This window comes from Tachypleus tridentatus, chromosome 2 (assembly GCF_004210375.1).
Source record: "Tachypleus tridentatus isolate NWPU-2018 chromosome 2, ASM421037v1, whole genome shotgun sequence".
Taxonomy (NCBI): domain Eukaryota; kingdom Metazoa; phylum Arthropoda; class Merostomata; order Xiphosura; family Limulidae; genus Tachypleus; species Tachypleus tridentatus.
In genome coordinates this window covers 95,854,185-95,976,080 of record NC_134826.1, presented here as the reverse complement: position 1 = coordinate 95,976,080, position 121,896 = coordinate 95,854,185, and the positions used below count along the sequence as shown (strand labels likewise).

General features: G+C 34.2%; 2 protein-coding genes across 23 annotated transcripts; both read left to right on the top strand.

Moving 5' to 3' along the window:
• The first annotated feature begins 466 nt into the window (after positions 1–466).
• On the top strand, positions 467–57,129 carry LOC143244617 (fatty acid oxidation complex subunit alpha-like). 21 transcript variants are annotated; one of them, XR_013025240.1, is made up of 9 exons: positions 508–1,273; positions 13,233–13,329; positions 28,060–28,154; positions 35,031–35,127; positions 36,576–36,674; positions 40,214–40,318; positions 48,541–48,565; positions 49,120–49,246; positions 53,647–57,129. XR_013025240.1 is itself a non-coding variant. In XM_076489628.1 (8 exons), exons 4-8 carry the CDS (start codon positions 28,625–28,627, stop codon positions 53,648–53,650), a joined length of 348 nt encoding a protein of 115 aa, XP_076345743.1. In that variant the 5' UTR covers positions 505–1,241; positions 13,233–13,329; positions 28,060–28,154; positions 28,482–28,624; the 3' UTR covers positions 53,651–57,129. The 21 variants fall into 21 exon arrangements, 19 of the variants coding, with proteins under 19 accessions (XP_076345746.1, XP_076345745.1, XP_076345744.1 ...); XM_076489628.1 differs by lacking the exons at positions 40,214–40,318; positions 48,541–48,565 and adding an exon at positions 28,482–28,645 and having other exon boundaries at positions 505–1,241; XM_076489620.1 differs by lacking the exon at positions 48,541–48,565 and having other exon boundaries at positions 506–1,273.
• A 9,521-nt stretch (positions 57,130–66,650) lies between these two features.
• Positions 66,651–96,884, top strand: LOC143244616 (3-hydroxyanthranilate 3,4-dioxygenase-like). 2 transcript variants are annotated; one of them, XM_076489611.1, is made up of 9 exons: positions 66,651–66,861; positions 67,357–67,438; positions 71,549–71,632; positions 72,537–72,643; positions 81,328–81,461; positions 84,802–84,950; positions 91,044–91,112; positions 95,700–95,782; positions 96,641–96,884. In XM_076489611.1, the coding sequence occupies exons 1-9, from the start codon at positions 66,779–66,781 to the stop codon at positions 96,735–96,737; spliced, it is 888 nt and encodes a 295-aa protein (XP_076345726.1). In that variant the 5' UTR covers positions 66,651–66,778; the 3' UTR covers positions 96,738–96,884. The 2 variants fall into 2 exon arrangements, with proteins under 2 accessions (XP_076345726.1, XP_076345728.1); XM_076489613.1 differs by lacking the exon at positions 66,651–66,861 and adding an exon at positions 67,062–67,080.
• The last annotated feature ends 25,012 nt before the right edge of the window (positions 96,885–121,896 follow it).

The window sequence follows — 121,896 nt, the reverse complement described above, 5'->3', positions numbered from 1 at the left end:
CTACAATTCTCTTCATGAAATTTTCCGAGCTGGCCGCAGGAAAAATGGCAATAGCAACGGCCTTTTTTATTTACATAAATTTCACTAAATCGGTAAATGTTAGTTTCTGCTAACTTTATCAATATATATTTAAAAAGAAACTTATTTTGTAAATATTACTTCATTTAATATTAATGCCTACTTCTCTGTATTATTCATTAAAATTGTTGTTTCTTAGCCTATCTGAAAAAAGGAAAAGTTAATACTAATAGTAAGTAATACAAGCACTTACGCTAATATTAGTGTACAAGTAACATTTTCGTTGAGCACTAGGTAAAATGGGGAACTCTTATATGTATTTATTTGCGGAACGGCGTTTATAATAAAGCCAAACGTACTCAAATGCTTTCCATAAAATTAATTGTAGGTTATCTTCAGACATTAACAGAGTCTCTGTATTTTTCTATCAAAAACCGGTGGCAGTGAATGAGAATGTTTGCAGTTATGGGACAAACAATATCATTTATTCTCTGATTGTCTACAAAATGTTCAGCCACAGCATTGGTTTTAACTGTGTAAAGTGTGCAAGCTCGAAGGTGTTTATAAATTACATCTCCAGTATTTTTGCCTATTTCACTGCAGACGTTTCAACTCTCACGATTTTTTTTTCCTCCTGCCACTCCCAGGTCGGACAAATTATTGGAGTTGATTTTTTCCGCTCATGGCTTTGGTATTTTTTCCCCCAGGAAGATAGTGATGGGTACAGAAGACATCTAGAGTGCTGATTGGTTATAGTTAATGACGTCATTGCCTAAGAGCACTTAGTTTTGTTTTTCATGAGTTGGGTAATGGAGGAGAAGGTTTTATTTCAAGGTGAAAGGATTAAGATTGATGTGTTTTGTTAAGCGTCAACGCATCAACTGTATTTTATACTGGCATTGGAATATCAGATGTCAAACAGTACAGTCGATTATGATTTCAGGCTTAATATTCTGTTTAATAGCTAAACGACTTCAAAATATTATTTCAGAAAAATGGCTTTTTTAGGGCGTCAACTCTAAAACATTCAGTGGTAACTCCGAGCATGTGTCGAACCCCCATAGAGAGGATATGTTTACACCGAACAAAAATTAGGTGTTTTTTGGAAATCTCACGAATGTTTTTTCCAACGCTAGTCAAAGTCTCTGTGACGCTGATGTATACAGAATAATGAAGTTTGCATGTCAAACTAGATACTACATTCCTGTAGCTACACTTTCCTCGTAAACCTGATTTACAATCTCTACATTTGTGTGTGGGTTTATTGCATGTTTTAGGCGTAATTAAATTTAAAAGCTGATCTTAATAAACATACTGTTCAAAGTTGTACCTAGTTTCTTTAACTCTGGTGTGAAGATGTGATTAGGTGATTGTGTGTACATGTGTCTAATACGAGCTGAAATCGTATGAGTGCTGTATGGTATGATAGGAATTTCGTAACTGATTTTTCGTATTATAGTGTTTCTACATTTTTATTGTTCATAAGTATTATCAATAAATATCTTTGAATATCCATTAATATTTAATTTGTGTGCAAGTTATTGTACAGATTTTGATTTACCTTCATTAGTTGTATAAATTTATAGTTTAACTGTTCAGTAATAGTTGGACATTTAACATACAGATGATGATATGAGTGGTAATATAAAAACTAGCTTTTTACAGGCTTATGAAATTTTTTTTTACACTTTTGCCATCTGTTAGGATAATCTGAACATTAAGGAGTGATGTTTGATTCATGAGTGCCTAATAGTAAATTTTATAGTACTGAATAGGACTATAGTAGTAGGGTGGAACTCAGAGGAAATCATAAAAAAATAAATAAATTGCATAAAATGGCAATTCAACTTTTAAAGATGTCATCGGTGTAATAGATCCACATGTCTGGCATCTTGTGCATTTTCTTGTGTTGGTGTTATAAGGCTTGCTTTTCTAACAATTATATAAAAGTAAAAAACTAAAAATGATTTAGGCACATGAATACTCATAGCTAAACCAGTTAACTGTTAATAACTGGTCTCATTAAATCATTAACACCAAATTTGATGCATCTATAATTTGTTGAACAGTGTATCCTGCATAGTCTACACTGTCTATAGTTCTCTATAAAATCCATCACCAAATCTACCCACTCATTAACAGGGGTAGAAGGGCACAATGACTCAATATCCAGACTAAGCGATATGCTTTTCAGGTTGATGATATTACTAATAGTATGGAGAGTTTTAAAAAAAAATCTTGGGTACATTTTAAATATATATGAATAAAATTGAAACAGTTGTAAATAGTGAATATAAGTAATGAGCTTTCCATTGGTGGATCATAAGTTGGCACAATGGGTTTCAAAGAATTACCTTCTTTGTGGATTTTTGAAAGACCATAAAGTTCAGGTGTTTTTCTGTTGTTTGGATTAAGATTATTTGTTACACATTGGCTTATTGAATTAAATCCTTACATTTTTCTCAGTGATAATAGTAGAATCTCACTACAGTGTTTTATAGTTATTTGTATTTTAGTTGGTTGTTTATCTTATTACCAAATATATCCATAATCACAAGATCTTTAATTTTATCAGAAACTTTAGTTATTAGGTTATTATTACTTATTAGACTACTTAAAGCTGTCTTTCCAGAAATAATTAAAAGTTGTCCTTGGTCTATATCAAATAACACCTTTAAAGTAAGTAGTTTGCCTTAAATATAAGATTATTGCATTTAATCTTAATGTTCTCACATGTTTCAAAATTATATATTCTAAAATGAAAAATAAATTATTTTACAACTTTGTGTTGTACAAGTTACTATTTCCTAAACAATACTAGCTTGGATGAAAACAAATCTCAAAAGGCTAGATGTATTAATAAATAAACTTAGTATACTGAAAATTGTTGAATTTAGAAGTCTAAGTTCACCTATTCAGTCTATAGATTTATCTCATAGTGAATATAAAGCATGCTCACTCCAACAGTATGTCTAGACATATTTGTAGAGTATACTGAAAAAGTCAGTACACCAGAATTTACAATGGCAATTTTTAATTGGTGTTAACATAGGTATATTAGCTTAGAAATAATTAGTTATATTGAATAAGTCTTAACTGGATTGCTCTAGACACCAACTATAATAAATTAAGAAAACCTCAAAATGCTTTTAGTGGAATTATTAATTGATAGCTAAATCAAATAAAAAACATTGACATTTAATGTTTCTTTATGATACTATATAGTAGTGCCTCTGCTTTAGGGAATTGTATGCCACTAGCTTTTAGGCAGCTCCCACCTAATCTCTGACTTTTTTGTGAATTAGTATTGCATAATGATGTAATTATACAGCAAAAGTGCTCTACCACTAAGAGGGTAAAACAACCTTCGTGCACACTGACTCCTTCTGCATTCTTGAATTTTCATTCCTTTTTTTGACATTGAACACATTAGATGTGTTTTTTCCTTTTTCACCTTCATAAGTTTTGCAGTATTCAAGGATATTAATTTCCTCCTTCAAACTATATACACTATTTCATTTAGCAAAATCTTTATATGATTGACTAATTCCCTCACACAGTTTTATTTAACATTTACAGCTTATGGAAGCATGTTCCTTGTGAATGATTGGGCAGGCATTGTGAATAGGATAGTGGGTTCCCTTTTTGCAACCAGGATTTTTTTAACATTCCTTCCCATCATTTGTGGGGAGAATTAGAAGCAAGAATTTGATTGTTCCTTCACGTGGTAAGGCTTTTGAAACTTCTCTCTCCTTTGAAAAGAAATATTGAACTTTTTTGCATTCTCTAGTATAATTTCTCAGGCATGTAGCATTGTTCTTTTCCCCCACTTTGTAATTCTAATCCTAAACCATTTCATTTACCATTCCTAGACCATTTATGTTTCCATGACATCAAGTTTTACCTTTCAGATTTATCTGATTCTTATTTTCTTATATCACAGTTATTTGGTATCTTCATTTGTGATTCTCTTCTCTTGGACAGCGCTTCCTTTTGAGGGGATGGACCATTGATGTTGGTTTTGCCCTCTAGTACCCTGGACTTCTGTATGTGCCTGATCTTTTGAGCTACACTTTTGTATTTATCCTCTCTACAACTGAAGTTTCAGGCATTCCATCTTGTCCTAGATAATTTTGTGGGTTATTCTCATTCCATTAACTTCTCACTGTGATTGGTCCATGTCTACCATTTTCTGCTCACCCATCTCTTTGTTACTTATTGGGTAAGGACACTCTCTTATCCCAAGATCAACTTCTCTCTTTTCTTTCACAAGCCCTTTGCCCTAAGGTCAATCATCGTTTCACACACTAGTCCCTCATTCCCTATCTTTTTATTCCTAACTTCCTCTTCTACCTGGCAACAGCCTAATTGAACTTGTCATTGATGTTTCCTTCATGTCTTGTGGGTGTCAAGTTGTCATTGTTTGAGCTCCTGAAGTCACACTTTACGATCCACACAGGTTTTTATATTTTTACCTATGGACTTTCTCTTCAATTTTCTCCCACCCTCATTTCAGGTCTCAATTTGTTTCATTTTTTCTTTAATTCTTATCTGTGTATAATGTATCTTTAAGGCTATATTCATCACAATTTCCAACATTTCCTCACTCCTACTCAATATTTTACACACTGCTGGGGAGGATTTGTTTTTCAACTCATTCACAGTTAACATCAGCTTTCTGTCATTTCCCTGTAAGCTTTATATCTTGCAATCACTAGATTTCATGCCTATCTTACACATTCTGCATTTTAAGTTGATGTTTAGTGTTTAGTGACCATGTCTTCATGGGGACTGCTTATCCCTTTGGGTCAGACAGACACACACATATACCTCCTCTGTTGATGCTTGGATGACTAGAGGGATGACCCAGAGTATTCTTTAATGTCAGTAGTGCAAATGTCTTTTCCTGTATTTTAGTATTTGCATGGGTAGCTGGACCTCTCCAGTAGTGCTTTATGTGTGTTCCAGTATTTCCACCAAAACCTATCTATGAATGACAATTTTATATCTGGCATATGGACCCAGTGCAAGTCTTTCTCCATATCCATGAGCTCAAACTTCTGGTAAGTTGGTGGACATGACACAAATTATTACCACACTAAGGCAATCATTTAGTTATGTTCAGTTTTCACAACTTCTTGGATTTTTCTAAATTAACTGTCGTGGAGGAAAAGATCTAGAACCTACTTGCTTTTAAACCCTGAACCTGAATGGGGTGATTTCCTTGACTGTCATGTATTGTTCAATATGAACTGAGTTGTGGAACAACTCTCTTGACTGGACTATGTTTTGCCTGTAGATGCCCAATTTCCATTGTCAGTGATCTCTTGGACTGCACTTATCATTGCCTAACCAATCTTCACAATTTAATACTTCCTACCTTCCAATCATCTGTTCTCCATCCCTCAGCCCTGGCTGTCAATGCCTTTCACCTATTCTGATTTTATACTTGTCATAACGCTCTCTTTTCTTTCTTTCTTTTTTTACTTTAGGTTCTGACCTTGACATTTTATTACTTCTTCTTGGTGATACTCCTCTGGCTAACTGAACCTAGCTTCCCTTTTCAGTGTCACCTCACAACCCAATCCCCTTTTCCCTTGCCAATTATACACTATTGCTTTAATGTCTTTCATTTTCTTTCCATCAAGGGATCATGTCCTTCCACCTTCACATTTGGATTAGTCTGGTTGATAACCTGTTGAACTGGAACTTCTCTCCCTTAGTATTATTCTATCTGGTGATTACACCCTTGAAAGGCATGGCTTTCTACATTGGTACATTTTTTACCATATTCCTCCTAATCATTCTGCCATCAGACATCTCCTTATCCTTTAGAAGACTGTTTAGTAGGGTTCAGCTATCTCTGCCTTTGCTGGTTATTAGGCAGTTTTGACTGAACAACATTTCACCTTTCTTGATACTGTTGCAGTTTCCTCTCCTGTTCTTTACATCTTTCCTCGGTGTAGATTCCAGTACGTGATGAGGGGACTTCTTAGGGAAGGTTCTGTTCTTTTAGTTTACCTTCTCTGGGATCTAAACATCCACCCATGTGTTTACTGTGTGTGGTGATCCATGAATGGGAAGAGAGGATCCTGAAGGTTGAGGGGTCCAACCCTAACACACCACTTTGGCCTTTAATTCCTGTAGATGAGTGGCCTTGGGTTGGCCCTCTAGGGTCAGTCACCTGATCCACTTGAGCTACGGTCAACCAAGTATTAGTGTTGGATGTTCTCAACAGGTGTTGTGGACATTATCTGATGCTGATGTTTCGGTATAGTGCTCGCAAAACCCTTGTGTTGCTGCATTGTCCTTGTTTGGCATTATAGTGCATCTCCTCATAGGGCTCCTTGGTGGGTGGGGTCAGTGGGCACCAAAGTATTTTTTTATTATGGATCCTTCAAATAAAAATTTAAATGAAATAGTGAAAAAACAGTTCATATGTAAACAACTACATCTAGGAGATTCTGAGCAGCAATCTTCAACATCTGTAACACCTATACCTTATTTTCTTATACTACATTCTCTTTCATACAAACCTTTAGGGCGGGTGTCTCCCTTTTTCATTCAGAAAGGACTAGAAGGACTTGCTGGCTCTCCAAAATTAGGAAAGAAGCTTTGCTCTGGTGACATATTGGTGGAAACATCTACATTTCAACACAGTGAACTCTTGCATTCAAAGGCAATTAGGAATATACCTATTGAGGTTACACCTTATGCTACTTTGAAATCATCATGAGGAGCTATTGTTGAGAGGGATTTGAAGAACATCCCCAAGTCAGAAATTCTTGCTGATTTCTCCACCCAAGGAGTTTCTGCAGTGAGGAGTATCTCCACTCTCAAAGATGGAATTACGATTCCAACCAATACCTTTGTTCTGACCTTTGCACTTTGTTCTGACATTTACATCACCACGTCCACCTGCCATCATCAAGTCAGGTTATCTTAATTGCAAAGTACAGCCATAGATCCCAAACCCTCTCAGATGTTTCCTGTGTCAGCAGTTCAGTCACTCGAAGACATCATGCCATGGTTCCTGGATATGTGCTTGTTGCGATGGGAAGGACCATGATGCCTATGAGTGTGAAATGGACTCTTATTGTGTCAATTGCAATGGCTCTCACCTGTCCTACTTTCATTCTTGCCCTAAATGTTTGGAAGAAAAATTGGTGGAGCCTTTGAAAACGATTCAAAATATTACTTACCCTGAGGCTCAAAAGTTGCCGTCCATCACCTCATCTCAGACGTATGCTGCTGCACTTTGTTCCACTACAACAGTGGAAGTGCAGACGGATTTCTCTGTGCCTCCAAGACAATTATTCTCAAATGAAATTAAAAGTTTTTGACCTCCAAGGTTAAAAAAGTTGATGAATCAACTTCAACACCCATCTCTATTCCTAACATACATTCCAGCAAACCCAAGATCCACTTCCTTTGGTTCCTGATATGGACATTTCCTCAGGTGCATCTTCTTCTCTTACCCAAAGATGCAAAATGATCATTCATTCACGTTCTCAGCCGCTGGAATCCTCTTCCAACAGCAAAGACCTGTCTGGTCGACCCAGGGTAGGATCCATGGAGGTTGAAATAGCTCTCTCAGTTAAAGACAACAAAGAAAAAGATGTCATAAACAGAAGGGCTCTCTACTCAATTTTCCTACACATAAATAAAAATGGCCACCTTGATACAATGTCACTGTTGATGTTTCCATTCTAATCTGGATGACATCAAAACACTGATTGCTTCCTACCATCCTGCCTGTCTTTTCTTACAGGAAACATTTCTGAAACCTGCTGATACAGTCAACTTTCAGTGGTTTTCTTTGTACAGAAATGACAGGCTATTTGATGTATGAGTGCATGGAGGAGTGGCACTGTTGGTTGATTAGCATGTGCCCTCCCTGTCTTTGCCACTCAACATACTCTTGCAGGCTATAACCATTCGTGCTTTCTTGGGTCGTACCATAGCTGTTTGTTCTCTCTACCTGTTACCCAGAGAGACCTATGATCAATCAGACCTTGATGCTCTTACTGAACAGTTGCTGTCTCCCTTTTTAATCCTGGGGGACTTTAATGGACATCATCCATTACTGGGAAAGTGCTGATATTGATGGAAGGGGTACTCCAAAGAGCGTATGCTCTCTAATCACAACCTTTCTCTTTTCAATAGTGGTTTTTATGCTTATTTTCATGCACCAAGTCTGTCCTTTTTTGCTATTGATCTCTCAGTTTTCCCCTTTCACTATTCTCCTACTTTTCATGGAGGGCTGACAATAATCCATGAGGAAGTGATCATTTTACTTTAATTTTGAGAAAGACTGACCGTGGTTGATGCCACCCAGCCCATGTGTCCAATAGAAGCTGAATGAAGCAAACTGATCCTCTTTCACTGCTCTTGCAGAACTTGATCCTGCCATTGTCTGTAAGTCATCAATAGATGAGTGTGTGGCAGGAGTAATTGACTGTATTATACAGGCAGCTACTCAGTGTATTCCTAAAACATGAACATGTTTTCCATGATATCCTCATCCATGGTAGAATCCTACCTGCCATGTGGCATGGAAGGCTCAAAAATGGGCCTGGGATACTTTACATAGGTATCCCACACTCTCGCACAGAATCACTTTCCAGGTGGGTAAGATGTCAAAGACAGAAGGACTCTTGAATTAAGATCACAACCAGCATATCTTCTATCACCAGTTCCAAAGCCATATGGGACAAGATTAAAAAGGACAGTGGGCAATATAATTCTGTCCCCTCTTGATCTTGCTCTCTGATGGCCAGGAAGTAGCTGATACCCGGAGCATCCCCAATACTCTAGGTGAAGGCTTTTGCTGGGTATCTAGCACTTCTCCTTCTTCCTCCACCTTTTTAGCCATCACAACTCTGGCAGAGTGATTACCTCTATCCTTTACAGCTGATTGTCTCTATGACTGTAATCTTTCCTTTTCACTGGTGGAACTGAAACTAGTCCTTCATTGGTCTGGCGGTACATCGGTCAGACCTGATGATGTACACTGTGAAATGCTGTGCCACCTGTCTTCTCTTCTGATTGTTTTTAACCAGATCTGCCAGGAGAATTATTTTCCTATTGCCTGATGCCACATTATTGTTCTAACTTTCTCTAAGCCTGGGAGGGATCCCAAGATTTCTTCAAACTACCATCCAGTTGCTTTGACAAGCTGTCTCTGTAAGAGATTAGAGAGGATGTTTAATGCTCATCTTGTCTGGTTTCTCGAATCAAACAACCTCCTCTCACGCACCCAGTGTGGGTTCCAATGACAAAGCTCCACTATGGACCGTCTGATTCAACATGAAACATCAATCAGAGAAGCCTTTCTCAAATGATAACAACTCATATCAGTATTCTTTGACATTGAGAAGGCTTATGATACAACATGGAGGTATGGCATTTTGGGACACTTTCGTATATTTGGGTTATGTGGCCATTTGCCCATTTTTGTTAAAAATTTTTAATGGACAGGTACTTCCAAGTTCGTATAGGCTCAACCCTATCCTGTTCTTTTCTACAGGAACTTGGAGTCTCTCAGGGGTGTGTTTCGAGTGTCACACTTTTCAGTATAAAGATTAATGCCATCACTGAACAACTCCCTCTCACTGTTGCAAACAGGCTCTATGTCAATGACTTTCACATCTCGTCAGTCGCTGAACATGGGATATATTCAGCAGCAGCTACAGACTGTCCTCAGTTGTTTACTGAAGTGGACCACAGCAAAAGGCTTTAAATTCTTTCTCTCTAAAATCATTTGCATGAAGTTTTGCTGTCAACAGGGTATTCTCTCTGATCCTGAACTCTGCATTGGTGAAGTTGAGCTGCTTGTGGTCCCTTTATACCACACATCAAGCAGCTATGGGTCAAATGTACAAGAGCACTGAACATCCTCCGTGTCCTCTCTTCCACCACTTGAGGAGCTTATCGATGTTCTATGCTAAAGATATATAATGCTCTTATTTGATCAAAACTAGATTATAGATCATTGGTCTGTGGCTCTTCCAGAATATCTGCATTAAAAATGCTGGGTCCTGTCCATCATCAGGGTCTTTGGCTCTACACTTGGGCTTTCCACACTTTCCCAGTTCAGAGCTTATACACAGTTTCATGAACCTTCTTTGCACCTCCACCATTTGCAATTGATTTTACTATATGCTTCGAAACTTCGTTTCTTACCACACCATCCCACCTGGGGTTGTGTTTTCCTTTCTTGGTGGGCTGTACTTTTTCATAACAGATGATCTGCCATTGCTCCTTTTGGCCTTTGCATCAAGATGCAGTTAGATGAATTGAGCTTGACCTTAGATAACATTGCTGTATCCACTGGTCAGCCCATCCTGCTATGGCTTATTACAGTCCCCAAATGTGATCTATCTTTAAGTCATCTGAGAAAAGCAGACACTCCAGATTGGAAATACTCTCTCTTATTTGCTTAACATCTTTTGAACCATCTTTCCATTCCCATTTATACAGATGCTTTGAAATCAGTTGACTCTGTGGGCTCTGCTATTGTTTCTTGTGGTTTGATGGTTATGTGCAGAATCCCTTCTACGGCTTCTGTGTTCACTGCCAAACTGTATACTATTTCTCTTGCTGTGGATCACATAGAAGCTAAGCATTACTCAAACTGCACTATTTATACTGACTTGCTTAGTTCTCTACTGACCATGGAATCTCTTCATGTTAGTTCACACCCTGTTCTCACCGATATTCAAAACTGATAGGCCAATTTCTCTTTAACATCTGCTTCTGTATAGTTTTTCTGGATACCAGGCGATGTTGGTATTCGCTAGAATGAGCTCGCTGACACCAAAGCTAAATTTATCTGCTCTGGCACTATCACTGCTGTGCCTGTTCCATACATGGATTATGGTCCGGTATTCAAGGCTTGGCTCCATGCTAGTTGGCTATAGACTTGGAGTGAGCAACATGAAAACATGCTTTTCCAAATAAAACCCTCTATTGGACTTTGGCCATCTTGCTTCCATAAGGATTGGAAAGAAGAAGTTGTTCTAACTAGACTATGCATGTTTAACTCAGTCACAGTTTTTAACTCACCCTTTTCTTTCATCTGGAACTGATGCACCATTATGTTGTCTGTGTGACCCTGAGGTCACAATAAGCTACATTTTACTGTATTGCCTTCATTATGACTCTCAACAACAGAACGGTTTTAAACATGTTCTGTCCCTAGGTTTATCCGTAATGTTAGATTAAGCTATTGGCAATGGTGACACAGTCCACCTTAGAAATGTTTCTTGTTTTTAAAGGCCATTAATCTTTTTAATGCTATTTAAGTTTTTTTTATTTACACATCAGACATTTTTTAATGTGATTCCCTTTTAAGAATCAAAGTACATCTAGTTTCTAACATCAATTAACTCAAAACCATGATTGGAAAGGCCAACTTCAGGTGACTAACAGTGGTTTTTTTACTTACCTGTTGGTCTTCCTGTTGTGTTATTATAATTACAATTATGCCACAGAAAGTACTTTACAACTCGTATTACTGTAGTTTTTCTCTTACTGCTGTAGACTAGATTTAAAAGTTGGATTTAATGCTATTTATGCTTTTAATTCAAAAATTAAACTTTGTTTTGTTTTACTTTAATTTCCTTTTATAAATTTTAATAATTTTACTTTAATTTCAACTTCTTACCAGATGTTTAGCACAGATAGCCTGGTTGCTTTGCACCATAAAACACCAAGCCAACCAACCCATATAACTACCAAGAGAAATCAAAATAGATTTCATATTATTGTTTTTAGCTTAGATATCCTCAACTTGAACAGGATTTAGTTTATGTTTTACATATAAAACCAATCCTACCTCTATTTTTAGCACTTTATCCTGTATTTAAAAAATTTCGTCGTAAATATCTACATGTAGCCAGGTTTCAGTTATTCTTGTTATATCAAAATCTTCTGTTGAAACCCTGTTAAATCTCTGTCTACTAGTACATCAATAAATAAGTTATTAATTTCAGAAAAGAAGGGTGGGGGTGTGCTACTCTGGATCACTCATGTAGATCAGCATCTGTTCATAGATCATTATAGAATACAGTTATTAATTCCTGATAAATAGAAGTCTGACCCCTCAGAACCCAACATAAGCCTGCAGCACAGTATAGAACATTAAAGTATACAGTTATATAATTATCAATTAGTAATATAACAAAATACACAAACTGAACTAAATTTACACTTTAGTAATTAAAGAGTTTACATTAAGAGTACCCAGCAGTTAAAAAAAATAGTGGCAGTGACAATATACTACCTTATTCTTAAGAATAATAAACATAATAGCAGTATTTCAGTTACTTGGGTAGTTGAAATAATTGGAAACCTTAACTTAGATTAGTTTACACAACACTTTTTGATCTACTCATTGCTTATGGGAAATCAATTAAATTATCCACACTACTTATGTTACCTGTAGTCTTTGGGCAGTATATTTTTCTTTATTAATTCTCCATCTTTTACTTTTTTATAGCTGCATCAGGTTACTTTGTTTCATGCTGTCTTGCAGATATAGGTTAGAATATCTCAACTTATTTTCTTTATAGGGAAAGAGAGGTTATGGTGAACTTATTAAAGTTTACAAGACTAATGAGTATTATTCATGTTGACAAATGAATACTGAGGTAGCAATGAGAGAATGCTGTAAGAGGATTTTTATTCTCTTAAAATTCTGACTAGAAGTCTTCTTCAGGAGAGAATGAAGAGGACTCATAGTTGAAATGTTAAGAGAATAAAGTTCATGTTATAGCTTTACAAAAATATCCTGTGGATAAGCTAAAGGCCTCTAATTTCTTTATGCCATATTTTGATGACTATAGATTGAGAGCACACAAATCTTAACATTTTGAAAGGAGAGGTAAGGCTCTACTTCAGATAGTTTTGTTTTTATAAAAGGGTGATAATTTGATGGAATGAGTTACCATCAGCAACAGTGAATGACAGCATTTTAGAGGACTTTAAAGGAAAAACATGTTTTCATTTAAAAAAAAAATTATATATATTTAGGGATTGGATTAAATTTTCTTTTATTCATACGTGGTAATGCAAGGACATTCTTGAAGAACCAAGTGGTTTCTTATATATGTTACTTATTTTGCTATTTTTATGTTAGAAGTGTTTTAGTAGTGATGTGTAGGTCTTAATTATTTTACTGTATGTATAACTGAAAATATTATTTCTTCTAGACCTGAAATAACATCGGAAAGACGTGCTTATTCACAGTCATGGCACCGTCAAAAATTGGACTTGTAGGATGTGGTATATTGGGTGGTAAGATAGCAGGTAAACATTTTTCGTTAACTTGTAACTTAAATAGTAAGAAATTCAGTTCAAAATGAAATAAAATATGTAAACTTGATGAGGTAAAATCTGTTAAATGTGCATGATTAAAGCTGAGCTATTCTTGCATCTTCACCTCTTCAGATTAACCCAACGTATTTCTTCACACATGTCCAAGATGCAAGACGTTTGAATATTTGTACAGTTGTTAAGACTGAGCATTTCTTTCTACTTGATACAACCTACTTTTTCAAGCACTTTAAGAATATAGTATATATTTGACTATATGTGTGTACAGTTGTTAAGATTGAACTGAATTTGCATCTTAACCTGTTTAGTTTAACATAACATACATCTTCAAACACCTCCAGAAAATATAATGTATTTGAATGTCTGTACAGTTGTTAAGGCTCAGATACCCTTACCTCTTCACTTCTTTAGATTAAATATACTTCCTCCACATTAAGAATATGAGACATTTGAATGTCTGTACAGTTATGTCAAAAATTGTAACTGTGGTGATAATTGATTATTAAATTAATATTAAAGATGAGAAATATGTTTAACTTGTTTTGCTTATACTACTATTTCATCTTATTCATGTCAGATTACATTAGTATAAAAAAAGAAAAATTTTATTATTGGGTTACTTTGAAATTTGTTCAATTTTAACAAAACAAAATTCATTGTAGTTGGCTTGTAAGACATAACATGAATTTTATCTCTTATTACATTAATGTAGAGAACCCAATAATGGAAAGGAAGAAGTCTGTAGAGACAGCTTTTGTGGCTACAACTCAGTTGGACTATTCTACTTGTGTATATCCACAAAGCAAAACCCAAACCATTTCAAGTATTAACCAGCCATCCACATATCTTAGCACAGCAGCTCAAGCGTACTGGTTTCCAAAGAAAGGGCAGGACTGTTCTTATCCTCCCATGACTGGCATGAAAGAAGTGAAGTGTTTACTTCATTTTCTATGTGTTGGGTTACTGGCAAGTTAACTTGTCATATTTTGCAGAGAAGCAAAGTAGGTAAGGCTATTGTCTCTGGCCAATAGCCCAGGAGGTACTAGAGAACTAACAGTGTCCATACTATTCTGAGCAAGCGGAGGGGCAAGGTTATATTTTTGACTGATGATTCAACAGGTATAAGAAAATTAAAAGATCCCAAATTGGGCTTTCTTAAGATTTGCTGGTCAAACCAGTACTCTTAGTGTTGGGTGGAGTTTAGTTCATACCTTTGTGAGGTCAAGTGCCTGATTAAAACAGGAGCAGGTAGAAGTGTGGTAAATTGTTTGATGTATCAAGTTTTCTGAGTTATACTGCCATTCTGGCTAGTGAATACCTACTTTGTTCTTGCAATAAATCAAATGAGGGTGGTGAGGCAAATCTTTAATTGTGTTAAGGAAATATTACACTAAATGAATTCAGTCATCTGTGATTTCTGTTCTGTTATTGGGGTTGCCTTGGAATTGATATACTGTTGAAATTATTGATAAGTTTCACTTGGGCAACAAGGAAACTGATGTTCCAGGGAAAGTCATTTGTTGATGACAAAATCATATCACTGAACATTGGACAACATGAATCTATGTAGCATATGAAATAACAGTACTTTTTTAAACACTATGGTTTTTTTTTAGGTTTACTACAATAGAATTGAGTCACTTCTGCATGGCATTCAGATATGGATGAGCTCAACTGTTTCTTGTCCAGAAAAAAATTTTATGCAGTCATCTTAAAAAAGTAAAGTCTTTGATCATAATTTATTAAGATTGGATCTAATTTGTACACCATCTCTGTAGTATGTACTGTTATCTCTAAATTACTTTTTAAGTTTACAAATCACTTGGTTGCACTTCTGTCTGTTCAAGGAAGAATGAAGTGCTGTTTTGTGGTAATGGATAATTGGCTGTCCAATTTTATGCTGGAATTATCTGTTATGGTAAACAAAAGAAACTGGTTAATAATGGAGCTAATTTATGTTGAACAACAGTTAAATGCCTCAACATAGATAGAGCATATCCAATCATGTGCCTGCCTTGCTAACTTCCCTGGAGAACCAGGTATTTGGTCAGTTCTGAGATACAGCAGATATCGAATGACAGAAGCATACAACTTTCTGAGAATGCTTTATCATTACCAATACTTTATCATCAGGAAGAAGATAGGTATGAAAAAATTCTGTGTTAACTTTAGATGGGTGAAATGCTCTAACTTGCCTTGTTGCCCTCCCTTAGTTGGAAACAAATGAATGTCTGGGCATGATGGAAGGTTCCCATTGGTACAGAACTTTAGATTTGACATTATACACTGGCAAATTTAGCTGGATAATGGAAGATCTGACTGCTTTAAGCATGAAAGATAGTTTGCACGAGATTCATATTGTGCCAATTTAACCTGTATAATGGGCTCACAACTATTAAGTTGCTAATGGAGCTCACAATGAAGTAAAATGCACATGATAAATAAACTTTTAAGTCATATTAAAACTTATGACTTATAAACTGAAAAAAAAAAGCTGACTTGTAACTGAAAAAACTTCCCTAGCTAGGGACAATATAAATGTTTGTGAATTATAGCATTCAAAAGTAAAGGTTGCAATTGGCTAACCTAAGTTAGCTGATATTTGTAGGAACTAGTTTGCAGTCTTGACCCAATTTTTTTCTCAGAACATGGATCTAAATATGAAGTATCCAGACAATAGGAAGAAGAATGAGGCTTGATTTGAGAATAAGCTAGCTTTGTTAGCTGTTATTCAGCAATTGCAATATAGGGCAGTATGGATATGATCAAATGGGAATATAATAAAGCCTGAAGATTGGGCATCTCGCACCTATCAGTGATATATTGTCTACAAGTGATATTGAATGTTAGAACACTAGAAGTCTTTAGAAATATCATGTGATCAGAGCACAGTGTTATGACCCCATCTCTAAAGGATTTAGGGACTGTTTTAAATCTGCACACCTGGCTGAACATTTAAAGAGTTAGGATTCACTTGATCTTATGTTTTAAGCCTTGAATTTGCTATTTTAAATTGAAGTCTTAATCATTCTAGCAATGAACCAGGGTTTTCCTGTCTTCTTGGAAATGATCTCCCAGCATATTCTTAAAATTAAATTAGGGACCAGTAACTCAGTGATTATACCTCCCATGTTGACCCCAATTATACCTGACTCAGTATCATTGAAAAAGAAATAGGAAACATTTGTGATATGTCCATTGGGAAGTGCATTTTCTGAGCACATTGATATCAACAGATGTGCTGAAACCTGTATCTTAAAACCTAAGAAAAATTATTTCCAAACTTTGATCTTCTTGATGGTTAATGTTCTCGTTTCTGATCTACAATTAATTGGTTAATGGTCATAAGTCTTGATGGAAGAAGGAGAAAATATTCAAATCACAAATCCAGTATCCATGAACAAATACAATGTTTTTGTCCTTGACCAAATAATGGTTGTTTTCATTGTGTGTTATACATCATATTCATTAATGTATTTCTTTGTTCAAACTCAGTTTTAGCTAAATTCATTATTCTACCAATCCTTACATCGTAAAAATCAAGTTAATCTGAAAATACTACATACTTTTAATACATTTGTATTAATTTAAGAGAATCAAGTGAGTAAACTTAAAGGATATATATAAAAACATTCATTAGATGGATAATTAGTTTCAAATTAATTAAACTTAATTTAGAAATATACATTTTAAAACTGCTTTTGTTTTAATATTTGAATTTTATGTCTGTCAAATGAAGTACTGAAATATCTAAACAGATAAAAAGCTACTAAAAATTTGATAAGTAGTCTAAAGACTGGCTCACTCAATATTGTCACCAGTATATGAAGTAAATCGTCAGCTGATAGCTTCCAAAGTTGGCTTGTTACACCATTCAATTAAATTTATTTGTAAGTGATGTCTCAAATTGAGCAGGGTGAAATGATTATATTATTAAATGGTTTAGTTATTTACCAGCTGTTTTATTTTTGTATAACATCTGAATATTTGTTGGGGAAATTGAAGAAAGAAAAAAAAGTCATAATTTTTATTATGATGGCTTCTTATTCTTTTTCTACCAGGGGAAGATTAAAAAAAAATTAGATATTAAAAGAATGAAGTCTTGAATTTCAATTGATGTCATGTTCCATATTTTTACCTAACAGACTGTTGATGATCTGTGAAAAATGTTAAACGATTTTAGCTCTTTTGGGACAAGTATTGAGATTTCTGTTTATTTTGTAATTTTGTAAGCCCTTTCAGATGATTTGTATTATCCCACAATTATCAATTAAATTTTTCACTTTTCAGGTGACTTTGCTTACCATGGTCATGAGGTTTGGGTGTATGACAAAAAATACTCAAGTTTTGGACAATTTAGTGCAGGGGTTCCCAACCTTTTGACGCTCGTGACCCCTTACCTAAAGTTTGAAACCCATGTGACCCCCTACTTAGGGCTTACTATCAGCAGCTTAATTTTTATTTTATTTTCTGTGAAGGAGAGGGAAAGAAACATCTAAAAAAAATATTTAAAAATTCTGTAATTATTTATTAGCAAATTAAATCACATTGGCCCAACCTGAATTCACAAAAAGAACATATATTTCTTAAAATAATATTAACATAGGTTTGAACAGCTATCCAACCCAGCTAGTGAGATGCCTGATGTTGCATTTCAGCAGCAAGCTTTGAAATTCGTGGCCGAGCGTTTGTTAGAGCCAGTCTCATGTCATCTCCAAAATCCAATCTGTTCCTATTCTTTGTTTTCATATTGACAAGAGTGGAAAATTCTGCCTCACACAAGTAGGTAGAAGCAAATGGAACAAGGACACGTAAAGCTATCATGCTGATTTTGGAGTATGACTGATACATAGCGCATCAGAACTGAGTCACGGATTTCACCTTGAAGAGATCACGAGCTGAAGAGTCATTCCTTAGATCCAGAAATTCATCTTGGATATCATCTGGGATGCTGGATACATCAAGTTCAGTACAAAATGGGTTTCTTACCAGAGCCTCCTGTTCCTGTGATAGCTCAGGGAAGTAACGCTCGACTTCCTTTTCTAGAGACTGAAGATATTTGGTAATCTCATCCTTGAGGAACTGATCCAGTTGGATCTGAGACTCATTCGTCATTCCACAAAGTTTTTTAAACATAGCGATGTTTCCAAGATTGGTTTTCCGACGCCAGTTCTGCAGTTTGGAAACAAAGGTCGAAAGACTATCTTGAAAAAGGAGAACATGTGTTTCTCTTCCTTGAAGCTTCAAATTGAGCTTGTTCAGCTGGTCAAAATGTCGGTGGAGTGCAACCCTTTTATTCCATGCTTCATCTTGAAGTGAGCTACAAGATCTTTCCTTTCTTGAGTCTCCAGGAATAGCTTTATTTCATCTTTCATTTCAAAGACACGATTAATAACGTTTCCTTTCGACAACCAACGTACTGCTGTGTAGAAGAGAAGGACTTCATGGTCAGCATTTATGTCTTTGCATAGTTCTTTGAATAGGCGAGTGTTGAGTGCTTGAGTCTTCACATAATTTACAATTTTGATTACAGATTCAAGCACTTCCTGCAGAGAGGCAGGGAGAGTCTTGCTGGCGAGAGCATATTGGTGAATCATGCAGTGGATGCCCTTTGCTTGAGGTGCTAGCTTCTTCACTCTCAACTGGAATCCTGATTTCGATCCCAGCATAGCCAGTGCCCCATTCGTACAAACCCCACACACGTTTTCCCATTGAAGATCTTCGTCTTGAAAAAAAGTTGAAACTTTTTCCATGACATCATCAGCTTTTGTTGTGGTTTCAAGTGCACTGCAGAATAAGAATTCGTCTTTGATGTTACCTGAATTAATGTATCTCATGAAGACAAGCAACTGAGAACATGAACTTACATCTGTTGACTCATCGAGCTGAAAGGAGAACAAAGGGGAACCCTTGATTTCAGTCAAAACCTGTTCCTTCACATCCATAGACATTTTAGAAATGCACCTCTGTATAGTATTATTTGACAGGGATACTTGCTGCATCTTCTTTGCACTGGCTTCTCCAAGAATAAGATTTACTGCTTTCATCATGCAGGGTTTAAGAAGTGTTTCTCCAATCGTGTGAGGCTTTTTTGTTTAGCAATTTCGAATGCAATCTCATATGAAGCTTCCACTACGGCTGCACTCTGCTGCTGAAACGACCCACTTCTATCAATTCTTTGGCTTTTAAGACACCGTTCATGCCGTTTGAAGAAATCCAAACCCTTCTTTGCGTGTTCTGGATGTTTCATCTCGAGATGATGCTTGAGTTTTGATGGTTTCATTGACTCTGCACTCAGGACAGCATGGCACAAAACACACTGTGGTTTCTCGATGCCGTCGTTGGCGAGCACAGTGGTGAAGCCAATGTTGAGGTAGCATTCTGCGTATCTGCGCCGTTTAGCCATGGACACAACTCGCCTCTACTGCTTACTTATCTCCTTGTTAAAATAAAATAAAAATGTTGAATAATGAACGCTTTGGCAACTGTAGATCTTACACTGATTACTTGCAGGGGGGTGCAGGTAGAGTAATGATGGGGTATGTATTGGGAGGGAAGGGAGCGTGGCCAGTCGCTCGATTCGTCATCCACCAATCAGCAACGGACATGTGACTCACGTGCTGACAGCTAACACACAGACACTTAATCACAGCTAAACAGACACACAAGCATATGTACATGCGCGTGCACTCACATACTCGCTACTCACTAGTACACACATACATACAGTTGCAGACACATACACATTCACTCACAGGCACCCATAATATCACCTAATGACATTGAACTAACGTAGCACACGTTTTGCTTTGCACCGAAACAAAAAAAATATAAGAGCATGAAAATGTAATTGATGAAATAAAATTAATGTTATCCCAAGCTACTTCTAACGAGGTTACGTGACTCCCCTGCCAAGGCTACGCAACCCCCTGCCCCAGTTGGGAACCCCTGATTTAGTGGTACATCTCAATTATGACAAAGAAGAACTATGGAAAGATAAATTGTTGTTGCAGACAGACTTTGTTGTATGTAAATATTTGTGGTTTTTATTTCTGAATATGTATCAAGAGATGTTTGACACAATACTAAAGTGGAAGTTGATGATATCCATTGTAAATCCTACAGTGCACATGTAGAGTTGTGTACTCAAAACTTTATATGAATGTATTTAATTTTCTTTTCAACTTATATTTGTAATAAGAATGAAACAAGAGTAACATATGTTGATCACCAGGAGTTCTGATGGTTTAAAAATAAGGAACTTCTATTAGATAATCACATTCCTGTAGTGTGCAAACTATGGAGAGTTGTGGGAGTGACACAATTGCTCTAGAAGCACATAACTTATACATGTAAGTCAAAAATTAAAAGTTTTAAAATTACCATACAAATATTACTATTATTAAGCATCACTGTAATAACAAACATTATGCGAAAATCATATGTATGGTATATTCACAAATAGGTTATTATGAGTGATTGGAAGTAATCACAACAATAAAACTCCTCAAGGTGGATTCCTTTATGTGGTGAGAGGACCTCCAAGAGAAGGTTCTGTACTTTCAGTTTACCTCCTCTAGGATCTAAACATCCACTCACATGTTTGCTGAGTGTGGCAACCTTTGAAGGGGAGGAGAGGATCTTGGTGGTTTACAGGTCCAACCCTAACACACCACTTTGGCCTTAAATTCCTGTAGACAGATGTCCATGAGGTGCCCCCCCCCCAACCAGGATCAATTGGCTGGTCCACTTGGACTAGGGTCAACAAAGTACCAGTGGTTTTCAGTTATAGTGCTCATGAAACCCTGTTCTTGTTTGGCATTGTATTATGCTCCTTGTAGTGCTCCATGGTGGTGGGGTCAGTGGGCACTGAAATGTATTAACTTTACTATGGATACGTCAATTCATGAAAAAATAAATAAAAATGAGAAAATTAGAAAAAATCATATTATCAGAAAATGACCATGCATGGATGACTCTGTTGTATGGTCATCATATTCAGTTTTGTACCTCACTTTCTAATTATGCATTTATCATCCAAGAAAGCCTTAGGGCAGATGTCTTCCTTTTTTTTTTATTCAAAAGAGTTTAGAGGGGCTTGCTGACTCCCTAAGTCAGTAAAGAAGTTATGTTCTAGAAACATTTTAATAGAAACATCTTCACCACAACATACCAAATTTCTCTTAAAGTCAAAGGCCATTGGGGATATATACCCATCAAATTTACTCCTCATGCAATTTTGAATTCTTCCTGAGGAGTTATAGTTAAGAGGAATTTAAAGAACATTTCCAAGTCTGAGATCCTCACTGGTTTCTCTAGTCAAGGCATTTCTGCAGTGTACAGAATCTACACTCTCAGAGACAGAGTTATGATCCCTACTAATGTTTTGATATTGATGTTTACATTGCCATGTCCTCCTGCCACAGTCATAGCAGGTTTTCTGAACTGTAATATATGGCCATATATTCCCAACCCTCTCAGATGTTTCCAGTGTTAGTGGTTCGGTCTCTCAAAGATATCATGTTGTGGTTTTTAACTTGTGCTTGTTGTGGTGGTACCTATGAGAGTGAACTGGAATCACACTGTGTTAACCATAGTGATTCACATGCCTCTTACTATATTTCTTGTCCTGAGTGGGTGGAGGAGAAAGAGGTGCAACAGTTGAAGACTATAAACAATATCTCCTACCTAGAGACTAAGAAGTTATTATTCCCCACTCCATCTCAGGTGTGTGCTGCTGCATTTTGTTCCACTGCCACAGTGCGAGTGCAGACAGATTTCTCCACGTATCCAGCAGAGTTGTTTGCAAAACACATGAAGACTCTTTGCTCTCTTTGGTTAAAAGAATTAATAAACCTACATCTACTTTCATCTCTGTCCCTATCACTCCTTTGAGTGCCTGCATGGGTCCACTTCCTTTAGCTTCAGGATTGGGTGTTTACTCAGGTCCATCCTCATCTGTAACCCTAAAATACAAAACAGTTATTTGTTCATGCCTTCAGTTGTTGGAATTTTTGTCCACAGACAGAGACCTGCCTACTCGTCCCATAGGAGGATTCATGGAGGTTGATGGACCTCCATTCAATGAATAAATAAAATGTGGGGAAAACAGAAGAGCTCCCTGTCCCATTCTCCTCTACATAAATAAAAATGTCCTCTTTCATACAGTGGAGCTACCAGGGTTTTCATTCAAATATAGATGACATTAAGGATCTTATTCTTTCTTACCATTCTGTGTATCTCTGTACAGGAAACATTTCTGAAACCTGCTGATGCAGTCACCCTTTGGCAGTTTTCTTTGTAGAGAAATGACAGGTTGTGTGATGGACAAGTGCATGGAGGGGAGGCACTGCTGGTTGATCAGCATGTGCCCACCTTGTCTTTGCCATTTGATACACTCTTGGAAGTTGTAGCCATCTGTATTTCCTTGGGTCGAGCCATCGCTATTTGTTCTCTTTATCTGGCTTTTCAAGAGACCTGTGATCAATCAGATCTCAATGCTCTCTTTGTGCAGTTACCATCTCCCTTTTTAATCTTGGGGGATTTTAATGGACATAATCCCCTTTGGGGTGGTGCTGATATTGATGGAGGGGTCGTTCCATAGAGTGCATGCTCTCAGAACACAACCTTTCTCTCTTTAGTACTGACTCTTATAACTTATTTTCATGCACCTAGCCAGTCTTTTACTGCTATTGATCTCTCTATCTGCTCTCTTTCAATTTTCTTTTACATTTCTTGAAGGGTTGACAATAACCCACAGGACAATTATAATTTTCCTATTATTTTGAGAGAGACTGAATGTGGTCGATACCACCCAACATGTGTGTCTTGATGGAAATTGGACCATGCCAACTGACCCCTTTCAGTGCTCTTTTGGAACTTGATCCTGCCATTATCTGTAAGCCATTGATAGACGACTGCGTGGCAGCAGTGACTGACTGTGTTGTACAAGCAGCTGTTCAGTGTATTCCTAAAATCTTGACAAATTTTCCACAGTATTCTCATGCATGATGGAATCCTGCCTGTCATATGGCAGGGAAGTTCAAAAACAGGCCTCGAATACCTTTAAACCTTTTCATTGCAACCACACACATGCTCAGCCAGTTCAGACATTAAAGCCAAAAGTTAATTAATTACATGCACATCTAGCATCTCTTCTACTACCATTTATAAAGTCATATTGGACAAGATTCAAAAGGTCAGTGGACAGTATGCTTCTTCCCCCCACCTTTGATCTTGCTTCTGTTGGCCAGGAAGTTGCCAATATCCAGAGCATTGCCAGTACTCTTGGAAAAAGCTTTTCTCATGTATCTAGCACTTCTTCATCATACCCCACCTTCTTTGCCATTAAGATATGGGTAGAATGATCACATCTTTCTTTTTGGGCTGGTCATCTTTATGACCTTAATCATCCATTTATGCTGGTGGAATTGAAGCTTGTTCTTCATTGGTCTGGCAGTAAATCAGTTGCACCTGATGATATTCACTATGAGATACTACATCATCTCTCTCCTGCCTCTCTTGCTGTTTTTCTGGTTGTTTTTAATTGGATCTGGTAAGAGAATATTTTTCCAGATGCTTGGTGCCATGCCATTGTCCTCCCTTTTTCTAAGCCTGGGATGGATCCCAAGATTCATTCAAACTACTATCCAATTGCTTTGACGAGCTGTCTCTATAAGATCTTAGAGAGGATGGATAATGCTCATCTTGTTTGGTTCCTCAAACCAAACTACTTCTTGCCCACCCAGTGTGGGTTCCAATGACAGCTCTCTACCATAGACAATCTGATTTGGTTTGAAACATCAATTAGGGAACCCTTTCTCAAACAACAACATCTTGTTTCTCTATTTTGTGACCTTCTGAAAGCTTGTGATACTATGTAGAGGTATAGCATCCTGTGAAACCTCCACTTGTGGGTTGCATGGCCATGTGCCCTTTTTTAATGGACTGGTGATTCCAAGTCCATGTGGGTTCAATATTTTCCCATTCTTTCCCACAGGTATTTGGAGTCCCTCAGGGATGTGTCTTGAGTGTCACACTCTTTATTACAAAGATTAATGCCATCAGTGGACAATTCCCCCCCCCTCCAGAGTTGCAAATGGTTTCTATGTCAATGACTTCCACATCTTGTGTCAGTCATCAAGCATGAGTTTTATTAAACGGCAGATACAAACTGCCCTCATTTGTTTACTGAAGTAGAACACAACAAATGATTTTATCTTTTCTCGCTCCAAAATCATTTGCATGCACTTCTGCTGTCAACAGGGTATTCATTTCGACCGTTGAGCTTTGTTTTGGACAAGTTGCACTTCCCATGGTCCCTGAGGCAAAGTTCTTGGGGCTTATCTTTGACCATAAGCTGATCTTTATACCACACATCAAGCAGCTATGTGTCAAGTGTGCAAGGGCAATGAACATCCTCCATGAACTCTCCTCCACCCCTTGTGGAACTATCAGTGTTCTATGCTAAAAATCTATTTTGCTCTCATTTGATCAAAACTGGACTATGGGTCTCTGGTCTATGGCTCTGCCAGAACCTAGGTCTCAAAGATGTTGGACCCTGTTCATCATCAGGGGCTTTGGCTCTGCAAAGGGGCCTTCTACACCTCCACTGTTTGCAACTGTTTTTAATGTGTGCTTCAGAACACTGATCTTTACCACAGCATTCCACTTTCGGTTATGTTTTTCTTTCTCAGTAGGCCGTATATGTGGGAATGGAAGGATGGTTTGAAATCATGTGACTCTGTGGGCTCTGCCATAGTTTGTTTTGGTTTGGTGGTTGCACACAGAATCCCCTTTACAATTTCTGTGTTCATTGGTGAAATGTACACCATTTATCTTATCTTGCTCTGGATCACATAGAAGCTATGCAGTATACAAACTGTTCTATTTACATCAACTTGCTTAGTTCTCTACTAGCCGTGGAATTGCTTCACGTTAGTTCTTACCCTGTTCTTCTTGATATTCAAAACTGATTGGCCCATTTCTTTTCTTTTCTACTTCTATCTGGTTTTAATGGATATCAGGCCATGTAAGTATTTGCAGGGAACAAGCTCACTGACATCACAGCTAAATCTGCCTGCTCTGATGCTATCATGGTCATGCCTGTCCCATACATGGGCTATGGTCCTGTATTCAAGGCTCAGCTCTGCATCATTTGGCAGCCAACTTGGAGTGAGCAACATGATAACAAATTTTTCCTGATCAAACCTTCTGTTGCTCTTTGGCCATCTTGCTTCTGTAAGGATTGGAAGGAGGAATTTGTCCTAACTAGACTACACATTGGTCAGTTTTTTAACTCATTGCTTTTTATCTGGGGCTGATGCACCAATATGCAGTCTGTGTGTCACTCAAGTCACAATAGCCCATATTTAACTATTGTGCCGGCACCATTTTATACACAGTTTAATCATGGGTTCACCCTTTATGTTGGACATTGTAATTGGCAATGGTGACATTCTCCACCTCAGTTGTGTTTTTAAATTTTTATGGTCTACTGGCCATTTTATCTCTAAGTTTTTATTAAAAAATTGGACTTTCTTTTGTTTTAACATGATTCTTTTTTACATATTTTAATAATTTAATATTAATATTTTAATACTTTTATTTTTAATTTTTTATCAGTTGTTTGGTGTAAATAGCCTAGTTGCTTTGCACCAATAAATGCCAAACAACCAATAAACCAACTGCAACAAAAAATGGTTAAAAGTAGAAGCACAATTAATAAATTTTGCACACCATTCGACTGAACTGTTGAATATGATGGTCATTTTGAACTCATTGCATGGTAGGTGAGGAATGTACATTAAAAATAAACTTAAATATGCTCTTAACCTGAAGAAATCTTCTGTTTCTCTGTTAATTCATCCATGTACATAATCTAACTGTTTGCTTTAGAAGCATAAAAACAGCATTTAACATATATTAGACCCTTCCATACCTGACCTACTCAACCTTGTATATGTTCTAGGCTAATGCTTTTAAAAGCAGTTTGTTTTGTTTTTTTTCTGGCAAAATACAATGATCTAAATTTTGTAAATATATAGATAGGTATATACATTTATAGATTTAGGTTAAAAATAGACTTCCCAATGAAGGTTGAAATGCTGATTTATGAGTTCATTGTTTAAAATAATAGGTTTTGTTAATTAATGGTTCTATCTTCTAGGGAAATGTGTATTATTATGAGCAAGCTAGAAAGAGTTGCAAAGAAATCAAAATTCATATTTGAATGTGTAAATGAAGATTTGAAGATTAAACAAGATGTAATTGAGTGCAAGTGTTGCTAATTCTTACTAACTTGTACTGTTTACCAGTTTTTGTATCAAGACTGATTTTTTGTGAAGAGAAAAATCTTTTTGTGAAAAGTACTAAGTTTATCATTCAAAATCTCAACAACTGAAGCAATTTATTTAATGAATTTTAGCATGTAGTTGTTTTAAACATAAATTTATTTTCAAAATATCACAGTCAAACTTATCAACAAAAGATCTTAAACTACTGAGACAAACTTATAAACCAAGAATTTACACTTTATAGTTAATAATTTATAAACTCATTTTTATATTTATTTTTTGTTTTCATTAATTTAAGTATTATATTTGTGGTCTCTAAATGATTATTAAATGGTAAAAGATAAAATATCCAACAAATATGAGGCACTGACTAAGATTAAACAATTGCATTGAAATCTTTGCATACTTGTTTTAGTATTGTTGCATTATATGTAGTGTCCTTTCTGTGATACTGTTTCAGAAAAGATTTTTTTTTAAATAGAATATCGCTATAATATTTGTAATTTCTTTCTTGATGCCTTTTCTGTCATGTTTCACATATGGTAACTTTTATAAAATGCACTGAGAATGATGCTGTATTGTTCATCTGATATCCTTTGATTCTCTTTCACATTTAGTGATTTATATAAATTGCATTGAGAATGTTGCTTTTGTTCCTCTCCTGTTTTCCTTTACAACATTTCACATGATAAATTTTGTAAAAATGCAATGAGAATGTTGCTGTATTTTTCTTATGATGTCCTTTATTTTATAATGTTTCATATATGTTGATTTCTTTAAAAGTGCCTTGAGAATGTTGCTATTCTTTTGTTGTTTTTTCTGATGATCTGGTCCTAGTTTACTTATGATTATTTGTTTAAAAATACCTTTAGATGTTGCTACATTTTCACTTGTGATAGTCTTTCTATTATCATATTTTACATATGGTGATCTTTATCAAAATGCTTTGAGAATAAGTATGAGTAAAGAAATGTTAAAAGCACGAAAAGTTGGGAGCAGCTTCTCTGGTGAGCATAAATTTATTTTAGGAAATGAGAAAGGAGGGAGATTCTTATTTTAAAATCTGGCCTGTGAATATCTATAGTTGGTGTATTTAACTGGTAGACATGGAAGAGAAAAACTCTAAAATGAAGAATTCACAGTAGAGAAGCATCATGTGACACAGAGAAGTGAAGACAGAGAATTTGTGTGAATATTTTCCTTTAGAAAAACGTTCTTTAGAAACTGAGACTTGTGCGATATTTGTATGCCAAGTTTACTTGCATATATTGACAACAAAATTGTTTTACTAAATTCCGAACTTGCTCTTTAAAATGTTATGAATAGTTTGATCCATACCTGAATACATGATGTTAAAAGTATTTTCAGTCTTTAGTTAACTGCTAGTAACATCTGATACTATTTTTAGATATATAACATTGCTGCAGTCCAGATACTATAATAGCTTCAAGCACCATGAACCTGAAATTGGATGAAGTGTTTGCAAGAGCAGTGCATCCAGAGGTGAGGAAGAAGCTTCGTATCACATTTTAAAACAGAGATAAAATTGAAGTTGGTTAAGGACCACTTTATTAGTATTCTACCCATTTCTGTTTGAAGGCACAAAGATACCACCAACTAAATGTTTCTGTAAAACTTGGATATTTCATAAATTTCTTTCATGTTTGATATAGGATAATTTTTATGAGAAAACATAATACTGGTGAGCTTTCTGCTATGTTTTGATATTTTTGAAGGTATTTTTGTTGTATAAAAATGATGTTTAGATACATATTGGTATGTGACTATGTTGTGTGACCATAACCACTAATACTGTGTTATGTTCTACAGTGGACCATAATGGTGGCTGTTCTAGAACAAACCTTGCACTGCCTTGAAGGAAAGTATTTTATTTGAAACAAAAACTTTCAATTCAGTTATTTCATAGGATGAAAAGGTGGAGACTATAACTTATATGGTTAAAAAGAAACCATATGAATTATAACTCTCAAAAAGTAGGTATTAGTATTCAATCATGAAAACAGAGATAATTTTTGTAGATAAATCATCTTAAAGAATTATGTTTGTATTTTGTTTTCTTGGTGATGTTTGTAAAAAAAATGCTCTTTTTTGAGCCAGAAATAAGCCTGTTAATGACAACTACAGAAATATTTTGAAAGGAAACATTACATGAGAACCAAATGTAACACAAGGTAGAGCCATGAAAATTAAATAATATAATAAAGCTGGTGAATAAATAAACAACAAAAAACATGTTTACAAAGAAAGAAATAATATAAACATTTTTGAACTAATAAATGATAGTTATTCTAAAAAGACTTAAATTTATAAATGGCTTCTGATACAATACCTTACTACTGCTCACATAATAGCTTTTCTCATTCATTGCTGACCTTTAAGCACAATTTTCACTCACTATCAGCCTTAATATTACCCACCTACCCTTACAAATTTACATGTGATACAGCTGCACCGTAGCCTGCAAATGAGCACACAAAAAACCTTCACTAATAGAAGTGCAACAATATCGTCTTGATGTAGCTGGCTCTGTCTACACTGTAAAGTGATTTTGGTTTATTCATATGGAATAGTAGAGTGCAGACATATCTAATGTTTGCATGAATGTTTTGATTTCACAATTTCTTAAACACCTAGCTTTGTTGCTTTGTTATATTATTTTTTAAGTGAAACTAAATAATATAGGTTTGATTTATGAATTCTGAATTTCAAATTATAACAACTACTATTGTTATAACTCCTGGTACTGCACTGTAGTTTGCAGTTTCTCAGGCTCCATGCCTTCCTTCTACAGCTGGCAACTATTTAGTTGACATGAGTAGAGCACACATGTTGATTGTGCCCTTCACTTGCAGTCCATGGCCGATCAATCGAGTTGAGGTGTGCACATTACATAAATCAGGCTTGTGTTTTATGATGAGGAGGTTTTGGTTTTCATTTGTTGTGAGTTCTGGGTCCATTATGTGGTCTGCTGTATCTCCTTGTATCATACCAGATATTCATTTTCCTGGTGCACATGGATGAAATGGCAGGGCTAGAATGGCTTGTTTTCATCCCTTTCTTTGCTGGGCAATCCTGAATCCTACTTGTGGATGTTCCCAGATTGTCTAAACTTAATAGATATGTTGTAGGTATATCACTTATGTCTTCCTAATGGTTTCTACACCTTGACATACCATCATTACAATTTTCTTGTGGACTTACAGAACTTAAAAATATTTGATTCAGGTGTGGGAGCATGTCTGTGCTTAACCCTCATCTCCTGCATTATCTCTCCACCATTCACTTTCTTTCTGGGGACATCTGCTTTTCTCCTGAAGGATTTTTAGAAGACACTTTCTCTGTCATATACTTTGAGTTGTCTTCCTTGTCCTCTTCCATACAAACATGTCTTCTTTGTTGTTGCAATCTCCTGGGTAGGAGCATACATCTAGCTCAAATAAGCCTACCCATGTCTTATTTGCAGGACCTTTTTATTGCTCTATTTTTACCAGTCAATCTTTTGGAGATTTCTTATCTTATTGGAGTCCAGAGTGGAAGGTGCTCATCAACACTTCTCCTTTTTCATCAGTTGTTTTTTTTTTTCACAATCCTCCCTTCTACAATTCCTGCATCCAGACCTCCTCCTTCTGCCCTTTTACATGTTCTCATCAGCTAGCCATCAAATTGCTAAGCATCAAGTCTTCTGCTGCAAATGGTACCAGTCACTTTACCATATATTCTGGCATGGTCACAGTATGTTTAGCCAGATTTGTGCACCTGAGAAGCAGTTTCACTTTAGATCATTGGGTGTTTTTAATTATCTGAAGAACTAATTTGTAATGTCACCTAAACTATTGCCACATCCCATTTTCCCAACCTCATCTTTGAAATCCAGTTTCCTACCAACACTTTTCTAAAATGGTTTTGACTATTGTTCTCCAGGAAGCTATCAAGCCTACTAGTCATCCTTTTTTAGTTCTATTCCCAGTTGTTCATAGTTTCAAAAAGACTGAAATCTTGTATCCTGTTATATATTTTTCCAGTATCAAATATTTCATCACCCTTCTTTGTTCCTTCCTTACTCTATAGTGGATTTTTATACCTGTTCTTTGGATTACAAAGATGGACGTTTCAGATGCTTACTTTCTCATCCATTTTCCCCATCATCTAAACATTACCTTTATTTTGTGCCTATAAGTTTTATCAATTATTAAAACTGCTCCTTGTTGAGTTTTTCTCATTGTACTTTTATGACCTGCTCAACTGCAGTTACATTTCTTACACTACTCCAGTTATCACTTTCATGTCATCAAGCTGAATGTTTTGCCATTGCTTATGTAAGCACTTCAGAACATGTGGCTACTGAACAGTCCAATAGTGATGGATATACTGGATAGTTTTAAGATGGTTCTACTGTATTTATGGAAACTAAATAAATAATAACACTGTCTTGAATGACAGTGTTCTATATTATAAAAAATAGATTGTTGGAAATAATGGATACAAATCAGTTATTCCCAATACACTAAAATTAGCAATATTAATTAATTTGCATGATCTTCCTACAACTGGTCTGCTAGGTATTAGAAAAACAGCAGGCAAAATTTCTAGATGTGGTTATTGGACTGATATCATAAAGGACATTAAAAATTATCATTCCATATTTGTCAAACTACTAAATTTGGTTCAAAACAGCTGGCCAGATTTATGCAAAACACTATATTAATGGAACTTGGTAAAATAATACTACAAGAAATAATTATTTGTTAGGTATAACAGATCTCAATAAATGGGTTAAATTATATCCTCTAAAACAAATTATCAAAATTATAGTGAGTTTGCAAAGACTTGTATGAATTGATGGATTAAAATGTAAAGCTATGGGAATTAAGCATATCTTTACAACTCCTTATTATCCTCAGTCAAATATTACCAAACAAATAGGTTGAATGATGTGTGCTTACATTGATAAAAATTACCAAACTTGGGACAACCATTTATCTGAACTTACTCTTTCAGTTAAAGCTTTTATTCATGAGCCTATATGTTGCATGCCAACCAAACTCCATTTGTTACAAATGCTCTTTTGTTGGGACTGAAAGACAAAATATCTAACAACTCCTCAAACTGTGGATGAGTGAACAGCAGAATTACAAGATGTCATACAGAAAGTAAGATCAAACATTAAAAAAGACACAAGTGGCAGTGAGAAACATACAACCATAAGAGATACTCGGATACATTTAAAATAATTGATCTAGTATTATTATGGATCCATTCATTATCTTCTGTCTTAATAGTGTTACCCCATTATTGTGTGATTAAATTAACCTAGATCAGTTAGAATTTTGTATATTTCTAAATTTAAACTTATCTGAACAAGAAGAAAATCATAATCATCCTAGGCAGTTGTGGCAAAACAAGATCGTCCACTACAAAAAGATTTGAAGGTCTTCCTAACACAAGACAAAAAGACTTCTGTTGTTGTGTCCATTTCTTATCTTTCTACAGATCATGCTAATAGCTTACTTGTGTATTGTGCTCAACCTACTCAGTAGGAATTATAGCCACATTGCACAGCTGATTATCACAGTTTAGCTGTTTTTTGAACTGTTAATAAACTTCTGGTAAGCTAAAGCAGAGTTAGAAGCTAGGGAAGATCAAGTTGAAAATCCAGAACAGTAATTGTTGTTTTTTCCTTGTAAGACATCTGTGCTTAAATTGTAATAGATTCCTTGTATCAATGTAAAGAAGGAGATAAAAATAACGATACAAAGCAGTGGTATAGGAAGGAGTGTCAAGGTGGGAGTGTTTGGCTAGATTTTACAATGAGAGATTGAGAGTATAAGAACTACTAAAGGCAGCTTAATCTAGGAGGCATGGGGGCATACTCTCTTCAGAAAATTAATAATATAATTTAGTTTCGAAATAAAGTGCTAACTCACATATCCGACTAGAACACGTTGAATTTCATCATATGTGGATATATTATGAAACTGACACAAGCTTTTCCTAGTGGTGACATACAAATATTAATGTTATGAAAGACAATGTAAGCTAGCTAGTTGTCTAGTGGTCTGATCGCTAAATAAAAGTGTACCTTGAGCTTAAATGAGTTAGTTCATGAGATGTAACTAATATGTATTGTTGTTGATTATTACTCAGTATTGCTATTTATCTTTAAGTTGTTTAAACATGAAAGATTGTATTTTTTGGCATAAGTATTTTCTTTTTTCTGGTTCTTTTACTTGATTTCTTTGTTTATTGAAATAAATATTAACATTGATATATTTATTTTGTTCATTAATGTTAGTTTTAAATCCTGGCTAGGAACTTAATTGTTTTTTTGGGTAAGTGATAAACTTTATATTCTGTCTGTTCAAAAGTTTTATTTTGGATTTCTATGGATATCAAATTTAGTAAATTTGTTTTTTTTTTATCCCTCATTTTAGCAACTGTTTGTTTTCTTTCATTACAATTTTAGAAAATATTTTTATTGGAATAAAATGAAGTAGATTTAATTGTATCATTTTGCACTTGACCACATGAACTTTTGTTTCACTGACAAGGCTGAGTTTGTTAAGCCTTGGTCAAGTGAATAGCCGAGGAAAATAATTAAATACAGATATAAACATAAATAGGTTTAAAACTTATTACATTTATTAAATTAAATATTATAATTAATAATGTAAGAATAGTTAGCTCTTTCATAAATTTTGTTTAAAATGCTATTTACATAATATGCTACTTATCATTACTACAGTGAAACTGGATGTGGAGTTAATTCAAATAAGAAAAAAAGTCAAAATTAGAGTTTTATGAAATTTTTATTAGAATGTAGAAAGAAAAAGATTGGAAACTCAAACCTACAGGAACGATAACCATTTCTCAAAAACATCATAAAAGTATTTTGAATTTCCAAAGTTTTGATTTCATATTGTGGAGGAAAATAAGATATCTTATTTGCATCAATTACGTATGTAGAATTCTCATCCCAAACCTCAAACCATTCAAGTAATGATTGATTAGCTCAAGTTTATTTCATGAATTAATTTCATGATGTTTTGTTACCTAAGCTAATATGGTATTAATTTTTGTTTTAGTAAATTGTATTACAAATATTTAAAAATAAATAAAAAATTTAAGATTTACTTAACAAATAGTGCTGTTTGTATTCAAGAACATAGTTCAGTAAGACTTTTTTTCTTCCACACTACACTAGTTGTCCATAAAATTCATATTGCTTTCAAATGTTCATTTTATAGCATAAAAAGTACTAGGACAGAATGTCAAAAATTTTGAATGGGATTTCCAGTTAAGCTGTTAATACATTCAAGTTCCAGTACTTCTTGGAGCAGTGAGTTTAACACACTTTATGATTTCCTTGCAAAGCCACTGGCTTTGAGTGCCAGAGCTGAATAGACAACCTTTAGATGCAGTCTCAAAAATCGTTTTTGTTATAGACATGTTTTAAGAGTTGATTATGTGAGTATCAAAGATTTAGAGATACATCTGTAAAGCAAGAAGATTAGACATTTTTATATATCTGGCTTATGAGTAATTATAGCATGAGTTTGTAATTGGTTATTCACTCTTACATCTATGAAAAAGGTAACTGAAAAAGTGAAATGAAATCAAAGATTAGGCAAGTCATATGAGATAAGAAAGGTAAAATGAAAATTAAATTAGATATTTTAAGTTAAACTTAAAAGTTAGATAATATAAAATTGGAATTATAAACTATGTTTTGATGCCAAGCTTAATGACATACATTTATAATAAAGCACCTTAATTTTTGGATTAACATGAAAAATGGTCATCATGATATTCACACCATGACCCACCATTATCCAGAGGTTAAGGACCATCTTGTAAATGGAGATGTAACAGAAGTGAATTAACCACTTTATTAACTAAAAAGTAAAAACTTATTTTGAAAATATTTAGTTAGAGAGAGTGATTAAATAATTAATTTAAAAAACTTGAGACATGAAAATCATCCTGTTGCTATGGTATAAGAAAGTATAGCCACTTCACATCATTGTAACTACCTGTGCTAATACCAGAATTATATGTTAGTAATAAGTGAAAGAAAATGAAAAGTGTAATTCACAGGGAAAGACATCATAATTTGTTAAAGTTTTGTTGCTGACAGATGTATTTTGCAGTTTAACAAACTTCCGTATACAAAGCTGCATTTTTATTTAGGGGTAGTTTAAAGTGTTGAAGCTAGGTATTTGTATGTATGTGGGAGAGAGTGTGAGACATTGTATGAGGTATTCTTTTCCTTTAGTATTTCCTCCAACAGCAAAAATAAAATTATAAGAATATTGAAACCTTACTTACAAATAAGTTTTATTGTTTTTTTTGTATTTTCAGAGATGTATTGGTGTTTGGTTTTTATCTCCTGTCTATTGTATACCAGAAGTTGAAATAACTCTTAGCTCGGTGACCAGCAATGAAACACTGACAAAAGGTTTGAAAAACAGTAACTAGTATGAGTTCAACTGCTTCCCGTACTAATACTTGAACAAGTTGTTTCTTACATAAAAATATAGCTCTTTTAAAGATTTAGTATGAAGTGTTTATATACAAATTGGACAAAATAATATGGTATATTTCCACAATAAAGGTTTTGATATGGAAACTTTGTGCATGTATAGATATGTGTGTGTGTATGTATATAAACACATACTTGTACATTAGAAATAATAATTTCCTTTTATGGTTTCAGTCTCGATTTTGTATATCCGTAGTGTCTTACTTTGTTGGAAAGTGGGAGATATGAAAAACAGTGAAGTAAATCTAATGTAGTTGTTAATGATATTGTACAGTAACTATACATTATAAATACATTGTAATACATCATGAATTTTGGTAATTTTTGAGTGAAGTGACCTGACATAGTAAGAAGATGTAGTATTAGCACTTTGGTTACCATATCCTTACATTGCAAGGATGTAATATAATTCTTGTCATATTTCATTCCAGTTAATAAAACTAGTAGATAAACTTGTTTAGAGCTTGATAAGTACTTTTGTAATAGCATGTAGTTTTACAAAACTAAAGTATTTAATTTCAATTTTTTTCTACTAAAATTTTTTTATTTATTGTAGTTATTTGCACTCAGATGCTGAAAAGGTGATTTTTATGTCAAGTATGAAAACACTTTTTTCATTTTTAAATTTTCAAATTTTATTTGCATAGCCTCTAGAGACCTAAATGAATATTAAACTTTTTAAGGTAAATATCTATACATAATTTTTCATTTTCTTTGTCATTAACTATAGCTATTATCATCAATGTACAATGCAATCAGGTGTTTAAAATTAAGAAGTAAATAGATGTACATACCTTTTCACTTTTTGACAAATAATCATAGCATATTTTCTTTTGGTTATACACATAATTTCACATCTTCATATTTTCACTATTTATAGTTTATTTTTAATGTTTTTCCTTCCCTTGTTTTTTCATTATTTATTATTCATCAAGACACATGTCAACAGGTGGCCTTGGGATATATTATGTTGTATTTGCAGAGGTATAAAACTCTTTGGTGAAATATTTTTGCATTTAAATAAACCTTCACAAACTAACTATCTTTCTAAATCCCATGGCTCACTTTCAAATTCTTTCTGAATTTTTTTGATAAAATAGTATAAAAACTATTCACATAATAGCTAATGTTGTTTTTTTGTAGTAAGAATTTTGAGAATAAACTTTTTGGGGTTTTTAACACCAGTAATGAAATCAGAAGTGATTTCTAAATGTTTGTAAGTAAAGATGTGTTTGATATTAACATATTGTTAACAATTATTTTGTAATAAGTATTATGTTAAATGTAAAGTTCCCCATTTTCTGGTTGGTTTTTGTTCTTTACTTCTTTGTAGAATTGTAATGCAATATTTTATTGTATCATAGTTCAGGTATTCCTTGGGAATATGGGGAAAATACCATATTTCCGTACTCGGAATGAAGCCCATTTGCTCACCAATGAAGAAAAGGAAGCCAGAAGACGTGGTGAGATATTTGTTTAGCAGTGTGTGTTGTATTTTGTTGTTTTTCTACATTGGGTGGTCTAGTCATGTAAATAATTCTAAATTTAAAAAAATATATCACTTAGTTTTCTTCTACTCTGTTTTTCCTTTTTTTGTGTAATTTCAATTTCTTACTTAAACCATGGGCTTTCTTAGCTATTTACTTGCCAAACATTTCAACTTTTGCAACCAATCAGGAGTAGACAATGAGCTTACAAAACGCTGCGAGTCAGAAAACTCTTGCCAAAATACGCACAGTAGGGTTTCCTTATGCCGACAATATAATTTCATGCCCAGTATACATTAGGCTGGTGGCTGAGCTATTTACACAGATAGGTTGGCTTATCATGTGATCAACTCAGAAGTACAGCTAATATGGTTGAATATCATATAACCGGTACTTTGATGCTAATGCTATACCATCTCTTGATCTTTGTTTTGAATTTTCAGTTGTTATGTATGAATTTCATAACAATGTCCTGACCCAAATTAAAAACTTCATGGAAAAATCTGACATTTTGTGTAAACTGTCAGTAGTTTGACTGACTAAGTTTGAAGGAAAAACCTTCTCCAAGAGAACATAAAGTATCAGTTTTACAGAAAAGTTTTTTACCATCACAACATATAAGTAAACATCACCTTAAGATGAGAATAACAGTATCTTGGCATGACATAAAAACAAGAATACAATCATACTGTTTAGAAATTACACAGAAACAAAAAAGATTAAATCTGGTAATTCATGCGTTTTGTAAAGTGAACCTCAGGGGTAGTTTGTGATAAAAACACTTCAAAGATAGCATTCAGTATAAATTATTTTGCTTTACATTATAAAATTAATAGTTAATAGCACCCTATAAAGATGCTCCCCTATGAATAACCCATCTAATTATCACACTGCATTTGCAACTGTGAAATAGATATAACTTGAAGTAACCTTCAGAAAATAAGTACAGCTTTCAAGTTTTTCCTTTATATTGTGAAAGTTGTCCAAAAGCATATCCTTACTGTTCAAAATGGTAGATATCTCTCTGTCTTTTAATCATAATAATGTTTAACCAAAGAGTTTCACTAGTCTGGTTCTAATGTATCAGCTAAATTGATATTTCAATGTTGTTTTAGATTCTTTGACATACTTATAGCTGTGTTGTATTACTGACAGTCTGTAAATTAAAATATTCAGAAACCTAGAAATCTAACCATTTAGACATGGTGTGTTTGATTGTGAAACATGATTCAGAAAGTTAGCTACTCAGCAATTGTGCTAACATCTAGGTAGAGTACACTTCATAGTGATGTACAGGATTCAGAAAGTTACTTGCTTAACCAGTGTTAAAATCTAGATAGGATATGCTTGATAGTGAGATAGTGATATGCTTGATAGTATGGTTTTGTTATTTAACCACAATGTTGATATCTGGGTAGGGTGTGCTTGACAGCAAACCACTAACTTTAGGAAGTTAGTTATTTAACTAGTGTTAACATGTTGATAGGGTTCACTTTGATAGTAAAAAACAGAATTCAGGAAGTTGATTATTAGCGGTGACATATAGCGGCTCATAGAATGGCTCTGAGTTGTTTGTTGTTGTTTTTCAAGGACAAACTTTTAGCTCTTAGCTCCATCATACCTTGATCGATTTGAGTTTTAATTAATGTTTTGAACATGAGAGATTGCACCCTTTTGAATGATATATTTGACCATTCCCAAGGTCTCATAGATTATTTTACTTTAATTCAGCCTCAAAGAATTTCAATTTGAGTGTAGACCAGTAGAGATCCTGATAAGTAATAAAAACAAATTGAGTATACAAGCACTCCCACGCTTTGTATTGCTGGCACACAAACATATAGCTTATAAAAGGGAAAAAAAAAAGGTCTTAGGTTAATTTACTCTAATCCTACTTAAAAGAATTTCAAGCTCCATGATTATCTATGATTTACTCTTGTTTTTATGAGCCTTTTATGGGGCAACTTGTAAAATGTTTTTTAAAAATCCTGATACAACAGATCTTACACCCTTATTCTTATCTATGTAAGCAGTAACATGAACTTTTGTGTGAGATACTAAAATGCTATCTAAACCCACATGTTACTTGAAGGTTGGAATTGATATGATTTACTTTTTACAGAGCTATCTAATTTCACATGTCACTCAAATATTAGGACATATTAATATGTAGGATTTCTTTCAGAGAAAAAGATATCTAACCACACATGCTAATTGAATGTTAGAGTTGATTGTTATAAAGAATTTCTTTGAGAGATGGCAGAAAGCACTATTAACTCCACATGTCACATGAATGTTAAATTGCTTAATATGAAGAACTTCTTTCAGAACTATCTGTCTGAACCTGCTATTTCAAAGTTAGAGCTAATTAATGTGAAATATTTCTTTCATAGTTAACAGACACCTTTTTAGCTCCATTGACTTTGCAATCAATTCATACATACAAATTTAATTTTAGGTAATAATTGTGAAATTTAACTACTGATTAAATAAAATGCTTCAAAACTAAATATAGCATCCTCGTTTCAACTGAAGTTTTTTTTAATATCTTCTGTATTCTTTCTCTCTTATTTTGTTAATTGTATTTGTTTCTTTTCCAAGGTTGGAACATCCCAATTCTGCAATCCTTGAATGAAATATATTTTTTATTCATCTGTAAACAGTTGGAGGACTTTTTTTTTTAATTAAGTGATGATTTGTACTCCATTAATCTGATGTCCTGTTTTTTCCACACCAGGTTATTATTCTGTGATAAATCCTCAGCACAAAATATTCAATAAGTATTAATTTCTAAGATCATATTCTACATACTAGGGATGGAACCCAGAACACATGCAGTATTATGTACTCAGTCCTCTATACATTTCTAATCTAGTAATAAAGTATTCAAGGAGTATTAACTTGAAGATTATATCCTATATATTAGAGATATAACATAATATTAAGTCCTTAGTTTTCACATAATTTTTAAGGGTCACTTGTTGGTAGTTACATGTGATATTTCGGAATCATAAACCTCCAACATTTTTTTATTTTTTTATATATTGTGAATCTATCTGAATTTTGTAATGTAACCACAGAATTAAATGTTTCTCTTTTTTGTATTTTGACCAGCTTGTATCATGGTACTTTATTCTTTCTTGTGTGTAATTTTATTCCTATGAGTATTTTGTTACATTTTTAGCCATTATCATCATAGTTCTAGAAAAATTCTTTTCTACTGGTCAGTTTAATATGTAACAGTGTGTCTAAGGAGAGAAGAAATATTGTGTAGTAGTTTTATTCTTATGATATCTATTTAAGACCTGTGTTATTATTTTAAACATCATTGAAGCACTTGTTATTGAAAAAGATGTGTGGAATAAAAGATAACCAAAAATGGCAGACAAAATACTTCAGAATTAATTTACTTGTTTGTGTATGAAGTAAATGTGAGATATGTTTTAATATTAAAATATTCTAAATTGCTTAATTTGGAAGTAATTAATATTTTTAGAATACTTCTATCCAAACAGAATACATTAAAAATTTCCAAAAACGTCATGGACATCAACAAAGATTAAGGCCCAGCATTTCTAGCTTGCTTCCACAGGATTTTCTCTCTCCATCTTATGATAATGGTAATTATTATTAGAAATCTGCCTCTTTCTCATCCTATCGAGCATTTTGTTTTTTACAAGAAGGAATGTCACCATTAGGGTTTAAAAAAATACTTTGATCTATCTGATCCCAAATCAACTCTAGAATGAAATTATAAAAAAGAAAGTTTTATTTTAAAATATATTTTATTAGTATTTGTTATGGATAAAGCAATAAAAAATCCAAAGTGGTAACCATTTCTTATTTGTCTTCTAAATTTAATTTTTCTTTGGAGAGCCAAATATTTATGCATTCTGCCTGAAAAGGCAAAATTTGTCTGCATATGTAGAAAGCTGTAGATTTCTGATCTTATTTCAAGCTTGAATGACTTGAAACTATAAAATTTAACTGAATGTATTTTTTATTTTACAACTTTCAAGCTTTACAAAATCATAAACATGGCTTCTCAAAACTGGATTATTTTCTTTCCCATAAACTAATTTTTGTTAGATATGGGTTGTTAGTTTCTATAAAACTTTTGAGTTATAATCTCAGATGCTTTTCTCAATCATTGGTTCCATGTTGTCAAGTTAATTAACTATATTATAATGTTGTAGGTTTTTGTATTGTTGAATGTGATAAATTTATCTTGGTGATTTCTATGCTTATCTCTTTATTTTACTTTCATAGTTTTCTTGGTTCTGCATAATATCTTTAGGTCAATAATTGTATTGTTGTATAAGCATGTGTGAAACCTCTTTCTGGTCAGTGACTATGGCATGTTACATAATTGTATATTAGACAGTTATGTAGTGGTTTCTATTTCATTATACATTGTAAACTTTTAAATTTTAAATTTGAAATCATTCAGTAGTTATCATGCTATGACCTTGTTTTAGATGTAGTGATCTCCTTTAACTAATAATGTTTAGGAATGCAAGTTCAGAAATGACAGTATAATTTCTTTGAGCAGGAAATGGTTAATAAAAGAATATTAATTCTCATACTGTCTAAGACATAATAACTTGTTTAACAAGACAATAGCATTTGCCTTCTCACTGGAGTTTTGTTTTGAAATACTCTTAGAAATACACCTTCCTTCTCTGGATATGGAATGGCAAAACTGTTTATTGCATAACATTTTTACATATTTACATTCAAAATTCATTTAAACTACTTCATCATCAATTTATGTCAATAATTTTGTCATCAAAACATTGTTAACTAGTGGGGCACTCAGTACAACACATGCCTCCATGATGTAAAGTTGTTCATAGTTGACTCTCAAAGAACAATCAAAATATGTCTGTACATAAGTCATCATCAATGGATGCAGGCCATTTTTGTCAAAAAAATATAGAATGATATTCTATGTATATCCACCAATTTTGATCAAAATGCAATTTACGACTGAGTTATTAAGCAAAAATAATGTAAAACTTGGTCCTGATGTTAACAAAAAGCGATTTTTTTGGTGACCTTGACTCTCCAGAAACTAGTTTCTTTTAAGGGGGAGTCTTAGTCCAAATATATACCAACTTTCAAGTATATTCATTCAGCCATTTTCAAAAGATTTTGCTGACAAATACACCTAGGTGTGAAAATATAGCCTCTAGCCTTTGGTGGTGAAGGTAATAAACTGTATTTTTTTATTGTACAAGTTTTAATTTCAAAGTGATTCATTTAAATAAATCCTCAATCTTCATCTATATTGTATGACACTCCTTTGTTCTGAACTGTCTGAATTGCCCATTATAAATATTCTTTCAACCTCTGTTTGAGATGAGTTTTGATACAAATCACAAACTTATATTATAGATATTACTAAGACATAGTCTAATGTTAGTCTCCAGTTATCTTGATTTACAGAAATATAAACTAGAAAGTCAACCTTACACTCCATGCCCTCTTATCATTTATTATTTTTCTAAAAATGTAAATAAATCTCTAGCATTTGCTTGTGCATTATTGATAATGAATAGAAAGAGAAAATTTTAATTTACTGAATTACATAATAGGCTAGCTTGTTCTGACAACAGCTTTATAAATTCAGTATTGCAATCATCAAATTCACATCACCAAGTAAGAAAAATATTTTAACACACTTACAGCTTAATTAGAAAATCAGTTAAATTATAATAGTCAAAGGACATTGTATTCTTTCTTTATACTGTTACTTTGTGTTCCTAATTGAATATTTGAAAGAGAGGTAAAGTTCTGCTGGTACACACTGATACTGAGAATAAGAACTTATTTTTTAAGACTGACTGTGCTGGTACTGGAATTTATTTGAGCTGTATTGTCATTTTTTATGTTTACATGTGTATTTTTTCCTTTTTTCAAAAACAGGTCCACTTTACCCATCTTGAGTATCTCTCATTTGTTTGTTTTTTTTAATTTCAACCCTGATTTGAAATAAATAAAAATTCAATAAAGTATTAACTATAACCATACCAAATATTAGGGTGAACTTTTATTGAAACTTTGACTACAAAAAAGTACAATATCCAAAGTAAGTACCAAATCTCTTATCTTTTACAATTTTCATTATTTTTATAACATTTATAAACATAAAATAGATTACCCAAAATCTGGTGACCCAGAATGTTCCAGAAACTAGCATTTCTGGTTAACAATCCATTAACCTTGGGAAATGTATTATACTCAGAATGTTTGGTTACTGATGTATATTTCTGACCTGAAATCACTGAAAACTGCACTGAAAATTACTGTACAAATATATAAATACAAATAAATAAGTAAAAATTTTTTGTAGGCTTAACCTGTTATTTATTTGCATAACCACTTTATTTGGAAAACATGGCAATTCTATGTACTACATATTCTCAGTTGAAACCTGTCCTTTGTTGTGTAGTCCTCTTGCTGTCTTAATGTGAGTTGTTACCCCTTTGTTCATCATACAAATATCATGTTTTCATGCTTTATTTATATCATGTGTACATGCCAGGCTGAACAATACCAAAAACCAGAAATGTTTTTTAAATCAAGTGTGATTCAGGTTCAAAGCATTCCATATTTGGAATGAGCACCTGTATTAGGTTAGATAAGAAAACATGAATAGAAAGGTGTAAACTGTTATGAATCTGAAATTGTTTAGAATAAATAGTTATGATATTTTTGTTAAAGACTGTAGTCATTCTAAAAAGTATACTGGATAATTTAGAATTATTTCTTTTTTCATTTTTTCAGGTAGTTAAAAGGTTGTTAAAATGGACCAAGTTCATATAGTTTTTTGGTAGAGAAAATAAAAGATAAAATGTAAAGTTTTATTTTAAATCTTTATATTTCTTTCAGAGTTTTTAGAAATTTGAAAACTAAGATGAAACAAAAAAAAAGGATTTTTAACCTTAACTTTACAGTTACCTTGCACTCATACTAGTTTAAGTCAAATTCCATAACCTCTTGGTATGGATTCCTGTACATGGTTAGGGGACCTTCCAGGGAAGGTTCTGTTATTTCAATTTACCTCCTCTGGGATCTAAACATCCACCCACGTGTTTGCTGTGCATGGCAACCCATGAAGGGGAGGAGAGGATCCTAGTGGTTGAAGGGTCCAACCCTAACACACCATTTTGGCCTTGAATTCCTGTAGATGGTCTCCTTGGAGTGGTACCCCCTTGGGTCAATTGGCTGGTCTGCTTGGGCTAGGGTCAACCAATTACCAGTGTTGTAGTTCTCAACAGGTGTTGTGGACATTGTGTCTGATGCTGGTGTTTGCATATAGTGCTCACGAAACCCTGGCGTTGCTGCAGTGTTTTTGTTTGACATTGTAGTGCATCCCCTCATAGGGCTCAGTGGTGGTGGGATCACTGGTCACCAAAACTTCCCTTTTTTATTATGGATCCTCCAAATTAAAACTTAAATAAAATAGTGAAAAAACAGTCCATAGGTAAACGACTATGTCTTAAAGATTCTGAGCAGCAATCTTCAACATCTGTAACACCTGTTGTAATTCATTTTCTTATCCTACATTCACTTTCAGACAAAACTTTAGGGCAAATATCTCCCTTTTTCATTCAGAAGGGACTAGAGGGACTTGTTGGCTCTCCAAAGTCAGTAAAGAAGCTTTGATCTGGTGACATATTGGTGGAAACATCCACATCTCAATGCTGTGAACACCTCTTGTATTCAAAGGCAATTGGGGATATACATATTGAGATTATACCTCAATGGTACTTTGGTGAGGTCACTGGTCACCAAAATTTCCCTTTTTTATTATGAATCCTCCAAATTAAAACTTAAATAAAATAGTGAAAAAACAGTCCATAGGTAAACGACTATGTCTTAAAGATTCTGAGCAGCAATCTTCAACATCTGTAACACCTGTTGTAATTCATTTTCTTATCCTACATTCACTTTCAGACAAACCTTTAGGGCAAATATCTCCCTTTTTCATTCAGAAGGGACTAGAGGGACTTGCTGGCCCTCCAAAGTCAGTAAAGAAGCTTTGATCTGGTGACATATTAGTGGAAACATCCACATCTCAATGCTGTGAACATCTCTTGTATTCAAAGGCAATTGGGGATATACATATTGAGATTACGCCTCATGATACTTTGAATTCATCATCAGGAGTTATTGTTGAGAGGGATTTGAAGAATATCCCCAAGTCAGAGATTCTCACTGGTTTCTCCACTAAAGGAGTTTCTACAGTGAGGCATATCTCCACTTGCAAAGATGTAATTACAATGCTGACCAATATCCTCGTTCTGACATTTACATCACCACGTCCACCTGCTACCATGAAGGCAGGCTGTCTTAATTGCAGGGTATGGCCATACATTCCAAACCATGTCCAATGTTTCCAGGAGCACTGAACATCCTCCATGTCCACTCTTCCATTACTTGGGGAGTGAATCAATGTTCTATGCTTAAAATATATTATGCTCTTATTCAATTGAAACTCGACAATGGATCACTGGTCTGTGGCTCTGCCAGACCCTCGGTTTTAAAGATGCTGAACCCCATTCATCATCAAGGACTTCAGCTCTGCACTGGGGCTTTCTGCACTTCCCCAGTTCAGAGTTTATACACAGAGTCTCATGAACCTTCTTTGTACCTCCACCGTTTGCAACTGTCTTTACTATATGCTTTGAAACTTCGTTCCTTACCAAAGCATCCCACCTGGGGTTGTGTTTTCCTTCCTCATTGGGCCATTCCTTTCCAGAACAGACAATCTGCCATTGCTCCTTTTGGCCTTCGTACCCAAGCACAGTTTAATGAATTGGGTCTGTCCAAGGATAACATTGCTCTATCCACTGGTCAGCCCATCCCACCATGGCTTCTTACAATCCCCAAATATGACCTATCTTTAAGTCATGTGAGAAAAGCAGACACTCCCGATTGAAAATACCATCTGCTATTGGCGAACATCTTTCAAACTAACCTTCCATTCCTATTTATACAGATGGTTCAAAATCAGGTAACTGTGTGGCCTCTGCTATGACTTTTGTTTCAGTTGTTGTGTGCAGAATCATCTCTACAGCTTCTGTGTTCACTGCTGAACTGTGCACCAATTCTCTTGCCCTGGATCACAAGGAAGCTAAGCATTACTCAAACTGCACTATTTATACTGACTCACTTAGTTCTCTACTGGCCCTGGAATTGCTTCACATTAGTTCACATCTACTTCTATTTAGTTTTTCTGGATACTGGGCCATGTTGGTATTCACGGGAAAGAGCTCGCTGACACTGCAGCTAAGTCTATCTGCTCTGACACTCTCACCACTGAGCCTGTTCTCTACATGGACCATGGTCCTGTATTTAAGGCTTGGCTCCATGCCAGTTGGCAGTTGACTTGGAGTGAGAAACACAAAAACAAACTTTTCCAAATAAAACCCTGTATTGGACTTTTGTCGTTTTACTTCCGTAAGTAAACCTTTTTAAAACATGTTCTGTTTCAAGGTTTCTCCATAGAGTTAGTGTTATTGGTGATGGTGACACTGTCTACCTTGGAAATGTTTTTAGTTTTTTAAAGACCATTAATCTTTTTAATGCTATTAAAGTTGTTTAATTTATACGTTCGACCTTTTTTAATGTAATTCTCTTTTAAGAATCAAAGTCCATTTAGCTTGATTTGAAATTAGAAAATGGCCATAATATTAAATAACTCGAAACCAGAACTGGAAAGGCCTTTCAGGTGATTAATGCTGCTGTCTAAACTACCTCTTCGTCATCCTGATGAGTTATTATAAAGATTTTGCTACAAGTCTTTTAAAACTTTTATTACTTTTTGAAAGTGGCCATTATGTCAAATAACTTGGAACCAGGACTGGAAAGGCCAATTTCAGGTGACTGACAGTGGTTTTTGTACTTACCTGTTAGTCTTCCTGGTGAGTTCTGGTAATTACAGTTATGCTACAGAAAGCCCTTTACAACTTGTATTACTGTAGTTTTTCTCTTAACGTTGTAGACTAGATGTAAACATTGGTTTTATGCTATTTGTGGTTTGTTTTTTTAAATTTTGTTTCCTTTTACCTTCATTTCCTTTTATAAATTGTACTAAATTTAATTTTAACTTTTTACTAGATGTTTGATGCAGATAGCCTAACTGCTTTGTGCCATAAAACACTAAATTAACCAACCCACCAAACTCCATAAATTCACAAACAAATGTATAGAGTGTCCCCCAGTGGCACAGCAGTATGCCTGCAAATTTACAACTCTTAAAGTTTCAGTACCCATGATATTGTGTAGGTTTGTGCTTAACCTTAAACAACAATTTGTAGTAAAGACACTTAAAGCATCTGATTTATTGTTTTTCATTTGTTTATAACTCACAAGCAGCAAGCAGTTGGTAAATATTCATGTTCTGTAAAAATTATTCATTGTTTTATTAATATTCTTTTTCTTCAAGAACATACCATAATTTTGCAATAGTTGATGTATTGTTGGTAGCAAGATGGGTGCAGCAGCAAACATAAATTGTTTGTAAATGAAATTTATATATATTTAATTTATGTTTGACCTACCTGTTTGTTAATAGTTCAGTATTGAATTATTAGGTTGAGGAATAATTCGTGAGAGTTTTTAAATAATTTCATTCAAGCATTACATGCAAGACTATACAATACTTCAATGCATGAACACATTACACCCAAAACATTTATTATGATACTTTATTTCATGTAATACCTAGGTATATAGTATGCATTGTTTTAAACGAAATTGCAAGAAATTAAATGCGAAAAGCAGATGGTGTCGAAAATGCTCGATTTTGTCCACTTGACATTCCATTTAATGAGCTGAAAATGAAAGCAAAAATTAAAGACATATGAAAATCAAACACACCATCTATTAGAGCAAAAAATTATCTACCAAATGACATGAAATATTTTGCAAAAGCATTTCATTTATGAATATATTTTTTTAACTTGAAAAAACACTCACGAATTATTCCTCAACCCAATATTTATGGTTGTGAGATAAGTGGCTGATTAGTTTATAAAATGAAGTAATGGGCTTCCCATTAAAGCGTTAAAAAGTAATAAAAGCCTTTTTATTTGTTCTTATCCTTTATTTTCATCTTTTTTTATTAAAATATGTAAAAAAACAAAAAACAATAAATATGAAGATAAACTTGTATTTTTTGCCATAACAATTGCCACAACATTTTCCATGCTTTAGTCATGATACTACCATAATTTTCCCATACAGATGTATAGAAATAGCATTTTTGACATGGAGAAAACTTCATACTTCATTATTAGTATTATCTTAACTTGCATGGAAATATCTGTCATCACTCACGTATTAATAGATTTCATTGTGGAGATTTTACAGATGGGTATGGAAATTCATATTTATTTTTAACCAAATATAAATTATTCTCATACACTTAACTATATTTTTGTTTGTGATATAACAGTTTCCTCTATATATTTAGAACAATAAGCCTTTATTTTTGCATTGCCCATTAATAGATCTGAAATAATAAAAGAACACACATTGTTTTAACTCCATTTTGAAATTAAATAATTTTATTTCCTTCAAACAGAACTGAAGTAGTAAATATAGTCATCCAAGATGTAAAGAAAATAATGAGGCAAATCTGAAATTGAAAATAAAAAGTAAAGACATAATAATAGTACTTAAATTACACTTCACAACAAATATTTGTCTCATATTCTTTCTGACTAGTCCAAAGTTTGTGAAAGTAGCATATTAAATCTGTAATTTGTTTTGTCACATGTAATAAAAAGTAGCCTAAATATTTTCATAAATTTTTATTTCTTCTTAAAAGATGAACTGGAAGATAGGAGATGGAGGTAATATTCTTAGATTTATTGATAATTTCTTCCTTCTTTCAAGGTTATAGATACTTACTAATAGACATTCAAAATAAACTAGTTTAAGATTTTATAAAGTACAGTATAATTCATGTGTTGCATATTATACTAAAGATTTGATAATAAGTTACCAATTTACATTAGAAAACACAGCATGTTAAGTATTGTAGGTGTAACAATGTGTGACAACAAAGATTTTTCTTATGTGTTGTTAGAAACTAAAAATTGTTGCATGTAATGGTCTCACACCCTACACAGTCTTTTGTAATAATTTAGAAAACTTGTTTCGATTCTCAACATTAATTCTGCATAATATTACATAGGTGTTCAGGTTTTATCTTGGTTAGTTTTATTGTTTTATTATAAGCAGATCTCAAACGTTTAGTAAGAGCTTGCTAGGTAAATCGGTTTCTTTAATTAGTGTTTCAAAAAATAGAAGTATGTGCAATGTTAGTTATTTACAAACCATTAGCTCTTGCCTTTTATTATGTTTTGCTTACACGTTAAATTTTGCCATCTTTTTCATACTCTAGAAAACCACATTCATCGAGGTAAAGAGTGTGTGGTATGTTTGGATGCTGTACGAGACTCAACTCTACTTCCCTGCTTTCACATTTCCATGTGTACTAAATGTGCAAATATGCTGAAGAAGAAGGAAAGGTATTGTCCAGTGTGCTGTGAAGAAATAAAAAAAATTGGTCCTCACTATTACCCATAAATGTGTTTCCAAGTATTTATGTTGGTTTTCATATATTAACCAACTAGTGACTAAAAGAATAAATGGCTTGGAAAAACACCTTAAAATAAAAAGGACTGACTTAGGTTAGGATCACATAAAGACTGATAATTATTGTTGTAATGTTCATATTGAAAGTTCTATTGATTTGTAAAATTTGTATGCAGAGTTGTTGTAACACTAGCAATAGTTTATCTTAACTTTTCATCAATTTTGTTTTATTACTCATTTTATGTGTAATTCTTTACCATAGTATAATATCATTTCAAAGGTATGAACAATGGTAAAAATATAAAAGAACATACACACACATAATTTTACATCTATGTTAAAAAAGAAATGATTACTTTAAATTTGTAATAAGTAAAAAATCTGGAAGAATTACTTAACTAAAGATTATCTGTTATTCGATAAAAACAACAACATTAGTCATAAATTTTTAAGCCCAAAGCTAAACTATTGACTTGGGATGATAAATGTCACCCCTCTTTTTCGAATGTCAGAGTTTTAAAGTGGTATTATTAATAGTCTAAAACTTATAATGACATAAACATTATATTTGAGACTAACGGTCCATGAAAAATGTTTTAGGTATATGATATGGGATGTATTACAATTTGTTTGCTGTCATGATGAAAATAATTTTTTTTTCATGTGGGTATAAGAGTTTTTACTATGAACTGATATTGTTGGACATTTTGATAGTGACACTCTCCTCAAAGATAAACAAAATAATCTTTAGATAGCTCCTACAATTGAAACACAGGTAATTTGATTTTGAAAACATACTTACCATCCACTGACACTATAGCTATTTTTTTATCTTTGCCCATCTATGCACTGAGAATGTTTGCTCCAGTCTTTTATACCCAGCTTAGACAAATTCTAATTTGCATATTTCTCCACTAACTTCAATGCATTTTCTATCTAGGTACTATATGCAAATACCTCATTTAGATAATGTAATCACTTTTTTTCGCCAAACATTTTTCTGTCAACAATAGCGTTATTCCTATTTACTATGTATGTTGTCAATTTGAACATGGTTGGCATTTCTGCCATTAATTTTTGTTTATAATTATACATTATTTAATTTTTAAAAAATTATTGATGGGTATGAATTTCAGAGTTAGCATTTCTACTACAGAGATTAACCAAACCTCTTCCTTTTCTGCTATTGGGTGTTTGTCAACAACCAAGGGAGGGTTTACTTTCAGTGTAGGGTTTCCATGATATGATCTGTAGAGAGTTGGAAACACATATGCAAACTGAAGGTGTAAGTATGCAGAGGAGTTCTTAGGTGATTTTTTGGAAATGACCTGAAAACAACTGGCAAGAATTTAGACACTCTTTTTCCAGCTCTCCTTTTACTAGGTTACCCTTAACAGAGGATTATTATGAGCAGCCACCTCCAGTCCCTTCAGTTGTTTAATAGACTTTGTGAGGTGTTCAGGCTCTCTCCTATTTCATTTGACTCTACTCCTTCCTTATTAGCAGGAAGGACAGCAAGTAACTTCTTGGTTTTTTCTCCTCCTCATCATAAAGCTGTTCATGCTGAGAGATTTTCTACCCAGTTAAGTCATTAGACAGCTGTGCCTTGTTCCTCATGTCTACTGGCTCAGCATACTTTAGCTTATTACTGTCAGGAGGAAGCATATTTAGATTCTCAATGGATAGACCCCTTTAGGACCTGTCAGAGGTCTAGATTGTAACCTGTTATTTTAAACTTGATTGCAGTTTTCTTATATTTGTCTTATACTCACAACAGTCATGAGGTAATTATTTTTAACTTTTGTCACAAGCTCATCTATGTTTCCTCAACAATATGAGGATGAGCTGCGGGTTTTACTGACTTTTACCTTAGATAGATTGTCATCTTTCATTCTTTCTTTGGTCTGTTGTTGGAATTTACTGGGTAGAGATGCTTTGTTAGAATGGGTTCATTTACTGTCTTCTGTCGTTGAGGAGTTACGGGAAGCACCTTTTCTCCATTACTTGTTATTTGCTGGAGTCCCAGAGATATTACAAATTGATACTGCCCATTTATATTTGTCCTTATCATCTTTGACTTCTCATTTTTCTGGCTCTAATTTGGAAATACTGGCTTCAAGCCACCAGGCTATTATTTCAAATCTCCTTTTCCTACTGTGTGAATGGTTCTTCCTTTTGGGGATGTAGGCATCCATTCAACCTCTCATTCCTTTGGGACAAGCCCATGTCCAGTCTCATCAGTGGTCACTGTGTGACCAATGGATCATGCATGATGGTTCTTTCACTTTGTCAATTGTGAAGGGTGATTGGGTTGGAGCAACACCAGTATTGGGGTATCATTTCACCACCTCATCTTGAGATTCGTATGTTCACAGATGCACCTCTTCAGTGCCTTTGCAATTCCTTGAAATTATCAACTGCAATTGTTTTCATTTTCAATACCTCATTCTCAAACATTGGCAGTAGATGCTTTCATTCAGGATAGGACAGGTTTACATCAGTATGCCTTTTCCCCTGGTTAAGTTATTACCACGTGTTCCAACTATGGTTGATTCTGCTCCCTATGAACCTGTCATGTTCTCATGGTTACCCTTTATTGACTGGCTCAAACATGGTTCCTGCTTCTATGATATCAATAGGAATGCCCACATCTTCAACACTGGAAATCTTTATTGCAACAATTTTGATTAGACATTCTCCACCCACATGTTTGGAAACTCAGTCTTCATGTCTGAAAGCTATGCAGTCCTATGTCTAGCATAAGGGTTTAGCTTCTAAGGCTTCTCTACACTTACCTAAATCTCTTTATAGGCCAAACATTATCCTATATAAATGGAAATGGAATACTTATTTTCAGTGGTGTATTGAAAGGAAGTTAAACCCTCTGCATCCAAAAGTATCTGTCATATCCCATTTTCTGACTCAAGTATTTGAAAAGGGACTTGCTTCATCTATTATGGTTTTATATAAGGCATCCTTATCCACTATTTTTAGGTATTATAAATATTGAAAGATTTTTGAATCTTCAGTCCTCTCAGGTCTGCTTACATCCTTTCATATCATTCAGCCTAAATGACCTTTTCAGTTACCAAATTCATATTTTACAGTTGTTTTACATGTGTTGGCTCATCCTCCTTTTGTGCCCTTAGCTTCATGTTCTTTTTTTTGTCTTTCAAATTGTAAGTTTTTGTTGTTGTTGGCTTGTTGAAGTCATCAGCCAGAAATGTTTGCAATCCATGTGCATGGAACTCTTTATTATTTCATATTTGTCCTGGTAGCCAGGGAAGGTGAAATATCCCTCTCACCAATCTATTTGCCAGCTGTTTCTTACCTTTATGACTTCTCCAATCCTGATCGTTTGTTATGTCCTGTCAGGGCCCTCAAGTGTTATGTGGCTTGTACTAACTCTTTTCGAGGTACTAGGAACTCAGCAGATAGCCCCATGTGGCTTTGCTATAAGAAAATGAACACACACACACAGACAATGTGCAGTCCAATAGCCATAGCCACCAACATTGTTTATAGAGGACAAGACCCCTTAATTCCAACCCAGAGTTTTGTAACCTCAGCTTTCTGGTTTAGGCTAGCCTGTACTGATGATTACTCTTGTTTTGTTCCACTTTTAACACAGGAACTAAATTTCAAGTAAAAAGCATACATATTCCCCCTCTCTTATATAGTAAAACCCGTCTAAGTCGGAAACTGCATAGGGCAGAAACCTGTACAAGCTGCAAATATCAAAATTTTGCAACATTATCTTGAGATTTCTCTTCTAAAAGGCCCTCTATATGACGGACCCTGTTAACATGGATAGAAAACTATCATTCACTTACCTCATCTATCAAAGTGTAGGATTAGAACCTGAGTAAGGCAGCAAAATTTTTTTGATTAAATATTAATTTCTTATTTAATTAATAATTTCTTTAAATATTAATAAATTCTTGTTTAATTAATAATTTGTTTAAATATTAATAAATTCTTGTTTAATTAATAATTTGTTTAAATATTAATAAATTCTCGATCATTTTGTTACAGTAAGTATTGGTTAAATATATTCTGTTCTTTTTTTTGCCATCATTATTTTGGCAGTTTAATTAGATTCATGATTTGTAGAAAAATATTTGTCTTTTAAGTACAAATAGGAAAAATTTACCATGGCTAATAGGTAAAATTGAAAATCTGCACTGTTTCAAAAATTTAAGGAAGAATCATCTTCCTGTGGAATATAAAGCAAATAATAAAGCATGGATGACAAGTGCTATATTCAAGAAATTTTTGAACAAATTAAACAAAAGAATGGAACAAGAAAATAGGAATATTCTACTTTTCCTAGATAATGTAACCTGTCACCGAAAGGTTCAACATTTAGTCTTTCTACCTCCATATACAACATCAGTTCCACAGCCACTAGATAATGGAATTATACAGCGTATAAAACTGAAATAACAGAAATTTGATGGTTCTACATAATATTGCAAACATGGACAACTGTAAGAGAGCATCTGAAATGACCATGAAAATTGACATGTTAGATGCAATTGCATTTTAAAGTCATTCAATCAAATATGTAAAAGATGAATGCATAATAAGTGTATTTGAAACTGTGGATTTATTTTTGATAATGATTGAGATTGTGGAGAAGTTGTTTGTTATTATGATTCTAGTGAAATTCAAACTCTGATTGAGAAGATTGATGCAGGTGGTTCTGTGAATGTGGAAAGTTTTGTGAACATTGACAAGAATGTTTTAACAGAAACTGATGAAATTGATTTAAAATATAAAATAGAATTGCAATGTGGTAACAGTGTGAGAGATTCAGAAGATGAACAAAATGGAAAAGATAGTGAGGAAATAGAAATTCCTACTTCATCGCAAGTGTAAAGTTATTTTAACGCTATCAAATTGTATGCAAAAATGAAGGGGGAAAATTAACTTTATGAAAAGGCTGTAAAATTGGCATTCTCTTTTAACCAAACGAGAAAGCCCAATAAGAAAACAAAACAGTTGAAATTGGACACTTTCTTCAAATAAATTTGATTAAGATTTGATGGACTTATGTATATTTTGAATGTCTATTTTTGTTATTATTCTAATAAATATAGCATAAACAGTATAATAACTTTATTCATAAATGTCTTACTTCCCTTGAGTGAAGCAAGTATAATGTTTTGGTCAAAAATTATATACAATTAAGAAAATGCATGTTCACTGTCTAAGCTGGAAAACTTGCTTAAGCCAGAAATTTTACTCAGTCCCATGCAGTTCTGCCTTAGACAGGTTTTACTGTACCAGTTTTTATCTTTGTGCACTCCTCTTCTATGCATATGCTTTCTGTATGGCTCATGCTTGCACCATACATTCTGCCATCTCAGTGTGTGATTGTAGCTATAGTGTCAATGGATGATAAATATGTTTTGGATGTTAACATTTTCCTAAACTGAAAATGTGTGTCCAATAATACTTACCTCCAATGTCACTCTCCTGCCCTATCTCCCCACTAAAAGCTGATATATGTCTTGAAAAAGTGATAACATTATCAAGAATAGGTGCTTATATACAGTGCCTAAATAGAGGGCACATTGAGATTGTAGGAGAAATATGTAAATTAGGATTTACCTTAGGTATATGAATAGGGTATAAAAGCATTCTCAATACATAGATGGACAATGAGGGGAAACCTTGGAGATCGGAAAATAACTATAGTGTCAGCAAGGGTCTAAGTATTATTAAAAATACATTTTCAGTTTAAGAAAATATTAACTTTGGTCATAGATCACACCTTTATAAAAGATAAGAAACAATTATAATTTGTTTTTAGACCAAATAATTTTAACTATATTTTCCACGGTTAGAATTATTTGATTCTAGTCTTATAACTCAGGAATTCCTTCTCAATTTTGTATATGATTTTCTTTTTTGTTATTTAAATGCACTTAAAATACAAAAAAAACAACAAAAAACATTCCCTGTCACAAAGTATATTCAAGCAATTTTTTCATATTCATTCTGAATTTACATTCACAAAGTTCTATATTGTATCTGTTTGAAACATACTTTTTATGCTATACAACGTCTAGATAACTTAAAATTCACTCTTATCATGATGTTATGATGAGTTAAAACTTGAGAGTAGATTTCAGGGAATAGGTCTTCTATTACCATGAAAGTGTAAAATATATTACTGAGATTTGTGTGTGTGTGTGTGTGCGTATTTTATTAAAGTAAGACAGAATTATTTTTAATTTTGTAATGTGCTTGGTATACAGATTGAGCTATAGCAAGTCTCATAAGTAATACCAAAACTTTTTTAATGATTAACCTGTATTTCTGTGTTCACTTATCAGTAAAACTTGTCAAATGTTCAATATCCCCTACTTTGAAAGTGGGGGACAACTGTGCATAATCAGACTTATTTATATTGCTTTTTTGTTACATTTAATGGAATTTTATTGTGGATAGAACATGTTAATTAATTCTTGACATTTTAGTTGCTTTATAATAAAAAAATTAAAATTTAATATGCATAGATTTTTAAATTGTTCAAATTGTTAACTGTATTTAAGCTTTGTAAAAACCAAGGTGTTTTAACCATTAATGAATTTTATTATTGTTCACTTACACTTTCAATTCTGTAGGTATATATATATTTTATTAATTGTTTAATAACCAATAAAGTAAGGAAACTAATTGAATGATCAAAAACTTGCAATTTTATTAAATCTGGTCTTGTAGTCAAATACCACTCTCGGGTATGGGGTTTGCAGAAATATTTCCAGGTGAAGTATTGTGAATTGCATAAAAATCTCATATACATATGTTAAATGAATAAAGAAATAATTATTTTTCCTATTATATGGGTAGGAGGGGTCAAGTGTCTTTTCTCCTCCCTGTGAACACCTGTGTGATTAGGAATTGGGTGGGCTACACTGTTATCAATACTCAAATTAGAACCAAAAAATGCACTCCATTGAAAACAGAGCTGAAACTGTTAACATTAAGAACCATACTTTATTTTTTTCAAAAAGCTAAATTTCAGTAATGTTTAACCATGAAGATGCAAAGAGAAGGGGGTTTGTTCAGTCAATTGTACCATACTTAGCCATCTCACAACAGCAAGGAAGCTTCATTAAGCATTTTCTAGAACATCTCTACTGAAAGAACTTGCTAAAACACGGCAGAAAATGGTGATAGAACTGAGGAACCAGATCTCAAATTGTGCAACATGTGCAGCCACTACCATGTCTTGTGTGCAACTTGGATTGGTATATGAATTCTACTCTCTCATAACATGGTGAGCATTTTAGGTTCCAGTTGTTACATAGAGTTCAAATCTCTATTCAGAATTAAAAAGAAAGAATGTATTGAAAAGCTTTGTTTGGGAATCATCCCACTAAACATATATCTCTGACTTGCAGATAGGATATTAAATGTTTGGAAATCTTATTTAAAAAATTGAAGAGTTATGTTAATATTATCATAGTTGAAAAAACTTGAATTAAATCATGGAAAACTTGCATCCCCAATATTATATCTAATAAAAACGAATTAATAAGTGTAAAGTTGTATACTGGATATATTTCTTGGCATTTTAAAACATACACTGTTTATCTAAAGTAAGTGAGATGTTAATGCATAAAGAAAAAAAAAACTTTTAATTAACTTTGTTACTACAAAACAATGTATAAATTGTGCTGTTAGTAGAGTATTTTACTTTTTCATTGTAAATATTTGTTAGTGTTGCATTTTACTTATAATAAACTATTGGTGTATTGTGACATGATTATTAAAAACATTTTCATTTTATGCTAGACTAAAATGTCACAGAAGTTTAAAGTATATATTTCCAGCATTGTCACTGAGATTTTCTTGAATTATTTAGTTAATAACTTTTTTGTTTGTGAAAGTTTTATTTTCCACTATAATTTATTTTTACAATTTTGCTCATTTGAAGTATGTTATCTCCCAAACATTGCTTACAAGTTCAAGAGGAGTTGAAGAATAGTTATTAACCCTAGAATGGCAGTGTTAAATTTTCAGTTACTAACACAAGGTTGTATTGAGTCATAGTGACCCCATGATGGCATTCTATGGTTAAAAATTAAACCTACTGACTTAAGTGTTATGATTTAAAAGCCCTTCTGTATCCTATTTTGTTTAACTTTATGCATAGTTACAAGAGCACTATATCTGTGCTGGCTGTACCTAATTTTAAAATGATAAAATAAAGAGAGAGCAGCTAGTCAACACCACTTACCTAACAACTTTTGAGATTCTTTAATTTACTAGTGGAATTGATTGTCATAATACTTCCATGACTGAAAGGCTGAGCATGTTCAGTGATGGTATTCAAACCTGTGGACTGTAAGTCAAACAGCTAAACCACTAGAGTAGTAAAGGGTTCTGTCCTGTTCCCAAAGGATGATGCTGCCTGGAGTTAGTTGACTGTTACACAATAAACAGAGCATGTTGCCTGGGAGTTGTATAACTGTTTCATAATGTGAAATTATGATGTATCTGTAGGTTACATAATATGCAAAGGATGTTGACACCTGAGAATTATGTAACTGTTATATAGTAAGCACTAGATGACTCTGTTGTCTTAGGCTTATAGTCTGACAAAGTGATACCAGAGAGTGCATTGGTATGATGAGCTTCAATACAGTTTGCAAGTGAACCACTAGAGAGTGATGTAGATCACTGCATCTCAACTTTACAATAACAATTAAATTCTTAAAGTTAATATTTTCTAATTTACCTTACATTGTTTTACAATTATGTTTTTGCTTTATATGTAAAACATTAAATGTTCTCTTTTAACCTCTAGTTCTTATCAGTTTTATAGTTTTTGCATATGTATTTGTGTCTGTATGTCATATGAAGGTAAGCAGTGTTAATAAGTATAGTGTTTCTATAGGTGTGTGGTCTTATTGTAAACAGATAGTTTAGTAGGGTGATGGGTTCATTGTAGAATGTCTCATCTTATGATTGCATCATCAATGTCTAGATTTAATTATATGCCATAAAACATCACAAGTAAGACCATTATTTTAATGAGACAACTAGTGTACAGTTTCATATGTCAGTTTTTATCTCCCATATTATTTTGATTTATCCATCATTTGAGTGAGACAAGTATTTTAGCCAGTAATTTACCTTGCATACTTTTACAATTATTCATTGGTTTATGTATAAAACACTTCACTAAATCATTAGTTACATAGTTTTCACTTCTATTTTTAACTTGCATGACATGCTTTTTAATCTTATGTTTTACACGTAAAACATTACTTAATATTACTATTTGACTTTTTCTCTAGTTTTTGTTTCTGTCATTAATATATTGTATAACAACTATTGGCCTGAAAAGGGATACTTATTTAAAACTAATGTTTAGTTTTATAAGTTAATTTTTATATTTGTTTCACTCAAGTTTAAAGATTATACATGCAGTTGACAAAAAATGGTCTCCCTTGAAAATGTAGAGCTGTTAAAAGATATCTTAGAAATAAGAGAATTATCTGCATCTAATAAAAGATACAACAAATTAACAACATTTTTACAGGGATCAATTTTTTATCTACCTTCTCTATGGAAATAACTATGTTTAACAATTACAGTTCTTATCTTTCTGTAGGTATATTCACAAACCTTCTTTCCTGATGGATTAGATCTTTAAGCATAATGTCAAATTATTTCTGCTTAAACATGTCAGTACAAATATAACTTTTTTATGAGGTCATGCTCATCCATGTGACTGAACATAGTTGACATGATCTGGATTCAAGTCTTCTGACAGTTTAAAGGTTGATCACAAAATGGATCATTGAACTATAATAGCAGGTTTGTGGATGAAGTAATTCATTTCTCTCTGGTACATTATAGGGTAATCAAGATTGAAAGTAAATACAAGTTAGAATTAAAATTCGTTGTAACAGATATACCTACACAAATATATAAGTAGTTTGTAATGATACGTATGAGACTAAAGTCATGGCACTTCAAAACATATATTAGTTTAAATATAAGCTCATAAACCAGAAATTTCATTATACTATGACAATTAAACTTCATTTCACCAATATAAGCGAAGTTGTTTTGGCACTCAACTTTTAATCTTTGGGTCTCAGGTTTGAATCCCCGTCACACCAGATATGCCCACCCTTTTGACCGTGGGGAGTATTATAATGTGATGGTCAATCCCACTATTCATTGGTTAAAGAGTAGTCCAAGAGTTGGCGGTGAGTGGTGACAATTGTTGTCTTTCCTCTAGTCTTGCATTGCTAAGTTAGGAATGGCTAGTGCAGATAGCTCTCATATAGGTTTGCATGAAATTAAAAAAAAAACAAAAAAACCAACAAACTACTAGTGGTTAAGCATGTGTTCTGATAAGGTAAACTAATATTAATAGTGATAATTTGTTTGTAATTAAACACAACACTACACGATGGGCTATCTGTGTTCTGCCCACTACGGGTATAGAAACCCAGATTCTAGCGTTATAAGTATGCAGACATGCCGCTGTGCTTTGGGAGGGAACACTAGTAAGAAAATAAGATGTTTAAAATCTTTTACTCTAAATTTTCCATCTTACAATTGGTTAAAATAACACAAACTTAGTTGTTCCTAGTGAAAAAAGCTACAAAAATATGATATTTTGAACTAAGGTGGATAAAAGTATTTGTTTTAAACACACGAACGGTTGTATTATAAAACTCTTTCACTTAAATATTCAGAGAAACAACGAAATAATTTGTTTGGTTTTGATATGCGGTCTGCTTACTTTTCATGTGGTGTAATACTTTAACTATTTGGATAACATATGACACAGTATTGCAATTAACCATCCATTATTAAATAGTGAACAACTATTCAGACCAACAAAATATATAATTCGGGAGCATCATCAGGCAGGCTGTAGCACTGCCTTTATAGGGGTGGCTCAGATTGTTCATCGAAATGGTATTTTAAATATATCTTCAATAGGTCATCAGAATTTTATAATACTATACGTTGTTTCCTTTTATTACAATATGTACATAATAAGTGAGTCACAAGTTCTGGGAATATTTATAAATATCATAGGAAAAAGTTTGTATTTCTTTTTCTTCATGACATAATAACTCAAAAACTAAAACAATGGTTTCAACAAATTTCACTAAATTCATGTAATTGTAAATGCAGTATCCGTTTTTATACGTATTATTAATAAGTAATATTTTTTTAAATCATAAATTTAAATTTTAGTGTAAACAATGTTATCGTTACCCCTTGAAGTTGTCTTTCATGCACAAATATAGTCTTCCTTTGAAAAGATGAAGTGCATGATGAAACAGGAACTACCATCAGATAATAGATAAACAATAAATATTATAGATGAAACCTCATTTAATTTAGATCTTGGTTATAAATACAAATTTTCTATGTCCAAAAAGCCGCAAAGAAAACATTTAAGAAAGAGGAGGAGAAGTAAATACAGAGATGACATCAATCTCTTCAAAACAATGCAAACAAAATAATGCGTTATCCTTTTATAACAACACAAGCAATAATTCACTGCACAACAAAGTTTTTGCTTCTTGAACACTGTTGGGTGTTCTTTATAGATTTTTGGCTGCTGATCACGAAATTCACATCCAAATTTTCCCATCACGTACCTTTTCATCGAAATCTTCAGTTACACCAGAATATTGCTACAATGGAAAAACGATATCAGGGTAATCAGAATCCGTCAATGCTTGCTGACTACTGGTGGACACTGCAATGCAATGCACCGGACATTGAATACAAACGAAAATCAGGAGCAAAACACTTTTAATTATGTTGAACTTAATAGCGTATTACAAACATAAACGCAATTAAATATGTTATTGCCGGTAAACAGTTAACTGTCTATTTCTTAGAGTTCCTACGTGATGAAGTAAAACCAAAACTATATTTGTGCATACCCACCAGGTACCTGTCACAATCAGCAAAAACTTTTCAGGAAGCAAAACCTTTCAAAAAAATTGTTGTGCAGCGTAGTTAACACAGTAGTAGTAGTAGTAGTAGGAGTATATATATAAACAACTATTCGAGCTGAGTTGAAATGAATTTATCCTGTTTTTGTTTGTTAGCATCCTACTACATTGTGTGTCTGTGCTATTATGTAGGAATAGTACAAATGTCACCACTATTTATCGTGTTTGTATTGTTTTCGAGGAATTTGTATTAGTTATACTTGCATTTATTTCTTTTTTAATTTTTTTTCTTCTAGCCATTGGTTTAGTTTGTTTTCTTATGCAGTTTTTTCTGAACTGATGGGGAGTTGTTGGCAGATCGGTATTACGAAGTCTTAGGTCTAGAAGTGGCCTGGCATGGCCAGGTGGTAAAGACACTTAACTCGCAATCCAAGGGTCGGGGCTTGGATTGACCGTAACATCATAACACTCCCACGGCTGAAAAGGCGAATATGTTTGGTGCGACGGGGATTCGAACCCGGACCTTCGGATTACGATGGGAGTGTCTTAACGATCTGGCCATGCCAGGCCACTTCTAGACCTAAGACTTCGTAATACCGATCTGCCAACAACTCCCCATCAGTTCAGAAAAAACTGCATAAGAAAATGGAGTAGCAGTGAAATAATAGGATATGAACCATACATGAGAAAAATATTTAAAAAAAACTTTACACTCACCTAACAAATAATTGATTTATTCAACTCAGCACAGAAATATGCAAAATCTGAATACGTTCTTTAAAGAACTCATTTAGTTTTCATTCAAGTTTTAACGGGTGTGTGAAATTCTAGGCTTTGATCGAGAAGAACTCGGGATCGACCATTGGCTACTACATCACACAAAATTGACCTTTCAGAAACTGCAGAAGATTAGTAGCTGAAACAACTACCTAAAATGTTTTAGAAGCCTAAAACAAAGGTGCTTAATAAATACTAAATATTATATGATGAAAAAAGTTTCTAATTAATAATTAAACTTTGGTTTTATTTATTTGTTGTTAAGTACAAAGTTATAAAAAGAGCTATCTGGGTATCAAAACTCAATTTTTAGCGTTAAAAATCCAGAGCCGTTTCCTGAGCCACCAGGAAACGGTAACCATGTCAAGAAATTTGGGTTAATCCAATGTACACACTATGTTAAGTATTTCATTAAAGCACGTCTTTTCTACAATATTAATTCATATTCCTTTGCATTAAGAAAGTTATCAGTTAGAAATACCGTTATATATATAAACTCGAAGAAGCTTCGCTGTTTTTCTGTTAATAGTATCTATATTATTTTTTATTTTAGTGTTTCCGAAAGACATTCGGAAATGCAGATACACATGGATACGTATTTATGTAACTACTCGCTGTATTTGCAGTTGTTCCTTATGAAAAACTGAGACTTCTTTAGCTTAGGCTTAATTTTTTAGATCTCTGCGCGTAGATGATAAATAGGAGGAGAAGAGATCATAATATACATCTTTTTGTCGTATAGAAAAGCAGACCCCTCTTGGCATACCCACTTGCCATATCCTCTGTTTCAGGGTTTGATCATATTTCTCTCTTACGTTTAATACTATATTATTTAGAACCAATAGATTTGTTTTGAATTTCGCGCAAAGCAACTCCAGGGCTAGTGGAATCCACGTCGCACCAAACATGCTCGCCCTTTCAGCCATGGGGGCGTTATAATGTTACGGTCAATCCAAGCCCCGACCCTTGGATTGCGAGTTAAGTGCCTTAACCACCTGGCCATGGCAGGCCAGAACCAATAGAAAAACCAAGGTTTTCATCTGTTAAATATATCACATTGCTTCGTCTTTTGCACAGGGAGTTATCTGTTTCTTTTTTTAGTACACGCTTGGTTCCTATAGAGAATATATGAAATAGCTTAGATGAATTTGTAAAGGCTTTTGTCGTATAGCTAGACAGTCTTCAACAATTATTACTCCTATATATATACAATAATAGTCAGTAAGACAAAATTAGATAATGAAAACAAAAATGAGTCCAGTATGTTTTATTTGTTAAATGTAATTTAATTCAAGAATTTTATCGGTTTATTAGCATTTTTTTTATTAATGATTATAAAATGAACCACATAATTAATGGGCAGCTCGCGAGTAGAATGCGGTCCGCCAATCGTATGTTGCACATTCCATGTTTAAAGCCTTCTATAATGACCGAACGTATTCATGGTTCACAGAAGATCCAAACATTCTAAAAACGCTTATTGTAAGCTATACAAAAAAGAACCTTAGTCAGAGCTTACTAATCTCTCTGTTCATAATAGTAATGTGGATGATAAAGCTCAATTTTAAAGTGTCGAACTACATCGCATCAAAAGGTTTTTTCAATTTTTTTGTTTGTAATTAAGCACAAATTTATGCCTACCACGGTTTATTGAAACCCGATTTATACTGTTGCAAGTCTGAAGATCTTTTTGAAAAATGGCAAAGGTATCAACTATTATTAAAATATCAGAAACCAAACTTGCAATCTGCATTTGTTGCCATTGTGGTATTTATTCTATTATTCACATTGGTGAAACTGTCCAAGAATTTGGAAAAGAAAATATTCTAGAGCAACTTTGATAACACTAAATAAAATTTCCAAGTCTCTTACTTAAAAGGATGAAAAGATTCTTTCAACAATCGCTTTACTAATAATTGGAACTGAAAGGCATGAAAGTACTTATTCTTTTATTTGGAGGAAATATTTTTCACCCAATACATTTTATATTTTTCAACTCCAGCCAAGAACAGATCAGTATCAATAAGAATTGTGCTTTCAGGCTAATTTGCCCAAGGAACATGCAAAATGCTGTGATACTGTTCTTTGATGATGGTTGGCAGAACACAGACATTCCTTTGTGTAGCTTTGTGCTTAACAACAAACAACAAAAGCTGCTTTTCCATATCAACACGCCACAGAGTTGCTGTTGTACTGAATGCACCAGAATAGTACATAATAAATTTGACCATGTTTTTTGGTGTTGTATAAGCTTCCATGACAATCATATTATGTATTTTAGATACTGTTGTTCTTCAATATCTGCAGAAAAAACAAAGAGAATAATTTGATTGATCTCTTGTCATCTCATCAAAGAAATCTAAAGAATAAAATTTATGCTTCACAATAACCTGCTCAAACGGCTCTTTACCCATTTTCTCCAGTTGCACTAATGTTAAAAAGCTATTCTGTGGACTATACGATGCTGTAAAACAATTGCAAGGCCAATTGTGTAAACTTATTCAGTTTCAGATGTGGTGTTTGTCCCACTGCCCCTTTTGTACAGCCGTTTTGGATACATAGTAAATATTGTAAAAGTTCTATTTGTGTTCCACAATTTCTTTAGTTCTGCATCAGCACAAGAAAAATGCTTGGCAAAATTTTGGCTTTTCTTGAGAACTTTCTTGCGAACTGTTTTCCTTCTTTGAAAGTGAATATTAGAGGAAAATGAATAGGAAATATGCAGATGATTGAAATTATGTCTGAATGAAAATAATTTTGATATTAGCGTTTAGTCCATATTGGTCTTATATTAGCTTCTTATTATCAATAATCTATGATTATTATGAAGGCAGCTAGTCATCACTACCCACCGCCAACTCTTGGGCTACTCTTTTACCAACAAATAGTGGGATTGACTGTCACATTATAACGCCCCCACGGCTTAAAGGGCGAGCATGTTTGGCGCGACGGGGATGCGAACCCGCGACCCTCAGATTACGAGTCGCACGCCTTAACACGCTTGGGCCAGCTACTAGGCTGTTTAAGTTTTATGTCTGGATATAAAGTATTATTTATGCAACGATTGAATATTTTACTGATACGCATAGCTTCTATACCTCTTGTTAATGTTATGAACTGTGCATATCAGCCAGAAACCAATAAACAATTAAATAGCTTATGTAGTTGGATATTGGTAACGCTTATGCTGTTGTTATATGAACATAAATGTTGTTCTATTAAGCCAATATTTGAGTCCTTAATTTATTTAATATTTATGTTGCTGCAGTGTTGAGGCATACATTCGTATGTATATACAGAACTTACGTAGAGAAGCTGTTGCCACATGGAAGCATATTTCTCTAAGCCTGAAACGAAATGATATTTTAACAAAATAGTGATTTCAATGGAAATGCTGAATAAATGACTAATCAATACATTAACAATATTTTAAAATACTAAAATGTCTTTTTCTATAAATACACAAGAGAAACACATCACAAAAGAGCATGCAACCTTTATAAAACTATAATAAAATTTAAATATAACTAATAAGATGATTACCCTGTCACATTTTAAATATGCTGAGCAGATCACTCAGTTATCTGTCTTCACACTTATCTATGGTTCCTCGGATGCTTGTGTGTTTGTTTTTGAATTTCGCGCAAAGCTACACGATGGATATCTGTGTTCGGCGTCCCTAATTTTGTCTTACAGACTAGAGGGAAGGTAGCAAGTCATCACACCCCACTGCAAACTTTTGGGCTCCTCTTTTACCAACGAATAGTGGGATTGACCGTAACATTATAACGCCTCCATAGCTAGGAGAGTGAGCATGTTTAGTGTTATGGGGATTCGAACCCGCGACGCTCGGATTACGAGTTGAGTGCCTTAGCTACCTGGCCATGCCGGGCCTCCTCCGATGCATTTGTTACATATAGTGATGGAATAACCTTGGTCTCCAGGACACCACGTAACATAAGATGGACTGAACATGTTCAGCCAGCATGATAAAATGCATATGCATCAAGGCTTATGCAGGATTTCATGGTGTCTTTGGTGTGTAAACCTGGACTGTCAATAACATAAGTAAATACATAAACCTGGTTATGTCGTAAAGCCCGCAAAATAACTTTAAGTTATATTTTCATTTAATCATAAAAAAGCATAGTCTTTGGTTTTACTTTGCATATAGACACTTGATATATTATGAATGATTGAAGTAATAATTAATATGTATTTCTTACTTTATTGATTTAACATATATTTGGTGTTACTGTATTAACATTTCTACACTTATACTTTGAGCAAAAAACGGCTATTCCTATGATCTTGCCTTGTTTATGAGTTTGTTGCTGTCCTAACTTAGAATCTTCTTTTTAATAATTTCTTTAAAATGTTAAAACTATAGGGTCAATTACAATGTAAGTTAGGGAAAAATGGTAATACCGAAACATTTTCATCTTGTAGGTAAAATCAGCCAAATTATAAATGAATAAAAAAAAACATTTCAAAAGTATTATCTTCAAAATATTGCTATTCCAAATGCATGTGACTAAAACGTATGAAGGTCAAACTGAGGGCAACACTTCGGATCGCCTAACTAATTACAAAGAACGCGTGTTAACATCACGTGGTGTAGACATGACTAATAGAAAATACGGCTTTCTGTAGGGTGTATCGTAGTTGTATTTGATCATAATATTACAGATAACTGTGAAGCATAAACTTGCCGTCTCTTTTTAATTAAAAATGACTCTTGAAGTAACTGAAATTTCTAAGTGGATCACAGACAACGAGCAATTGTTCCTTCCTCCTATTTGCAACAAATTGCTGTAAGTTTTATTTATAGCTTCATAATTAGGTGTATAAAAACAGTTAATAATTTAGTAATTGCAACATATTAGGTTTATCAGTGAGTGTTGCTTACTTCAAGTCTAACTCCTATATATTTATTTCACTATCAGTTGTAAATACTAACTTGCACAACTTTTGGCTGTTTACAACACTGTTTACTGTTACTAAACTACACCTTTTGACTTCTGGTGCTACTAGTATGTAATTTCGTAAAATTGAATTTTGTTATCAGTTTAATATACTGTTTGTAGATGTTTTACAGTTGTTTTGTCACCACATGCAAATGAATTCCATTAAAAAATTAAAAGTCTTTATTTTTAAGAGAAGTGGGAAAACATGTCGTGAAACATCTCGGTCGTTAACATTATTTTTCACTTTTTATCATGCATATGATAAAAATTAGGTTAACGAAAACGATATTTCTATTTTCATAATGTATCAAATGACTTCTCACTAACTTTCTCATCTCTCAGACACAGTAAAGGCCAGCTGAAAATATTTTTTGTTGGAGGCCCAAATCAAAGGAAGGATTTCCATCTGGAAGAAGGAGAAGAGGTCAGTGGTTACTAAACTTGTTTCAGGCCAATGGTAACGCACATTTTTTACGATAGTATGAGGGTTAGATTTGCAGTAATAGTTTAAGTTTTGAGAGAGTGTAGCTAAACTATTAAATTGTATAGATATCGGGGTTCAAGTACACACCCATATACACAGATCTACAGGGTGGCCCGTGAGTCCCTACCCATCCATATATCTTATGTATCTGCTGTATCTGTGTGCTGTCCCTTATTCTCGCTGTATAATATTATGCGACGCCATGTTTTGTGAGACATTTTCCTTAACATAGCAGGAGTTATTGTTCCAAATGCCGCGGTAACAGCTGCCTTCAACTCAATATTATAACGTTGTTTAGACAGAATATATGGATGGGTAGGGACTTATGGGCCACCCTGTACAACGAATTTTGTATGCTTTAACAGCTCCATTTCTGGCTGGGTAAATGACCTTGATCTTTGGTTCCTAACTATTAGGGGAAAAGAAACACTGTGAAATGTGATATGTTTAGAAATGGATTTTATTAATACTCTCAAAAAGATAAGTATAAAAGATACAAACAGAAGATATATTAAATACAAACAGAAGATATATTAAATACAAACAGAAGATATATTCTCCTAATATTTTTTTACTTTCCTTACTATTCACGTTTTACAGAATAAATACAGAAATATTTGTTTGGAAATTTTAGTCATTAGGTTGGGGCACACTGGCGTAATGCAAATAACTACCGCAGGGGTCAGCAACCTACGGCTCGCGGGCCGGATTCGGCCCTTAGTTCCCAAACGAAATATCATATCCACTCGGTCCTAAAAAAGAACTGAAGTTTGTAACTCTATCTCAGTCCTGATGTCGAACCTCGCGATTGCCAACCAGACCTAAGAAACGAATACTCGTTTGGTTTGAATTTCGCGCAAAGCTACACGAGGGCTATCTGCACTAGCCGTCTCTAATTTTGCACTATAAGATTAGAGGGAAAGCACATAGTCATCACTACCCATTGCAAACTCTTGAGCTACTCTTTTACCAAGGAATAGTTGGACTGACCGTAACATTATAACGCCCCAACGGCTGAAATACGAGCATGTTTGATGCGACGGAGATTCCAACCCGCGACCCTCAGATTACGAGTCGAATGCCTTAACCACCTGGCTATGCAGGGCCTACTTGTTTGGTACTCGTTTTCGCGCCCTTAGAAAAATGAGTAACTTTTTCAATCGTTTTACCGAGCGCTCCAAACTAGTAAAACTCGAAAAAATTCCATTTGACACGCCCGATTTCTCGAGCGTGAATCAATTAGCGTCCGTGGTCGCTGGCCACCAAGTGGCCGAGGACACAGATAAGACACGGGTAGGGAGCGCGCTGGGCCAAAAAAGGAATGTAGGGACCAGTTTTTCTTTAAATATAATTAAAAATTAATCAATATAAATTAAATATTAAAAGACCTAATAAAAACAAAAATAATCTCATTTATACAAAAAATTAGTGTTAAAGTAAAAAAATATATGTTGCATTTTAAAAAATAAGAAAAACATTGAAAACTCCAAAACTTTAGGTCGTACAGAATAAAAACCCATGAAAATGAACCGAAAATGACATCAATATCACAGTGTAAAGCAAAGTAGCACAATCGATTGAAATTAAAATTACTATTGCATCAATGCTGCCCCCCAGTGGCTCAGCGGTATGTCTGCGGACTTACAACGCTAAAAACCGGGTTTCGATACCCGCGGTGGGCAGAGCACAGACAGCCCCTTGTGTAGCTTTGTGCTTAATTTTAAAAAAAAAAACAGCATCAATGCTTCATTTTGGATCGGCTCGCGCGTTTGGGTCCCTGTTTTGAACTCGTTTGCCTGAACGATTAAAAATAGAGTACTCATTTCCAAGGTTTATTGGTAACAAAACAACCATAATGACAACAAAACGCAGGAAGGTTGATGCTGAGTGTCTAGTCTTCCAAGACATCTGGACAGATAAGTACTTTTTTCACACAACATTTCGGCAGGTCCACATGCCTAATATGCCATGTATGTGTCGCTGTAAATAAGGAGTTCAACATCAAGCGGCACTATAAGACAAAACATCCGAAATTCAGTGAATTTAGTGGGTAGGCAAGGAAGGATGAAATTCATAAACTTAAACTGAGCCTAGAAAAACAAACCAGGGTCCTGAAAAACAAAGCGCAGAATCAGGAAGAAATACAACTGCCAGCTACGAGGTGTTAAAGCTGAGAACAGAATATGAAACCCTTCACTGATGGGGATTTTGTGAAAGAGTGTTTGATGACAATTGTAGACATTCTGTGTCCCAAGAAAAAGAATTTTTAAATGTCAGACTTTCTGCAATAACAGCTGCTCAACGAAAAGAAGAAATGTCAGCGGATGTGAAAAATTGTGTAAGGGACTACTGCAAAAATTTCCAGTTCTAAATAGCGTTCGATGAGAGCACAGATACCAAAGACATCGCTCAGCTTGCAGTATTTGTACGTGGAGTAAACTCTTCTTTCAACATTGTTGAGGAATTCGTTCAACTGGTACCTATCAAGGGCACTACCACAGAAGCAGACATTCCTGAAACATTGCTCAAGTGTACTACAGACATGAAAGCTAATATGTTTAACAACCGATGGAGCGGTGGCAGTAGTTCAAGAAAATCAGTCTCGTGGCTTTGCTTCAAAGACACATGGAAGGCCTCAGAATTAAACAGTCTGAAAAATGCATTGCGTAATCCACCAGGAAGCATTGTATGCTAAGTCTTCAAATTTGAGGACGTGATGGACGCGGTGGTGAGAGCAGTAAACCTGATCTTGTCTCGAGAATTGAACCATTGCTAGTTTCAACAACTTTTGTCGGAAGCAGTGACTTTGTGCAGGGACCTGCTATACTGCTATGTTCGCTGGCTCAGTCGAAGCGCAATATTAGGAATAGTATACGCGCTGCGGGAAGATATAGCTACATTCTTTAAGTAAAAATATGAATGCCTCAGAATATCGCGATCCCAAATGACTTTCAAGTCTGCCATTTCTGGTGGATTTAACGTCTCATTTAAACAACCTGAACTTGCAGTTTCAGGAAAGAAATCAACTGATACATGAGATGTGTGGATACATCGTTGCCTTTGAAACAAAACTACAACTGTGAGAATGCCAGCTTGAGAAATCAAACTACGCTCATTTTCCCAAACTCCAGAAGACCAAATCAACAATGCCAACATATTTGTGACTGTGATACCTGATTTGAGAACTGAGTTTTCTTCCCGTTTCGCTGACATTCATTCGCATACAAGCGATTTCAGGTTATTTGCCACCCACTTTGACGTCGAACCAGAAAATGTTCAAATGGAATATATTGCGATGCAGAGCAATGTTCTATTAAGATCTAAATTCTATGTAGAGGGTGTATCTCTACAACAGTTCTACAGGAAATCTCTCTCTTTGAATCTAGGATTTATACCAACTTGATAGATCACGCAAAATACGGCATCGATGATCAGTAGTACTTCTATGTGCGAGCAACTTTCTCAAAAGTGAAATACACGAAGAGCCAGTTAAGAACCCAACTGACCGATGTCTATTTAGGTGACGTCTTGTATCTGACTTCATCCAGTCTGTCGCTTAATGTTGAAAGACTTTCGAGCGAGAAACAGCATCAAATCTCACACTAATCGCTGTGCCCTTTACGACATGAATATTACTTAAAAATTATTCATAATTCATCGTATTTTATTATTACCTTCATTTATTATCTATAGAGATGAATGTGGCCCTCCATCCGCTTCCAGACATGGCCTGTGATCCCTCTGTGAAAAGAGGTTGCCGACCCCTGAACTAGAGTACTAATTTCCATATAGAAAGAAACGATCATAATAGCTTCTTTATTTTTTGCTTTGAAAAACTGTTTGGAACGCAAAAATGCGCAAAAATTTTTAGTTAATAATTGTAGTGCATTATTTAAAACTGAATCGGAAAATGGTTGAATATAATAATAAGCTACATACTAATCTGCTTGTAATAAAGCAGTTGAAGCATTGAGTTGTTGAAATAACCAGGACAAAAGTAGTGTATACCTGCTAATTTGTACATGATAAATATATTTTTTTGTTTTCCAGCTCTTCTATATGTTGAAAGGAGACATGTGCCTTAGGGTGATGGAAAAAGGACGATTCAGAGATATTTCGATCAAGGAAGGAGAGGTAAATATCCAAGTTTGGTCGTGTAGCATACATTAATGAGTGCGTGATATAATCCAAAGAAAAAAACGAATAAAAACAACATTAGCGTTAAATACTGTGGTAACATGTTCTGTCGTTCGGCGATTTATTTAAGTTATTTGACGACATTAACGTGATTTAATAGCTGTTCTTTAACACTCGTTACAGACTATCATTTTTATATCGGCAACAATGAAACAGGCCTTTGGAAATACAATCTGATGTGTCAACTTGTATAAATGTTAACCATATCGTGGTATACGATTATAATCATTTAGCCAAGTAGGCCTGGCATGGCCAAGCGCGTAAGACGTGCGACTCGTAATCCGAGGGTCGCGGGTTCGCACCCGCGTCGCGCCAAACATGCTTGCATTCCCAGCCGTTGGGGCGTTATAATGTTATGATCAATCCCACTATTCGTTGCTAAAAGAGTAGCCCAAGAGTTGGCGGTGGGTGGTGATGGCTAGCTGCCTTCCCTCTAGTCTTACACTGCTAAATTAGGGACGGCTAGCACAGATAGCCTTCGAGTAGCTTTGTGCGAAATTCAAAAACAACAACAACATTTAGCCAAGTGGTTAAATATTTCTTAGTTGTGATTAGGACAGATAAAACTCCGGCAGAAGGACAAAATGCTCGTTAAAATTAAACAGTTTAACGTGAAAAAAATGCAAATGGTTTGTTTAACAGTTGTGTAGATTGCAGTCATGTTAAACCTTAAGCCATTACCAACGGTATAAGAATATAAAGCCATGGATAATAATAACCTACATTTTGAGTAAGGTAGTCGTAACGGTGTTTTGGCGTTGTTTGTTTAGTGTCACTTTAGGATGTAGTTTTCTGAACTTAGTGTTTGAGACTGATTATATATATTATATATATATTCTAGGTCTTCCTTCTTCCTGGTCGAATTCCACACTCTCCCCAGCGTCAGGCTAACACCATTGGATTTGTGGCAGAAAGGGATCGTAGACCTGAAGAACTGGACTGCCTCAGGTATCCAAAATTTCAAAAATGGTTCTAGAAAACATAGTTTGTAAGTAGTTTACCGTTAGAAGTGATGGACATGTTTTTTAGAGGTTGAAAGAAATATTATTATTTTTATAATATAAACAATTAGAATCCATATGCTGAATGTTATTTATAAGGTATTACGTAATATAATTTATCTAGGACGAGGCTCCGATTTATTATATTACGCACATTATGTATCACGATTTCAAATAATCAAAAATTTCAATTTGAATTTAGAAGTTTAATTTATTGTAGAGATGTATCAAATTGATGATATTTGACAACAAGGTTGAAACACGCCGTTTGTTTGTTTTATAACAATAACATATTTTAATGTACAAATAACAATACAATTTGTAATAAAGGTTATTACAAATAATGGTTTATATATAAGAATTTTACAAACTTGCAAACAATAGTGAGACTTCTGTTTGTTGTGGAACTGAATATTTTCTCGACGGTTCACGACGAGCGAATATTTGAATGTTGATATCGGTACACTTCACTTTACGGGTAAGGTATCTCTCGCTACTCGCATGCGAGTTTTACCGCTGAAGTTTTGCGATGTCGTCTTAGAAATTCTAACGTTCAAAATTAATTAACTGAAGTTGAACAGTTTGTAATGTTCGGAATCTATAAACGTTCCTGGTAAATACCTGTAGTTTTCCGTTTATTAAGCATTTATTACAATTATAGATTCCTAGTTTTATAGTATATTAACTTTAGCAGACCACCAATAGTATTTAACTGTCGCTTGGCGCATCGATTTATAAACTTTTAGGGCAGTGATTCCCAATTTGGGGTGTGAGATAATATTTCAGTTTTTTTTTGTTTATATTAAGGGTAGTGTCCTATATATTCAAAAATTATGTTCGATTTTGTTTCTTATCTTTCTTATTACAGATGTAGCTTTTTACCTTGTTACGGTAAACTATCGTTTCTACCGTCACCGGCGCAGACCGAAATCTTAACATAAACAAACAACACACGAAACGTAAACGTGACCTAAATACTCGGCACAACTAATTAGGTTACGTTCGTGAACGCCGTCTTAATGTGTCTATTATTTATTTATGTTATGTATTCACGACTCGAGAAACTTCCAGAAGTATTCAGAATTAATTGATGACGTCATGTAACGTATATTCGAGAATATTCTAGAAGGTTTCGTAGAGTATATAAACCCATGCGTATGCTATAGTAGTCAGAGCATTGTTGATTCTGTGTTCGTGCAAAAAAAAAACTTCATTATGTCAAAGAAAAGGAAATGGAATGATCATTATGTGAAGTTTGGTTTTACTTGCATCGGAACAACTGAGGATCTGCAAAAACCCCAGTGCATGATTTGTGACGCTGTCATTTCAAACGCAAATTTGAAGCCATCTAAGCTGCAGGACACTTCAACAACCGGCATGGTGGAACAGCTGTTGCAGACCATGATGTTGAATCGTTGAAAGGTAGAAGGGCCCGCTTTGATTCTCGAGCAACCCTTCCAAAATTAGATTTTATATCTGCTAACAAACCACTGCTGATGGCTTCATATCACGTGGCGTATAAAGCAGCCAAATCAAAGAAGCCCCATACAATTGCAGAAGAGGTGATAAAACCGTGTGCATTAGAAATGGCAACAATTGTTGTGGAAAAAGAAGCCTCAAACAAGCTTAAATTAGTACCGTTATCAAATAATGTTATTCAAAACCGAATTGGTGATTTGAGTTCGGATATTTTGACCAAGTTATCGCAGATATCAGGGCTAGTCCCTTGAAAATCTTTCTCCAATTGGACGAAACAACTGAGGTTGCAAATTGCAGTCAACTAATCGCACTAGTAAGGTATGCCTATGATGGTGCCATAATGGAAGATTTCCTATTCTGTGAAGATCTGAAAACAACCACAAAAGTGAAAGATGTCTTCCAGTGTGTGAAGGACTTCTTTGTGAAATATGATTTAGATATCCAAATTATTGGTTCTGTGTGTACCGACGATGTCCCTGCTATGCTAGGAAATAAATCAGGATCTTTTGCACTGATGAAACAAGAGGTTCCGCACTTGCAAGGTACTCACTGTTTTCTTCATCGACATGCTTTGGCATCAAAAACATAGCCTCCAAAGTTGAAAAAGGTCCTTGACACTTTTGTGAAGACCATCAACTGGATTAGGGGCTGCGCTCTGAACCACTGCCTCTTCAAGTCGCTTTGTGAAGATTTTGGAAGTGAGCATACAGTTTTGCTTTTCCACACAGAAGTCCGCTGACTGTCACGTGGGAGAGCTTTAATGCGCTTCTTTGAACTGCGAGAAGTCGAAACTTTTCTGAAGGAACGTGATTATGATCTGCCCGGAGAAATAGAATCACAAGAATTCAACCAAATGCTAGCCTATTTGAGTGATATTTTCACTCGTATGAATGACCTGAGTGTATCTCTTCAAGGGAAAAAACATAAACATATTGAAATGCTGCGAAAAGTTAAATGCTTTCAAAGAAAAGTTACATCTTTGGTGTCGACGAGTTAAAAGAGGGAATCTTCCAAATTTTCCATCACTCGAAGAAATGGTAGGTGAGGATGAGTCCCTAAATCCATGTGTGCTTGAAGAAATTGTGGATCATTTGGAAATAGTATCAAAGTCATTTGATGTATATTTTTCAGGAGAACTGGAAATTTCTGAAGAATGGATTATGAATTTGGATAATATGTCGGATGATGAAGAACTGAATGGAGATCTTATTGAACTGCACACAAATCGAGTTCTTGAAATGCAATTTGAAAGCAAAACTTTGGAACAGTATTGGCGTTCGGCAATGAACATGTTTCCAAGACTTTGTGAAAAAGCACTAAATGAGCTCATCCCATTCGCGACGACATACCTATGCGAGTTTGGTTTTAGTGCCCTTTTGTCAATCAAGACAAAATCTAGAAATCGCTTGGGTGCACAAACAGACTTGCGGATTACTATCAGCAACAAAGTGCTACGTTTTGAAAAACTCGTAAGAAATAAACAGAAACAAAAGAGTCATTAAATTTAAATTGGCTTATGAACATTTGAACAATTCAAAGAAATGTCATGCGTGGATGAAAATTTATTTTTTTTGTAGGACCTGTAGGGTTAATGCAACTTTTAGTTTGTTGTAATATTTTTTCTTTTCCAAATGTTTCGTTTTTGTTTATATATCACTAAAAACTAATTATAAAAATTTGTTTTCGCCACCTTCACCTTTATTCTTAAATAAATATTTACTGTCACTATCACTAAAAACTAATTATAAAAATTTGTTTTCGCCACCTTCACCTTTATTCTTAAATAAATATTTACTGTCACTATCACTAAAAACTAATTATAAAAATTTGTTTTCGCCACCTTCACCTTTATTCTTAAATAAATATTTACTGTCAGGGGGGCGAGAACATATTAAAATTGTTTGGGGGTGCGGCGCATAAAAAAGGTTTGGAACCACTGTTTTAGGGTGAGGTTTTAGATAGTTCGGTTGGCAACAGTATTCGAAGAAACGCTAGTACTTTTGTAAAACGTGTATATTGTTGGTTCTTACACTCGATAATATTCTATAAATTTAGAGAACAGGCGATACCTTCGCAATATGCATTTAACAATATAAGTTACATACATTTCTAAATATATATATATATATATATATATATATATTAGATTAAAACAAACATAGATATTAAAATAATTTTAAAACTGTTACAAAGGATAGTTATTTCTGGATTTAAACAACTAACATATATTTTTTTCAAAAGTCATACAAAATTAAACATCGCCATATTAATTATGTAAAACCTATTTCAGCGAGATATGCAAAGTAAATTTTGAACACAGTGAAATTAAATATCTCTGCTCCTATAAATTTTTTCTGACCAGTAATTCGAAACTATTATTGATGTGTAGTGAACCAAGAGCTGTTTCCTTTTATTGTCAAATTCCTTATGACAGCACGTCGTTGATTAAAGGCCACCGAGAGATTTTCATAGGTTCTGAAAAAGTACTAAGGGACTCTTCTCCCTCCCAAATAATTACGAAGAAAGATGTACGATATATTACATTTACGAGACTTTCTGCTATACATGTTACATACTTAGGGAACTGCATAATGGTAAGCGATTATTACAATCGCTAAACAAAATGGTATTTTTTTAGTGATAAAACGAATACTCGAAATTATAGTTTCTAAAGTATCACAGTTTACAATATTTTTTTGAAATACAAAAATGAGAAATCATATAATCTAAATGATTTAGAAAGGTGTATCTTTCTTCGTCAAGGACAAACTGGAAAAACAAGACAAAAAACACGTCTTTGATGGAAAAAGGTCTGGGCCCGGCATGGGCAGGTGGGTTAAGGCCTTTGACTCGTACTCTGAAGGTCGCAGGTTCGAATCTCCGTAACTCCAAACATGCTCACCCTTTCAGCTGTGGGGGCGTTATAAAGTTACGGTCAATCTTACTATTCGTTGGTAAAAGAGTAGCCCATGATATGACGGTGATGACTAGCTGCCTTCCCTCTAGTCTTACACTGCTAAATTAGGGACGGCTAGCGCAGATAGCCCTCGTGTAGCTTTGCGCGAAATTCAAAAAACAAACAAACAAAACAGGTCTACCTTTCATAATGGCCCGCAAAAATAGAGTTCCTTATCTTTCATAGATTTTTTGTTGAATTGTTTTTCCTTTGTTTTCTCGCGTAACATCATGTACGATATTTGTTTGCTCATTTACGATTACAATCTTCCATTGTGTTTATAATGCTATAGCTTACTAGCCTATTGCTTTGAAATTATCTTGCGATCGGATATATATTCATATTTTAAAGTTCTATAGCAGTAATCACAATCTATACTAATTTGCCAGGATTCAAGCTCAAAAATGCCACCATTCTTTAGATGTTATTATTATTGCCAGTGTGGTATCCTCAGATTTACTCATTTTCCTTTCGAGTAATCAGGTGGGAGCTGCAGAATAATAAAAGGTTTCTGTAGAATGTTTTACGGAGCAAAAAACCTGAATAATTTTAATCATGATGATGTGCGCGCATGTGAAACATAGAGACTGGACACGTATTTAACCTCGGTGAAACAGTCTTTAATCACAAACTCAGCTTAAAGATCAGTGTACTTTGTGTTGCTTTTACTGCGTAGCGCTTGGGGTGAGATTTTAATCTACATATCTGTCTCTTACATAATTGTCTTCTGTTGCAGATTAAGAAATATGGCATTATATACAGAAACAACAATGCTATTCTCCTTTAAGACCACGCGCTGCCTATGTAGCAGATTGTCACTCTTACTTTAAGCAAGATAATGTTTAGTCCCTAGGGTGTAGCTTCATTGACCAACTTTCAATATTAAGAACACTTGTGATATACATGTAAGTTAAAAAAAAAATATGTATTAATTAAATGGGCAGGATATACACGATGTATACCCCTGTAAAGTACAAGTTCAGCCAATGGCCTCTATTGCGAAGATCCCACTAATTTACGATTAGTCGCAAGAAAAAAAAACCTGAAATGATATACATAACAGCTCCTTTCATTCCTTGAAGAAGGCAGTTTCATGAAGTACAATGGTACGTGTTTAGCGGCTGCATTATATCAATAAACTGTACTGTATCTTGGGCATAATGCTTAAGAAACCAGTTATGGAAGAATAACAAGAAAATATATAATAAGATTAATTAGTTACTTGTTTTACTGTATGTGCGTTTAATTTAGTAACCACTTTATGGTAAAAAAAAATATTCTTAACCTGCTCGGAACGGTTAGTGTTGGATAGGTATGTTTTTGTTAAGCCAGTTGCTAGTATTGTAATTGGCTTTTGTAACAAACTGAGTGTATGTATGTAGCTGTATGTGTACCACATGTTGCATCAAGTACATGTACTTGTACAAGTTAATGTATATTATTTGAAAACTTTGCTTACTGTTTTATATAAAGTATCTTCAAACTATATATACATCTTTTATTCCATTTATTTAAATTACCTGTAAATTTAAACTAATATTTATGGTGACGTCATTAGTATTGTCGAAGGTTCTAATTTTCGTTCTATAATGTGTTCCGAATATTTTAATGTAAAACATATCCTTTGTTATAGTCCTAGTAATAAACATATTGTGAAGAATTGAGTAAAAACAAGACAACTGTACGTTTCACAAGTACGTTATCTATTTATGATAACGATTTCGGCAGTGAAAGAAAAGCATCATTAGGCCAAACCATTGCCATCAAAATATACTCTTCAAAAAAAGAAACGCAAAAGGCAAAATATGAGACAAATTGTTAACAAATTTATTCCGGGTAGTTCTGTATGACGTGTGAAACTTTGCACATTTACTGCTGAACATCCAAAGTCTGCAAAGGAGAAGTCCACGCTCACTAGGTGAAGTTTAACGTCACTCAACGTCAATAACGAGTATGCCCTCCGTGAGCATCAATAACTGCTTGGCATCTCCTGCCCCTGGAAGCGATGAGATGACGAATCACATCCTGAGGAATGGCTGTCCACTCAGCCTGCAAAGCTGCTGCAAGCTGAGGTAGAGTCTGCGGTTGAAATTGTCGCTGTCGCAGACGTCGGTCCAACTCGTCCGAAAGATGTTCGATGGGGTTTAAATCTGGTGATCTGGAGGGCCCGGGAAGAACGTTGATGTTGTGGTGTTTCAAGAAGACAGTGGTGATTCGGACTGTGTGAGGACGGGCGTTGTCATGTTGAAAAACGGCGTTGACGTTCACCATGACGGGTTGCACATGGTGCCTAAGAATCTCGTAGACGGTTGCGTACGGTCTGATTGGAAATCCTACGCAGCCCTGGTATGGTTAAGGCAGTAGACGTCGCAGTGGTGGTCCTATCCCGAAGGTGACGTAATCGGATGTTGCGATCTTGTGCGGGCGTGGTCACACGAGGTCTGCCAGATCGTGGACGGTTACGAGTTGATCCATGTTGTTGGTGACGATTTCATAGCCTTGTGATGGTGCTTGGGTGGACATTCACAGCTCTGGCAACATCTGATCGAGATTCGCCTGCTTCCAAGCGACCAATGGCGTTGTTGCGTTGTGCTTCAGTCAGTCTTGGTGTAACTGTATTGCGTGTCGGTGGTTTAACACTGAGCTATGGAAACCGAGAACCCGTCACTTTTATAGGGATTTTGCACATGTTGCATTTGCAGAACATGCAGATCTCTCAAACTAATTTATTGGACACGCATGTGTTTTGGCGAAAAATCCGATGTTTTCCTCCGTTTTCAAAGTGCACAACTTTTATTGTCATTTTGGTCTGACAATCAGTGCCTTAACACGTGTAACATCACATACTCTGAGCTTGTAACGTTATTACATATATTTCTCTTTAAAATAACAAAAATATCCCTTTGCGTTTCTTGTTTTGAAGAGTATATTATTTGTTTGTGAAACGTACAGTTGTCTTGTTTCTTCCCAGTACTGTAATTATGGAGTTTTACCAAGTGCCGACGGTTTTAAATATCGATTCCATATTATGAAGAATTTATTATTCTGTAATGCCTGTAAGATTGGACGAGATAAAAGAGTTAAGAGCTCTCACACTTCGTAGAAACGTTTTGATAGTTTGTACACAAGCTAAGAAGAATCCAAACTTTTAAAAATGTCTTTAATCCTTTTTTTTAACACACTGGTTATGTTGGTTTGAAACTCTGAAAAACTTCTGTATGTTTGTTATTTTAAGTACTTTTACATTATTCTAAAGTGTTCAATCGTTATAAAATGTCATATGACCCACGTCCAAAGAACTATGATTGCTATATATCGTAGGAAGCTCCAGTACTGTATATTTTACTGTACTGTCATACAGTAGGGTACTACAAAGTAATATGAATGTATTGACGTGTGTACAGAAAAGTATTTTTATACTACATATATCGTAAGATAAAGTTTAATACAATGTATTACGAATGTAGTATTTTGTTTTCCAACCCAATAAGCAATCTGTTTAATACAGATAATCTAATTCGTAAGTCTTCAGGATGTTCAACAAACCCACATCTACAGTTTTTGGATTATGAATCTGCTGCTTTTCGTTCTTTTTAAATACTTTCTTTCTCGATTATTTTTGTTCTTAAATTTTGAGAGTAAAATTAAGGAGCAAATCGAAAATCATACAACGTATAATAATGAAAAGAGACAATAGTGAAATACTTCAAAGCATAAGTTGCGGTTAGCTTTTTGTTTTATATGTATAGCACCGATGGCTATGGTACTCAACTTGTAATGTAAGGGTTGAAGGTTCGAATTTCGCCCTCGAACACGTTCGCCCTTTCAACTGTAGGTGCGTTATATACTGTCGGTCAATCATACTATTACTTGGTAAAAGGTCGAGCCTACGGGTCAGTGGCGGTAACTAGATACCTTCTGTATAGTCTATTACTTTAAAATTATGGTCGACTAACGCAGATAGTCCTCGAGTAAGTTTGTGTGCAATTACAAACAAACCAGCAAATCTTTAGTTTTTTATGCATAACTAACCATTGCTAGTGAAAGAGAGAGTCGTAAACAGTTTTAACTTTAATAAATGTATACACACTTCGTTTTAAGTGTTAAATTAATCCGTATGTTTAGTGAGAACCCAGAAAGAAACACTGTGTTAATATAATAGTGTTTTATTTGAGAAAGTGAGCTTGTCATCGTAGGTATTTCGTGGTTGATACTAAAGAAGTATTGTTTGAGCGTTGGTTCTACTGTGAAGATTTGGGACAGCAATTAACAACTATCGTTCAGGAATACTTTGAATCGCAGCAGTACAAAACTGGACTACCTATTCCTGGTAAGTGAAGGTATTCATGATTTACCGAAGAAAAATTATCAAACGAAGGTAAATATTTTAAGAAGGCCAGTGTATGACTGTTGCGCGAGTACACACTGCGTTCGAATATATCGTTAACTATATATAAATACTTGAATTCATTTTACTGCGTGATCTAATAAGTATTATTTACTAAAGATTATAAGTCTTTTTTTATTTCTCCTTGATACCAATTTGCATTCTCAATCGCAAAACTTACCTCTGTACTCCCAAACTTCATATATTATACTAGATAGTTAATTGAAACACACTTCTCAACTTTTTTTGAGGCCCGGCATGGCCAAGCGCGTAAGGCGCGCGACTCGTAATCCGAGAGTCGCGGGTTCGCGCCTGCGTCGCGCTAAACATGCTCGCCCTCCCAGCCGTGGGGGCGTTATAATGTGACGGTCAATCCCACTTTTCGTTGGTAAAAGAGTAGCCCAAGAGTTGGCGGTGGGTGGTGATGACTAGCTGCCTTCCCTCTAGTCTTACACTGCTAAATTAGGGACGGCTAGCACAGATAGCCCTTGAGTAGCTTTGTGCGAAATTCCAAAACAAACATCAACTTTTATTGTATGAGAGATGAAATGGGATAGTTTTGACTTCAACGTAAGTTACGAGTTTGAAGCTAGAATTTCAAAAAGTAACATCAAGTTTAATACATTTAAAAAAAAAAGACAGGAACTGACTTCAGCGTACAGAAGTTTCCTCGAAATATTTCTACAAACCAGTTTTGTATACTTGTACGTGTATACTTACATATTTAGAATGAAATATTCTTATTTTACTGCCTTGTGGTGTTGTATATGATAGTTCTAATTATTTGCAGACAGCTTACTGTATGGAATGCACCAGAAGTCTTTTGACACTTATCTGTTTTGATAATAGTGTAATACCTGACAGCGCTCGTTAGCCAGGGCGCTCAACTGCTAATCTGCGAGTCGCAGGTTCGAATTTTCTTCAGCGAACATTCTTGCCCTTGTAGCCGTAGGGTGTTGTAATGCTTCAGTCAATTACTACTATTAGTTGATAAAATAGTAGCCCAAGAGTCGGCGGTGGGAAATTGTTGCTTAATTGGGGGCCGACTACCACAGATAGCCCAAGAGACGATTTGCACGAAATTCAAAACAAATCAAACTTATCGAGAGTCTGTAAAAATAAAGATACAATGTTAACAAACGATAGTATGAGTAAGTTTCTGCTTTTATGATTTCTATATATATAACAGCTGACATTTTATATCTTTATAATGAGAGACCATTATACCATAACAAAATTTTGCTTTTTCTTGTTCCTGGGCAGAAAGTGTTATTTCCCAATTGTTCATGTCTAAAGTAAATGGAAAAGGCCCATCTTTCTCTTCTAAGTTTGTTTGGTGACCTGGGTAATGAAATTTTCAAACTTACCCATTTTCCAGGATATTTTAGGTAGATTCAGTGCTGAGTAGCTGATTACAGAATTTTTTAGAACTTTCCATAGTAATATCTACATATATACAGGGGCTCACCACTTCAGTTCTAGCTGCCTAAGTGAACATGTAGACCTATCTGATTTTATTAGAGATAGCATCGAGAAGATGCAAGCATTCTCCAGACACATTCTGCTGTGTACATGGCCAATTTATCAAGACAAGAGTGAAAAAGTACTCTTACAGCATCTGCCTTGAAGTATAATGAGTATGGCTGGAAGGTTGTTGGAGACTTCAAAATGGTGGCTTTCCTGATGGGTCTCCAAGGAGGCTTTACCAAGTTTCCCTGTTATCTTTGCCTTTGGGACAGCAGGAACACCACAGCGCACTACAACAGGAAGCAGTGGCCACAACGAAACGAGTTCTCTGTGGGAAGGCACAATGACAAATGTGAGCCACTAGTGGACCTCCAGAAGGTGTTGTTTCCACCACTGCACAAAAAATTGGGTCTTATGAAACAATTTGTCACAGCTCTTGATAAGGAGTCTGCAGCCTTCAAGTATCTTCCGAGACTTCTTCTCTAAGCTGTCTGAGGCAAAGGTCAAAGCTGGTGTCTTTATTGGACCACAAATAAAGATCCCGGAGTTCACAGAATTCCTCAAGAAGCTCAGTATGAAGGGGAAAAAGGTTAGGGCAGCTTTGTTGCAGTGGTTCGGGACATCTTGGGCAATCAAAAGTCGAAAATTATGTGGAACTGATTGAGGCTCTGGTGAGGAACTAAGGCAAAATGGGCTGCAGGATGTCCCTGAAAGTCCATATCCTTTACGCTCATCTTGATAAATTCAAGGAAAACATGGGAGCATACTCAGAGGAGCAAGGTGAGCACTTCCACCAAGATATACTGGACTTTGAATGTTGCTACCAAGGAGCGTATAATGAAAATATGATAGGAGACTATATACGTGAAAATGATTTACATTACAGTCTCAAATCTCTTAAAAACTACTCACTTCTAAACATTTTTGTATAACTTTTGTATAAATAATATAAATCTTGATTCATATTTGTTTTATTTATACTATGTAAATGAAAATGTGCAAATTTCCCCATTTTTACATAGAAAATAGGCTAGTTCCTAAATTTCATTATCCAGGTCACAAAAGCAAAGTTTGAAGGGAATAATGGCTATTTTCTGTTCTTTTTATAACATAAGCAATTAAGAAATAATGCATACATAAGGAACAAAATTTGTGTTACATTGTAAGAAACAACATGAATAATACTAAGTTTTAGAGACCACCATAGCATTCGAGTTAAGTGCATACAAAGTTAATTTGCTTCAAAATAAATCAAAAGCATTTAATTTTTTATTAGCAGATGTGAAGTACTTAAAGCTGTTTCACAAATAGAATTTGATGTAATAACAGTCATTGCCTTAAAGAATGTGAAGGAGTGATTTAAAAACAAGTTACTGCCACTATTGAGCCTGATAATTTTTTTTTTTTAATATTTTGCTTTTGCCAGAAATTGTCACAGAAAATTACAAACATAATTTTGAATTTTATAAAGTTTCAAATAAAATTCAGAATTTGGTGTTGGTATGGTTATTTGAGTACTAAATCATAGTTTCGTGACATCCAGCAACAACAAAATTAAATCACACAAATCCATTAATATTTAGAGATGATTGTTTATCTTTGTGACAAGACTTTTTGTCCTAGCTTATTACTTGACATTTAAGAACAACTCCGATAGGGTATAAGTTAAATAATAATAAAAAAAAAAAAACTCAAGTTATTTTATAAAGTGAGAATAAGAAGAAATAATTAATATGCATAGAAAGTTTTTCCATAAGCTTTGATCAAAGAAAGTTTTTTTGTTTGGTGAACTTTTCTAATATTTACTGTTCTTCAGGAACAATTACTGAAAATCCTCCATTCAAACCTGACAATCAACGAAGTCTTGAAGATCCATTTTCTTTGAGACAATGGATTGAAAATAACCTGGAAGAAATTAACAAAACTGGCTACAAACAACTCTTTGAAGGAAGGTTTGAAACGAAGGTTTGTTTAGTTTAAGAATATTGAATACAATTAAATAAAAAAAAAGAAAACTGTTCTTAAATGGAGAAAAGTTTGAAACAATCTGGTGATTTTGTATACGTTTATCAGTCTACCATGGATATACTGTTGCAATGTGCCTAATCGTTGGACTTGTTCTTTCGAGTCATTTTATAAAAATAAAACCTAATTTAGTCCACATAGCAATAACAAATTATGTTCCTGTTGCCACATTCACTTATGAAATATTGTGTGACGTTTATTATAACTGTAAGCTATCTGATGGTATCAAATGGTTACGTGAAAGGATAATTATTTTGCTTGCTTATTTTTAAGCAAAGCCATGTTGAGCTATCTGCTGTTTCTACCATGGGGAATCTAACCTCGGAGTTTAGCATTTCACGTGCTTAAACTTGTCACTCTTTCATCAGAGGCTTGAATGGGTAGTATGGAACAATATTGAAGTTACAAAATGTAATATAATATTTAAAACATCATCGTTTTAGCTTTTATTAAGTAGTCTTTATTAAGTAATCATTAATAATAGTGCTAAATTCAAATTTCCTAACAAGTTTGCATTCATTTAACAATAGTAAAAGATTTGTTAAGTGTTCCTGGTCCACTGTAGTTTTCTTACAGATTTATAAGTGCTAACTTACTGAAATGTCATTGAATCTCAACAACAGCCATTGGTAATATACAGAAAAGACGAAGAGCTATACACATTTCACTGAGGACTAGCTACAGCTTCTTGCTGTACATTTTGCTAAGCAAAACAAGTACCAGTAGTTTAGTATCATTGTGAAATGTAGACTTGAAGCTTTTCTTTTAAGTGCTACATTTTGCATACAAAGTTATTTCACAAGCCTGAACTAGAATTCTTGATGATGCTTTAATTTGGTGTTATGGATAATTTATAACTTAATCCAAAGTAGCATAAAAGACATTTATTTCAAACAAATATTTTGTTTTGGTTTTCAGTCACAATGTAAATGGTTGTTGTTGAGCTTTACTTCTGGGGAATCTGTTGCTTCATCAACAGATTTCTTCTCTTTCCTAAGATGTGTTTTTATGTGTGTTAGGCCATTTATCTTTTGGTTGCTCTAACTTTAAAACAAAAAAATGCAAAGAGAACTGATTTCATCTTAAGTGATAGCCCATGAGATTGTGTCATCTTGTTTCATTCAACAATATTTGAAAGAATTTTAAACCAGAAGTTAGGCAACACAAGACACAAAAATTTGTTATTCTTTCATAAATTTCATTTCTAAATGAATCCCACATGTGAAATTTCATGCTTCTAGAACACAATCCAATGCTTTCAAAATGTCTGGAAGGTGCATTGCAAAAGGACAAAATAGCAAAGAAAGTTTGAAAAGCTGGTAAAAAACATTTAATGGCATAAAAAGGCTAATGGCCCTTTAAATATTTGAAAACACAAGCAAGTTGGACAATATCACCATCACCAATGACATTGTCCAGCATTAGGGGTAAAGCCATGGAAAAAGTCTAAAATGTTGCTGTCATTCAAAGTTGATAGTAAAAATTGGGCAACTGTAACTGGCATGTCACAAAGGCCACACATTGGTGGATCATTCTCAGATAAAAGAAAATGATGGGTTAAAATCTGTCATCTGTTTGTAGCCTGGCCAAGACAACTTCCTCCTTCTGATCATTTTGGAAACCAGGCCAAAGAGCAACAGAATGTTTGATCTGGAAAAGCTTATCATGATGCTCACTTCAAGGTGACCCATTTCAGTCAGCTATGCCTGGATATGAAGGCCAAAAGTAAGAATGGCGTACTGTCTATTCCAAATGAGCATAGACCAATGATAAGGGAAAACGCAACCCTAGGTGAGATGCTATAGTAAGGATCGCAGTTTTGAAGTATACTGTAAAGAAAGTTGCAAGCAGTGGAGATGAAGAGGTTTGTGAGACTCGGTGTACAAAATCTGTACTAGAGAAGTGCAGAAAGCCTTCATGTATAGCTGAAACCCCAAGTGATTAATGGGGTCCAACATCTTAAATGGCAAGGTCCTGGTAAAGCTATAGACCAGAGACTCATAGTTTAGTTTGGATTGAATAGAGGGGCACAATATATTTTGAGTGGAGGATGAGAGGTCACAGAGGATGTTCATTGCCTTTGTAGACTTGATATGAAGGTAAGTTTATGATCAAAGATGAGCCTCAAAATCTTTGCCTCAGGAACCATGGAAAGAACAATATCACTCATACGGAACTTGGGATCGGGTCAATACCCTGTTGGTGGGGGGGAAAAAACACATGCAAATGATTTTGGAGAAAGAAAAGGTAACTGTTTGCAGTGGTCCACTTCAGTAATCAATTTAGGCAGTCTGAAGCTACCACTTGTGAAACCTCATGTTCGATGACCAACACGAGATGTGAACGTTATGATGTGAACATCAAAATAGTAACGCTTATGAGTAAAGATAGGGTGCACTGCAGAAACGTCTTGTTTGGAGAAACCACCAAGGAGTCTCTGACTTGGGAATGTTCTCAACAATAATTCATTTTGAGGAATTCAAAGGGTATTTTCCAAATGTTCTTTGAATTCAGGAGTTTTGTGTGTTGTAGTGTGTATGTTCCATTAATATATCGCCAGAGTGCAGAAAGTCATGGGTTCCTTTGAAAAAAAAAAAAGACATTCGTTCTAAGGATTTCTCATATAATGAATGAAGGATGAGAAATCAAGGTATGGAATCCAACTGTAATGATGACTGTGCAACAAAGTCATTCTTTATGTGGCCATTTACCAGTTAGCTGTTTTTTAAACAATTTTTTACTTTTTCAAGGATTGGAGAATCCATTTTGAATAGAGAAAGATTCCGTGCCCATGACCTCACTCACCACAAAACTCTCCGAGGGGAGCACTACAATTCCAAACAAGGACACTGGAGCAATGGCAGGGTTTCTTGAGTACTATACTCAAACATCAGCATCAGATAAAACGTCTACAACACCTGTTTAGAACATTCAACACTTCCTGTTGGTCTAGGATCAATTAAATAATAGCTATTTATTTCTGGGGGTGACCCCAAAGCTGCCCATCTACAGGAACACGAGGCCAAAGTGACATGCCAGAGTTGGGCACCTCAACCACCAGGATCCTCTTCTCTTCTTCATGGATTGCCATTCTTTGGAAGGGTCCTCTTTGATATGCACAAGAATCAAACTCAAGGGGCCAAATGTTTTAGATCATGATGTTATACTGTTCTAGAAATCAAGAGTTTCCCCAAAAATTATAATTACAGGATCACCAATCTTATTATTCTCACTTTAAAATGTTGAGCTTCTAAATGTAAAATTTTAGGTAATATCCAATAGCCTATGACAAAATGCTTTCCATTTGTCATCTTCACTTAGTCTGTCTTGAATTCCCATTATCTATTTTGTGACCTAATGGTGACTGTTCTAATCTCTTCCATTAGCAGGTATTATGATTTATGCTTTTTCCATGCTCAAAACGTTTGTTATATAACTTGTTCCATTTCTTTGTAAGTGATAATTGATATGCAATTTTTGACTGAAATAAAATGCAACAAAGGTAAAAAAGTTGGTGGCACTAAATAAATCAATCACGAGGATGTTTTTCTTTGTTTGATGGTTTAGAGTACAACATTCTTGATGACTATAATTATCCACATTTCTTAAATTGATTTCACAGTATGTAGCATTTTTTCATGCCTTAATATAGTAAATAAAACTGTTTTTGACACACCAAATTTGTAATGTGTTTAGGCCATAGTTGCCCCTTTCAGTGGCACAGTGGTATGTCTGTGGACTTACAATGCCAGAAACAGGGTTTCGATTTTCGTGGTGGATTGATAGTCCATTGTTTAGCTATATGCTTAACTACAAAAGAACAACAAAATAAACAAGACTATAGTCCAGGATCTTTTAAGTGCTGTGCCTTTCTATGTGTTTCTTTAATATCCTCTGTGCAGATAATCTGTTTCTGGTGATGATAACTCTGTTATTATAGTAGATCACGATGCTGGAACCGAAAGTACACTCTGGATGCTGCTTCTTTGGAACAAGTATGATTGAATTAATCCTTATCTACACAATGTGAGGTTTATATTTGAAGACCCTCTCTTCAATGGCCTCATCTTTGTGGGGGACTAATGGGCATCTTGTAGCTAATGCTTTTCATTTTTCTTCATTGTACACCCTCATTTGTATTTATGTGCAGACATTTTCAAATATTATTAACAATGGTATTCAAGTAGTGGTCACATCAGTCAAATTTTACATTCTGAACTTGTTATTTGGACATTGTCTTAGACACTGATATCTGCAAAAAAGAAAGCTGTATCTTAGAATCATGACTATCCTTGGTGATTAATGAATTAAGTCATTTATTTTGAAAGAAACAAAACAATGTATGGAAAAATATTTAGTCAACATTTACTTTAAGTTCTTGCTTCTTTTAACTGGCTGATTCATATTTAAGGAGTTTCAACTAACTATTTCATGTTTAACAGATTTAGTAATTTAAGTTGTTGCTTTATAACTTGCTATATCAAATTTAGTGTATTCCTGTGATGGAAATTCTTTCTTTTGTTTTTAACTGCTTAATTCATGATTAATAGATCTCGGTGATTAAAGTTCTCGCTTCTTTTGACCATTTCCATACCTGTCACAAGTTAAAGGCAATGTGATTGCATTTGCTGACCCACATTCACAGTTTTATTTAATGAATTTGTCATTAAGTTTCATATCAAATTTCAGATTATAATTCAAATTTCCACATTATAAGTTATTTAATTTCTTTGTTTAATTGTATTTTTAATTCACCTTTAAATTTAGATGTTTGTGTCATGTGTCATGTTGAATGCAGTACTGTACGAATTAAGAACTGAAATTACTGATATTTTAAAGCGGGAATATAAAAGAAGAACTTTTTTTTTTCCCCATTTGTTGAGATATTTCTCATGTACTGAATCAAAAGTGTGACCCTGCTCGCCTCTTTTCAGTTTTGAAAACAGTCCCTTATACATTTACTTTTAAATATGACATGTTAATAACCAGTGAAAAGCTCAAAATGTCCCCTAAATGGTTTTGTCAGCCATTTTCAAATATAAGAACATCATCTGTTTCTTTGGAGACAACATGCTGGTAAGCTGAGTCTTTAGCCTTTTTGAAATTTGATATTTTTATAGACTCAAATACACCTTAGTTACTAAACTCGGTAAATTATAATAGAATTCCTTTATGATTTTTGGTTATTTAATACTATATATGAAACCTAAAAAGTAATTTCGTTTAATATCCTCCACAAGCGAAATTTTGTAAGATTTAGCCACCTATGTGAAGAAGCAACCAAATGCAAAGGTGGGAAAAGAATATAATTGTTTGCTTTACTGAGATACTTACTGTTTTGTGTTCTAAGAAAAATAAGTTTAAAACTTTGCTGGAATTGTAATAATGTACGTACATATTTAATATATTATAACTGAAATGCACCTGTACTTTCCAATATAGCTGTCCACTAATCCATAGCCAAGACAGTTTGTTTTGAAAAGGTCAGTTTTACATTCTTGTATGTGTGCCGCATCTTTGTAACTTCTGTGATGTTAACCAGCAATGAATGAAACATCAATGTAAATGAATGAATGGGTTATAATATATGATCATTCCAGAAAAGTAAAAACATAATGTATATTTGTTTCTTTTTTGCAGTTATGAGATTGGTCAAATCTATTGAACACATACAGAAATTCGAATTCTAACGTGAAAATAATTAGTTACCTGAAGGTTATGAATAATTCGCATGTGAGATTTGAAAATTTTGTGATACATAAAAATATTTTTAATCGTGAAATTAAAATTACTCTGCATGTTGAATAGTCAACATTCTGAGAGGAAAAGTTACGAGAAAATCTTTAAAAAAATCTTGGCACTTAATTCAAAATCCTGATATTTTGTCTACAAAAGTCTTGTAATGTTTACCAATAACTTGCAATAGTTTGTACATTATGATAATAATTATACTATTATTTTTGATAGTTATGAGCTGGGTGATTTTATTCAATCCAGAATGAAGGAATTAACTGATTATTACATGTTTAACAGGCCTTCATCATTGGACTAGGGCAGCAGACCAGAAGCTTCTCACATGCAGAGACTTTTCTGTGGCAATGGGTAAGTTACTAGAAAACGTTTCAAACTACCATACCTGCTTAATTGTTATTTAAAGTTTTCAAGCAAAGAGTTGACAATATATAATTTCTTTAAGTATATTAGATTTTTTTAAATACTGAAATCTTAGTTGGTATAATAACGGCTTGTTTGTCTTGAATTTTGCAAAAAGTTATTCAAGAGTTATCTATGCTAACTGTTTTTAATATACAAGTGATAAACTAGAGGAAAGGCAGTTAATCAATATAATTCACTGCCAGTAGCTTTGGGACATTTGCATGGCAGATTTTTTAATGCTAATATAACACCTGACAACAGAAATTGTGTGCTGCTGGAGAGTGCATTGCTAGATGTCATGTGATATAGTTTGTGTGTTACTCTCTAGAGGATGTATTGCCAGTTATATATTTCTAGGAGAGGGTGACATAATAATACGAGATAGATGGACCATTGATAGAAACCACATTATAATTCCCCAAAGTGGCATCAGAGGCATGTGGCTATACTAAGTGTGCAAATAGTTTGCAAGTGAATCACAAGATGGGGGTGTAGATCAATGTGTCTGAGCTTCAAAGAAACAATCAGTGTTAAATTTAACATTTTATCTAATTTAAATAATTTTCTGTCTGCAATTATCAGTACTGAAATGTTTTTACCACAATTAGTTTTGCTTATGTATTTAATTGCAAGGGTGGATGATGTTTATATAGGCAAATGATGCTACAAAGGACAATGTCACTATAGTTCATAGGATGATTGATTAAAATCAGTAGCATTTTACCATATTTGCACAGCATAGTTTTTACAAATATTCATGCTGCAAGGGACAGAATGTTTCTAATAATATCTCTAATTATTATGCAATAATTTAACATTACAATCTTGCTTTTAAACTTTATACATATGTTTCACTAGTTTGGCTTTATAAGATTAAATATTCGAACTCTATTCCTCTATCCATATAACTATGATTTTATTGTGTATAACAATAAATGAGTTCTTGACAAAATATTGCCTCTTATACATATTGACAGTTACTTTATAGTTTTCATTTACACATTGCATTTAGTTTACAGAAGTTGATATTGTTTATGTACGAAAAAAGTGTTACCAAAGTTCTATAGACAGATGAATTGAGATGTTACTAAGGTTTGATAGGTGGACAGTATTACTATAGAAGGATGCTGTTACCAGGCATATTGCATGTTTTATGAACATACTTGGTGTTACTAATAATAGTACTGCTAAGACAGATGGTGTTTCTATGAATAGGATGATGAACTCATTGTAGGGTGTCTCAACATATTGTCATCAATATTGTACTCTAGATTTAATTGTATGTTCTAAAATAAGTTAAAAGTAAAACAGTTGTTTTAATGAGACAACTATTATAGCAAAGTGTATCATGTATGCCAATTTTTATCACACATTCAATCTTAATTTATCCCTTATTGGAATCTGGCAAAATTTATAGAATAGTCAATAATTTACTTTACGTACTTTTACAATCACACGTTTTGAAATTATTTAATCACAACTCATGTTTTGTTTTTAAAAATACTGAATTAAACAGTTACATTATTTTCTGATTGTGTTTTTTCATGATATAATACACATTTAATGTACTGTAGTATAGTTTTGTTTCTGTGTCTAATTTGCATAACATACATTTTTAGTTACCATGAAAAGGATGCTTATACATTTTTAAATTATATACAGTACAATAATTGTTTAACTTTTATAAATTGAATTGTTCTTCTAAAGTTTAAAATATCTATGTAAATATTACATTTAACTGTGGTTTTCTTACCTTTCTATTGGTAATTTCATATAATACTGTCTAAGAGTTCCAACTCAAATGGTTGTGATAAATTCTGATCGTTAAACAATACTTAGTGGTATAATATTAGGTCAATAGTGTTGTAATTAAATGTCTGCAGTTAGGAGATTTAGTAACGCACACACAAGATAATATGCAATTGTTTATGTCAGCTGTATGATGTTTACCTTACAACAAAATCAGTTTGGATAGACTAGCCTCTGTTTAAGTAGACATATCATCTGAACTTTTTTCTTCATTACTTACACTTATTTATACATACTGCACCTTTAAATGATACTTTTTATCATGATTTTTGAAAATTAGGTTTCTTACATTAGATTTTTCAGTCACATTTTGTTATATTTAAATATTAACAAACTTTTAATCCCAATTTACATTAAATAAATTGTTCATAGAGAATTATCTTTTGATGTTTCAGACCAAGAAAATTAAATATTTCATATTTTCACCACATAGAGTTTAAAACTGTCATGTTAATTAACATTTCTAACAAGTATGGTTGAACATCTAACAGATATCTACCATTTATTTTCATCAGTATCATTGACTTTAGGTATTCTGCCTCTTCATTACTTATTTTCAAATTTATCTGTCTTGGGCTCACAATCTAGAATGTATTTGACAGTTTTTTTGGAAGTATTTTAAGTGTTAAGCAGTTTGCTGGAAAATCCAACCAGCATCAGGTAAAACATTTATGTGAACTTTTTGCTTTGCTGACACATCTTTATGCTCTTGGAGCAGTGGCATGAAAACTAAACTTGGTATGTAAGAGTTAAATGCTGTTTATTGTCAAGGTTTATTTGTAGAGTGCTATTAAATTGATTTCTTCTTGCATATACCAATATCTATGCTAGCTTGTTGCTACCTTCTTTGTACATAGTATGACATTGTATGGGGTACTATTATAGTTATTTCAGACCCTAAAGTTGATCAGTATCTTTATTGAAACAGAATTCGAAAAGGGTAATCCTGAAGAATAAGTATTCTCACCTTTGTTCATTCAATTGTCAACAAGGATCAGTGAAACATTATCATAATGTAAAATTTACATTATGTAATGGCAATGAAGAATTAGCTCCCTAAAATGGAAAGAATGACAAAATATTATATTTTTATAACATTTCTGTCCAATACTGTATATGTCTAACATAACCTTTTATGATAAACTTGAAATACAAGACAAATGCACATTTAGGAAAGTTGCTGAAACATAGATGGAACAAATGTTTTAAATTGTGGTTCATATTATTAAAATACAAGAATTATTCACTATCATTCATGTGTGAAATTTTATACTGGTGAACTATTTAATTTGTAATAATCTTCCTGAACTGGTTTTGAAGTTTGAAAAGATACAGAACTAGAAATTCTGACTTGTCAACAGATACTTAAACTAATACATGTTTGAAAGTGTCATGACTTTAGTACAGTATATTATCATATACTTTTGATATTATATCAAACTGGTAATACATATTCACCAGTTTTAAGAGGGGAACTGACTGTTTGACCTGGTATGTTTTTTCTTGCTCTTTGTATTTCCTAACAAAGTTTATCAAGACCATTTGATTGAGATTTCTTAGACAGTATTAGTGTGAGTTAGAAACCTGTTTGGGATAATCATTGTAGACTATTTTTTAATGCATAAATAAACTTCATTTATAAATTATGCTCTAAAACCACACAAGTTTGTGTATAAAATTCTAAACAAGCTGTAGACAAATATTTTGAAAAAACCCCACAGAAAGATGATAATACTACAGTTAAACATAACTATTTAAGTAATTCCTTTAAACTTTTGTGAAACAAATCAACAAAGAATATATTTTATCCATAAAGCCAAAGTAGTGAAACTTGTATATAAAGTTTAACAGTAAATGGTATGTTCAGTTATTGGATACTTAGAGATGTTTTCATGACAAATATTTGTAAAAGATAATACTAGGCAAATAAGGTAAAATACTATTGATTTAATTGATTATTCTATGAACTATTGTAACATTGTCCTTATTAGTATCATATATCTGTAGAACCTTGAAGTTCAGGCACATTTATCTACACCATCCTCTCATGGTTCACTTGCAAATGATCTGCACACTTAGTATAGCCATATCCTTTCTGTTGCCTCTTTGGGGAATTTATAATATGGTCTCTATCAATGCTGTCTCTGAGTTACACTCATAATATTATATTACCCTTCCCTAACAATATACTCCTGCTAACTTATCCTCTGGAGAGTAACATGCAAACTGTCTCATGACATTTCCTAGCAACTCTGGTAGCAGAGAATGACTAATGGATTGATCTTCACTTGTAAGAGTCCTTACATCTGAAAGTGCAGACTAGTTTGGGGATGGGATTAAATTTCTTGATCTTTAGATTGAAAGTCAAGTGCCCCAACCACCAGGCCATGTTAATAACTTTTATTTTCATTAACATGTGTAAAGAAAATAGGACAAATTCAAGGAAAAGCAATTAATGACTGGCTTTTCTCTAGTTTATTGGTTACAAATTTAGACAAGCTAGCACATCACCCACTGCTAAGTGTTAACTCTTTGGCTACTCTAAGTGACTAGTGGGATTATTATGTCACTTTTATAACCCATGTTCAGTGACAACAGTTTCTGAACAATGGACCCTCGAATTCACAGTTAAATATGCTAACCACTATGCCCAGATATATTGTTCATCTGACTTCTTTGTTAAATGACATATTTTACTGTATCACTATTTACACTATTTACCAGGCTGGAATAGCACAAGTCGAGGTAGATAATCATGTTTATGAACTGAAAGAAGACCACTCAATATTGATTCCAATTGGAAAAACGTAAGCCTTTATTTGTTCCTTGCTGAAATAATAATAATAAAAAAAAAAAGTGTTTGATTTCATTAGCTTCCTGTAAATGAATGTAAGAATTGAATGTGTTTTAAAATAATGTATGTGTATTACAAAAGCATTTCACCCCTGGTATTTTAAGGAGAACTGAAAAATGTTACAGTAGTGATTTAATAACTTCCAACCAAAAACCATATCTACTTAAAGCAAAATCATTCACATGATAATCATTTTTTTTACCTTGTTACTTGTAAAGATTAGAATGTATTGTTTCATCACCTTGGTACCCTCACTATTAGTAATATTTTATGAAACTCCAATAAATTTAATTTAACCACATATACATATTTCATGAAAATTAACTGGCTAAATATTTAGTTTGTTTAAAGAAACCTTTTTAATTAAATAACTTGGTAAGCTCTCTAAAACTATGAATATAATACTTGCCATCTCATGCTTAATCAAATTAAATTGATAACATTATCTACATGCGAGACCTTTGAATGGAATAGTATGAGAAATTTATATTAAATGTAAAGGAATTGATAATTCATAAATTACAGAAATCTCAGTTGAACTATAGTTCTTATAAGTAATTGTAAAATATTTATTGTGTACATAATCCATCAACAGCATGAGAAAATGAAACACATTGCATAGAATCAATGAAGATGTCGAATGGTATATTTAGAACGTTTTGGTAGACTGTGAACAATGTATCCCATAGTATACTTTCATAAAAAATGACATGATACATTCATATGTTGAAATGCTATGAGAAATAAACTATTAACAGCAACCATTAATTTAATTTCACTGTATTTCAGGTATATTTGTTTCCTCTTTTAGGTGGATAATAACAAATGCAGCTGGTGCACTAACACTGTCTTTAGCTATTGATCCACACAGCAAACCAACTTTTGGTTGTTGGACACATGATGGTTAAAGAATTGGAAAACCTGGAGCTTATGTGAAACAGTTACATGGATTTGAGTAAAATATATCTAATGTAATATTGGCCTAATTTTACTGAACTGTAACTGAAAAGCAACAATAAATAAATACTTGAAGCCTGTATTCATTAAAGACGTAACACCAAGATTGTTTTTTTCAAGTTAGATTGCTGAATGAATTTATATGGTAAATAACACTGATACTGGCAAAATGTTTTATGTTGATCAGCAGGTTGCAACATGCTACATAACAAACATGGGTAATAATTTAAAAGAAAAAAGTTTTGTTGAGGCCTATAAATTTCTCCAGTAGGAATAATATAGTAGTATTTCAGCAGCACATTTGCATACTTGTCCCACCAGAAGTATTATATGAAAGGAGTCATCACCAGTGGTCACAAGATGTATTGTATATATGAAGAAGGATGTATCCACATGGTTTGACATGGACTAGCAAAAAGTGCATTATGTTACAAAGAAAGATGCTTATCCACTGACAAGGATTGACTCTGCTTTGACACTATCTGGATCAAAGTGGTTTTCAACATTGGCAAGTGGAGATTGGCAAAGCAAGTAGATAAGACAGCCTTTATTACAGGTAATGGACTTTAACAATTTGTTATGCAACATTTCAACCATTAATAAAGTGTGCTTTGTATAAACTACTCTGAAATGTCATACCATCTCTTTGGATAATGAAATCACGCACTGGAAGACAATTGAGAATGATTATGAAGAGCTAAGTAAAGTCTTGATTCTGTTGAGGAAAGATAAAATTTATCACAAAAATGTGAATTATGCTATCAACAGGTGAGTTTTCTAGGTTGCATAATCAGCAGAGAAGTGTTTACAAATCCATCAAAGATTGAATCTGTTTAGAATTAGCTAACACCAAAGATTCTGCAGGAGATAATCGAATTTCTTACACTTTGTTCTTACTGTAATCATTTTATAAAATCTTCCTCTGAAATAGGTTGCTCTGTACACAAATTACTTGAGAGGCTAAATAAGTTTTGTCGGATTATTGATTGTGAATAATCTGAAGAAGGAATTGATCACTCAGGAAGATCCACTAATTTTAGTTAAAATATGAGTACTCATTATACCAAGGCAATGATTACTGCAGAAAGGAGGTATTGTACTAATTTATAGGCGATACTAATTATTATTCAAGTCCTGAGCCACTTCATTCATTTATCTACATGGACCAGAGTTTATGGTCGAGACAAGTCACGCAGCTTCAAATTGTGGCTAGTGAATTTTCACAGCCAACAAGTATAAATAAAACAATGGCTCTTAAAAAATCCATGAGAATACATTTAACATCACATGTTGTCCTCAGTAGAAACATTCACATACTATATAGAAAACACAATATTTAAAAAAAGAATTAACACTAATAATTTAAGATAAAACCCTTTAGAAATTTAAAATGATATAGGTGTGTTGTTTTTTGTTTGTTTGTTTTTTGTAATAGCAAAGCCACGTTGGACTATCAGCTAAGTCTACTAAGAGAAATCGAACCCCTGATTTTATCGTTATAAATCCGTGGACTTGCCGCTGTACCAGCAAGGGACAAAATGATATGCAAACTTCAAAAGCAGCAGCATGTACAGCACCTTTTTAATTTGTTTTATAAATCAGAAAACTGGCAAACCCCTTAACATTAAATGAAATACATTTGATGGTACATTAAACAATAGAAAACTTTAACATAAGTAATAAAGTGTAGGCACCTACAAAAGTGAAATCTAAGCAAAAGAAAGAAACAAAACAGAAATACCCTGCTCACTTTAAGAGAAGATAGTCTAACACAATAAAAAAACAAAAACTATTACATGTAGAAGGTGAAAAAGAGAATTGAAAAACACAATGAAATATAAAAAGGAAAATATTTTGCAACAATCCCAAACAAACGGTGTTTATTTACACTCTAATGTTACGATTGATACGCAAACTAACGTGGCAGGGGTTTAGTTTAGAGAGAGAGAGAGAAATCAGAAGAGTTCTCTCTCCAAGTGGGGGTGTTCAGGAACGTTGTAGTTCCTCTTCGTCCCCTTACATGAGAAATTTTTAAAATATCCGTGGAATTTTTACTTTATTTTTTAATATTTCAAAAATGGAGGGGGTATTTGTGAGTGAGAGGAAGGACGGGAGAACTGGACGAGAGCAGCGAAAGTGAAGTGAGCCAGACCTTGGCTCGAGGACGGAGTACACTGGCGGCTGGCGAATTGATTTTTAAAATTTACTATGATTGATTAGATACCATGTGACTGGGTAAACGGCCCTTTTCAGAATGAGGCTGGGACCTACAGGTCCGATGCCAGAGATTTTGCTGTGGGGGGTACGATTGATAGTTTGGTTGTTTAGCTTTTATGGCGCAAAGCAAGTAGACTATCAGCGCCAAACAATGGGTAAAAAATTAAAAATAAAATATAAGTATTAAGATTTGTAAAATGAATCATGCTAAAAGAAAGTAATTTTTATTTACAAATCTAAATAGCACGAGAAACGCCAATGGCCCTCAAAAAATTAGACATTTGCAAGGTGGATAGTGTCACCATTGCCAATGACACTGTCCAGCGTCAGGGACAAACCTGTAGATAAAATATGTTTAAAATACTTCTGTCATTCTGAGTCGTAATGATTGGTACGACAGAAAAATGCGAGCTAGTTTGACTTCGGTGACACACAGACCACACATTGGTGCATCAGTCCCAGATAAAACGAATTAAAAAATCTGTGACCAATGCGTAATCTAGTTAGGACAACTTCCTTCTTCCGATCCTTACGGAAGCAAGACGGCCAAAATCTAACAGAGGGTTTTATCTGGAAAAGCTTTCTATCACATTACTCACTCCAAGTTGACTGTTAACTGGCGCTGAGCCGAGCCTTGAATACAGGACCCTAGTCCATGTATGGGACAGTTACAGTTGTGATAGAACCAGAGCAGACAGACTTAGCTGCAGTATCAGCGAGCTCTTTCCCGCGAATATAAACGTTGCTTAGTATCCAGAAGAACTGGATAGAAGTAGATGTTAAAGATAAATAGGCTAGTCGGTTTTAAATATTGGTGAGAACTAACATGAAACTATTCCGGGCCCAGTAGAGAGCTAAACAAGCCAGTGTAAATAGTACAATTTCAGTACTGTTTAGGTTTTATGTGATCCAGGGCAAGAGAAATAGCGTACAGATCTGCAGTGAACACAAACTGTGGAAGGGATTCTGTGTGCAACCACGAAACCATGACAGAGCCCACAGAGTCACCTGATTTTGAACCACATATATAAATGGGAATTGAAGGATGGTTTGAAAGATGTTTGGCAAATAGAGGATGGTACTTCCAAGTGGGAGTATCTGCCTTACTCAGTTTACTTTGTCCCATGGTGGGATGGGCTGATCAGGGGATACAGCAGTGCCATTCAACGATATTCCCAATTTATTCAACTGCAGTTGGATACAAAGACCAAAACGAAAAATGAAAAATTATGTTCTGAAAAAGCATAGCCCACTAAGGAAGGAAAACGCAATTCCAGCTGGGATACTGTGGTAAGGATTGAAGTTTTGAAGCATACAGTATAGATAGTTGGAAATAGTAGAGGTGTAGTGGAAGTTCATGAGACTGTGTACAAACTCTGGACTGGGTTAAGTCTGAAAAGCCCCTGTGCATAACCAAAGCCCCCGATGATGAACGGGGTCCAGAATCCTCACTTCCAAGGTCCCACCACAACCATAGCTCCGTTTTGATTGAAAGAGGGCACAATAGATCTTTTGAATAGCATATCGACCCATTATCTAAGAGGTGGAAGAGAGGACACAAAGGATGTTTACTTGACTTGCAGCTGTTTGATGTGTGGTATAAAAATCAGCTTATGATCAGTGATAAGTCCCAGAACTTTGCCTTAGGACCATAGGAAGCAAAACTGCACCAACAGATTCCAGGATTGAGATGAATACGCCATTAGCAGCAAAAGTGCCTACAAATGGCCTTAGATAGAGAAAAGTTAAAATCATTTACTGTGGTCCACGTCAGTAAATGATTGAAGGCAGTCTGTAGCTACCATTCAGTAAACATCAATAGTGTTCACATTTTCCCTATTAAATGCTATAAATGTTTTTTATTTTCCATTTTCTTATTTTCATCTTTCGAAGCTCTACTCAAATGAGTCTAACAACGCAAAATGCATATTTTTTCTTTATGTTCATTGGCCTTAAGATTTTGGCCAGCAGTGTATAAGTGGAGGTCTTGCAAAATGCCATACATCAACGAAGTATCGTAAGGCTTTTCAAGGTCAAAGAAAGCACAAACAAGATGTTTGAGAAAGGCTTTTCTGATCGACGTTTCAAGTCGAATCAGTTGGTTCACAGTGGAAAGCTGTCATCAAAACCTATACTGGGTGAATGAGAGGAAGTTGTTTAATTAGAGGAACCAAACAAGACGAGCATTAACTATCCTCTCTTCAGGTCTTACAGAAACAGCTCGTCAAAACAACTGGATGGTAGTTTGAAGAATTCTTGGGATCCTTTCCAGGCTTTGAAAAAGGTAGGACAATAGCCTGGCACCAGGTATGAGAAAAAACATTCTCCTGCCAGAATTGTTTTAGAATAGCCAGAAGAATACCAAGCGAAGCAGGAGAGAGATGGTACATCATCTTGTAGTGTATATCATTAGGTCTGACTAATGTACTGCCTTACTGATGAAGAGTAATCTTGAGTTTAAAGTGTAAAGACGATCAGCCTGAGAGGAAAGAGGCGAGTGATCTTCCTGAGTTATGATGGCTAAGGTGGAGGATGAAGCAGAAATGCTAGATACCTGGGAAAAGTTTTTGCTGAGAGTATTGGTGATGATCTGGGCATCAGCAACTTCCTAGCCATCAGAGAGCAAAATTAAAAGGGGACAGAATTATACTGCCCACTGACCTTCCAAATCTCGTCTCATATGACTTTGGAACTGGTGGTAGAAAGATGCTTGTTGTGAATTTAATCCAAGATTCCTTCTGGCTTTGACATCTTACCTACCGAGCATGTGCATGGGCCCACTGAAAAGTGATGCAGTTGGAAAGTGTGGGATATCTACAAAAGGTATCTCAGTCCAGTTTTTGAGCCTTCTGTGCCATGTGGCAGGCAGGATTCCACCATGGACGACAATGCCGTGGAAAACGTGTCGAGGTTTTAGGAATGTATTGAGTAGTTGTCTTAATAATACAATCAGTCGCTTCTACCATGCAGTCGTTTATCAATAGTTTATAGACGACGACAAGATCAAGTTCTGAGAGAGCAGTGAAAAAGGGCCAGTTGACTTAATTCAGCTTCCACTGGAGCAAGTGAATCGGGTAGCATCGACCACAAACAGTCTCTTTCAAAATGATAGAAAAATTATTACTGCCCCGTGGGTTGCTGTCTGTCAACCCTCCATGAAAAGTGGGAGAAAAGTAAAGGGGAACAGACTGAGAAATCAATAGCAGTAAAAGACTGGCTAGATACATGAAAATAAGTATAAACACCAGTATTGAGAGAGAAATGTTGTGATCCGAGAGCATATGTTCTACAGAGCGACCCCCTCTAATCAATATCGGCACCTTCCCAGAGGGGATTATGTCCATTAGAATCCCCCAGGATTAAAGAGAGGAATAGCAACAATTTAGTCAGAGCATCAAGATCTGATTAATCATAGGTTCCTCCAAGAGACAACTAGAGAGAACAAACAGTGATGGTATGACGCGAGGAAACAGGGATGGTTAAGGCCTTCAAGGATGTGTCAAGCGGCAAATACAGGGTGGACATATGCTGATCGACCAGAAATGTCACCTCTCCATGCACTCGTCCATCACACAACCTGTCATTTCTGTACAAAGAAAACTGCCAAAATGTGACTGTAATGACATGTTTCGGATATGTTTCCTGTAAGGAAAGACACTTGGGATGATATCAATCAATCAATACCTTGATACTATTTAACTTAGAACAGAAATCTCGACAGTTCCACTGTATTAATGTGGCCACTTTTATTTATATGGTGGAGAATTGGACAGAAAGTCCTTTTGTTTTTTACCACGTCTCTTCTTTTTATTCTCTTTATTGGAAGGAGGTCTAGAGGTCTATCGACCTCCATGGATTCTGCGCTGGGTCGAGTGGGTAAGTTTGTCATTAAGAGAAGATTTCAGCAATTAAGGACGTGAACAAATAATCATTCTACATCTCGGAACCAGAGAAGAAGATGGACCAGAGGACATGTCGGAACCCAGAGCCAAAGGAGCTACTGGAAGGAATGATGGGGGCAGAGATAGAAGTATACATCGACTCGTCTACTATCTTAATCATGGAGGGCAAAAGACTCTTTAGGTGAATTGAAAATGACTCTTTGGAGACATGGATAGATCTGTCTGCACTCCCAGTGTAGCAATGTAATGGGGTGCAGCAGCATATGTCCGAGAAGGAGTGGAGAACAATAATTTTTGAGCCTCTGGACAAAGAGATATTATTTACAGTCTTCAAACGTTGTACCTCTTTCTCTTCCACCCACTTAGGGCGAGAACAAAAGTACGAAGGGTGTGAACCACTACAGTTGCCACAGAGTGGTTCAAGTTTGCATTCATAAGCATTGTTGTCTTTGCCACACAAGAAACATATGTTAAAGATCCACGACAAGAGGTCTTTTAATATCCGAATCTTTGGCACTGAAACCATCAGAGAGGGTTTGGAGTATATGGCCTAACCTTACAATTTAAGTATCCTGCTTTTATATTAGCAGGTGAAAGTGACATTTGTAGCTAGCATTATTCCGTCTATGCAAATGAAGATTCAGCACAGCGCAGAAACGCCTTGGCAGAAAGGAGCTTGCTGGCTCCCCAAAGTCAGTAAGGAAGTTACAATCTGGAGACATTTTGGTGAAAACATTTTCACCACAACAAACTAAACTCTTCCTGAATTTGAAGCGCCAGCAAGCTCCTTTAATCCCTTTTGAATAAAAAAGGGGTAATTTACCTTAAGGATTTCTCAGATAAGGAATGTATGATTACAAATGGAGGTGCAGAATCTGACTGTGACGGTGACTGTACAACAAAGTTGTCAATCTGTTTTCTTCTCAATTTTTTCATTTTTATTTTTATATTTTTAATGGATGAGGGTATCCATAATATAGGGAATACATTTCAGTGCTTACTGTCCTCACCTACCATGGAGCCCTACGAGGGGACGAACTACAATGTCGAACAAGGACATTTCAGCAACGCCAGGGTTTTGTGAGCTATATACCCAAACACCAGCATAAGACATAGCGTCCACAACACCAATTGAGAATGTCCAGCACTGGTACTTGTTTGACCCAAGCCCAAATGGACCTGCTGATTGACCCTGGGTGGTACCTCAAGGCCGCCCTTCTATAGGAATTCAAGGCCAAAGTGGAGTGTTAGAGTTGAATCCCTCAACCACCAGGATCCTCTCATCCCTTTCACGATGGGTGGGTGTCAAAAAATGTGTTTGTTGCTTTACTATACAAAACCACACTAAGCACTTTATGCACTGCTAGGTTACTACTTAACTCTAGACCATTGCCTGGATTATTACTACATATAAGCAAATATTATTCAATGTTACTATTCAAAACTAGAGAGGTGCCTAGAGGTTCGCTATGCATAACCATTATTATGCACTCTATGTGTCACTAGTTTGTCACCTCAAGTCTTGAGCTGGGTCTAAAGTTTTGTTATATATAATGAAGGTTATGCACAATACGTGTTACTAGATATCTACTAAAGTTTAGTGTTGAGTATGTAGTTATATATATGTGTGTGTGTGTGTGTGTGTGTACCAATATAAGCATTCTGTGTCTCACTAGGTTACAACTTAAATCTAAAATTGTGTCTCTAGGTTTGCTACATAAAACCAAGATTATCAATTCAATAGGTTACCAGATTACCATATATAAGTATAGTGTTGTATCAAATAATCTAAAAGGTATGATCGAGAGTATGTACAATATATTCTTAGGTTACCAGTTAAATCTAGACTATTTGTTTGAACTTTGCTATGTTTAACCAAGGTTACACAATCTGTGAGCTAATAAATTACCATTTAAGTATGAAAGTGCATCTATGGCTTTGCTATGTGTAAACAAGATTACATATTCAGAAGTTTACATATAAGAAGTTACCAATTACGTCTAGAGTTGTGTTTGTGGCTTTGCTATATATATACACACAAGCTGATGTACTAATAATATTTAACTAAGTTATCACTTATATCTAGAATTTTCTCTATAGATTTTTGTAAATTTAGCCAAACGTATGTATCGGATGTACTACTAAGTTACTATTTAAGTTACACAGTTGTGTCTTAAGCTTTGCATTATATATCTAAACTTATGTATTCAATGCATTACTAGTTTAATGCTTAATTCTAAGAGTCATTTCTGTGGCTTTTCTCTGTTGATAGAAAGTTATGTATTGTCTGGGTTAGTAGGTTCAGTAAAGTTGTAGATGTACTGTCAACTAGTCACAAACGCCTAGAGTAAAGAATCCACCCATACATGAAACGTGACGTCGGCGAGCAACCTGCAATTATGAAGTGATAAACTACAGTAAAGGAAGACTTAAACAACAGTAGCAGTACGCGTGTATATGTATAGCTGCAGTTGTGGCGAAAATATTGGAGAAATTATTACCACGCTATACAACCATGTTAACTGACTTCGATAAGTTGATCAGAGAGTCAATCGACTAGGGCTTAAAGATGGTGTTCTATGAGAGCTTGTTAAACAATACATAAAGACTCACAGCGAGATGAGCATCAACAGAGAAGATAGGAAAAAGCGAAACGCGGAAAGAAGAAAGATAAAAAAGGATGGACTGGAAATGGAGAGAGAGAAAGAGGATAAGAGCACAGAAAGATAGAAATAACAACAGGAGATAGAGGAGAGTCTGGAAACAAAGAAAATAAAAGCATAAATTGAAATTGCCAAGCTCACCCAACAGAAAGATAGAGGACCCAAGAATGATATTAGGGTCATAGGCAGCCAACCCACGCTGCTGGACTGAACAGGAAATTTGTGGAGTAATTTCTTTTGAAAATGTGATTGAGTTTTAAGTATATCTGCGAAAAAGTAATACACTAGAAGGGTCTAATAGAAAAAATAAAAACTTTCTTTGTTTAAAAGAAAAAAAAAAACAGTGTGTGTGTGCGTGTACCTGCTTAAACACTCCCGTCATCGTTTCTTCCAAATGAGGTTAGAACTCTGCAAATTTTCTTGTGTGACTCTATGTAAATAAGCTTTACACATCTGACTGTTAAATGAGCATAAAATATTCTCTAGCCTTGAAGACGTTTCAGGACCGTAGTTTATATAATTGTATGGGACAGACGAAGAGGTTGTTTTTTGTTTTTTTTACGTGTTAAGAATAAGATATACTCTACGTCTTTTTTGTGCAATGTAGTCTTGGATATTCATGTCAGTCGACTGACATAACGATTAAACTATTATTTGCACTTTTTTCAGCCAAGAATATTTTAGACAACATAACTTCAAAATTACCTACTTGGTTTTTGTTGTTGTTTTTTTGAGACTGAACTCAAAAGTACCGAAAATTTCGGAAACCTTTAGTTCATCATCGCACTTGAAAGTTCAGCTTGGTTCATTCGACACCTGTCAATGAAACACTAGTCTATTCAAGCAGACCAGGTAATGCAATTGTGTTCTTTTTGTATTAAGAATTATAGTGTCATTTTAATACTATTTGTGAACTTTTCTTTATTAACTCTGAGGATTAAAACAAAAAAAATACTTTCATTTTTTTTAGCTTTATTTCATTATTTGTGGTTGAGCACCTGTATGTATCACAAGGAAAACCATAAAAAGCAGTGTGTGTACCTGCACAGACACTCACATGATTGTTTATTCCAAGCCAGGTTGTAGCTTTGCAAGTTTCCTTTTTTGATATTAGTTTCTATGGAACTGAACTTAAACATAAAATAGGTAGAACTGAGAAAGAACAGATGCTTCAACTGCAAGAAAGCTGATGTTCTGTCTTTTATAATGGCATTACCACGTGATTGAGACATTCTCCCACAGTTTTGACATACAAAAATCATCTACTTAACTAGTAAAGTAGGATACTGTTACTGACCGTTTCAACATGGATGTATTCCTTCTACCATCATGAGTATTGAAAGAAATACATGAAAGAATACGAAGGATTGACACTAAAGTACTGGATAACTTTATCCGATATTCACATATTAGTAAAAACTAGTTTAGTAACCCTTCGCAATTTATTAACTGCTCATGTCAAAAATATTGGTAATTGGAAGTAGTTTAATAAATAAAAAATCATAAAATAAAGTTAGAATTTATAGCTGTAAGTTAGGCAGCTAAAATACGAATTTAATGAATGCCTCTTTAGACAGCCTGTTTACAATTTCGCGAAACTTTCTGGCTTTAATAGTGTAGTAAGTTAACATAAATTATTCATAGGATTGGCGCTTGCTGTATCATGTGTTGATGTATCCAAGCAGCGAACTTTCATTAGCATAACCACAAAAAAAATGCTGATATAGGTTATATATATAGAATATCATGAGGCTTAGAAACATCTCATGATATTTAAATCAAGAATAAAGTGTTAACATCTCAGAATGAGAAAAGATCAGCCATCAATGTAGTGATTTAGTAATGCACATTGTTGTCCTATATCTGATGTAAGTTTTAACAGAGATATCTTCTAATTGAGAGAAAAACTCTCTTGATCGTGCACCAACACTGTGACTAACAAATGTGGTTTCAATGAATCATGTTATTACTTATGAAATTAGGATCAAAATATCACTATTATAAAAGTTATGGTAACAATAGTAGTGTAAAACTGTCAGACTGTGTTCCACTCTGGTATAGTGTAATACAATTCAGGTCAGTTCATTTCAACATTACGCTAATGCATCTAAGGAATTTCCACTCATTTAGTAAGTTAAGATATAAACACATCTATGTCCTTTTGCAACAAAGTCTCTGCTGCATACTGTATTGTAGAATTTATGGTATTATCATAGAGAGTATAATGCTAGGTTGTGTTAAAACTAGCCAATGAAAACTGAGAAATAATTGGCTTCAGTAACATCAAAGTATCAATTATCGAATTAGAACTTTAAAAATTATTATAGGAATAATTATCTATGTATGAAAACGTCAATACATGTATTATGTTGTTTGTACGTTATATCCTAGTCTCATTTCTTTATCGTCTTTATGATAACGCCTTTACCTGTACATCGTGTAATTTTAAATAAATATAAACTGTTACGTGGTAATGTCTCGCAGAAGAGTCCATTACACTATTTTTGCCATAGAGAACGAATACATAAAGGCAACTTGTAAAAGGCATCTTCAGTGGTTTTTCTTGGTTATACTAAAACTAAACAGAAGCTAACCAAATAAACAATTCAGAGACTCTTACATTAATAAAAACAAGTAAGAAACAAATTATATATCTGCATTTTACCCTTTCCGTTTTGTTCCTGCTTCAGGCACGTTCTTTTAAACTTATGGCATGGTCAGGATGCACACTAACCCTTAACTTCATCCTCATAGAAAATTGTTTTATTTCATGAACACATTTATTATTTGATGCTATCCAGTTTTCCTAGTTGTTAAAATTATTAATCTGCCTTATCTATTCTTTATTTACTTGGACAATGCGTAAAGGTATGGTATTCTTTATTTACTTGGACAATGCGTAAAGGTATGGTATTCTTTAATTACTTGGACAATGCGTAAAGGTATGGTATTCTTTAATAGACTGACTAAAGACAGAAGATTTTCGAAACTTCATACTCTACATTGTATTTCTACAAAAGCTAGTTCCGTACATTCAACCAAATTTTACAGTAGTTCTCTTCTTTATAATTACCGTGTATTTTATTTTATTACATTTAATATTTAAATTATTCTAATTTTCCTCTTAACTTTATGTAATTTTTTGTAAATTCTCTACTGAGTCAATTATAAACCTGTGTTATAAACATTCTTTCTGCCAATGATCAAACCTAGTAAATCCCAAATCTTTCTTAGAATTTTCTCACCATACGAATTAAATAAGTTTGCTGAAAACACACAGCCTTGTCTCACCTCTCTTAATGTGGATGAAATCACTTAATTCATTTTCCATGCAAGATAGATTTCTTATAATTCTCAATTATTTAACTTCAGTGTCCAGTTTTTTAACATTTTTATTATCTTCACGTGCTTGACTCTACCAAAAGCTTTGTTATAACGATTAAAACACAAGAATGAGACCTTTATTTCTGTTGTTTTCTCCAAAACCATTAATATGACGAAAATGACATTTCTCGTAGCACTATATTCAATAAATTCAAATTGATCTTTTGTAATCTCTGCTCTTATTCTACTTGTAGCTCTCTTCATTCATACTATTAGTAATAGAATCAGTGTCACACGAGTCATTAAACTAACCATTCCCTGATGTTCACATACAATGGTTCCAGATTTTCTTGAGAACACAATAAAGAATGATTTAATGAGGTTCTCAGACATTTCACCACTTTCACAGATCTCAGTAATAATAGTTGTTAACTTTCCATACCAAACTATTTTAAATAAGTTTTCTGTTCTACTGCAATTTCACCTAGTCCTGTAGCTTTATTTGTTTTTCATTCTCTTGATAGCTGTTGGTATTTCTGATTTAAATATTTTTAATCCATCAATATTCCTCAGAATAGATAGTTTTCACAACTTTGTAGAATAAATCTTCAATATACTCTGCCTCTATTTTCAATACCTGTTCTTATTGTATAATTACATCACCATTCTTAACTTTTATACATCCACTAGTAGTGCGTCTATCTTTACTTGTCATGTCATTGATATTTCTATACATTGATTTAAGATATTTATCCTTTTATTTTTCTATTTCTATTTCATTAAGCTATTTGCTCTTTTCACTATAGAACATTGTTCTATTTCCTTTTCAAGTTTCTAATACTCTTCCTTTCTACGGATCTTCATATTCCTTCTATCGTACATAAGTTCAAAGATTTTCTATGGCATTTATTTTATTTATATTTTGCCTTACTTTTAATAGAATACCATTTTTTTGTTTTTGACGTATTTATTTCATCTTGAATTTTTTAAAATGGTTGTTACCTGCAACTCTAAACTTTTCTCTAATCAGATCTTTTCCTATTTGAACTATTTAATTGAGTTTCTTTGTTATTTTGGTCTTCTTAAGTTTCGTCAACACTATCTTGATGATGCAGACAACAGGGACATGATCACTCCCACTGGTATAAAATTTCGACTTTTGTGCTACATTCTCGAATCTCCTTTTGATAGGGATGTAGTAAACTAAAATTGTAGCATTATCTCTAGGACTTTGCCATACATACCTTCTTCTATGGTGGCTCCCAAACCATCTGTTCATAATAATTTGATCATTTACAACAGATGAATTTTTCTTTCCAAGTCCGTTTTGTCAAACAATATTATTCATTCGCTATAAACAGTTTTTGAATTTAGATCTTCCATCACTATGATCACTTCTTAAGGTTTGCATTGCTTTGTTTCCTTTATAAAGGTCTCCATAAAAACTGTCCTTTTTTTCTTATTTTCAACTGTTGGAGCATAAACTTTTATTACAACGCTGTTAAAAGGTTTAGCCTTTATTTTCAAAAACATCAGCCTATCGGATATTGCCCAAAATCCGTGCAAAACACTTTTTTTAATATCCAAAATAAACCCAATTTTCTCTTTCGTGCATTTGAACTCCAGGATAAATAAATGATCTTCACATTTCTTTGGCAACAAACCTAGAATATTGATTATTAATCTCTTCATTTCTTACTTGACATTTGACAGTTTTATAACTTGGTGTAATGTCCTCGCATTTGACGGTCCAGCTTTCACTAATTTCTTTGGCATACTGACAGTAGCATGCTGACAGCCATGAGTTAATATAACTCTCTATGAGTTAATAAGTTATTTACTGAGTTGTACTTTGAGTTTGCAGAATTAGTGTGCTTAATTCTCGATTACTTATTACATACATGCTCCACTAGGTTGCAACTTAAATCGAGTTATGTCTACAGCACCACCATATTTAACTCTGTTTAGCCTATGCTATATTAACATGTATGATTTATGGTATGTTAATAATTTTACTACATTTATCTTTGAATTTCACTCCACGCATTAGCAGATTACTAGTTGAGTCTTGAGTTGTATTTGTTGCTTTACTATATCTAACTTCGGCATCATGATGTGGATTTCTCTTTGTCCTAACCAAGAACGTTTCATCAAAACATTTTACGCTCTCTGTTGTCCAAACATCCCTTCCCACCTGACTTCCGTGTGTTGGAAATTATGAAAGGCAGGAAAGTATTACAATGGATCATTGGCGTGTGGATTATTGCAACATATCAGGGTTTATTTGAAAAGTCCCTACAAAGTCAGTAATGTTGTTCTTTGTGGCTTGGATCAACTGGCAGACGTTCTCAACAATTATTGTGAACATTATGAGTGTATGCGGCATCTTTCACAAATATACCACTCTTCTCAACCACATATCCTTTCGGCTTGCTTGTGATCATTCTCAGCAGGCTAGATCAAATCTTAGATGAAGTTCACTTCTAGAATCTCTCCCACCACCAGTTCAAAAGTTGCTTGGAACAATATTCAAAAGTGAATGAGAAGTATACCTCTCCGATCCTTTTTTTGATCTTGTAATATGGTGGGCAAAAGAATTTTAATTTATAGGGTATTATAAACACCTTCAGGGAGTAGTGTTTTACAATTACAGTAAATACATCTCTCTCCGTGTCTTCTTGGTCATCAATACATAGGCGAAAGAGCACAAATTTCTTTTCGTGCTTATAGTCCCTATGACTGCAATCGACCATTTACTGGTGGAACTTAAAACTGTTTTTAATTGACCTGATAATGTATCAATTAGATGGTCCATGTGTCATTTATTATGAGATACTACATTTCTCTGTTTTTCTCTTCTTGCTGTTCTTCTGGTTGTCTATTACTAGATTTATTAGAAGAAGGATTTTCCATTTACATGGCATCAGGTTATTTTTATACCATTTTACAAGCTTAAGAAGGATTGCAAGATATCTTCTACGTATACACCAATTGCTTGGAGTTTCTGTGTCTATATAAACTTTTCGAGAGAATGGTAAATTTCTCAAACAGCAATTCACTGGGAATCACCTGGTTTGATTTTAAACATCATTCAACCTTTTCAAGAGAGAGCATTCTGTATTGATATTTTTGTCTTAAGACGTTTTACGACATTACTTGAAAGCTTAGCGTCTTATGAGGTCTATCAGTAAGACTCGTGTGGCTATTTCTGTATTTTTATTTATAAAATATCTTTGTCCAAAAGATAATTTTGAAACAAAATGATGTTCTTTTACACGGAAAATTCGAGTCGTTCAGGCTTTCTAGCTTTATAATTAATGTCATCACCAAAGAAATTTCTTCTACTATAGCAAACAGCCTCTATTTCAATTACTTTAAGACTTTCCGTCACTAATTGGATATGGGATATATTGCATGGTTTTCCCCACTCTTTTATTTGAACGTGTCATAGCAAATGGATTACATTTTTGTCATATAAAGTAATTTTCATACATATATTTCCATCAGCAGATATTGCACACTAATCTTGAACTCCATGCAGAAAATTCACTATTTCCAAATATAGCTGAGACAAAACTTTGGGATTTTGCTTTGACCAAAAACTGACATTTCTTGACATTAAGCAGCAAGGATTGGAACGAATACGTTATTAGGGGCTTCAGCTCTGCGTAGGAGCTTTCCACACGTCTGAAGTCGTCCAGGATTTTTAGAGTGATTCCTAGAAATATCTATTTCACCTCAAATATTTGGAAGTTTCTTTGCAGTATGCTATAAAATTCAAATTCTTATCACAGCATTCCATCCGTCATTGTATCTTTATGTCTCAGTAGGGTATGCTTTTAGCAACGAGGTGGTCTAATATTCCTACATATGGGCTTACTCTCAAGGCATTGTTGACTCAAAGAAGTTTCACGTCGAATAATTTTGCAGAATTTTATGGTCATCACATCTGATCTTAACTTCTTATGATCCCCATTTTGGATGTTTTATTGTGTTATCGGAAGAACTCGAATACTTCTGAGTATATGTAAAGATTCAGCTTTCTGAAGACTATTGAGAAATTATTCAATTCCCAGTTTTATGGATAATTAAAAATCAGGTGATTTTCTGTGTGATCTCTGGATTGATTTACTTTGACTATGTAGCTGCTAATCGAATACCCACCCTTCTACAGAGTTGTTCTTCATTGCTAAGTTAAATATCATTTCACTTGCTTTGAATTATACATAAGTTAAATAATACAGTTCAATTAGCTCTCTGAAAGCTTGGGAATTACTGAATGCCAAATTCTTGTCCATTTGTCTGTTTCATTCGGGAAAATAATTGTCCATTTTTCGCTATCAACAATCTCTCTTCAATTTTTCAGGATTCCTGGTATTTTGTGGAATAAAGTTACTGGCACTGCAGCAAACCTGGTCAGTCATCAAATCAATGCCAGTATAAAAATCTAGCCTATTCCTTATTTGGATTTCAATCCAGTTATCAAATCAAGTTTCACACCTGTAGGCGTCTGATTTGGGATGAGCGACAGCGCAACAATGCTTTCTAGATAAAATCTATTGTTGTCTGGCAATCTAATTTATGAAATAACCAGGGAAAGTAAATTGTTTTATTACCAAGAGAATGTCCCGCCAACGTGAAAACATTATGTTACTCAAATAACAATTGCCTGAATTTTCCTTTTGTGCTGCCACTACAAGCACCAGTATATTTTAGATTTATCTTGAGAAATGACTTTGACAGTCTGTCAATGGCAACACTTTATAAATTTATCATGGTCATTGGCATTAGAAATTTCGCTTAAAACAAATATTTATCAGGATTTTAAAAGCCAACTGTATATATAAAGTGGATTTCTAGAAGACAGTTTTGTTTCAACACCAACTTCAAAAGCAAAAAATTATTACTAGTACATATATTTATTCAAATTTTATTCTTTGAAGTACATACAATTCTAATTGTAAAGACTTTTAAGCTGTTATTTTTGTACCGAAGAAGTTTGTCGTTTCCCAGACAATTCGATTTAAAGAATATGAAAAGTTATCTGCATAACGGCAACATTGTAATTTTCAATATTTTTAATTCTCTTTAATTTTTAATCTTGTTTCAGAGTTCCCCGCTACTACAGCGGTAAGTCAACGGATTTACAACGCTAAAATCAGGAGGTTCGATTCCTCTCGGTGGGCTCAGGGGATAGCCCGATGTGGCTCTGCTATACGAAAACACACAAACACTCCGTCTTGACTAAGAAAAACAAACAAGAACTTTACTGATTTTTATTTTATACTTTCTCACATATTTTCACCTTTCAATTGTTTTGTTAGACGTTGTGCAAACATTAAAAAGTAAATTCTTAAAGTGTTTCAGAACTGGCTGTCCAAATTGAAAAGTCATCTATGCAATATTTTCATTTATGAAGTTTCACGGGGCTTTGTTTTAAAAGTTGGCTTTCAGTATGGTAAATAATGTTACACACTTCATGAACTGGTGTGTAACTGGTTAAATCTCGATTTGTTTCTGAAGCTTACTATATTTAACTTCTGGTAACTCTAAGTGAATTAGTCAGTTAACATGCTATTTTATAGCGTTAACATGTTTATTTCTGAACTACTCACTGAGATACTGGACTACCGTTGATTCCGATATGAATAAGTAGTTTTACGTTTTTCAACTGTACCCAATCACTTTATATTTTACAAATTTATTAGCTTCGTCTTCATTGATATTTGTAGATTTTATATATTTAATTAACTGCAGATTCGAACTCTCTCTACAAGCTCCAATAGCTCTACGATAAGTCTGAGGACTTATGACCCTAAATTTCACGTTTTGATACCCCGATGGGCACAGCATAGTGTGACTGTACTTAAAAGCAAACATTCTGAACTTTACACTAGACTATTGCCTAAGTATACTGTTGTGTCCGTAACTTTACTATATTTAATTCTGGTTTACTTACACTGTGCATTGCTAGGTAAACTTCTGACTTTCATCCATTTCTTTAGCTATACTTAATTCTGCGTTGCTTTTATTTAACTTAGTTGTCTTGTAATTGCAATAATTTTCAATACTACAAATGTGCAAATCACTTATACGTGAATAAATCCTATCTTTGAAAATTTTAAAATTAAAAGACATTGGATAAGAAATGTGTATTCACAAAGAGGGGTTTACTGAGAGTTATATATTTAAAAACGGCTGGTGTGGGTAGAGAAGACTCTATAAGTGCCTTTTCTACCCATGCCAGCCATTTTAAATATATAATTTTCTCTACAAGTGAGTTTTCTCGTCATCACGGTTTACTAGGAAGCTTTATTGAAGTAAGAACAGAATAAGTACACAATATAATAATACAAAAAAAAACCGACTTGTTTCTAGTTCAAGAAAGTGAAATTAGTTTCAAGTGAAATGAAATATAGGTATAGGTTATCTTAGTATACCAGATGATGTAAGCCAGGTTTAAAACTATACTATTTTGGGTAGCGTGTAGAACAGGGGCGTAGATTTTTTACACCCGATGGGGGGGATGATTTTTTTCAACCACTTACGTGGACTGTTCAAGTTACAAATTGGTAATCTCTGATTACGTGAATCTGAAAGCTGTAAACATGCAGTCACAGAGTAATCTTGTTACTATGGTACTTCAAGGTTTTCATGTAGGTTTGTATAAGTGAGCAGTTTTCAAAATGTTAATAGAATAAAAACAAATGTGTCACAAATTAACTATCACATGAATTTATTCCTGCACACTGCACAGTATAAAAATGGCCATTATACTTGACAAGGTTACTAATAACTTTCATTGCACGAATTACGTTTTCAAATATTAATTAAATTAGTAATTACCCTTGATAAGTTTATATCTACTGAAAAACTGTTCATGTTGTTTGATAAAAATAATTCAAATATCTTTGCGAACTCTTGAAAATTACACATCAATAAAATGTAGCACATAATTATTCATACTTTTCATTGAAGTAAGATTCATTTAGTCCTCTAGTCTACATGTTCCCAAACGTAGACCTCCTTTGTGGTGATCTGTTTATCAATTCTTTCATAAGCTCTTCTATATTGTCGACCTCATCATTGTTGTCTGCATTGAATCTAGTCATAGATGTTCTATGACTGTGTCCACAAATTCAAAATATTGGCTTCTGTAGTAATCTCTAGCTGTTGCAGAATGGTGTGCTGAGCCATCACCTGTGATCCTTCTGGGGGGTCTGCCAATGCGTGGTAGTTCAATAGGCACCAGATTTAGGGAAGTCACCTTTTTCTCAGCTTCATCAAATATCTTGTTGTAATTTTCCTCTGTTTGCAATACCCGCAATTGCTCAACTGTCATTGCAGATGCTTCAATCATGCCAGATACTGTCACTGATTTCGCTTGGAATGCACGGTTTAGTTCCTCTAATGCAGCTAATGGATGCTGAGCCATCAACAATCCTAAAACTGTCTTCCCTTTATCAAATCTGTCCAGCAGACCTCGTGCTTTAACTGCTACATCTGATTTTTCATTTGCTAATTCAGACAAAGAATCAACAATGTCACTGTAGTGATCATTAGCACATGTAATTGTAGATAAGCGGTGCAACCAGCGTGTTGGACACAGTGGGCGGATGTATTTAACTGGACCATTGTGGCTGTCTGACGATACAATATTTTCAAAGATTGTCTTGTATTTGCCTGACCTCTGAAGCAAGACACCAAGTTCGTGTACCCACTGGATAGAATCTCGAACACATTCACATGCTTCAATTGCATGTTGCATTATTAAATTAGCCTTGTGTGCTCCGCAGTGAAAAAACAAAGCTGACGGTTGCTTCTCTTTTATTTTTGCCTGGCATCCACTGTACGCACCACTCATGTTAGCGGCTCAATCATCAATTTGTGCTCTTAATCCTGACAGTGGTAAATTGAGTCTAGTCAGTACATCAAGTATAGTCGAGGATATTGTTTCACCAGTTGTATTGGAAACACTGTACAAACCAAGAAATGTCTCATGGACGTCAAGGTTCTCATCTACGTATCGTACACATATTGCTTCCTGTTCGGCACCTGTGACGTCTTGAGTGCCATCAACCATTAATGCAAAGATTTTACTTTGCTGCACTTCGAGTGCTATGTTCTTCAGTATTTGATGGCTGAACATCTCCATTATTTCATTCTGAGCCTGGGGTGATGTGAATGTGGTTTTTTTACAAGTAAGCCGTCAACTCAGGATCTTCCTCTTCCAGGAGCTTCATTAACTCAGGAAGTTCCCCTCCGTATCGATATGTCCACGTAATGTTAAACCTTGACCCAGTAAGAAACGTAAACTTCTGAATATTTTGATAGACTTCTTTTGCATTCTTCCTGCTGCTTCTTTTTTTCCATCATGTAGCTTGACAGTCACTGGAGTTACATCATGTGAACCTTTTGGAGATACAGCGAATCTTTGCTGAGAGGAGGATTGGTGTTCGTTGAATTTCTGTTTTGCCTTTTTCCAGTTGCAAAAACTGGTGGATATGAAGGTATACTCCACTGACCTCTCCAATTTCCCTGTAAAAAGGCCTCTATTTTCCGCCTTGGCACAATGAAAGCATATGACTTTTTGAGTCTGATTGTAGAAGTGCAGCCATGGGGACGCATAAAACCACTTGCCCTGGATGTTGATATTTTGAGATTTTGCTTGTGCGTCTGGATGATATGGCTTTCCACGCTGTATCTGTGGAGTGTCAAATTTTTCATTACTGCACAAACTTGTTTCACAATTATCTGGTGGTTCATGATGTGCAATAGTTTCACAAGCATTTTCAGACTCGTCCTCTGATGAACATGGTATTTCCTCTGTATGCCAAGTTTCTATTCCTTTGCTTGAGGTTGTTGGATTATCTGCATCTGCATTGTCACTTGTAGTACCAGTAACTGGCTTGCAGAACTGTCTAATATCGGAAAGTTTCAGACACTTGCTTGTCGTTATTAGAATCTGTTTCCCAGATGTCTCAACAGGCTAAAATGCAGTCTTTATTGAAAAACTCTAACGTACAACGATCGAAGATAGAACAGAATGGAAGTAGGACTGAACTGTACAATGTATTTAAATCGAACGCGCAAACCTCACAGTGACTACCGAGCCGACTGACCGCCTGGGCATCGCTGGGACAATAATGTGTGCTAGTTACAACACAAGTAATTGCAAGTTTATCGAAAAATACTTAAACAATCACAAATATATTATATTTCTGTTAAGCTCATCAAAAGGCAAACACGTTGTGATATAATGTCTACAAGCACGTCTATTAAATAAAAACACCTAAATAAAAACTAGCAATACAATTCAAGTAGAGGCTTCAGGCCGTTGAAATCGCTCCTTTTATGCTCTAATTATACAAGAAAATACAATATTTTTACTATCTATGATAAGATAATATATTGTTCCTTTACCATAAAGCACCAGCACTTTATTAGAGGGTGGTAATAATCTGAAATTTGATGTATTAATGAGATATGAAAAGCTGATAAAATGTTTGAAAAGCCTAGATACAGACGGCAAAGATCTGCAGTTTGTACGAAATATGTATTGAAACCAACAAGTTTCATAAAAACTGGTGAGAGATTATCACCAGAAAAACAAATTAAAAGAGGAGTACGCAATGAATGTGTCCTCTTCCCATTTCAGTTTAATTTGTACACAAAATACATCCTTCACAGCATTGAAAGTAATAAAGATTGGTGGCATGGTGATAAACAATTTAAAATATGCTGATGATATGCTGTGCTGATGGCTGAAATAGAACAAGACTTTTTTCAAGATATTTTGAATGATGTAATTAAATCGGAAAGAGTATAGAATGAAAATGAATGTCAAGAAAACAGAGAGTATGTTGATATGTAGACATGAAAATAAGCAAGAAATTCAGATAAAAATAGAATAAAAAGGCATACAACAAATATAGAAATTCACATAGTTGGGTCAGAGCATAACAGATGATGGAAAATCTCAGACTGAAATAGTGAAGAGAACTGAGGTAGCAAGGGGTTCCTTTAACAGTAAGAAAACAAGTTTGACATCGACGAGTATAAGTTTAAAAACAAGGAAGAGAATCATAGAGTGCTATGCATGATCCTGTCCGTTACACGGCTGTGAAAAATGGACCTTTATAGAAGCATTGATTAAAATACTGCATTTCAGATGTGGGTGTGCAAGAAGATGATAAAAATATCCTGGACAGACAAGGTGACAAATGAAAAAGTTCTCAGAATGGTGTATGTGAAAAAATATTTTGTACCAACCATCAAGAAGAGGAAAGTAAAATATTTTGGCATTATTATGAGACAAGACAACATCTATTAAGTCTTACTAGAGGGTCAAATACAAGGAAAAGAAATAGGAGAAGATCAAGAAAAAAGTATTAAAGAGGGGAATAAAATACTAAAACATGAAAACCTGGTGAAAAAATCTATAGAACTGTGGACGTCCTTTAGAGTTATTGTTAGCTTGAACACAAGTAGTGGTTGGATTGATGCTTTTCTCATATGGCAAGTGTCCCACGAACATAAGCTGTGAAAGTTCAAACTGCGACTTGTTTTTGATTAAGGTGAAACCTTTTTTCATTAATGTAGCATAAACCTTTTAAAACTTCTGATCATACTCACTGAGTGCATATTCATATACGATAATGTCATCTAAGATATCCTCAGCACCTTTACATCTCTACAAAGTTTACTTAACAATGTGCTGACAGGTTGCAGGACCTGAATAAATACAACGTAAGTTGTTTATAACATTAAAGACCTTTGTACGTAACGAATTTTGAGATCTCTCTGAATTTTTTACTGAGTTCGATATGATAATAGTCCCATGCGAGATCTAGTTTACTGAATACAGTCATGTCATTCACGTTGTGCAGCACCTCATCTATTGTTGGGATCGAATTTCTCTCATGCTGCACTGCCGCATTAGATCTCTACATACTTATATATAACCTTATATCACCCAAATAATAAGACACGATAATAACTGGACTAATTTACAAGTAAGACGTGATTCTTTCTTGATTATGTTCTTCTGTTCTGGACTTTCTTATACTTTCTGACGTAAACTAAGTGGAATTTTACACACTGGTAATACTACAGGCTTCACTTTCTAATCAATGTGCAGTTCTAATTGATAATCTCCAACGTCACCAAAACCTTCAGGTTGTTTACTCAGAATAGTCATGATGTGCTAAAAACAGTCAGATCCAAGAAGTATTGATAAAACTGAAACAGAAACCCATATAACCCGAGAGCTTTCGATAGGTGGACCTTTCGTAAGCGCTCGGGTTATAATGGAGTTTATTTCAGTTTACTGAGAATAGTGTCAGAATTTGACTCTGTGTTGAAAAGCAGACAGTGTTTACGACACATTCACAACACATGTAAATGTATAATAATATTGCAGGCTAACAAAATTTATTGGTATCTTTAGCTACGAAAAACTCAGCCCTAATCGCTTTCCTATCTACAAGCTCAATGGTGATTTTTTTTCACTATTTTAATCCAAGTTTTACTTTCATATGCATAGACATTTTGTGAGTGAAACAAGGTGTCTTAATGAAACATACAGCACTTGAGCTTGTTTATTTGTTGTTTTTTTTAATTTTGCGCAAAGCTACTCGAGGGCTATCTGCACTAGCTATCCCTAATTTAGCAGTGTAAGACTAGACTAGAGGGAAGGCAGCTAGTCATCACCACCCACAGCCAACTCTTGGGATACTGTTTTACCAACGAATAGTGGGATTGACCGTCGTATTATAACGCCCCACGGCTGAAAAGGTGAACATGTTTGGTGCGACAGGGATTCAAACCCGCGACCCTCGGATTACGAGTCGAACGCCTTAACCCACCTGACCATGCCGGGTCACACTTGAGCTAATTAATATATCTAGTATCGAAAAATTCATGCGTAATAATCAATGGTTCACGTATTGCAAATGTAGGTTAATTTATTATTCAAAGTAAAACACGAAAAGGTGGAGTCTGCAAATGTTCCAGGAGTGTAACAGTGGATTAGCATAAACTGATTATCATGCTCATGTATTACTTTCCTAAAGACGTTTTCAACACAGACAAAACACATCTATTTTACAAGCTAGTAGATACAAATGGATACATTGAGACCTCTGAGATATAAGATGTTAATGTTAAACTGTTAAAAGAGAGAACACTATTCACGTGTGTTGTAACAGGATTGACATCGAGAAATGACTTCATCTTGTTATTGGAAAGTCCGAAAATCCACAATGCTTCTAAAAGAACCTACCCAAGCTGTTTGTTAGCTACAACAGTTTAATCAATTCAACGAGATCTAGTTCATATTTTTTGAACAGTAAATCCATATGTTTTCTCAGATGACAAATGTCCCACGAACATAAGCTGTGAAAGTCCAAAATGTGACTTGTTTTTCATTAGGGTGAAATCTTTTTTCTTCAGTGTAGAATAAAACCTCTGATCATACTCACTGAGTGTGTATCCATATATGATAATGTCATCCATGGAGCTTCAGTACAGAAAACAAAATTTGTCTACTGATCAATATTTGTTCAACTCATTTGTTAAAAATGCGCCCCGTAACCATCAAACTGAATTTTTCCCTGATACATGAATCTCTGATGTAACTCCTTGATTTGGGCATCATATTAAATCTATAAGTGCATTACTGCTCCATTTTTCTCTGTTGTATCATCAGCGCCCTAGATGCAGACAACTTAGTTTCTATTAAAATCATGAAAAAATGATTGATCTACTGGATGCTGTAATGATTACTACTGAAGCTTTGAAAATGATAAAAGAGTCGACGATCAAGAACTGTTTCCTTAGGATGGTTTTATATACAATTTATTTCAAGAGAAATTTGAGGATGGTGTATGTTTGAATCCACTCGATGTTGTTATTTCAAAACAGGTCACCATGGAGAAATTCAACAACCTTTTAATTGTTGAAGAGAAAGTAACTACACATGAGTAGCTCACTGATTAGGAGCG

Excerpts from the sequence above, each read along its gene's own strand:
- LOC143244617 (XM_076489616.1), top strand. The coding sequence starts at position 28,107 with ATGAACCTGAAATTGGATGAAGTGTTTGCAAGAGCAGTGCATCCAGAG. Across the intron at positions 28,155-35,030 it reads CAAGAGCAGTGCATCCAGAG|AGATGTATTGGTGTTTGGTT; the intron begins GTGAGGAAGAAG and ends TTGTATTTTCAG. Across the intron at positions 36,675-40,213 it reads AAAGGAAGCCAGAAGACGTG|AATACATTAAAAATTTCCAA; the intron begins GTGAGATATTTG and ends CTATCCAAACAG.
- LOC143244616 (XM_076489611.1), top strand. The coding sequence starts at position 66,779 with ATGACTCTTGAAGTAACTGAAATTTCTAAGTGGATCACAGACAACGAG. Across the intron at positions 81,462-84,801 it reads AACTGGACTACCTATTCCTG|GAACAATTACTGAAAATCCT; the intron begins GTAAGTGAAGGT and ends ACTGTTCTTCAG. Across the intron at positions 91,113-95,699 it reads AGACTTTTCTGTGGCAATGG|GCTGGAATAGCACAAGTCGA; the intron begins GTAAGTTACTAG and ends ACTATTTACCAG.